This window comes from Carassius auratus, chromosome 9 (genome assembly GCF_003368295.1).
Source record: "Carassius auratus strain Wakin chromosome 9, ASM336829v1, whole genome shotgun sequence".
Classification (NCBI taxonomy): domain Eukaryota; kingdom Metazoa; phylum Chordata; class Actinopteri; order Cypriniformes; family Cyprinidae; genus Carassius; species Carassius auratus.
The window spans coordinates 7,122,664-7,257,663 of NC_039251.1; the positions used below are offsets into that span (position 1 = coordinate 7,122,664).

The window sequence follows — 135,000 nt, forward strand, 5'->3', positions numbered from 1 at the left end:
AGTATTTCAACAATAACTGAAATAAATCAAATAAATTCAACTTCATCTTCCATTGACTTTAGGACGTTTGAACCAGAAGTGCCAAAATACAATGAGTTTCCAGGTTGTTATTTTTAGTATCCAATATTGTACTAAAATGAATTGAAAAACTGGTCACACATGAGGCTTGATTTCAGTTAGGATGTTTTCTTATAAGGCAGCTGCCTATGTAGGCCGTAGACAGCAAGGCAGCTCAATAGGTCTCTGTATTGAAAGTCCAAATGTGATATTTAATATTTCTCTTCACGAATTGTCATTTCTCATGTGTGTGTGGCACTATATTAGCTCAGCTTTGGTACAAGTCAATCACTCATCTGAGGCAGCGATATCTGATTTTGATGTGTGATAAACAGAGCAGCGTGAGAAAGCGAGAGACGCTTCCCATATCAAACAGACACCTGTTTGCATTGCGATCGTTGAGCGAAACACTCACCGCGGGAAATGGAGACTGACATTTACCTGTGATTCTTCCAGTCGGGCCTGAAATGACAGAGTGCGTAATATGTTCAGGCCCTCAAAAAATGCCACTTCAGATCTGGAATCAATTTGCATTTCCCCCGAGCCCGGATAACACAGGCCTGTCAGAGGAGGATTTAGATCCGCCATCAATAATGATGTTACGGGAGAGGCTTGCGGAGGGGAGAGGGATCAAATTGAAAGACTGATGCTATATGTTTCAAATGATTGCCCTGTGAGCTGTGTGTGTGTGTGTGTGTGTGTGTACGTGCGGTTATTGGATGCACTAGCGTAACACACCCTATTAGCTCCTCTTGTTCTTTGCTCCAGGTTAAGACTAGCAGGAAAAGATGCGTTAGAGCTGAGAGATGAACACGGCAGCTGTAGCTTTTGAAAGCACAGAGCGCACCAGCGGACGACTTTTGTTTTAGAAGTGTATATATATACACACACACACACACACACACACACACACACACACATATATATATATATGGTATATATGTGACCTTGGAGCACAAAAGCAGTCTTTAGTCTCTGGGGTATATTTGTAGCAATAGCCAACAATACATTGAATGGGGCAAAAGTATTAATATTTCTTTTATGCCAAAAATCATTCCATGAACATATTTTGTAAATATTCTACCGGAAATATAAAAAAAAAAATGTATTTTTTGATTTGTAATATGCATTGCTAAGAACTTGATTTGGACATCTTTAAAGGCGATTCTCTCAATTGTTTTTTTTTCTGCAATATTTCAATTTATTTTTATTTTTTTTGTACGTCAGCCAAATATTGTCCTATTCTATCCTAACAAACCATACATCAATGGAAAGCTTATTTATTCAGCTTTCAAAAAGGCCAAAATCCTGGGCCAGGGTCACATATATATTTTAACAGTTTTAGTTTTAGTTAACTATAATAACCTTGTCATTCATCCCATGAAGAGTTGCAAATGAAAAAATCAAATCAGTACAGTAAAACTGTTGACTTTTTGCTGATTATTAATTATAAGTATCCACATCGTTTTTGTTTGTTTGTTTGTTTGCATTTTTAACTTGAATGTGCAAGGTTTCTGGTTTCAGCCACTTGCAGTTATTTTAGCTGTATCAAAACACCCATTCCTCTCCTGATTAATGTTGCAAAATGATATATGTTATCATACCTCCTTTAGAATAATAATCATCATGAACTCATTGGTTTATAGCACAAAATAGATGTGCTTTATATTTCTAGTCATTTACCTATAGCAGCTATTCTGGATGGATAAATAATAATAATAATAATAATAATAATAAATAGTTTTTAACACACAAACACACATGTATTTGCTAAATATTCAAACATACACAAATGTTTGAGATTAATGTGAGAATGTATGGAGACTCGGTTGCTAAGTTCACACATTTTCAATATTTCTCTCAGTTAAACAAATTCAAAACAGAAACAGTGTCGTTTCTAAGCAAATATCATCACTTAACATCCCTGCGCTTACTGCACCAAGGTCATGTATAACGTACAGCTTCAATACAGTGGAAGTCACTTTGAATAAAAGCGTCTGCTGGATAAAATGCAGAAACGTTACTTAAAATCACGCTCACAGTAAGTCCGGATTGAAAGGTTTATATTTTATCTCTAAAATAATTTCCACTCTGAGAAAAAAATTAATGGGATTTTTTTTTAATCTGCTGGAACCTCACTTTCGTTCTTTATGGAAAAATAAGTGAGTAATTATTCATAATTAAGCAGCAGGAAAACAATAACCAGATATCGTTTTGCTTTCTTACACCAATTTCTATATTTGAAATGACCCACAATCAATAGAAGTGCTAAGTATTACAGTCAATTAGGGATTTCCAAATGGTAATTAAGATATTAATAAAAATCTACACTATCAGAGTTTGAGCTGGAATGCTGTAACAACTTCATTTATTGTTGTAATTAATATGTTACTTGGATATTAGTGTAAAAAAAAAAGATGGGTAATTGCCACTGAATTAGAACAGAAAATTGTGTCACTCTACAGATCAAGAAAAACGGCTTTATTAAGACATAACTTTTAAATAATGGGCCACTTTTTGGTTTTTTGACATTAATGAGGATATTTATTGCGCAGTGGCAGAGGAACAGGTATCAGCTGTTATCAGCACATCATTAAGTTCCCCCAGAGCTGCCGTTCTCAGCACGCTAAAGGGGAACTACATGACACTTTGGCCACTTTGTGAAAATGTGCAGCCAATGAGGGATGATGGTATGATTATCTGGCATGTTCCATCTTATGTGGTGGGGGTGGTTCTTGTGTAAATATATATGTGGAATGACAGGGAAAGGAAGCTGACCTCAAGCCATTTGTGTTTGGATGGATATCATCGCTGGGCTCTTATCGTGCGAGACTGGGATGATTAATTTCGGGGTAAAATGAGAGAGAATCAGTTGTTGTTTGTCGAAATCTACTCACTCTCAGGCCATCCAAGATGTAGATGTTTCTTCATCAGAACAGATTTGGAGAAATGTGCATTGCATCACTTGCTCATCAGTGGATCCACTGCAGTGAATGGGTGCCGTCAAGTAGCGAGAAAATATCTTTTTTCCCCCTTTACTTTTCTAAATTCTCTCACTCTTGAGTTTTTATCCCAATTCAGATTTTTTTTTTTTTATTCAGAATTCTGAGAATAAAATATCTGGGATTGCGAGAGAAAAATAATTCTATATTTAACAAATTGTGTTTATAGCTGGTGTTTCTGAGAACAAAGTCTGAATGTGGCAGAAACAGGATTCCTTTTATTGTTAACTAAAACTAAAACCGTTTAAAAAAAAAATTCATTATGTGAAATAAATGTTAAGTGAAATAAGATTAAACGTAAAAAAAAACACACACCCCAAAATGCATTTTATTTCAGCTAGGCAACATTCCTCATTTTCATTTAGGGTTAGAAATTAATGACAGAAATTTCATTTTCGGGTGAACAAATAATTAAAAAAAGTCAAAAAATCCAAACAAAATGATAAACTATATATATATATATATATATATATATATATATATATATATATATATATATATATATATATATATATATATATATATATATATATATATATATATATTTTTTTTTTTTTTTTTATTAAATCTATATTAGTATCTCAGTGATACCAAAATAGCAATGGCACCAAGTCAGCTCGGGTACAACATGCTGTTCTTGTAGACACAGGAAGCAAAAATCAACTCCTCCCCGAATGCAACCGGCAGGTATTCTGGCCGATCGGCAAGGCTAAGCGAGGTTGACGTCAAACACATCTATACACGTCGCAAGCGCTGCCATCTCAGCTCTCTCAAAATTCAGCAGGTTGACCTTCGGACCCTTACCCAGACACCTCTTCTCCTCCGTGATGGAGGAGTGAAGGTTATGCGTTTTTAACTCTATGCAGCGAAGTCAAGTGCTAATTGGAGGTGGGCAGTTTGGTGGTTTGACTGGAGGCCACAGCCACCTGCTCTCGCTCTCTCTCTGCACGCACACACACACACACACACACACATGCATCTCTCACGTTCTGCATGCACTTACGCCTTTGCTCACACAGTCAGTCCAGCCTGCAGCTAAACAGCAGCCTCTGTGGTCTCGCATCCCTGTTTGGACCGAGTAGCTATTCCATATCGATTTTTTGGAAGCTCTTTAAATGCGTTTATAAATGCACGAGTGTGAGAGTGTAGTCTGCTTTTCTTGGCAGTCCACAAACACTTTCTTTGTTTCGCTGTGTAACCATATATATAACAATAACAGCAGATATACTGATAAATATCTCTTCACTTGAAATAAATGGATTTAGGTGAATACTACAAAGTTTGTCAAGAACATTTACAGGCCAAATCAATCAATCAAGCAGGCAAACAAGCATGCAATTGTTTTTTTTTTCAGATTTTATTTTCTTAATGTAATAACTTATTGTCTTAAATCTTCATGTGAAAAAGGAGAAATTAATAACAATATAAACTATATTCTAATTATAATTATTATTTTTTTTTACTTCAGTTAAAAGGTTAGAGTTTTTGATAAAAGGCCAAATGGATAAAAAATGCAGACTTATTTTCACAGCCTTCTTTGAACATATTTACCAAGGGTATGAATACACACAATTCTTAATAATAATCATATATATATATATATATATATATATATATATATATATATATATATATATATATATATATATATATATATATATATATATATATATACACACACACACATATATATATATATATATATATATGTATATATATATTTTTTTTTTTTTACTCGAGTTGAAATGTTTTGTCTTGACAGGTTGACATTTGCTCAAATATATTTATCCTTTTTCCAGTTTTACAATTGCATACAATTTTATATATAGTTTATCATCATGCATGCTGCTAAAATATATGAAACATAAACCTTATGACATTGTTCTGAATGAGCCAAATAAAACTGGCAAGTGAGAGAAAAACACATGCATGTGTTTGCAAACGTGTTTGAGAGCAAGAGAACGATTAGGGGCACATTGTCAGATTTTATCAAGTAATTGCAGTAGTACTCAGATGTGGCAAGGCAAAGTACACATAAAAAGCATGCTCTTTTTTTATATCATGCACTTACACACTTCACACGCACACAAACCATTAACAAATCCTTCACTTTCTCCCCCGGAACACACACACACACACACACACACACACACACACACACACACACACACACACACACACACAGAGAGAGGCGTCAGGGATTGTGTCTATGGCTTGTTAGAAATGAGGAGATAAAACTTAGCATAGTGCTCCCAATTAGTGCAGCAGTGACCACGCGCTGTCTCGGACTCACGCGCCGGAGACTGAGCGCGAGGAGGGTGAGAGAGAGCGATAGTGGAAGAAAAGAGGGTCGTGGGGAGAGAGAGACAGAGATGAAAACGGCTTAAGCATTCATTCTGAGTAGAGAGACAGGTCCTATTAACATTTAACAGCATTTGTGCAACTTGGTGCGGAGGTTATGATGCAAATGAAGGAGAATTAAAAGTGGCCAGGGGTTTGGCATTGATGGATTGCAGTCTGGCAGCTCTCACACTTCCCAGTGTCCATCAGAGGCGATTACTATGTAATTAAAGCTTATTTCTGGACTCTCCGGCGCATAATTACTTTGTGAATGTAACCATCATCTAAAAGCTAGAGAAAACGCTTTGGCGTTTAGCTGGCCAGTCATTTCCGCCGGCTTGTGTCAGATATAGCCATCAGACGGTGCAAAAGAACTGTCACTTTTAATAAGAGGCAAAAAAAATTAAATGAAACAGTATGCTTATTACAGAAAAATTAGGCTTTCAAGGGTCCTTTCTGCGATTTGCATAATTTATTCTTTTTCTCCCCCCTCCTCGCCCGGAGCTTTAGGCAGTTTCCCTCACATTTAAATCGATTGCACATTTAAGGCTACTTAAAGAAAATTATCACTTTGCATATTTTAATTGTTATGAAGGAAGTGATTTGAGAGAGGTCTGCGCCTCATCCTCTTGAGCTGCGCGTGTGTGCGAGAGAGAGAGAGAGAGAGAGAGAGAGAGAGAGAGAGAGAGACGCGCGGTGCGGCGCGAGCGTTGTGGCGTCAGATAACCCCAGAGTTCACAGACTTCCCACTCCACTTTCATCAGAATGCTAATGAGGAAGCTAACGCTAGGACAAGTGGATCTTTGATATTTACAAAATAGGCCCTAATAACTGGAGTGTAATTTCTTTCACACAACTTTAGTTTCCCACTCTTTCCTTATCACCGCTTGTATTCTATTTCATTTTTTTTTTTTTGGCCAGGAACAAAGCAAGTAGCTCACAGATTTCCACTTCACTTTCATCAGAATGCTAATGAGGACGCTAGCGCTATTGGTGTTTTGATACAACATTTACAACATTTAGGTCCTAATAACCAGAGACTAATTTGTTTTACGCAACTTCATTTTCTTGTTTTTAATCACCTTTTAAAAAATTGATTATTAGCGTGTTGGTTTTGTTCAGAAATACATATGGACTTTCTATTTTCTTCAGAATGCCATTGAAGACACCGATGCTAATGAAATTAGGTCCTAATATGTTTTACACAACTTTATTTGTCCCATGATCATTATTTTTTTTTAATTTGTGCATGTATGTGTGTTTGTTCAGTTGGTTTATCCAGTAATGAACATCTACAGACTTTCTACTTCATTTTCACAAGAATGTTAATGAGGATGCTAACACTATAACAAGTGTATCTTTGATATTTACAAAATATGTCCTAACATGAAGTCTAATTCATTTTATATAGGCTAGTTATTTTATTTATTTTTAATCCAAGTTTTATTCAGGCTTTTCTCTTCACTTTCATCAGAATACTAATGAGGACACTAAATCCTAATGGAGCTTTGATAGTTAACAACATTTAGGTCCTTATTACTAAAGTCTGATTTGTTCTACACAACTTTATTTTTCCTATAGCCTACCTCTTATTTCTTATCAGTTGGCTTTGTTCAGTAATATCTACAAACTTTGCAATGCACTTTCATCAGAATACTAATGGATCTTTGATATTTACAAAATATGCCCTAATAATCAGAGTGTAGTTTCTTTCGTACAAAATTAGGGTTTGACATTGATCATTCTAATCAGGAAGATGATATTGATATTCGCAAGACAGGCCCTATAACGGTTATTTTATTAAACTTTTTCTTAGCTAATGCTTGGGCAAGTGGGCAAATCTTTACAAACTAGACCATAAACACTGAGAATCAAAGGAACGTGAGTATCTCATTCATCATATTAAAACTGATGAAAGCAAACCAAGGCCTGAAGTTTGATTTTACAGCCTGTCTGTCTGAAAGGAAATGTTCTCTTTTCAACATCAAACTACAAAGAAGAGATCAGTTTGATTGCCACTATACAGAAGTGAATAAAACACCAATGCGAAATACGGCAGCAACATGCATTTGTACAGCTAACCGTAATGGTCTTATTGGGAAATACCAACCTCCACAGCTCTACCATTGAAGAAGGAGTTAGGATCGATTTTGATCACATGTGCTTGATAAGCAATCACATCGCAGCCTTGACGTCGTTGAATTTCTGTAGGAGTTGCACTCCAGTTAATCGTTGTTTCTGATAGCTATTCATAGAAATGAATGATAAGTGCCATGAAATCAAATGCTACCTGTAGCAAAATTGTCTGTTACCATTTATAAAACCGCATTTGTTCGTAAACACTAAAATAGAAGCATTCAAAACGAATGTTTAATGACACATTGACAAACGTTGAAGAGTGTCCATTCATTAAATGCCGTTTTCCCATTAAAGCAGTTTATTCATCAAAGTGAAGCTTGTCTTCTATTGACATCCATTCAAAAAATGGCCTCTGGTCTCCTTCCATGTACCGGAGTGTTATACTTTTGTTTGCTGACCCTGAAGACTAGTCTGTATGTACAGCGATCCACTGTAATTACCAGTGATTTACAACATTTAATTCCACTTACTTAACTGTAGTGGGCTTCAAAGTCGCAAAAAAAAAAAAAAAAATACACAAAACTACATACAGTTGGTTTAACTCTTGGACGGTGATTAAATGACTCGAGAAAGAGAAAAGAAATCAGTCGTTACCTTGTGTGTGTGTGTATATGTATGTATTCAGTTGTGCATCTTTAAAAAGGAGGATTTTGTCCTTCATTTTGTATTTGATTGTAGGTCATTACCTTGAAATGTGTGTGCGTGTGTGTGTGTTATAATTCAAAACAAGATGCTATATCATTGTTTTTTTTTTTTAATTCACTGGTAAGTTTTGAGATTTTGGATAATTTGGCTTTTTATAAAATGCTGTTTCAGACCGTTGTATCTGAAATACACTTTTAAGTGTTTATTTTATTGCATTTTATCTATTTGCCTGTAGATTCCCATATTCTATAGCACTTACTGTATATACACCACATTTTACAGTTATATTCATAGCTGTATTCTGAAAGGGTTTATTTATGCATAATTTCACATTTAAAAATTGTATTCCTAAAATCCTGGCGCAAATTACTTCTTTTTTCACCTGACATTTGACAGTATTTTCTGATTTGTGGAGTGAGTAATAGAATAGAACAATCCAAAACTCCCTCTGTAAAAATAAATAAATAAATAAAATAAATTCAAATTGATAACAAAAAGCAGCAAGAATTCGGAAGTAAGCATTAAAGTTCTGCTCTGGAAAATGATGCTCAGTACGGCATAATTGATTTCAGAAACCTAGTAAAAAATGTTTTACCTGTTAACCTACGGTGTCTTGACATACATGTATGAATTCATTTCTATTGGATATGCGTTGATTGGCCCAATCCTATTAATAAATAAATTATAAAGCACCAAATGTTACTGATACAAAGTAATATAAATGTGTGCTGTGGCATTAAGGACAAACTTAAGGAAATAAAAAGTGACCAGAGACTTTTGATGGTGCTAAAGCCTCCTGATTAGAAGCCAACATCAGTCGATGCATGACTCAGCAACACTAGCCGGTATTGGCTGCCACGCTGTGACCTATATCGAAGGAAAGGAGACTTGCAGACACCATACTCTCAACAGCAGAGTTGCAGAATTAATTGCATTTTAATGAACACTGAGGCAACCTTCCAGCCCAGGTATTTGAGATCAAAAGGAAATGTACAGTCAAAACGAGAAAGAAATTACAACGTGTGTTCCATTAGTGTCAGATTCTGAAGGCGTTTGCATGAATTTATCTTCCCACGAAGAGGCCATGAACACAAACTGTGACGTTCACCTTCTTTCTGTGGCTAAGACGTAAATTACAAATATGATCACCTCATAAAAAATACTTCTCATCGTCCCCTTGTCGCAAGCGCGCTCCCTGTGTTTCTGCAGAGGACCCTGTTGAATTGCATCCATTAGGAGAGAGTATTTTAACATGCACAGCCGTGGAAATGACACACAGCTCTTTACAAATGAAACAGCCATGGGCACCAAATGCACCAACTTCCCAATGTTAATTGTACTGCAGCTTCCCACGCATAGACAATCCAACTACATAATTATGCCATCAAAAAAAAAAAAAAAAAAAAAAAAAGGGGGGGGGGGGGGTGGGGGTTCCAGGGAATTAATGGAATGTCTTATTCGAAAGGAAGAATAATGAAATATCACAAACAATGGAAACTGTATTTAAGAAATGCAGCAAATGGTTTTGGTAACAGATGCTAATGGTCAGCTTTCAAAAGCGTAATACCGGTTATTATTAGGACGACTCATTTTAAGTGCTGCTTAAACTCCTGGTATTGTGCTTTAAAAGCTTTAGTTTTTGTTTAATGCAAAAGTGTGCAGGCTTTTAAATGGGTTGCATTGTAAAAATAATTTATGATGATAAAACAATAAGCAACATTGTGTAGTTAAATGTAGTGATGATTTTTGTTAAGCTTCAGGACCTTAGACTAGTTTAACATCTGTAACTTCAGAAGTAAAAACTATCATTGAACTTTTACAAAAAATCGATTCAAAATCTTTTTTCCCCCCCAAACAAAATTCAAACTGTTGTTATCCAAACTATATCATGTGTACATCAATTCAAAATACATATATAAATATCTATATTTATGTACTGTATTGAATGTTGCAAAAAGGAAGAAAAAAAGATAAAAGAAAATAATCATCAGTAATTTAAGCTGTATTTGCAGCTGATTGAGAGAATTAAATAATATAATTTCCGACCATTTGAGGAGGTTAATAGTTTTGTTCAAATGCCGGCTTCTGAAAAGTCCATTAGCATTTATAAATTTACACATTCACACATGATAATGAGTGTGCATTTCCAAACAAAATTAAAGACGATCATAAATGTAAAATGTAAAAAAAAAAAAAAAGGATGTCTATACTGGTGCCCAGTTATGAGTAACTATTAACTTTATTTATTTTTTTATTTTTTTACTACAGTGGAAGTTCACCAAAAACTAAAAACAGAAATAATAATTCCTTTATTTTTGATATATTGTGCATTGTATAGGTCTCTCTCAAATACATCTGTCCATTTACCATTTAATTTAAATGCAGAAAAGCAAAAGCACTGAGAGATTCATAGAGACATTTTAACTGAAATTGTGATGCATCTGCAACAGAAAGGAAAAATAAAACACGACGTTTCAAAAGCATTTGAATGATCTTTTATTGTCCTTTGTCCCTATGCACACATGAAAATACATTTACGTTGAATGTAATTATGGCAATATTGTACATACACACACATATTAACATGTATGTGGTGCGTTTCAAAATGTTACACTAATAACAAATGTACATTAAGTACACAAATGTGCAAGTGTATCCAATGTACAAATATGGTATATGAAATGTACCTACATTTCATATAGAATTTTCATATAGAAAAATGCACACTTACACACTTCATAATAATAAGTTCACACACATCCACATGCACACTACAGTTCACAAAGGGGGAAAGCGATTTACTTCAATTGGAAAATGAAAGGAAAAATTTGCATGTAGAGACCTTGGAGAAGACCTATACAGTCCACAATATCCCAGATCACAGCGGCATAACGAATCGTCGAGTTTGTGTGGTCAGTGTGTCTACTCCACTGCTCAGTGTACGGACAGTCTTTCTGAGGTAGACTGCTCAAGTTAAACAACAAGCCTTTTTCTTTTTTTTTTGTTCGTATAAAATGTTTTTATACGTTTTTCTTATTTTTTATTTTTATTTTCTTTTATACAAATGTGTGACATTCAAAAAAGACAGAACATAGGTACTACATGTCAATATGTAGCAATGAGGTAGAAATGGTCATAAAGAATAATGGTTGAAAAACAAACACTGGTGACACTTGAAAGAAACAACCATCCACAACAGCGCTGAAGCAAATTAAGACACAAACCGGAAAAGAACAGAATAAAATCAAGTGTATGTATAGCTACACAGGAGATGTGCTTTATAACATTGTACTTTTTGGATGTTCCCACATTTCCTTTTTCTTTGCAATCAATTAAAGGAATGTTCCGGTTCAATGCAAGCTAAGCTCTATTGACGGCATAATATTGATTACCACTGAAAATAATTTGGACTAATCCCTCAGTTTAAAAAAAACAAACTAATCAAAATTCATAGTTACAGTAACACTTCCAATGGAAGTAAACAGGTCAAGAATGCTGGAGGGTTTAAACGCATTTTTGTTAAAGCACTTACATGAATTATGCAGCACAAAGCTGTACATTTGTTTAAATTGACCTTTCTGAAGTGGGAATACTTTTCTAGTGGATGAACGCCTGACTATCACGATAATTCTTGTTAGTTGTTGGCTTTACTGTACACTGTCATGACACTAAAGTTAAAAACCTGGATACAGCTTTAACAAAGATAGCAAATTATATTAAATCAAACTAGTCTATAATATTGGCTTTAATTTGCTAACAAAAATAAGACCTCGGTTTGCATTAAAACGAGTGCGGAGTCCAAAAATATTTTCTGTCCTAATTGATATTATGCTACTAATGCTGTCAAGAACATTCATTTAACCAATTACAAAGATCTTTCAAGAATAAAATTTTAGTAATTGTTTCGTTCAAGGGCATTTAGGCTTCAAATAATCAGAGATATGGATCAGTTTGTGATCGTTCGTGATAGTTTTGTTGGCTTTGGTTTTGAAGGAGGACAATTAAGTGTGATAGGCTTTAAAGGGGTCATATGATGTGATTTCAAGTTTTCCTTTCTCTTTGGAGTGTTACAAGCTGTTCGCGAATAGATAAGATTTCTAAAGTTGCAAAGACTAAAGTCTCAAACCCAAAGAGATATTCTTCATTAAAGTTAAGACTCATCCACGCCCCCATAAAACGCCTTGTTTAAACACTTTACATCATGATGTGGGAATATTTGCATAATGCCACCCAAATGTTCCTGATCCTGGGAGAAAAGACTACAATATCGACTGTTGTTTGTCGTTTCTCGGATCACAAATGCAGACATGGATTTGTTTACGTGGCATAATGCAACTTAACACGTAAAAACACAGTATAAGTCATTATAATCCGTAATTATGTCCCCACTAGATATAACAAGTGCCTTGTTTATAATGGGTTTTATTGGTTTTGTCTCGTCAAAGGCATCACAGTATGGTAAGGGACATAACATTTCCGCCACACACTTGAGGCATTCAGCCAATCACAACGCACTGTATAGCTGGCCAATCAGAGCACACCTCACTTTTCAGACCGATGAGCTTTGTAAAAAATCTACGCGTTTCAGAGGCGAAACAATAATGAACAGTATTTGGAAAACATTTGTTGTTTTTTTTTTTACCTTAAACTGCATAACCACTTTTAATTACATCAAATACACAAAATAACGTTGTTTTTTTTAGCAACATCATATGACCCCGTTAACACAAAACATTAAAAGTGCATTTGACAAATTGCACAATAATAACTTTTCTTCAAAACAACACAAAACAAAAACAAGAAAGCAGAATGAAAATTCCACTTAAGAAAAAAAAAAAAGGATTCCACTTTAGACGAAAAAAAAGGCTATAAATCGTAGTCCTTTGGGTGTACATATCACTTTACGAACGTTGTGAAGAAAGTGGTGTCTCACAGCTACTGAAAAGACTATCTGGATGTCTGTCAAAAAAGCAGATATTTCTTCAAGGATATGTCATATATATACACACACATGTATTGGAGTTCTAGTGCCTCCAACTGCTAAATAAGCACCTTCAAATGGTGTCAAATTACACTGCAGTGGACAAAAAAAAGCCAAACAAAAAACATTTGAGACATGATATAAAGGCAGAAGTAAAGAGATAGACTGATTGAGGGAACACATCGCTTCAACTCTCTAGTGCTAGACAAAAAAAGCTGACACAAACGATCAGAGAAAGTAAACATATCGAGAGAAAAAAAAATACATTCAAACACAGGTTTCCTCTTACAGTTACCAACATCCTGTGCTACCTTGGGCTAGAAACATACTGTATGCAAGTACACAAATGCCAAAGCTTAGTTAAAGCATTGCATGGGCCTGTTGCACAAACTCGCAATATTATGTTTCTGTTGCCATACTCAAGGTGCGATAGAGTTTCCTTCAAATGTCTGCACCAGGAAACTGGGTGTACAACCATAAAAATATAAAGAGTTTGACTAACTAGCTCAACAAGATTATATAAATAAACTGTTGTGCCACCATTACAGTAGCTGTATAAATGCTGCATCCCAATTCACTGCCTTATACTAAGCCCTAAAAGTATAATAATAATAATAATAATAATAATAATAATAATTCCTTACATTTATATAGCGCTTTTCTAGACACTCGAAGCGCTTTACATAGACAGGGGGTATCTCCTCATCCACCACCAGTGTGCAGCATCCACCTGGATGATGCGACGGCAGCCATATTGCGCCAGAACGCCCACCACACACCAGCTTACCGGTGGAGAGGAGACAGTGATGAAGCCAATCAGCAGATATGGGGATTGTTAGGAGGCCATGGTGGTCAGAGGCCAATGGGCGAATTTAGCCGAGATGCCGAGGTCACACCTCTACTCTTTTCACAATACATCCTGAGATTTTTACTGACCACAGAGAGTCAGGGCGTCGGATTAACACCTCATCAGTGGGAAAGTCGTTGCCTAATGGTTAGAGAGTCAAACTCGCAATCAAATGGTTGTGAGTTTGAGTCTCGGGCCGGCAGGAATTGTAGGTGGGGTGAGTGCATGTACATTAATGTGCATGTATAGAAATTAAGTAGATTGATCTTGATCTGCCAGTCTGTTTGCATAATAAAGGGTTTAAAAGTGACTGACCAAATGCATGTTTTCAAAAGCTTACAATCTTATATTATAATGTGGATAATATTCCATATATATTATCAGATTAGATACTGATTAATAATCACAAACTTTCCCTACTTAATCATCGGTCTCGCATGTCCACCATGTTTGTCGTTTTTAAACACTTTTTGTGTTTTGTAGATCTAATTGATGGGCTGGTTTGGGGGTAATATTAGCCGTTAAAGTCTCCATGGAACGACACGAGTACCTTAGGAAGACTCATTTCAACATATGCCTACAACCATTTGGGATACAGCAATTATAATTAGGGGCGGCAGTGGCTCAGTGGTTCATGTAGGTTGTCTACAAACCGGAAGGTTGGTGGTTCGATCCCCGGCTCCACCTGACCAAGTGTCGAGGTGTCCTTGAGCAAGACACCTAACCCCAGCTGCGCCCGACGAGCTGGATGGCGCCTTGAATGGCAGACACCGCAGTCGGTGTGTGAATGATTGAGTGGATGGGTGAATGTGAGGCAAATTGTAAAGCGCTTTGGATGGCCATGTGGTCTGTTGAAAGCGCTATATAAATGCAGTCCATTTACCATAATTTTGAACAATATTTAGGACAAACAGTATGCAAATTGGGATGCAGCATAAATGTAAAAAAAGTTTATAGTGATACTTTAGTGTCACTAGCATTTCTTTATGAATTGCAGTCTGACGCATTTTGGAAAGCAACAACGCTATCAATCTTTTATACTTCATTGCTATAAGCACTTGCATACTTGCGTAGAGTATATTTCTGGCTTTAGGCAACGTGGCCCCAGTAAGTGGCACCACAGAGACCCTATCAATAATATGTGTGTGTTTACACAAAGGGGTGTTTAGAGTCATCTGGGCACTCCAAAGAAGAAGAATTGCACAGGCAGTGAGACACAAATGTTTGTTTCTTTTGTTTCTTTTTTTTTTTGGAAAAAAGGCAGCTTGTTCTTTATGGAGGCTTCAGAGCAGAGCAAACCTAAAGAGGTTAAAGACACCAAGCTCTCATCTTTCTGTTCTAGTTGCAGAGAAAATAGTGCTAAACTGAGGTAGAACAGAACGCAGGGTACACATGATCCTTCAGATATCTTTACACCAATCACCACACAGCAGCAGAAAAGAGTCCGAAACAAAAACAAAATATACGTAATCGTTATGAAGAATGTGAAAATATTTCCACTTCAAGAATCTGGTAGCCTCTTTGTAAAGTTTTGGTTCACCCCAACTCTATTTTGAACAAAGGAGACGGACACGCAAATGTTGACGTCTACTGCATACTCTTGAATGGATGTGGTTTTGGACGAACCTTATCTACACAACAGATAGTGCCCATCTCTGAGCGTTCGTTGTAGTGTCTGAACTATGCTATGCAGGGAGGAACAGGTGCTTGTAGTCAATACTGGCACACAATTCTGCTTTCAAAACTTAAAGCAATGTCCACAATGGAATTCAAATGCAATTTATAAAGAACAATAAGTGTATAATGGAAGAAAAAGAAACTCCCAAAAAAATTTTTCCAAACATTACGTTACATTCATAGTCATATTCTTCTAATTTTTTTTAATTGGTTGAGGTAAACCTAGAATTTTTGAAGAAGCAAATTAGAAACCAAACCCAATGTAGTCAGCAGTATGTAGTGCTATCGCATAACTTTTTTTGAGGTACTGTACAAATCACAATCACTTTCCTGAGTTTTTGGAGAAAATCAAACACAAACGAATTTCATAACTTAGGATCCAGATTCAAAGTACATCATGGACCTTCTCCTGCCATTCCTGGGGTCTACAGGTTAGACTTGATTGAGGAATACTGTTGTTCTTTTGAGAGAAATGTCAAAAACAAAGAAAGGAACGAAAAGCAGAACATGTCTGATTTAGTTTCATGTTAAAGCTTTCTATATTAGCACATGCCACCAATGTAGATGGTGAGGCAAACAAATCCAAATCCAAATCAATGAAGCACCACTTCAGGCACTTCATAGCAACAAAATGTCAAAAACAGCAGAATGATATTTATACACAAAGAAGTTTGTCCTCACTTACAGAGTTCCTCTGTAAGCGGAGCTCTGCATCTGCAGTACTGAGCCCAGAAAACAGTATTTCTCTGTCTAGATTATGTGCAAAGGGCCAGGCCTTGACTTGAGTACAGCCATGCATCATTCAACTGTATCTGACCGTCCTTCAGGTTCTTCTTTAGGGGTCATCTACATTTGTAATAACCACACTGTTTAACTGCATGTGTCACCCAAAGAATTCTGAATTGTATACCCTCTTAGAGTACAGGAGGTCACCCCTCAGATTTCATTACGCCTTCGCTCTTTACTGACTACAACCAAACATCTTATTCCATTCAGTGTATGTATCGAGTTCTTTCTGTGATATGCTGGGTTGGATTTTGCAAAACACATTCTCAAAGTCTTGGTATGACACCGGTCTCATCTGACCTGGGATCATTCCAGAAAGGTCTGCACCAGACATGCCATGGAGAGGACCAACCATGGCCTCCTGGCAAAGTCGGACCACATCCAACCCAGAGAAGCCGTCTGTCCGCTGAACAAGCAGTGCAACCTCTTTGTCGCTGAGGCAGTAGTTGTGCTGTGAGAGCAGCTGGCTGATTATCTGGTGTCGTGCGGTGGCATCCGGTAAGGGGACGAGCAACCGCTTAACAAAGTACCTTCGTAGAGACTCATCAATCTCTTCAGGTTTGCTGGTGGAACATACTACTAGAACATGTTCCTCTGGAGAACTCAGGACTCCATCAAGCTGGAGGAGGAGTTCACTCTTGATTCGGTTCACAGGACTTTCTTCGCTCAACTGGGCAGACAAAAGCAGATCTACATCGCTGATGAAAACCACTGAAGGCTGCCGGCAGCGAGCAACAAGGAACGAGGCCTGGATGATTTTCTCACCCTCTCCAAGCCATTTTGTGACCAGTGCTGAGCCACTAAGGAGGAGGAAAGCTGCGCCAAGCTGACTGGCCATACACCGGCCAAGCAGAGTCCGGCCCGTGCCCTGAGGTCCAAAGAGAAGGATGCTGCGAGGTAATGTGGCCATACCGCTGTACATGTCTGGCCTTAGAATAGGCCACAGGACCTCATCTTTAATTGTGGCTTTTGCCATCTCCAGACCAGCAATGTCACTCCAGTCCACAGGGGGTGTCTGCTGCAGAATCTCAGTGGTGACCATCTCTACCAAATTAGCATCACTGTTTTTTAATTGCTCCTCAGCAGGATGGCTGGATGAAGTGGCCGTGCCAATGGAATGGGGGTGATGCTGTCTGTTGTCATCCCCGTGGTCACTCAAAACAGGGGAACCGAACTTTCCAAATGACTCGCCTGGCCGCAGGGATCCCAAGGAACCTTTGGAGGATCCGTAAGAAGGAGGGGTTAATGCCCTGCCGGACTGGCTGCCAAATTTCCGCTGCTGATCTGGTGGCATTGACTGCTTTGTGGGCTTAAATGCCAAAGATGAAGTGTCAGCATTCCTGTCAAATCCATTCCCTCTGGTTGAGTCAACAAGACTGTTGTCTGGCATTCTGTACATGGGGCTTTGAGCAGAACGCTGCTGGCTGTAGTTAAAATTTCCATAACTGGAGTCCATATCTCCCTGGCCTGTCATGTAAAACGCTTTTCTTTTCAGTGTGTTGGCCGAGCTGCCGTTCAAAGGTGTTGGTGCAATTGGCGCATGGCTGTGGGACTGGTAGGAGTAACCGGGAAGGGTGGAAGGGGGTAAGGGAGTGGGGGCAGCAATGCCTGAGGGCAAGTAAGCTGAGGGAGGGGGTGCTCCACCTGGGCTGTAGCCTGGGGCAACAGCAGTCTGTGGGGGATAACCTGCTGGAGGGTAATTGTAACTGGAGAGATTGGGGGAACTTGCATTGTAGCTGGGCACTAGGGTTGGAGGTGGAGGCTGAAGGAGCCCAGCGCTGTGCAAAGGTGAGGGATGTGGGGACGGGAGAGCTGGTGTGCTTTGGCCGCCACTGTAAGTGCAATGCAAGTACGAGCCATTATAACTGCTAGCAAATTCCTGAGAGGGGATCCCCGAGTGCAGAGCAGTAGACGCATGATTCCCGCAGTTACTGCTGGAGTAGCTGGGCTCGCTCAAGCTACCTGCCACCCCTGTGGAGCTGCCGACACTTGCCGTCACATCTGGAGGAGGAAGCGCGGCCGTCATGCCAGTCTTACTTGCAGAAACCACATCTGCAGCACAGCTCATTGGGTAGATCCCCTCCTGCCATACTTCACTCTCCGACTTGCGTCCGTTCAAGAGTCCTGGGGCGCTCTCGGAGTACGAGCACAGGAGCGCCCGCTCACTGGGACCCTCCAGGATACCGGAATACTTCTCTGCATACTTCTTCAGAAGGTTGGAGGCTGTCAGTGCTGATATATCGTCATTGGCCCAGGCATACTGGTAGGTCCTCTGCAGGTGTCCGCGGTATGCCTCTGCTTTATGTGCGGGGGAACGTGTGGTGGATGAAATGTCAAAATGTTGCTCAGCCCACTGCGCATGCTCTGGGGTCCACTGCATCTTTAAGCCTAAAAAAAAATCAACAAACAAAAACAAGCAGGTGTGAGAAACTCGTACTCATAAATAGAAGCTGCTAGATCTGCCTCGCTGATTTATGTGAAATTACTCAAATTTAGCTGATAACTGTAACGGAAATGGTCGTGCAGCTTAGTGTTGATGTGTAGTACAGTTTTTAGTGAATTTTGAGCCATATATATATTTACATAATGTTTAAAGACATTTTCATGCATATATTGTTTTCAAAAAAATTTAAGAGTACTGCAAATATTACAAAAAAATAAGTGTTATTCAGAAATTAGTGCAGGCCATTAAAAACACATTGGTCGACCACTGGGATTTTCAGGGTCTATGACCCAATAAGCAACTGCTATTGAAAAGAAACAAAATACACACAAACAGCAACAACAAGAGTAAAATATTATTTCCATTTCTCCCCATCCAGCTCTCCAAGATTCCTGGCTTCATATCGCAGACACTGCTGACAGTTGGTATCGCAGGAACAGTGCAGATTTGGGCCTCCAACACCTGGTTAGCACAGTATAATGCACCCTGCACACAGCCGAGTGACACAGACATCGCAGGTCACTCTATAATCCAACTCTCATCTAAAGCAGTCCCAGACAGTTTCAAATCTGCTTGGAGGAGTGCAGCAAAGCAATCTCCCAGGCAGCGCTCTACTGCTTTCATCACACAAACTCACAGCACGGCATGAATTACAACAGCTTTCTGTCTGCCGCCCGCCTGCCTCCCGGAGCACAGGGAACTGGAAAGGAGGAAAAAACATGCCCGTCTCCCTCTCGTTCACTCTAATGCTCCCCTTTCTCTCTCCTCCTTTTACTCTGACGCTTTGGGTTCTGACTCTCTCTTTCTCTCTGTCTTTTCTCTCCGCAGCCTCTGTCTTTTATTGGCTCCGGGGCTCAAAAGCCACCATCAAGTTTAATCCCAAACTCCATCTGCAAACACAAGCAGTTACATACACTGTCATCTTAGACACAGCATGGGATTATCAAAGAGACATTTACTCAAGAGCCGACGGGATGACGGGGGTGGTCGCACGCACACTCTCGCCGTCTGTAGATAGACTTCTGATGACAACAGCGTTCGGCTGCAATGTCCAGCAGGCATGCTATTGTGCACACACCTCCCGCTTATCTAAGCTTACTGGGCCTAAGCACTCACAAACACTATTCACAACACAAAGAAGAAAGAAGATGTCACAGAAAACGACACTGTTTACGAGCTTTTAGCCATGTGCACACATGTACCTTGATGTCTAAAGCCTGTCAAATTAAATGTCTCTCTAAACATGACATAAACACATTACCACTCCTTGTAGCACGTGCATCATAAATAAAATAAATATTTTACCGGTTAGAATAAACAACAGAACAATTAAACCCAAAATTGATAATTGTAATACTAATAGTAATGATAATAATAATAATATGTATATGTATATATATATTAGTGCAGTCAAAACGAATGATCACAATAGAATAAATGTTTTTGTTTACATAATATGTGTGTGTACTGTGTATGTTTATTTTTTTGTTAAGTATTTAAGAACATTTTATATATATATATATATATATATATATATATATATATATATATATAAACATAAAAATAAATGAAAGTAAATATTTTCAAAATATATACTGTATGTGTGTGTATTTATATACACTTCCCATATAATATACGAATATTGAGCAATGAAACAAAATCATTTTGATTCATGGGAACGGACACTTTGAACAGGTTTATGAAAATTAATCAAACTTACCAACTCAAATGCTGCTTTCACTACTGAAGCGAAAATCTTTTTAATGAGACATAAAGGATCATGAAACTACTCTAATTACATAGTCTTTCAGTCACTTAATGAGCAAATTAAAAGTTCACTGAAGTCACTGCATTTGCAATATTACTTAATTTTGCATCATCATCACAAATATAACCTAAACATTTAATATATCACCTAGCCCTAGTTGCATTCACAGAGTCTGGGATATCTACTCACTATTTCTCTATAAATAAATCCCCTTGATATCCTATCAGTGTATAGTGTGTATATCAGAGCACTTTCTCCACAATAGAAGATGGGCATGTGGTTTTCCCTCGCCTGAATCCCCCGCAGCCTGGCCAGACACCACACACACACACACACACACAGCTAATTAGCAGGATGATGCTGAGCTAATTGTGTTAATTTACAAGGTTTTAGTCAAAGGGATCGCTGCTTTGGCTGGCAAAGCTGTCAGGCCCGCGAGTTAATGACTAAGAAAGGCTGAAGACAAAGAAAGCTGGCAAGAACATGGCAGACATGCCAGCAAGCCCATTAATAAAGCCCAGGGATAAAACCAGGGCCGCAAATCTAGACAGATGTCAGTTCTAGCACTATTATCAACTGATAAGCAATGTAACGCCTATGTAATGCTTGCTAGCAACAAATACATTTCATTATCATAGTCCAGACTTTCCCTTATTCAATTTCCAAAGCCAAGTCTCTAGTGTTTTCAAAATTGCTGCATGCAAATGTGAAAAATAAAATTATTTGGTGCAATTATGCTGATGGAAATGACGTGATATTTAAGTGATGGAACAATAATTTTTTCAACAGATCCTGTGCATTTAACTGTGCAGACAAATTTGATTTTACACACTGTGGTTTGCTGCTTTTTGTTGCTTTGCATCATTGAAAAGAAAAAGAAAAAAGTGCACTGTAAAAATTAACCGGTAAATAAGAGTAGAAAAAAAAACTACTTTAGTCTTTCTACTTCAACATTTTTCACAAGTAGTATCATTGAGAAACAATTACAGTTTTAAGTTTTGCATATTTTATTTGTTTTTTATTTCAATTTTAGAAATGTAGTTGATTTTTACATATTTTTATACAGTTTATAAATGTATTTTGGTTAATCTCCAGTTTCTTTTAATTCATGTAAAAAAAAATGGTTTTAATGGTTTTAGTTAACTATATTAACCCCCATCACTTGTCATTTCTTTGTAATCATTTATAAAAAAAATTACTAGCAACTTCTGAGTAAAAATAGTAAATCCTACATAATTTCTTTCTGTTTACACTACTATATAGATCAGGTTAAATACAACATTAAACATTCACTGAACTGTGATTGTGCATGCATAAAATATTCCTGCAAACAAGGAATTTTAGTATTTTTAATACAAATATTTGCTTTTAAATATTGGTTGTTGTGCTTCAATAATCCTATTTAACACAGATGCATATTTGCTATCATCTGAGGACAAGCTTTTCATTTTTTTTTTATTACCTTGGGAAGTCAGAGTGGTTCGACTATCTCCCTGCCTCTGTACATCCACTTGTTAATGCATTTATTACTCCTCTTTCAAGTTCCACTTTGGAATATATACATTTATATACGGCTCCTCTCACAGGCAGGTCTTTGTGAGGAATGTGGGTGTTAACTTGCTCTACAACAAAGTAAGATGTTTCAAGAGGTTGAAATCCTCCGCTGTGCACACAGAGAGATTTCAAACAATGCTCTCGTCTCACGGTTTGATGGGTTTTATGAAACACACTACACTCGAACAAAAGAACAAATTCACTTCCCGTCACTATTACCGAGCCATTACAAAAATAAAACCTTTCTTTCTCGACAAGATTAAAGCAGCTGGAAATGAGACATCAAGGAATTATTTTACAGGGGAATAGTGAGTCGCTCTGGACACTTTGAGTTCGAGTACTCACCTCATGTATGTGCCAGTATTTGTAAATTGCTACTATTTTTATCCAATATGCTTACTTTGACGCTTCAGACAGTGTTGTCCCTATATCCTGTTTAAACATGAATTGGGAGCTTTTTGCGATGGCACCGTTTGTGAAAGATTTGAGGATTATAATTGAACAGTGGAGGAGGAAAGCAAGACTCAGAGAGAGAGAGAGAAAAGCAGAAGATGAATCATGTGTAGTCTGCGTTTCTACTCCTCTAAATCATTCCAGTCCACACTGAGCTCAAGTTTCAGTTAGCACTATGTGACAAACATGAATAACACCAAAACACATCCTTATCGCTACTAGAGGTATAAAAGTGTCACTCTGGCCTCTCTAATCTGTCATTGGTGAGCTTGCTAACTTCTTAGGGAACATGCCAACTAACACTGTGATCAACAATATGGCTCCTGTGACCAAACTATAGTTTACAATAATGTCGTAATACATAAAGTCTTAGTGATCATCCGATATATTGGCTAGAAATAATTCAAAGAAAGTCAAGACTATAATTCCTATTAGTTAAATGGGAGTGAATGCATTACCTATAATTAACTAAGAATGAGCAATGCATTTGTTGCACTATTTATTAATCGTTGTAAATGTAAGTTAATAAACAATTAGTTCATGTTAGCTCTGGTGCATTCAGAGCCAATCCTCTAAACCTAAAATACACAAGCTGCGTAGGGCCCACCAAAACACCAGGGGCCCCCCTTGCTCTCAAAGATGATTTAATTTTGTTTTTAAATTTGGCCAGCAGTAATGTAAACACAAATGATCATTTATTTTAATGCATTGCATTGTCGCCCTTTCTACATAAAAATCGGTCAAATCATGTAATGTGAATGTCGTACATTCTTTGCTCGGGACTAAAAAAAACATGTTAAAAGCATACCGAGCCATGGAAGAGACCCTAGCCAAGTTTCCATCCAAAGTTGCGAATTTAACTCACAAACAAAACTGGAATATTGCATAAAACATTTGCGAACAAGCATCGTTTCCATCCAACAAGTCAAAGAACAATATCGTCACTTCCTGATGAACTGGCACTGTATAAATCATTAAGAAAACTAGGAGAATATAATAATTTTCATATATAATAAATTACTTGCACCTCAGAGCGAGCAGATAAAACACAATGATGCGATCGTTACTTTCGGAGGTGGATGCTGCTGTTTTGGAATGCAGAAATGCAAGACATTTCTGGAAGGGCAATTATACAGAAATACTTCGATGACAGACTTTGCTCGGGTATTTCTGAAATACCATAAAAATATTTCAGCTGCTGTGGAATGAGATCGGTCCGCTGGTTAGTCCAGATTTACTGTCCAATAGCGCAAAGTCACATGACCTTTTTGATGCGATTGGAAGAATTTATTTCTAAAATGCATTTCCATCTCCTATTATTCACCAATTTATTCATCAACCCTTTTTCGCACAAGTAAAAAAAACACCAAGCGAGCGTAAAAACTGTTTTTGCCAATTTAGGGATTTTTATTCGAAATTTTTAATTTTTATCACTTGTTTCTCATGCAATACTTCAAAATGCACATTAAGATAGGTTGATGGAAACATTTAGCAATTATTTCTCAAGCCCTTTCAACGAACGCGATTTGAGGCGGACCAATGAGTTTCATTAATTAATTAATTCATTCATTCATTCATTACCACTCATACCAAACTCTACCCCCGTTGACACAGTTTTGTGTAGGGCCCCCAGAAGTCTAGGATCAGCACTGTCTATTAATAATATTAACAGATACTATTGATTTAAATAATTCATTAGTAAATGTTAAAATGATTAAGGTAATAAATGCTTACTAATGTAGTAAACTAATGGAACCATATTAAAATACCTAATTAAATAAATAAATAATATATAAATAACATATTATATAAATAAATAAATAATACACTACTTCTATTGTGTTTATTAATGTTATTTTCAGAAGTTAAAACAAAGGCTTGTCTGTACGCATCATTATTATTTGAGTATTATTTATATACTATTATAGTGTTTATAAAAATTGTATTAGTGTTTGTTCTCTTAACAATTTAGTTCAATTTACTACGGTTAAACCTTAAACCTATTTGAGGTAGTTGCTAAGGCAACATTTCTTTACATTTAAGTTTTCCATCTAATATTTAGTTTTATGTTAATTAATCTAAATTAGCATATCTGATTTTCAAAGTTTTAGGTAACAATAATAACACTGGTAAGAATTATACGCTGAATTCACAAGAACAAACAATAAACAAAAAACTAAAGTCAATATTTTTTTTATTTTCTAAATGTGATAACACTTTACGATAAGGTCTTATAATATAGAGGAAAAATTTTGCTTAAAAATTGTACTATGCATTGAGTTGTCTATGTAGGGCGCTGTAAATATTTGACTTATGAGGTTCCAGTTATTTTGGATGCACTCTTACTAGGTTTAGGAACAGAGCAAACGTCAGTCCTAAGAAGCAGTAATTCTTCTCTATGTAACCTGAATAGTCATATAAACACTTGTATTCGTATTAAAGGGATGTTTGGAGCCAGCCTGAGGCCCCAAAGCTCAATTTCCACTGATTGACTTTTCACAAAACCCCCTTTTGTTTAATTCACCACTGTCTGCTGGTCTACTTTACGGCTGGAAAATCTTAGATTACACTGACCATTGTCACTCATTTGGGAGAGAGGCCAAACAAAAGCCGGCAAGACTGATTGATCGAATGCGGGACTTCATTAGAAGATATTCTGAAGGTGCATTGAATATTTTGCACATGATCTGGTGCTGGTGGGGTTGCAAGACTTTTCTGAAAGTGACAGATAGCAAAGAAAAAACATGTTAAATGCACATAAAATGCAAAATGCACAGTTATGGGAGAAAGCGCTTTTGAGGAAACTATCACAGTTACCTAAAACTGAAACGATCATGACGATTATTGTTACTATTATTCTTTTTTTTTTGCATTTTAACTTTTTGCCAGTATATAAAATAAAAACTGAAACAGTATCTTACTGATAATAAAACAGTGGCACTGGGTAGAAGTGTCAAACATAGACATCCTCAAAATGATGAACAAAACTAAACCAAGTAAAAAGAAAACATGTCCCAAAATACAATAAATAAAGGTTCACTTAAAGCAAAATGAAATAAGGTTTGTGTTGGTAACAATATTTGGAGTGCAATGAATTATTGGCCATTCAGAAACATATCATGGCCACTAAATTCAAAACCAGAAACCAAAATAGACTTTTATTCTACTCAGTCTATGCAAAGTATTAGGTTTTTGTCCATGTTTGATTTGCAATTAATTTTGGTATAATTTTTTATGCTAAATACGCAGATCACAATTACATCCCTGTACGATTACTCCAGTACCACAACCACACAATGACAAAACCGAGCTAACTTTCAGAAATATAATAGTCAATTTTCTCTTCTAGTTGATCTGAATGATTAAAGATATGCCATACTTCCTTCACCTATTACAAGCTGAAACCTGACAGTAATTACTGATCATCTGTGCTGGTCTAATGGCTCTGTTAGTTCTGCCACTGATCAACACACTGAGTTTGGACGGCGGGGAGAGCGGAGCGGGAGAGAGCGGGTTTACACTGCAGTGTGTAATTTCAGACACTGTGATCATGGCCAATGAGACAGAGAAGCTGACCTTTTTCGGATCTATTAATCTGGCTAGCCTCGGCCGATTTTAAGCAAACAGCGGCGAGCTTGCGCTCTTTCGGTCCAATTTCCCAGCGCGTAAATTGGACAGCCGCTCGCACCATTCTCAATTCATTACTGTGCTGCTGAAAGGAAGCTATGAGGTGGTGGAGGTGTGTGTGTGTGTGTGTGTGTATCGACTAGAGATGTGTTCATTCTGACCACTTGAAAACTCATAGATAAATCAGACGAGTCCCTGTATTTAAATTGTTAATTCATACATACCAGGTTTGCACTTCACACACACACACACACACACATGCACACACACGTTTGTTTTTGTGAAAAGTGTGTTCATCCCATAGGTGTAATGGTTTTTATACTGTACAAACTGTATATTCTATGGCCCTTCACCAACCCTACCCCTAACCCTAACCCTCACAGGAAACTTTGTGCATTTTTACTTTCTCAAAAAAACTCATTCTGTATGATTTATAAGTGTTTTGAAAAATGGGGACATGGGTTATGTCCTCATAAGTCACCCTCTCCTTGTAATACCTGTGTCATACCCATGTCATTATACAGAGTTGTGTCCTGATATGTCACAAAAAACGAGCACACACACACACAAACACACAAATAGAAATGGGATAATTATTATTTTGAAAGGCATTACATTTTATTAATAAATACATCTTGTTTTAAAGATTAGATATTTAGAAAAATGTGTTAAGTTACATTATTATTTTTTTATATAAATATGCATCAGATTGCATGATCTATTGTTGTTGTTTGAGCATCTTGCACCATATGAATGGATAGAAGATGCTGTGTCAGGTTAAAAATACTGTTCATTCGTCCTGACTTAAATACTGTTGATTCTCTGCTGTCCCAATTTTAACCAATGACACTGCAAGATACTGCCGAAAATGTCAGTAAAACCAACCACAATTAAAAAAAAAAAATTGAAAATGAACCAACAATGAATAAATAAACCACTACAAAGTCACTAAAATATACTCCAGCACTTGACTTCCAGCGTCGACGTGCAATCGTTTCCAGCATCAAAGGCCTGTTTCCGCCGGTTCTTCTCACTCTGGTGTTCGGTGCGGGTGCATGGACGCGGTTGCCCTAAGAGGAAGCTGTCATAATTGAAACGTGGCCTAATCAGACTCATTACCATTTTGGGCAATTTGCACCACCAAAGATGCTTATTAGGTAACTGTGTTTAATAAAGCGCTCTTTAGAAAGCTAACAGTAATGAGCTCTTTAAAGTCAGCTCGGAGTGTGATTATGCCAGTGGAAGTGTTTAGCCTGCCGCGCACAGACTGCTACATTTAGTCTTGTGCAATGTCATAATTAAGCCGTGCAACCTGCTTTCACTGCCTCACAATGGATGCGGCCTGTAAAACCCAGGAAAATATTTATAATTACTGATCATTACAGCCCAGGGATTTTTATCTGCGGATGTAAACACAATTATGAGAGCCTCTTGCTTTCATGTGCCTCAAACAGAGGACTCCATATGTGTGGACACACATTAATTACATTTATAAATAAAAACAAACTCGTGTTGTTGTTTCAGAGTGCTACTGATCTCTCTCGCGTGCACGCCTTTTCCCTTTCTCCGCTTTTGGAGCGAGTCTGGGATGTGCTTCTAATTCAATCGCAACTAGAAATCATTATGGCAATTCATCTTACATATCAACTTAAAAGGTAATTTGAAAATCCATGTCGTACTCTTTCAAATGCGGCCGGAGACCAGAGGTCATCGTTTAGCCCCTAATTTACTCAAGAAATTTAGTCAAGGCCCTCTAACTGCAGTGGAGCGCATGATTTTCCTGACCGCGGTGGAGGAGGACAGTGAGGGAATTTTTTTTTTTTATTTAATTTTTTCCGAACGGTTGCACTTCCATATGGGCTGGAAAATATAATGAGTATTCATGATATTAGTAAAGAAGATTACTAATAGATCGATAGATGGACAGATTCAATTTCGATTTTTGCTCAGACCAGAACAATGAAAAAAGTATCCCAATTCCGTTGGAAAGCTGTGGATTTGGCAACACTTTCGCAGCGTGCTGTCACTCAGATGTAAACACGGAGGACATAAAGTCAGCGATTATGTGTTTATTTATCACGTGATCGAAATTATGCACAGACAATATGTCAAGGATGTTACAGAAGTCATCAAAATTGTGAAACTTTTGTGATACTTTTAGGGTTGCAAAAAGGTGGAAGATTTCCAGCTAATTTCTGAAACATTCCAGAAATTTTCAAACTTTCCAGGATTATAATTTTTTTAAATTGCCGGGTCACCTTCTGTGTGAAAGCAACCACGTCCCAGGATTGATTTTGGCATTGAACCCGGGTCGGGGACCTAGTAACATTGCCGGGTTCAACCCGGGACGAGCGCTGTGTGAACAAAAGCCAGATCTAATGCCGTGTCGAAGTGATGACGCACGTTATCGCGCGACTCTTTTACCGGCTGTTTTGAAGGAAGATCAACGTTCGCGACGAAAAAATGTGCAAACTGTAATGAAGCAGAGATCAGTTAGTTCCTCACTTTCCGCGCTGACGCCGAGATCGTTTGCTTGCTTCAGTGAAAGTATAACGTGCCTAACGTTTTCGACTCGTACATTACACGTCACGCGCTGATGTCACGTGTAGTTACGGGATCTTCAAGGGTTGTGTGTGAAAGCACGCACATATACCGGGTCATCACTGGCAGTGTGAAAGTGCAAAATCTAGCAGCCAGGGAACAATTGCCGGAACACTTTACCCGGGTATTTGCTGGAATGGCAGTGTGAAAGGGGCTACTGAAAGACTAATGAGTGCTGAAACATCACTGCACTTCCACTGACTATCTTTCACAACTGTCTTGATAACTTTGGGTGTGTAAAATCTTTCAAGTGAATTCCGTGAGAGCACAATTATAACGAATGTCGATCTACAGTGACTTAAAAGACACGACTGTTCGCACCGTGGTCGCACTGCAAAACATCTGACCTGTATCAGATTTACTAGCACATATACGCAAGTGGAACAAACTGAAAATGGATAAGATCAGATTCCATGTGCTTTGTGCTGCTCACACTGTCATGTAAAAACAGATCTGAGTTACAGAACATGTGAGCACAAAAAAAAAATATATATATAATCAGATTTGGCAGTGTGAACATACTGTAGCCTCTTAGTTTCCACACACAGTCTTTGTTAATTAGTTAATGAGGACCATCATCAAATGAAGTAACACCTGCAGTCACACTACCTTCTGGGTGGTATAATTTAATCAAGCCGTCTAAACACAATTAATCAATTAATTACTCTTAAATGCATGTCAGACACTGAAGTCCATCATTTAGTGATTTGGTTAATTGTGGGAGTGTGAGCAGAGACATGACAGGGACATAAGTCGGGCAATGACAAACACACATCTGAGACTATTACAACCAGAAAAATTTAAATAAATACATACATACTATTCTACCGAAATGCTATTTTTGCATTCATGTTGATTCCATCAAAGACCAAACATTTGCCTTAACAACTCTAATATGGAAGCATATGGGTAGCATTATTCAATTTGGGATGTAATATGCAAAATGACAATGCAATATGTAAAATGGCAATGCATTTCTGTATATACATTTCCATTTTCCAATACATTTGTGCAACGTTTGGTGCAAAATGAAAATGAAAATTAAATTACATAATTTTCATTTGCCATTTACTACACCAGTTTTAATATGTAAAATGAATATTAATTTTAACGCTTTATAAGTTGCAAAATTAAAATGAAAATGTATTACAGAAATGATTAGATATGTCTAAAATGTTAAAGCAAAAACTGTGGCAAAATGATCATTTAAATGCTATTTTTCTTAATTGCATTAACACTCACAGTCAAGACACTTACGATTGCATTTTCATTCGGTGTCCCGCAATGAATGTAGCAAAACTCAATGTGCACATTGAAAATGCATTCCGAGCCGATCACATGTCCCCGCCCTCGCGCCACGTCAATCATTGTGTGAACAAGGCGGGGCTTACAGAAGGTCAGAGACTCAAGTCTCAAGAAGAGGATTCAATCAAGTGAGACAACATGGACAAGACAGTTGGTCCGTGTATGTTTTGATCATTTCGGATTATTTCAATATTTCATTCGGACTTGTGGGCGGAGCTGAAACGCTGCTTCTGATTGGTCGAATCGGATCGGTTTTCATCTGACAGCCTTCAGCTGAAATGTCTGAAACTAGACTCACTGTTAATTAGCATAATATTTGAATCAGATATAGCTGGGCACATAATTCGTGCTGCTGAGACCTGCAAATTAGTTCTAGGTTGTAGTATTGTATGAATATTGTCCCACTGATAAAAACAGTGCAAATAGTTCTGTCCCTTTGGATAACAGTAAAGTGGAAATAAATATAGTTAAATTTATGAAATAAAATTAAATAGGATTTTTTGGGAAGGTAAGTCTGGCCAGTTATACAAGCAACACGAGTCGGACGAGTCTAAAGATATGAGCTGAATTGGGTGAAACATTAAAGTTCTAGTCTGTGTCAATTACTCTCATAATAAATAATAATAATAATGTTAACTCTATTTTTCGGTATAAGTTGCATCAGTCCAAAAATACGTCATGACGAGGAAAAAAACATATATAAGTCGAACTGGACTATATGTCACATTTATTCAAGACCAAGAGAAAACATTACCGTCTACAGCCGCGAGAGGGCGCTCTGGGGTAGGCTACAGGAGCACTGAGCAGCATAGAGCTAATTTTACTATTTTTATTTAGAAATGTAACTATATTCATTTTTACAATTATTTATTAATGTCACACACACACACATACCTAGTGCCTTATGACTTAAAAGATGAGAGTGGTAAACGTTACAGACATGGAACTGTTCAGTCTATTATTGATTTTAATTTCCACTTCACTGTTATCCAAAGGGACAGAACTACTTGCACTGTATTTATCAGTGGGACAATATTCATACAATACTACAACCTAGAACTAATTTGCAGGTCTCAGCAGCACGAATTATGTGCCCAGCTACATCTGATTCAAAATTATGCTAATTAACAGTGAGCGTAGTTTCAGACGTTTCAGTGCTTCACTCGCACTGACTCTTATTTTGCCTGAAAGAATGACAAGACCGAGCTGAAGGCTGTCAAATGAAAACCGATCCGATTCGACCAATCAGATGAAAGCAGCGTTTCAGCTCCGCCCACAAGTCCGAATGAAATATTGAAATAAACCGAAATGATCAAAACATACACGGACCAACTGTCTTGTCCATGTTGTCTCACTTGATTGAATCCTCTTCTTGAGACTTGAGTCTCTGACCTTCTGTAAGCCCCGCCTTGTTCACACAATGATTGACGTGGCGCGAGGGCGGGGACATGTGATCGGCTCGGAATGCATTTTCAATGTGCACATTGAGTTTTGCTACATTCATTGCGGGACACCGAATGAAAATGCAATCGTAAGTGTCTTGACTGTGAGTGTTAATGCAATTAAGAAAAATAGCATTTAAATGATCATTTTGCCACAGTTTTTGCTTTAACATGTTAGACATATCTAATCATTTCTGTAATACATTTTCATTTTCATTTTGCAACTTATAAAGCGTTAAAATTAATATTCATTTTACATTTTAAAACTGGTGTAGTAAATGGCAAATGAAAATTATGTAATTTAATTTTCATTTTCATTTTGCACCAAACGTTGCACAAATGTATTGGAAAATGTAAATGTAAATACAGAAATGCATTGCCATTTTACATATTGCATTGTCATTTTGCATATTACATCCCAAATTGAATAATGCTACCCATATGCTTCCATACTCTAAAAATGTCAGTTGGTGTATCAATCAAGTAGAAAGGGATACATATAATATATATGCATATATATATATATATATATATATATATATATATATATATATGCATATATATTATAAAGATTAATGAAAACATTAAATGTACCTTGTCTTGTCACAAAAGTATGCTGAATGAATGAACGAGTGAATAAATAAATAAAATGTTTGGAGTATTCTTGCTACATGACAAAAAAAAAAAAAACACTTCCTGTATTTTGGTTAAATCATATAAAATAAAAATATTTTCTTCTTTATTACAATTTACAGACATACAGGGAAACAAATATCCCTATATTTTTGAGTTATTTGCTTTGAAAACATGAAATTGACCTTGCCTTCTCACAAAAGTATGCTGAATGAATAACCGAATGCCTGAATTGGTGCTGGGCAAAGATTCATTGAGATTAATCGCATCCAAAATAAGTTTTTGTGTATAATATATCTGTGTACTGTATATATATATATATATATATATATATATATATATATATAAATATAAAAGCACACACATACATTATATATTCAGAAAATATTTGCAAGTCTATGTCACAAAAAAGGGTTAGCGAATTCAAAAATCTTCTAAAAACTTGTTTTAAAACAGCATCAGGTGTTTTAAAATTAACACGTTTATGTTGATTTTTATATTTATATAATTTATGTAATATATAAATATGTTTAATATATAAACATAAAATATTTGCTTATACATGCATGTGTGTGTATTTATATATACACACACATAATACATATACACAGTACACAAACATATATTATGTACATAAAAACTTTTATTTTGGAATTGATTAATCAGCACTACAATAATAAAATACGTGCATACATAAATACATAAATAGGCCTAAGTAAATAAATAAATTAAATGTTTTGAGTTTTCCTGATATGACAACTAGCCTTGTCACAAAAGTAGGTAAATAAATAAATGTTTCGAGTTTTCTTGCCATGGCTACAAAGACTTGCTGCATTTTGGTTATATCACATAATATTTCTTTCTTTAATACAATATGTAGGCAGTTACACCACCTAAACATTTTAGCTCAATCAAACTGCTTTAGAGAGGATTGTCACACTGCAGGGACTGAATAGCTAAAGCACAAAACTCTTTATTTCTCTTCTTTCGGCAGTGCAGCTGAATTCTCATTCCCACTGACACTCAGGCCTTCAGGCTTTTTCCAGCATGTCTGTTTAAATTTTCAGACTGACCTCTCTTCTGCAGATCTCCGCAGATTTGTGCATCAAACTCCAAACTCCTAGAGCTGAAAACAGCAACAGACCTTTTACTCAGTGACACGACAGCTTTATGAGAACAAGGTCAGTACGACCACCTGTAAACGCTCAACATCAACAGCATCTGAAATCACTAAATCAGACCTATTCAGTGAGCGTTCATATGATGCACTCATTGCAAAAGATGCATGAACTGGACTGAATTATCTACTGGACCGTAAAATCTCTGAAAGGTGTTATTACTGTATCAATAGCATCACTAAATGGAAATGCAAAAATAAACATGTTGGGCAAACAGTCTTCCCATCTGCCATTGGTCGGCTAATCTGAAATAAGTCCCACCCCCCAAGGTATGCTATTGATTTGTGCAAGTGTTGCCACATTGCCACTGGTCAGGATGCTTGAAAAAACTGAAACGTTAAAAAATATATTTTGACAACATGGATGAAAAAAAAAAATAAAAAAATAAAAAAAAAATAAAATAAATAAATATATATATATATATATATATATATATATATATATATATATATATATATATATATATATATATATATATATATATATATATATATTTAAATATTTAAATTATGGCAAATGAAAATAAAACAAAATACTTGAATATAGAAATTGTTTTGGTACTTTGATATGCTTGTGAAATATAATAAATTATTTTATATAAATAAATAATTTAATACAAAACATTATTTGTTTATTTGTTATTATTATTACTATTACCAATACTATTACTACAAAAAACAACAACATATATATGTATATATATATATTAACCAAATAAATAAAATAAAATACATGTTAAAATATATTTTTAATTGATAAAGAGATTAATATATATATATATATATATATATATATATATATATATATATATATATATATATATATATATATATATATATATATATATATATATATATATATATATATATATATATATATATATATATATATATATATACATATATATATTAACAAACACACACACTACTGTTGGTTAATATACAGACGTGTAAAATACAACAAATAATTTTTATATAAATCTCTCTCTCTCTCTCTTTCTCATATATATATATATATATATATATATATATATATATATATATATATATATATATATATATATATATAGGTATTCAAATAAAATATACTCAACCAAAACATCGTTATATATTTTTTTTATATAAAATATTATTTACCTTCAAAATAATTTACAAAATATCGCCAAGGAGATTTAAAAATGTATAATTCGAATAAGATGAATATTCAGTTTTTGGATTTCATTTACCTTTCATCAACCTTAGAAAACCTGCTCTATTATCGTTTGCGTTATTTATTTTTTTTTGTCTTGTCAATTACTGTTCTTATTTGTTTCATGTTGAATGTGTGATACAGACTCTTTTTATATAATTTCTGATAATATTAAATAATCATTGTATGCTGTATGTTTTATGTCTTTTACACTTTGTTTGGGTTTTGTATCATGTATGTGGTTTTGCCAATATTTGCTTAACACTTATTGAAAATTAATAAAAAAATAAAAAAAATAAAAACATTTAAGAATAAGATGAATACAGACACTATGTGGCACAGTGGATACGCCTACTCGTTGATATATTAATAAGTGTGAGAAATAATGAATTTTTTTTTTTTAAAATGCACTATATCACACACACAATATACACTCGTTTACACACACACACACACACACACACACAAAATTACTGCAAAACATTAAAATATCTACATAAATTGTACACTTGAACACTTCTATGAATCTGCTAAATGCACAGTTATTGAACGATGCGATCCCCAAATACCAGCCGATTTATCAGTCTATCACATGGACAACACAACTCTGCCTTTCCATCACCTTCTCCGAACGAGTGTTTCACACAGGAACAGTTGGTGCGCTTGACCACACTAACACACCAACAACCTGAAGTGGTCAATCCATCAATATGTTCGCGAGTCTTGCATATGCGCCGCGGCAAAGCGAAGCCACACTGAAGAAACTGGAGGCGGATAATGTGATAATTTCTGTCTAATGTACCATCTGCTATTGTATCAATGTCAGCGTTAGCACGAAGCAGCTTTGCTTTCCGTCTGTAGCCTGATGCTCTCAGAGGCTTTCAGCGAGGACTGCCAAACACTTACAACAGCCACCGAACAACACCGCCTGCCGCTTGTTTCCCTTACAGACAGACACGATGACTGCTGGGAAACCAAAGGCCCAAATCCAAGAGAAATCTACACTGTGTACTTAGCTTTAATGTAGTTGGCCTGTCAGTCAAGCAGTCAATTTCCACAGACAAGGCCACTCTTTGTAAATCAGCGTAATATTCACGCTTCTATTCTGAGGGAAGACGGTGTGGACGGAGACAGAGCTGTAATCATTTCAATCTGGTAAATAGCCATTACGCCTCTCGAAGCGTCTGGCTGCTCGACTGATACGACAGTCTCGTCTCTTCTCTCGAGAAACAAGACACGCGGCCTGGGTTTCAGCGCACCATTTCAATCAATCCGGCAACTTCCACGATGTGCGACGTTCTTGTGCAGTTTCGGATACAATATACAGGTGAATGAATTCACAAAGATGACGTCAAGAAAAAATCATCCAGGATGCGACTTAAACTTCATGCAGACCTTTAAATGATGCAATGCATTATCAAAATTAATCCATAAAACTGTGCTTCTGTTGGAGTGATACTGAAAATAAAACAGTCAAATCAGTCATTGTATCTTTTATAAGGGCTCCAGGCTGCAACTAAAATATAGTTTCATGTTTATTTTCCATGCAAATGTTTAAATAATGCAAAGTTTTATCAAAACTAATCCCCTAAACCACTTCTGTTAAAGTGACGCTGAAAAAAAGAATACATAAAACATTAAAATAATCAACCAAGATAGTCCAAATCAATCGATGAATCAAATGCTCCAGACTGCTAAAAGTACAGATGCATGCTTACTTTTCATGCAAATATTTAAATAATGCAAGGTATTCTCAAAATCAATCCATAAAACTGGATTAGAGTGAAACGTTTAAGATTTAAATTAGATTTAAAAGTTTAAAATAAAATGTAAAACAATTAAATTACATAGAATCTTTTTTATTACACCACAAAGATAGTCAAACAAATAATTGTTATCTTTAAATGGCTCCAAAATGCAATTAACACTAAAGTGTAATGTTTATATAAACTTGCTAAAATAAACTTAAAATAGTGCTTCTTTTAGAGCAATACTTGATTTACCTTGGCACTCTTAGCATGAAGTCCTGGCCAGCTGTAGTGTATGAGATACTCATTCTCAGCCTGCTCTTACGCTGACATTAAGGGCAGCAGAATCGTCTCATCTGCTTGGGTCTCATCCATCAGTCTAACTACAGTGAGCTAATTATTTAGCCCATAACCCAGACGCGATGTACATTACATCGGCTGAAAGATAAATCATTACACACACTACACTTTCTGATATTAAGTGGCTTGTAAGTACAGTGGATGCATCATATTTCAAGAGCAGACAATATACACAGACGTGACGGCAGCCAGAGTAATGACCAGCCATTATCTTATATTGCTTGCAATAATAATTTTCAAGAGACTCATTCGGTGAAGGGTGGTCTATCAGATGTTTGGGACAAAGACTTTCCTACGTAATACAAAAATCGCTTTTTAAAGGTCGTTAAATGAAGACAGGGGTAAAACCCTGGGGAGGTTATTTTTACATCTGAAACACCATTGATCACAGCACATCGTGCGTTTTATAAATACATTAGCACCTTTTATACCTCACTTCAATAATATTACACAAACAATTGATAACTGCTGTATCTGTTGCAGGAACAGACCAAAAGGACAACATAAAATATTATTATATCGTTATTTTTCAGGCAGTAAAAACACTAACAAAAAACAAACAAAAAACAGATAGTTCCTAAACAATCAAATCAATCAATATTGTATACACTGAAACATGAAATAAAGATGAAAAGGACAATATAAAAATTCATAATATATTGACAGTTTTTTAAATATATTTTTATATATCTATATATATATATCTATATATCTATATATCTATATCTATATATCTATATCTATATCTATATATCTATATCTATATATCTATATCTATCTATCTATCTATCTATCTATATCTATATATCTATATATATATATATATATATAAATTATAAATATAAAAATTATAAATAATCTTGTTATAATAATAAATGCCATTATATATATATATATATATATATATATATATATATATATATATATATATATATATATATATATATATATATATATATTTTTTTTTTTTTTTTTTTTTTTTTTTTTTTATGGCATTTATTATTATAACAAGATTATTCTATCTTTCTGTAAATGATGTAACAAATTTATTAAAAATATTCTGCAATACATTTAATAAGAAAGTGGAAAATATGCACTAATTTACCTAAAAATAAATTTATATTAATATTCTGTTTGATAAAGTTATTTTTATCTTATTTTTAAAATAATGAAAAATAATTGAACAAGATATTTACTAAAACCAAATATATAAAAATATTTAGAAATAATTTTCTGCTAATATATTTAGTGTACAAAAATGTGCAAAACACTCACTGATTACTGAACTATGAAATATATTTATTAAAATAAATATATATTTTTTTACTTTTCTTTGATAAAATTAAAATAAATCTTAACTGCTGTCTGTAACAGATTTGTGATGCATTATAAAATATATTTCTGAATTTAGTGAATTCCTCTTGAATACACAGGATAAAATTATTATACATAAAGATACACACACACACACACACACACACACACACACACTGCTAACATGTCTATCAAGATCATAAGCACATATGAACTCAAATCGAAAGCATTCATTAGTTCATTAACTGAACTATAACAGACACTTGTAGAGACAGTAAGCTCATGCCTGGCTTTAATAGCCTCACCTTAAACACTTCAGACAATCATATCGATCGAAAAGAATTAAAAACAAAAGATGGTAGAACAGAAAAGGCAAATCTAGTTATTCATACCAAAGTGGAAACTTGCACATAAATCCACCAAAAGAGATTTGCTGAATGGTTCAGATGAAGAGTCTTGAAGAGCGTCGTGCCCTTGCAAAAGCGTCTTTTTGTAACTTCACAAAAACAATTGAATGGCTATAGAAAAATGCTTCTTTTTCAGTGCTATGAAACGTTTGAAAATTCTGGATGAGTTTAGCACTTTATAACACAATTCCTTCAAACTTTGTTAATTTAATTTAGTTAAAAAACCACTGAGATGTCAAATCGAAGAATGCAGCCCAAGGACGGTGAATGGGGCAACGCTGTTCAAAAGAAGGGGAGGAAAAAAAGAAACCTTAACACTTGGACACTTTCGAGGAGGTGGAATAATTTTGATAGAATCAAATTCAATGAAAAACATTTCAATAAAATGGTCTCTGAATAACAACTTTCTACAATAACATAAAGACAGAATAATCAAGAATTCTTTAATTTAGTTCAGACATCCAAATGTAATTAGTGTGAAGATGTTTTAGATGTTGATTTATCCTTCATAAATCTTGAAACCATCTAAACAATCCACTTCAGCTTTGCCTGATTAACAGAAAAACTAAAATGTCAAGAACAAAATCAATAACGTACTCGTTTCCTGGTCATGATTACACTTGTGGCATTATTTCTATAATATTTGAGTCATTATTATTGACTCCAATGTATGTATGTATGTATGTATATATAAAATAATCTTTTCCAAGCTAAAATAAAAAGTAACATAACAGTAGCTTATATAATGCGTGACATATTTAATTTGCCCTTAAGTTGTAGTGTCAAAACTGAAATGTATATTGAATATTTGATTCACTGTTCCACTGTGCACTATATAATGTTTAATTCACTTTCTTATTAACTACAAAATATAAACTAATGAAATGCTTTATAAGAGAGCAACTGCTGTAGGAAGTCACGTTTGAAAAAAAATAAAAATAAATAAATAAATAAATAAATAAATGTAAAAAAAAAAAAATAAATTATATATATATAAAATAAAAAAATAAATAAAATAAAAGCAGTCAAATTTGGTTTTCATTAATAAATAGCTGAATGAATGAATGAATGAATGAATGAATGAATGAATGAATGAATGTTAATAAATGTTAGCTTCAGTCCAAACACAGAAAAATTGGAAACTGAAAAAAAAAAAAAAAAAAAAAAACGTTTATAAAGTTGTAATAACATACAAAATAAAGTGGCAAAATAAAATGACAAAATGACAAAATAAAGTGAATTCAAATAAAACGTCAAATCAGAGAGCTGTTTAACTACATTAACAGTCTAATCAAATTGCATTTATTTATTTAAATGTATTTACTTTATTGTAGAACGTTTGAACAGTAAAATGTGTTAACTTCAGGAAACTGCAAAATAAACGTATAACTTATAATCATTTAAAGACATAAAATGACAAAATAGAGTGATAAAATAAAATAAAATAAAATAAAAAAGATCAAATTAGCAAATCAAATCACAGAGAGGTTTAACTAGTTTCCAGCAAGTCTGTATAGGTCCAGAGAGTAGGTGTCTGCATTAGTCTCCACGTTCGAGTTTGACAGCTATGAATAACCTCTGTAGAAACACCTCTGCTCAACCACTGACGCATTACAGAAATCATCCACATTATGCAGATTACCATCGCATTACGCCACTCATCCTTCAGCTCCACGCTACAGAAGAGCTGCACTCGTTCAGTCGAAAACTGTTTAACTTGTTTAACAAATCTAACTCAAATAGGGCTTTAGAGTTACGCATTAACATTTCTGCTTAACGCATAAATCTAAAACATTATTAGTTCTGAGAAATAATAAAAAAAGTTGTCTACTGTAAAAAAAAAAAACTATAAAAAGTTTCTTCGTCAGAACAGATTTGGAGAAATGTAGCAATACGTCAGTGTCTCAGCAGTGGATGCTCTTCAGTGAATGGGTGCCGTCAGAATTAGAGTCCAAACAGATGATAAAAACATCACAATAATCCACACCGCTCCAGTCCATCAGTTAATGTCTGGAGGAGACAAAAGCATTGTGTTTGTAAGAAACAAATCTATCATTAAGACATTTTTTTACTTCAAACGGTCATTTCTGACTGAAATAACCTTTAGTCCTATAGCATAATGCTTCCACTAGTAAAAAAGTAATGTGGGCTGAATTAGGAGAGAAATCTAAAAATAGGAATGTGGATTTCGATGTGAGAAACAGAAGATGAACATTTCCGCTGGAGGAAGCGTTATTATGGATTACAGACGTACATTTTAGCCAGAAGCGAAGTTTTAATGCTTTAATGATGGATTTGTTTCTTACAAACACACAGCTTTTGGCTTCTCAAGATATTAACTGCAGGACTGGAGTGCTGTGGATTATTGTGATGTTTTTATCAGCTTTTTATCAGTTTGGACTCTCATTCTGACGGCACCCATTCACTGCAGAGCATCCATTGCTGAGCAAGTGATGCAATGCTATATTTCTCCAAATCTGTTCTGATGAAGACACAAACTGCATCTTGGCATGGCACAGAGGGCGAGGAAAATTTAAGCCAATATTCATTTTTTTAAACTTGAAAGCTACATGCCATTTTAAACCCCTTGTAATAACTTAGTGAAAATCATTTCAAAGGAAACCCTACACCAGTTTTTTCCAGTGCGTATTGGCAGGGTGTGTTTGTAAGCCTGTGGTGGCTAGCAAGGCGTTTCGGTAGCCACCTGGATTTCTGTCCTGAGATCAGAGCAGTCAGATATCGTGTTCAGCTGCTGAATGTGGAAGTAAGCTGGCCCCGACTCAAACTCTGAGCAGTCCATGTGCTGAATAATGCATCCGCGAGTCACAAGAGGCCCTCTGCAGCAATTTCTAAGCCAGATTTAAATGTTCACACTCAATTGAGTCCAGCTATGATACATGGACTCGCTTAAACACAAACACACATCATCATCATCATCATCATCATGATCATCATCATCCCACCTGAACGTGGTTTTATGATACTCTCACTGGGGATGAATATAGATCAGAAACAAACACAGATGCAAGGCAAGTTAAACAAAAGACTTAAAACACTGAGGGCTGTTTTTCACAGGATGTTCGCGTTTGGGCTGAGATTACTGATGTCTACAGCCAAAAAAAGGCCATGTGCTGGACTAAAATTGCATTTATGATTATAGTCTTCACAGGTGCTTTCTTGCCAAAGCTTACAAGAGTTGAGACAATAAAACTAAACGCTCACGCCACACACTATTTAACACCTCCTCGACTGGTGAAAAACAAACGTTGGCACAATAACAATACTTTCCTGACAAAAGAAGAAAAATGACTCATGTGCAGAATGATAAAATGGTTTGCATGTTTGATTGTTTTGCTTTATATAAAAAACTTGGGCTGCACGAGTAATCGGTAAATCGTGATATGACTGGAATTTGATACGGTTTGATATTGTGATTATAAAATCGCAAAGGCTGCTATTTAATTAAATATATGTGCTGCATACAGTATATCGGTCTCGATTTTGTTTTCTATGAAAATACAAGATTGATGGTTTAATATTTGAAAATGAATTAAGACATTAAGACAGAAATTAAGATCTAACTAGTGTAGTGTAGACACAAATACATAAACGGCATCACCAGAACTTTACAAGCATTTTACCGTTTCATTTGAGTAAAACCAGTGTCAGTTTAAAGGTATTCGCCCGTCAAAATAAAAGTGAATTTTTACATAAAGGCATTGTGCTAGAAATATTACTATCATTTAGTAGAATGTATGTGATACTGCTACTACTGTTCAAAAATTTAAGAAAAACTTTATTTTTTAAAGAAATAAATCACAATATTTCTTCCATGTTTTAATTTTAATAGCAAATCCTCTTTATTTACCAAAAAATAAAATGTGTTTACATTTCATTAATTAAAAGACAAATGAAATTTGGGTGAAACTTGTTTACTGTTTTTCATAATTACATAATTACAAGCTTTAAACACAATTGTAAAAAATTATAAAGAATGGCACTGGATTTATTTTTAGTGATTTTTTTTAATTAGAATATTTTTGTGTTTTGCTTTGGTACCGAAATTGGTAGGCTACTGAGAACCGTGAATACCGAATACTACATTTTGGTACCGTGACAACACTAGATCTAACAGTTGTATTATAAATATATATATTTAATTTGTTAAATACTGCACTTTTTTACAGTCAACTAGTATAATAGCAATATTTCTTATTTGTTTATTATTTTGAAATGTGTATATTTAATAATAATAATTATTGTTGTTATTATTATGATTGATTTTTTTTATTTGATTTGATTGCAATTTTGAAATTAAGATATTAAGAATTCGAATTTGACATCTTTTTGTTTGTACAAATTGGTAGTAATTTTTATTTATTTTTTATTTAGTGATAAAACAATAATATTTCTATTAACAATGATATTTTCTTAAATATTAAATTAAAATTTTCATTAAAATATTTCAGAGAGATATATATATATATTGGCCAAACTGTACTTTGTTTTTGAAATTGCATTTCAAATTTCAATTCGATTTTCCTGCAAACTGCAGACTTTTGTTCAAATCTTGAACTCGTGAATCTTCTCTGGCTTGCTACCAAATCTAGACTTCTAGAAAAACCTGTGTTTTTCTATAAGAAGAATACTGTTGGATGCTCTTTGACAAATTGCTTCTCTTCTCTTTTGTAAGTCACTTTGGATAAAATCCTGTTTAATGCATGACTGTAAATGTAAAATGTATAAATATTTCAATAACTATGCAGCGCCTAGGCCTTGCAGTCATACAGAAGTGCTATTTATCTTTAAAATAACACACACACATGCACCATTTATCTAAAATCTGAGCTAAACAATTAGCTCACATCGGGTAAAACATTCAAATGGTTCACTAAACATGAACGGCAAACATATTTGAGACAGAAAAACCCTCAGGCGAGGTGTTAAGTGAGCAAGCGAAACAATCCACAACATGGCATGCTTGAAACGTACTCGCGCGTCATCATTCAAATGCAAATTTAAATGCTCCAACCTTTCCACATAATCACAGATGATTTGATAGCTGATGAGTTGCACGCTGTTGACGGCGCATATGCGTGGACTAATAGCTCATGATGGCGTTCTGCCTGACTAGCGCTCCGCCGTGAAAAGAGACAACTGTTCACATTTGACATTTTCTTATGCAAAGCAATAATTCACGGGGTCCTGCGCATACGTGGGGCGTCACTACTCTGTCCAAGCGACGCTCATTAAGACATGCCACCGGAGGTCAAAAGAGCCGAGCCCATCGCTTTACTCAAAAGAACACTTGAGCGTCAGGCCAGAGATGTTTCACCGCAACAGAGAGATTTTAGCCGAATACTGTCATCCGCTAAACACATCAGTGCATCACAGTAGACGTTATCTATCAACTATGACTGGGCGGTGTGATAATATGCACTGCAAAGTTAGAAATACACACTGAGATTTTGCTGTGCATTTTATTTCAAAAAGGGAAAAGGACATTCCATTATGAGCCCCAAACTAGGCAAGACGAGGAGGAACCTAAAGGGATAGTTCACTGACTTCCACAGTATTAGTTTTACCTACTATTCAATGGCTACCAGCAACTGTTTGGTTACAAGCGTTCTTCAAAATATCAATGAACATTATACCACTTGAGGATGAGTAAATGGTGACAGAATTTTCATTTTGGAGTGAAATGTCCCTTTAAGAAATTTCAGGTTCAGTTGTTAAGTTGTTGAATTAAAACAGAACTGATGTTGGAATACAAATCAAAATTCTAATAACATTAAACTCTGCTTTCCAACATGTTTTTATTTCTTTGTTTATGTAACATTGGTATTGTATTATTATTAAAAAATATGTAAAAAAAAATAAAATAAAATAAAATAAAAAAAAACATATTTCCAACATATTTATTCTTAACTAAATATTGAAATAATAATAATAAAAAACAATATGCTTTCATTTATTTATGTAACATTGGCATTGTATTATTATTGTTATAAAAATTACATTTACATAAAAAAAAGTATAACATAACATGTATACTATTCTATGATTTGCATCATATTTAAAAAATATATTGTATTGAAATTATAGAAATATTATATTTATTTTATTATTACTTTTATTAAAAGCCATTTTAATAACACCATTAATAATATACATTACAAACATACATATATAAAACTCTTTTTTTGTTATTATTATTTTAAATGCTTTTTTTCTGGCCAAAATATAGCCTATTTTAAATATATATTAAATATACTAATAGTATGTTGCACAGTGAGGCGTAATTAAATATATTTGTGACACTGAAAAAAATATTTATTTTTAAACTTAATATACCAAACTATATTTAAAAATATATTTAAAAATGTAAATCAGGGAGAAAATACATTTCCAATCATCCAATAGCCAACAGGCTTCATTCATTATGTACATTTTACCCAAATGTGTTTTTTCTTCAAATCTGACGTGTGTATGGATTCTGCTTGTACTGAAATACATGGAGGGCTTTAAAATGCTTTTAAAATATTTTTATTAATATTTTAAAAATGTATTTCCAAAGATGCAGAAATATATTTGGAAACTTTTTAGCAAATATATTATGAATAATTGATACATTTTTGTGATAAATTGTCTTGTTTTTAAAAAAATACAAAATATTCTTAACTTTAGAAGAAAACTATAGTTTAGAATAATTTAAGAATGTTGCATTAATTCAGATCCAGGACCTATAGAGCACTTTGTTTATTGAAGTTGACTATACATTGTGATATCAACACAACTGATATTGATAAACTATTTACATTAATGCAACAAAAATCTATAGGCCTATATTTCCTCCTGAAAGCACTGATGTGTTGGTTTAGCTGTAGAGCACAGTGATGCAGCGGTGAAGATATAAAGCAGATAGACCGTCTGGATCAGTTGTCTCTCTCCAGAGATTACTTACACTCTTCAAAGACGAGCTTCCCAAGCCTGCGACCTTGCTACACGAAGCCCCTCATTGACCAAAATCCACTTCCCCCAAACACGCACATCCTCAGAGCTCGCCGTAATCTCCATGAGGATGTTCACACGCAGCTGCCAGCGCAAAAAGCAGGAAGTGGGGCAGGAAGGAAGAGCAGATCTCGTATTCTAGCTGCCGTTTCGATGCTTAGCGCTTCTCCTCTGTAATTTTAATAGCAGCAGTGGGCCGCTATTGGAATTAAAAGCCAACAGGACCGGCCCGCCGCAAATGAACAGATTACCTTGTTCAGTGGTCCGATGCAGGATTGTGATTACCTCACACTCTCCCCTCATTACACACACAGGAATAAAAAGCCACAGCGAACGGAAAAAAGCTTGATGGGAATAATGGGATTGCTGTTAACACGCTGCTGATGGAATTAATAAACAGCTGTGTCTGCTGACGTTCACTCAGCTTCTGGGTTTGAGATTTACAACGGAAGAAATATCTGGAGTAATAGAGACTCACCACAGTTACTTCGGTTACTGTGAGAGCTTCGGGTACTGGCATATTTTCAGTTGATACAAGACTTGATCTATACTTTTTAAGTTTTTTGGTGACAGTGGCAGCTAATAGCAAATTCTCAAGTTCTACGGGACAAAGGTAAAATAAATCAACTAAGAAATAAAATAAAATAAAATAAAATAAAATAAAATAAAATAAAATAAAATAAAATAAAATAAAATAAAATAAAATAATATAAAATAAAATAAAATAAAATAAAATAAAATAAAATAAAATAAAATGAATGAAAATCCCCTGGTATGTGTGATTGGTCTACTGTGTTCTCTTTCATATAATTTTTTATTTATTATTAATATTGGTGAAGTATAGTAGTTACTATTATTATTATTATTTTTATTATTATTATTAGTAGTAGTAGTATTAATTTAATAATAATAATAATAATAATAATAATAATAATAATAATAATAATGCAACTATAAATAATTTTTATATATAAATAAATATATTTGTTTTTATAAATCACATAAAAAATATATATATTTTCTTCTATATATCTTCTATATAATTTCTTTTTCTTCTTATGAATAAAATAGTATTAATAATAATTAAAGAAATATTTTATGTCAAATAAGTTGTTAATAATAATAGTAATAATAATACAATATCATCTTAACATTTTGAAACATTATATAACATTATATAAAGGTTTATTTATTTTTTATTTTCTATATTTAATAACATTTTATGCTATTTATTTATAACACTTTTTTAAAATTTTTAAGAAGGTGAGAAAGTACAATGATACATTTTAATTAATATAAACTCATGGTACTGAGAAAGAAAGTACAGTACACCAGACACACAAATCTCCAAGAGGAGAAGAATATACCTTGCTACAATAACTGTTTGGTTGATGGTTCCTCTGATAAAACATCAAGCCATTTCAGAGCAAACACACATATAGCACATATACTGAAAACTGTCAAAAGGCTGCAGAATAGCTTCTGCAATGCAGTAGTAGTAATAGTGTGTGTTTCAGAGTTGAGTTGCAGGTGTCCTGATCATCTCACATACAGGAGGGAAACTCAATCTGTGGTCAGCGGCCTCATCAGATCTTCAACACCCTCCTCTGAAACGCTACACTGCTCTCGCTCACTCTCTGTGTCCTGAGACAGTGAAAGAGATCTTCACGCCAGTCTAAATTTAGCAAAGAGGAACCCTCTGTTCTGAGCAGGGCAGGTCTCTACAGGACCACATCAACACTGGATCACCAGACATCGATCAGCACAAGTATCATTTACATCAATAAAAACGACTGCCCCCCTTTAGTTACTCTCGCTATGTCCAACAAACATCGTCGCTCTCACACTTCTGACGCAGTGAACTTCTGACATGTCTCAGGACTCAAAGTTTGCTTTCAAATTTTGTCATTTTACAAGAAAATCTAACAAATCTAACAATACATAGGGTTTTGTGGCTCTTTAATGACAGATGACTGTATTGCCTCAGTTGAAGCGCTACACGAAACCAATCATCTTTTCAAATCTAAAGCACGAAATGAGCATGAGTAAACAAAACAAGTTTTTTTTCAAGTTGAAGTGAATCTTCTCTCTGATTTGTGGTACAGCAGCATGCTGTACAAGAAAACTTACTCTTTTTGCATTATCCTTTAAGGTCGGGGTGAGTGTAGACCTTAATATAACACAATTTAATAGTGAAAAATGTGATTTGTTGTTCATTTTGCAGTTGTGGCTGTCAAACAAGATTTTGTCAAACATGATTGGTCAGTTCGCCTGTCAATCAAACTCTTTGCTAATGGTTAGTTACGAGGGCAAAAAGCTGCAACAAAAATTATATTTGTTAACAAAGATCTGATTACATGTGTGTCACACTCAAACTATTTGATTACACGTTTCATTAAACTGAATAAACTGTTAGTATTGTTTTACATATTTAAAAAAAAAATGTTGGTTCATATTAACAATTTTTTTTATATATTATATATATTATATATATATATATATATATATATATATATATATATATATATATATATATATATATATATATATATATATATGAGTGTGTGTGTGTGTGTGTGTGTGTTTGTGTCTGTGTGTGTGTTTGTAATAATATTCAATATAAAAAATGTGCAAAAATTGAAGATCTTATAAACACACACAAAAAAATATTACAACCAATGAGATTTTCAAAGCTATCATAACCCTGATCAGCTTTATAAAGAATCGCGGTCTGTCTGTGATGTGCCTCGTCATTTCAGTCCGTCATTCATAAATATGTATATTTCTATAAAGCCTCTCCACAGCCCTTCTGTTTGATTGCTTAACATTTGGTTTCTTGCTCTTAGAGACTAATAAAAACTGAAGTATGTGGTGGCTAAAGCGTCTCGGGCTTATGAAATATGTACAGCCAAGTGGCTATTGGATATCTGAATGGAATTCAAATAGCCTCAGCGCCACAGCGGAGCTCCGAAACATCACGCGGCCCTTAGCCAGCCGAGATCGATAGCCCTTAAAACAGCCTGTGAGAAGGACGAGACACAGACCATCAGTTAGGATGAAATTCATTTTTAAAATCCTTCCTGCATTTCATACAAAACACTATGGTGCTTTCAAATCACACTGGCATTGTAAAGGCATATATGCATCCAAAACTTGCTTTAGAATTTGAGTTTATCTGATAGAAATCATGTACGAGTCTGATATTATATTTCGGATACACTAGTCACAATTTATACACATACCTGCTCATTCTCTACTATTACTTTTCATGTTTTAGAATAGAATAGTAAAGATATCAAATCAAAATATTCACTTTTTACAATTTAAAATAAGTATCCATTTGTCAACAAGAACTAATAATGAAAAATACTTAAGCATTTATTAATGCCAATTAATTTGAATATAAATCTATGATTAAAATCCAAAGTAGATATTTAATTGACAAACTAGTTAATAGATTAATAATTACTGTAACAGATGTATTGCTCATTGTTAATGCAATACTGTTTAATAATGGGACCTTACAGTAAAGTGTTACAGATTGATTTCAAGAAAAAAACAAGTTTTAAGAAATTCATGTGCAGACATATTGTATATTTGTCTACAAATCCAGTATTAATACAGTTTTACATTTAAAGAAATAAAAAAAAAAGTTTTATAAGATAATGCAAATTCAGTCAAGTGTGTCTAAACACAATTTACAGAAATGTTATTCTTTTACAGGTTTAGAGATGCATAGTGATTGAACAATCTCACACATTATTTTAAATCTTAAAGGGTAAGATTAATATTTAGTCCAGTGTTATTTTCGTATAAATGTGATACTATTATGGTTTTTATTAAATTTCAATTAAATTTTTGTTTAGATTTTCTGTTTTCATTATACATTTTAGTTAAAGTTTTAGTCATTTTTGTCATTTTTATTGGTTTCATTTGAAATATGTCTACATAGTTCAGATTCATTTTTATTTCAGTTTTAGTTATTTTAAACTAAATGGAAAGGACACATTTTACCTTTGCACATAGTGGAAATAAGTTAAACTGTACATATTTAAATTTATTTCAAATAAATCTAATTTCATATTTTTAATTCTATTGCAATTACGTCATTAAGCTATTAAGTGACTCCAAAATCCGTATTTACATTATTCATGAGTAGGAACGCCCTCCAATTGATTTACATCCAGTCGCTGTGCAGTCTGAAACGGGAATGTATAAATTGCTTACAAAGATAATAGTACAGTAAGTAATAGTAAGTGCAAACTTATTTTACACAATAATTTCTTTAAAAACACTTGAAAAAAAAAAAAGATTCATTATCTATTAAAATGTCATTTAAAATATTATGCAACTGAAACTACCAATTGCAATGGTAGCCAAACTCTACAATAATAATAATTAATAATAAAAAGACCAACAAGTAACCACAATGTGAAAAATTGTGTTTCGAAGTTGAACAAGACAACACTATTTTGGTTTTTCTACCAAATTTGTTGTTTATTTCAATGTTACTTTCCATTTCTTTGTCATTATGAATTTTACTAGTAATTTCCCAATTATTTCAATGCTTGTTTTTTTGTTTGTTTTTTCAGTGCAGTTAAAGCTGAGCAATTAGTTCACTGCTAATAATAACTATAGCCAATGGCTTAACATTATACTAACAACTCAGCTTCTTTTTACATTACTGCTGCTTACAGTAGAAAAACAATAAGATCATGTCTGCTACAAAACGTCCATACAGTGACCCGCGGGTCTCCGGCATCGAGGCGAACGTGATGTTGAAGTAGCAGACATCTTTAAAAAAGAATTCATGTAGGTCAGACTGAGCAGAGCGAGACTCCAGGAAGAAAAGAAACAGAGAACGGCTTTAAAGAAAAGAAAAGAAAGAAACACAAAAATCAAAGGCGTCTCTATTATTGCAATTAAGAATCTCAATAATGCTTTAATTAAGAAAAGAGCCGTGGAGGAAGAGAAACAAAGCCCAGACGCTTGCGGTTGTGTCCGGGGCCCGCCGCACTCACAGTCACTATTGACTGCAGCCACTAAGAAAGGTCAGCCGCACAAAAGGTTGAATGAGGCAACCGAAGCAATCTTTGGTCAGTATGAAATAGAAATCTCAGGGCTATACTCTGTTACAAAGTTACTGAAGTATATCCTTGCTGTACAGAAAACTTTTACAAATGAAAAGAGCCTGCTGGGGAAATTGCTTCGCCCACTGGCGCTCCGACGTGCCTCACTCATCCAGATATATATATATATAAAGCACAACACAGCACTCATTACAGCGCATGCATTAGCCATACGGCCCAGATTTAATATCAGAGCATTTGCAAGGCAGCATTCCAGTTAGTGTTTCTTCTAAAGGCCTAACACTATATATTAAAAGCAGTTATGTCCATAATTGCCAGCTCAACATCGTGATGTCTGTCAGCCGCTGGTGTCTATCGGCCCAACCCTAGTGTGTATGCATGTATATGTATGTATATAAAGCATATTTTAAAATCTACAATATACTTTTTTACATTATACATTAATAAATGAATATATTGAATGAAACAAATTTACAAAAATACTAAATTACTACACATTATACTATACTCAGGGGTGCACATAAGTGTTTTTTTTTAATCAGCAGCAGCGCTAAATCCGGAAGCGCAGATACTTACTTGCCAGCAACCTGCCAAAATAAAAGCCTGCTGATTTTAAGTTTGAATATGATGAAAATGCTTTGATTTATTTTATCCAAAGCGTCTTAAAATTGGGGAATACATAAAGCGATTATTCTTAAAGAGGCAAACAAAGATAGTAGTAAATATTAACATTTTATTTTTAAGTTTACTATAAAATAAATGTACTTGTATTTAATACTAGGACTGCCTTTTATTTTTTATTATATTATCACACACTATTATTTAGTTTATTTACTATTAATTTATTAAAAAAACAAACTAAATAAATAAAGTGCAATAATATTATAACTATTATTAATGCATTTCTTATAGTTATATTTAATGGGTCACGCTATATGCAGTGTGAGGACCAAACCAAATCTCCAGGTTCTCTTATGAGAACCAGGCTGAAAAAATTATGTGCACCCCTGATTATATTATATGGCGATTATAACTGTTTGAATGAATGAGTCAACTAGTCCTTCAATAGATTCGTTCAAACGGCTGATTCATTCAGATATGAGGTAAGTGACTACTGTCTTAAGGAACTGTTTACTGAATCATTGACTCACTTGATTCATTCAAAAACGTGGATTTATTCAATAACGATACACCACTGTGTTGCTCAGAGACACAAAACTGTTCTGCTGTGGCTTTGATTGGAACTATATTCGTCAGCGAAATATTGTCAATATTGTGCCTGAAATGCAAGTCAATTAATTGTAACTTATTGTTTATTGAACTACTATTGAATAAAATCACAATGCAGTCGTGTTGAATTGGTCGTGCAATGTTGCATACCCAAATCGTATATTATAAATGTATTTTATTTTTTACTACGACAGTATACATATGACTTTCTGTTTGCTGTTGTGCTTATTTGTGACCCTGGAGCACAAAACCAGTCTCAAGTCACTGGTGTATACATGTATTTTTAGCAATAGCCAAAAAAAAAAAAAAAAAAACACTGTATGGGTCAAAATTATTGATTTTTCTTTTATGCCAAAAATTATTAGGATATAATAATGTTCCATGAAGATATTTGGTAAATTTAAATTTTGCTGTAAATATATCAAAACGTAATTTTTGATTAGTAATATGCATTGCCAAGGATTCTTTTGCACAACTTTAAAGGTGATTTTCTCAATATATTTTTTTTTTTGCAGCCTCAGATTCAAGATTTTCAAATAGTTGTATCTGTGCCAAATATTATCTGATACTATTAAACCATACATCAATAGAAAGCTTATTTATTTGAAAAAAATGATACTTAAGACTGGTTTTGTGATCCAGGGCCACATTTGTGCTTATGCGCATCTAGTTTAATTGCCACATTGCTTTGAAACAATTAATCAAATTTCTAATTGAAATTACAGTTATGGATGCCACAATTACATAATCGTCCAAAGCAGCAAATAATCATTCAAAGTCTAATGTTACTCTGCAAGCTTAAGATGCGTTTTTTTCTTTCTAGAGTGTTTTTCAATTAGAGTGTTTTCAGCTTGTTTATTTTCATATAAAATTAAGGCATGTAGTTGCATTAAATGTAAACATCTAAAATTTCAAGGGAATAATCAACAATTATGATTTTTGTCATAATCATGTAGCCCTAATTCAAATGGTGCAATACCGTAGGGCAGGTTTAAAATTCAACTAAATTTTACACAATATATAACCATACATACCAGTTTGGCTATATCTGTTATATATTAATGTCATATAGCACATTTCTGTGTCAAAATACTGTTATTCTAGTGTTCCTACACTACACTATTTAAAAATAATTTTAAAACGAAAAAAAAAAAACTCTGTAATAACACATATGGAAGTCTGGGAATGATCCAGTGACCTAAACATGACACAAATTATATATTTCTTTGTTATTTATCAACAAACATCATGCATCCTGGAAACATGCACAAGACGATCATGTTCACCAAAATTTCACGCAAAAGCCAAAAGATCAAACAGTTGCGTTATAACTAGAAACATAATTTTAGTCCAGATTGTCCAAACTTTCGACTGCTAGCTGGATTATTTATAGGAATATCAGAGTAACACATTTTGACAAGGAAGTCTGCTATGCTTGCGAACAGTTAGGATTTTTCTGCCCACATATCACGTTGATTCTGTGTGTTGATTTGTCCTGCGAGGTCTAGGACTAGACTGCAGTTCTGACAGAACAAAGTGAGAGGAGATGCACTCGGTACACTTTTTGGCAGGTTAAACAAAACCAAATCTCCCCGTCTCCATGAGTGTAGAGTTTCCCACCGCGCGCTGTGTTCCCGGCAGCCTCGGCGCTCTGCCGGGGCCCTGACACAGACAGATCTGTCTCACTCTGTGAGTGCGATACCTCACGGCCGGGGTTCTCCTGTCATCCACGTATTGATTTGACAAGAGAGACAAAAGGTATAACTCAGAGCTAATGCAATTGTGAAGACAAATGCTCAGCTGAGCAAAAAAAAAAAGGAGAAAGAAGAAAGAAAGAGGAAGAGAAGATGGGATGGGAAGGGTCGACGACCGACAAACACTCAGATAAACAGCGGGAGGGAGCCCCAACGGCTCTGGTTCGGGTCGGAAAAGATCACATGAATTTTTCCAGCGTATCACAGTCAGGGTTTCTAAAAACGCCTGTGTGCCGTGTTTTAACACCTTCAGGTTTTTAGATATGTTGTCATGACACAAGCAACTAGCCTTAGCGATCGGATGATAATTCAAAATGACTAGACATTAATAAACAAGAATTGTTAACCATTGTACGAACTGTTAATATAAAGCAACAAATAAATTAAATTTGAAACTTGTTTAACAAAAATAAATATAGTAGAATATATTTCAAATTCTTACAGAATTTGCTCGTTTTCAGCTTAAACATCACAAAATTTGGAAAATGTGTTACATTAAAATAGAAAAAAATTGCTTTAGAAATAAATGTGTTAAAAATGAATTATCATAAATAATCAAGAAATCATTTCTTCCACTAACATTTTTTGTTTGTTTGTTTCATATGCATGAAAAAGTGCATTTACACTGACTTTTAAGCTCACCAGAAACTATGCAACACATTCAGAAGTTGTAAATAAATGTAAGCAAATACGTTTTATATAATACAAGCAAATTACAAGCTGATGTCACTTCTGAAACTGTTTTGACTCTCAAAAGGACACTTTTTTTCACAACACTTATCTACTGATTTTTTTTGTTTCAAGGGATGCAACTTGTGCACTAATAAACTTAAAGGGAGTCTTTTCACTGTGAAAAAACATAGCAAATATGCATAAAAGAGTGCATTTATACTGGCTTTTTAGCTCACTGGAAACTATGCAACATGCTCAAAAGTTTGCTTACTTTTCTGCAAAGCAAGTAAAACACTAAGAGGCAAGCAAGACAGTAAGCTTATCATCAAATCTAGTGCTCTATTCACACATACATGAGCCTCACTCACTTCACTTCTTAAAACAGTTCATAAGTCTTGCATTATTTTGCTTTTCAATTTTTTTTATTTGATTTTTTTTACTAGACACTTTTCACTAGAGAAGACCATAACAATACTGACAAAGAAAATAATAAGTATTACTATAAGTAATACTATGAGAATAAAGTCGAAAAGTTTCGAGGATTTACTTTGTAGAAATTAAAGTTATATTATTTCGAAAGTAGTCCTTTATTGCTCATGTACATTTCCCGGATGGGGGCACCGGGAGAAGTTGCAGGCCACCCAAATTGATTTGAATATTGTTGTGTCCGAGCAGCCGAATCATTTTACTGGGATGAGGAAGAGTCAGTTTTAAAGACTGAACAGGAACTGAACTTTTTATCTTAACATCAGCTCACACACCCAATCGACAATCCTTTGGGGGGCACTGTAGATCTCTTATTAACGCTAACTCTTTTTTTAAAATACACTACAAATATATGTGGGATTATTAGCAGAAATCATACCATGTGTCATACTCGCGCGGACAGTACTCTTGGAAATAATATTTCATATCTTCCATTACATTCGTTATTTGTAGTGCGCCATCCACCAAACAGCAATAAGATTCATGCTTCTGATAGACCTACTTTTAATGTCTCAGCTTTAAAAATCAGTTTTATAGCGAAACACAAATCATGTGTCTTACAATAATGTTTTTTTCAAGTTCTTTAATGATCAGATCGCTGTATTTATGTGAAACAATGCATTAAATTAAACTGCTTCTTTGTGAAAATTCCAAAAAGGTTATGTGAAAATGTACTCTCGAAACATTTCGACTTTATTCTTAAAACATTTAGACTTTATTCCCGAAACATTTCGACTTTATTCTCGTAATACTTCGACTTTATTCTCGTAATACTTCGACTTTATTCTCGTAATACTTCGACTTTATTCTCGTAATACTTCGACTTTATTCTCGTAATACTTCGACTTTATTCTCGTAATACTTCGACTTTATTTCGTAATACTTCGACTTTATTCCCGAAACATTTAGACTTTAATCTCGTAACCGTAGAATTGTTTTTTTCAGCGTGGCACTAAAACGGCGTCATACTAATTCGGAAATTTATCATTTGTTGAATTCATCAGTTTTTGTAATAAATTGTTTTCATTTTATTTGTTTAAAGTCGTCATTATGTGAAGCCAAAACAAAAGTGGCATAGGCATGAAAAGGTGCATTTACACAGGCTTTTCAGGTCACAAGCAATGCATAACGCACACAGCTAAAACACTAAGTAGAAAGCAATCACGTAAAACAGGTTTAATGCTCTATTCACACTTACAGCGACTGATTCCACATCAACTGGTAGTCAGCACTAAAATAAAAAATTCTCAAAAGATGCTGAATGTGCATCAAATGTGAAAACAGGATTCTGTGCAACATCCATGAAAGTTCCCTGACTTATCAGTTGCATGGGCCGATGTGACAGGACAAGAATCGATGCCTGTAACCTTCAATGTCGTGGACGTGAAGACAAACACCGCGATTAATCAAACGGCTGAATGCAACACATTGAGAGGCTGCTTTTAACCTTACGCATCAGAGTGTTAATAAATATTAATAGCTTTCATTTGCACACCACTTTTAACTCTATTTAAGAGCTATAAAGGCAGCGTCAGTGTGCATTTGGTGCTGCACTCAGATCATGGCTGCAAGCTGTAAAAGCCGTTTGACAGGAATACTGAGGATCTAAGTGGCAGAATATTGAATTGACATTTCCAGCAAGCCTCTGATCAACCACAGTTTTCCTTTACAAGTTTGCAAAGGATTGCAAATAGAAACCCTTGTTACAGTTGTTCTTTCCATCCAAATAACCCGTTACCACAGTCATACAGATTAACAGCCGGATGACTGGCCATTTTAATGGCAATAAATGTAAAACATGAGCCAGTATCAGAGATTTGGAGGACAGAAGTGATAACTGACTAAGATATGTTGAAGAATAAGCACTTGGAGAAGCAGATTTCCAATTTAAAATGATTTGATAGACCATCAATATTCCTAAATGTTGTTCTAACTGCACTGAAAAAAAGGGGGTGGAAACATGATATTCTCACTATATACGTTGAAGACATAAACTTCAACTCCAGAGCTGCTCTGAAAGTTACTTCACCATTTAATTTGATAACTATGAAACTATTGAAAGACATAAAAAGAAACTCAAAGGTCTTCACTGCAACCCACAAATTAAAAAGTCTTGATTAACTTGAAATTATGACAAAAGGATATCACTATTGTATTGAAGAAATTTTTAGGGCCAATTTTTTTTTTACAATAAAACTCTGTGCAGCAATTTGTTTGCCGATTGCTAAAGGCTTTTTTGTTTTTGTATGATAAAATTTTAATCAAACACAGAACACCCCCCCCCCCCAATTTTTTTTTTTTTCTCATATAAGTTTTGTTGTACATTGTCCAATATTTGCTTATAAACTAAATGCTTTGGTTGTAAAATGGAACATTACTTTTGCAACCTCTTGCATTTTCCCTCAACTTGCTTTGTGCAATCAATAGCTACAAGTGTAAACTCCAGTGTGCAACATTCACTCAATTCTCGGAGTATAAGGAGTCCTTGACGCGAGTGAGAGTTTGGCATAGTAAAGCGAAAGAGCTGCTCTGATCACCAGTCACTGGTTAAATGACAACAATCCTTTAAGAGTCACCACCTTTCATTAAACGCAAATGAATGTACAATTATTTATGCAGTTAAGTAACGATTGCATCTGAATGTGCTGTATTTGCATGTTCTGTATTCTTCCAATTAAAAGCTAATTAATTAGATACAATTCTATTAAAGAACAAATCCCACTCTTCAATATACACAACCTGAGGTCAGTCACTGCGCAAATGTGAATAGCTTTTTTCTTTTCTTTTTTTGCATGCTGTGAAACTAAGAATAGCAGGTGCTTTAGATGCTGGAAACTATAACAAGCTCAGAGCATGAAAATGGAGATGTCATGAACAAGATTCACTCTTGAGCAATGACAGAGCGTTCTATTTACATAACTCTTCTGAAAAAGTCAAATATGAGATGGCGGATGCACCAGATATATCAGTGTAAAATTTACAAGGGTTCTTGCAAGGGTTTGCAAAAGTAATGCTTCTTCCAGCAAAACCAGAAATTAAGTTTTGATGTAATAGCCATATCCCTTTATCACTAATTATTTGTTGATTATGTTGATTTACATATTGATATTATAGATTGATATTTCAGGAAGCTTTGTGTGTGTGTGTTTGTGTTTTTGTGTGTTTGTGTGTGTGTGTGTGAAACCGATGATGCAAGCACATCGTCCAATGAAATCAGTTTTATTTTTGTCCTAAATCCTGTTAATTTTCCCCTTAAATTCAGTGTCTTCAGCATTTTAAAACATTTAAAAAATATGTCTAATCAATTAGTACAGAATTATTATACTGAAAAAACATTCAAATTACTTAAGCAAAATGAGTAAAGTAAAAAATTTAAAAATACAAACAAAAAGGTTTTAAATTTAAAATGAGTTTATAATTTCAATAAAAATGGCAAAAAGTTAAAAAGGAAAAACACGAATATATTTATAGCATTGATTTTTCCCCCTTTTGTATAATGCCTACTAATCTGTTGTTTATAATTTTATTATATACCTTATTACACTTATATTTGGCTGTATTTTACTTTGTCGAGTTAATCTTTAAAAATGTAAAAGTGTTTATAGTAATTTATAAACAATGCATTAGACCAATAACACACACACATTTATAGATTTATAGATTTATACACACACACAAACACACACACGCTAATATAACATGGTCTCTTCATCTAGAATTGTATGACTTTTTTCTTCATTGTGTTTACTGGATTTTTCAATATTGCAAGATGAGTTCAAAACTTGTCCTTGAACAGCGTTCAACGTTTTCTTTTCCACAGCACCTCTCTGCAGTAAAACAGCCCGCTTGTTATTAATCTGTTGTTGCTGTGCCAGCTTCAGACACCCCAGCCTGAGAAAGTGCCGTTTGGTGCGGAGACGTGAAAATGCTTTATAAACAACTCTGTGAAAGACGAACAATTTATCTCAAAACTACTTCCAGCATGTGGGCGCTGATCTAAAATATGGCTACACCGTCTTTGGCTGCGAGTTGTTAGAGTAACAAAATGCTACGGGTCAATAAGCTACTACAAAATAAATGTTAAACGCGAAGGAAAACTCCCGGTTTCTTTCCAAGCGGCATCTTTAATCAGCGGTTGAGTGGTAGCTGCAGTCGAGAGCTGGTTGACAGCGCAGCCTCTTCTCTCCGTTTCGTGCCCATCACGAGCAGATCTGACTGTGAGCTTCCTTTATGACTGTTAAATAGGAAATTGAAGCATATAAATATGATAAGAGTAGTGTAATATCACAACACAGCTGGCTCTTTCAGACACCTCTTTGCACGAGTACAATACTATCGTCTCAAGAGTCTCTTTCTCCATCTGTGAAAGGCATGAAATTACGACATCTGAGTGCATTCCCGGCTTTCCTGAAGGCTCAGGTTAAAGACTCGAGCTCAAGATTACGGCTGGAATGCGCCATGGCATGACGTTGCAGGTTGGATCTCCATAGAGACGGGGTTGCAGCGAGGCTGCGGTGTGTAACACTGACCTGCGTGACCTCTGACCTAGTAAAGCTGCCCAAGGCTCCTGCTCGGCAAATCCTCATTCGTTTGCAATTACCGGCCGTGCCCTTTCCTGACGGGTGCACTACCTAAACCTTCATCAGCGGGAACAGGGATTGGAAGCATAAGGAATTTAACGATTCCAGTTGCTTTTAATGAATCCATTAATGACAGCAATGCCCCCAAAAAGGACAACTAAAATCTTGGCTCTATTTAGTTATTTATTTGCATACTATTTAAACCTGACACTGTGGTGCTGCAATCATTGTTTAATCTTGTACAATAAATTACTGTTGATGTCGCAAATATTAGCTATTTTGGAGATTTTTTTATTGATTGAATTATTGGAAATACAGTTTATTGAACCATTAGAAAATTTTTGGGATCTTATTTGATAAATCAAGCATTTATTTCTCATGTATAATTATATAGGATAATATGTGGGGAAAAACAGCTCAATTTTATTTAGCCCAAACTGAGCAAAAATATGCAATTTGGTGCAGATCCTGATATTTATCGACAAAAAGTAAAAATAAATTCTTTATAACAGACTACTTTAGGGCTGTAACAAACGATTGTTTTGATAATTGGTTATTCGAACGATTATTCGAACGATTAATTGACTAATCGTTGATTATTTCACTGATTAGATGATCAGTAGATGATCTTTTGCAGTTAGTTAAAATCTTGAGTTAGGCATATTCTAACAAATACATAACGGTAATCACTTCAGTTTTTGAAAGCCATGTGTAGTTACAATTAATTTATGCAAATATATATATTTGGCACACAATATAGATGACCGACAAGTAACTGAATGACACATAATTCTGTCTTACATCTCCTTCAAGTCATATTGATAAGAAACAAAATAAAGGTAAGTGATAATACGCTTTATTTTTGGATAAACTATTTTATTCACAAAATAATCTCCCTTAAAATACCTTATAGGGTTATGATTATCAAGACAGTCCTGATTAAGATCAAGCTTTGATCTTTGCAAACCATCACTTTAATGAATTTTTTGTCGCACTAATAAAAATATTTTATCACTAGATAACCCCACACCGGAGAGCTGTTTTTCAGCCAGGTTTTATTTAAAGGCCTTAGAAGTTTGTGTATCATACGACACAGTAGACATTAAAGAGTAAAATAAATAAATAACTAAACGATGTAAACCAGATCGTGAGTCATTCTGAGAGTTTGAGAGTAATTCATGTGCACTGTATATTACTGCATGCAACCAGTGAAAATAATGCAATAGAATGATTTTCTATTGACCAACTTGGTATTCTTTTTTGTTTGTCTGCTCTCTCTCATCACATTCACAGCTCAGCTAAAACACTGTGGAAGAACGCCAATGTTCAAGAAGTGTTAAGGAAATCGTATGGCATGAAAAAAATCCTTCGTTTCCAACAATTTAAGGCAAAAAATGGACAGCTTCTCAATTCCCAACTCTAGCATTAGCAACACTTAGCTCTAAAGAAACCCTTTAAATAATCACCATTTCTTTTATTAGGGTGTCATGCTGTACACAAACATATGAGGCTCTGTTGTTTTGTTTTATTCATCTTTGTCTGAGCTGTGGAGGAGAGATGAAAGGAAAAGCAGTTTCTCTCTCTCTCTCTCTGTGTGTGTGTGTGTGTGTGTGTGTGTGTGACTGGTCTCTGCAGTCTGCATGTCTCCAGTCATCTGTCACTGGTTTACATACATACAGTGACACCTCCAGTCTCTGTGGGAAGGCAGTGTCACCGCACGCCCCAGCTAAAGGCTGACTGGGTGGGTACGGCTCTCCTCCAGGTACCCCTCGGGAGAGACATTAGGCCTTGGTGACAGCATGACAGGCCAGCACACACACACAGATTTGTTCTCGGTTTCTCTTCCTCCACAACACACACACACACACAAAGCGAGCGATGCTCGGGCCTCCTACACAACCCCACGGTTGCATAAAGCATAGTTTTTGCATAAAGCGCTGACTTAGCTCCACATAAATTTCGCCAGACACAAAATTATTTTTCAACCCCCCCCCCTCCTGGCCTCCAAATGCAGAACTTTTTGGAATGAATAATGGAAACAAAGAGTCGAAAGGCTTTGGGGAGCATTAAAATGTGGAAGAAATTTCGTCAGGGTATGGAATAAAAAAAATAAAAAATAGAAAAAAACAATGCCTGTACGAGCCAGACAGACTGGAACAAAACAGTAAAAAAAAATACACTTGAACAAATGCTAAATAGAACTCGAGGCAGTTCTCTAAATATTGCTGTGAAATGTAACTTATACAAAGAAATAAATATTGCATCGTTAACAAATGAAAAATATGTAATGCATCTTCTCTTAAGCTCAAAGCTAAACAGAGCTTTTACTTAGTGGATGTGACCACTAGGGACAGATCAAAATTCGAATATTCGACATAAATCAACAGGAGTACAGTTTGTGTTTTTATATATACACACACACACACACACACACTCACACACACACTCACACATAAATATATATCAGTTTACATTAAACCATGACACAAACTGTACTCTGAGATATGAAAAGATTCATTATAGATTTTCATTTAATTGAACATTCAATTAATCGATTAATCATTAATCATCGCAAATACAGAAAGACACATTTCTGACAGCAATGTAAGTATCAATTTTACAGAAAAAGATACTTCCTAAACACCTATAAATGTGGTTTCCTCCATTTATTAATGGTAATACAAAAGTATTTCAATAGATTATGTTTTGGTATTATTTATACAGTAGAAGTATAGAAAATACAGATGGAAAGAACAATTCCAACAAGTGTTTTGAATTTAAATTATAAAATAGTTACTGTGTGTACTGTGCAATATTATTATTTTATTCTAAAGTACTTATACTCTGCTTTTGCTTGTATCTAAAGTTAACATTAATGTATGCATGAAACACATTTTTAACAAATTAACAAATGATAATAGGGAGTTTATCACGTTTTTGTAGATCAACATTAACATTAAACAGGATGAATCTAGTGCACTGTCTGTTGAATGCTATTCACTGAAAATATATAAAACAAATCAATGAAATTATAGCAAATCTTATTTTTATTTCATTGCAAAATAAATTAACCAGGTCTCTTTATACGTACAGTTGGATATACAAGTTATTTTCAACTTTATTTGTATGAATACAATATACTTGTAATAGATACTAGAATCTCAACTGCATATATATCATCTCAAAATGTAACTATTATCACCCAGCTCTGATCCGATAAATGTGGCTATAAGGCATGAAGATATTAAAATACATAAACCTCATGACTTTCTGTAAAGCTGCTTTGAAACCATGTCTATTGTTAGTAAATTTGACTTGAAATTTGACTTTAATTTCACTGAAGATGAGAGTTAGATGGATATCTTTCTCACAATCTGGCAGCATAAATGTTGCAGTTTTGAAGATGACTTGTTGTTGAGTTAAAAAGTTAAAAAGCAAGTCCAAGACCCTGCGTTTCATTCAAAATCTGGTTATAAAACTACAACGCAAAACAAAATTTGTAATTGTTCTTATTTAATTGACAAAAACATTGCAACAGAAACCTTTTTGGTTCATAAGAGTCATTTGTTCATGAATCAGACTACTCAGCTTGTGCTTTATGTTTGTTTATACATGCAGCCAGTAAAGACACACAGACAAATATTCAAAACAAACACTTTATGCATAATTTTAACTAGACCTCAATTTGTGCAAGATTTTTTAAGAAAAAAAATTCACAAATTCACTCAATTTCATATTCGACCATTACTTTCATTTCCGAGTACTTGAGTGCTTATACAAGCCTAGTGACCGGCGCTCGAACCACTGCTATTTCCTCAGTAAAGAGCAGCACCACTGTCTATGGTCGCACACGAGAGTGTTACACAGCACATTAGCAGCTATTCTGGACGGTGAAAAGTCAACATTCCTCCCTGAGGTGATTTCACGATAATGAACACAAAAGAGGTGACAGCCCTCATAAAGCTCAAGGATGATGCTGAACTCTATATGAGCTCTTTCTCTTTTAAATTAACACAATTCCATGTGGACATTTAAAGGGATCGTCAAATAGGCCAGATCCTAAACATGCTTTACATAGCAACCCGTCACTTAAAGGGGACGGCTCACCTAGATTTGGCATCTTTGTGCATACTAAAATATCATAAAATAATTGAAAAGTTAATTTCTCACATTTCAACATCTCAAATTAACAAGATCAGTTAGATTTGGCAGAAACTGTATGCAAAAATGTTTTAAATAAAAATAAATATAAATATAAATATATATATATTTAGAGCTGTCAAATGATGAATCGCGTTTAATCACATCCAAAATAAATGTTTTTGTTTACACATTAAAAGTGTGTACTGTGTATATTTATTATGTATGTGTGTATATGCATATATATATATATATATATGCATATATATATATATATATATATATATATATATATATATATATATATATATATATATATATATATATATATATGAATGCATGTTTATATTGAAGAAAAATAATTATATATAATCTAATATATAATAAAATAAATATCTAAATGTATATACCGATGTAATTTTTTTCAAAAAATATATTGAATGTAAGTGTATTTTTATAAACATAATAAATAAACACAGTACACATGCATATATTATTCAAACAAAAACTTTTATTTTGGATGCAATTAATTGCGATTAATCATTTGACAGTACTTACTTATATATAGTACTTATATATATATATATATATATACACACATATGCTGAGTTGAATAATATTTACCAATCTTATCGTGTAAATGTTGATTAACAATTTTACATTAAATGTAATTAATGTATAATTCTCTGATCTTAACCCTCTGGAGTCTAAGGGTATTTTTGGGGCCTTGAGAAGTTTTGTCATGCCCTGACATTTGTGCTTTTTTCAGTTTCTTATAAATATCTAAATGGGTAAAGTCTAATATCACTGTAATCAGCACAAACTGGGCTATAATAATATGTTAAATGCATGCATGTACATGATTGTATTTTTGAGAAAAAAAAATGTTATGCATGGTTAGTGAAAAACTAAAAATGTTAAATCACTTGAATAAGGCAATAAAACACATACATAAAATTGGTTGCCGGAAAAGTTGAGAACTGGAGCTTGTAGCCTAGAATTTTTCTTTCTGAATGATGTGAAAATCATCTTGTTTACTCACTCACAGAAAACAATATATTGATTTAAATTTTCTAAAACACTTTTTGTTGGTAAAAGTCATATGCGAGTAGGCGTCAACTATCATGAATATCATTGTGATTTACACCTGAGAAGACAAAGGCCTGCATAATGAGCTGCATAATGAGCCTCTCATTCAACTGTGCCACTCTGAGGGCAAATTTTTTGGCATCCTTTCTCTAGTCACACAATCCTTCAGAAATCCTTTTAACAATCTTATTTTCTACCAAATAAACCCCATTTATTATCATTATTATTATTATTATTAATGTTGAAAAGAGCTGATAATATTTTTCAGGGTTTTTTTTAATCGAAAGAACTGCATTGTTTTTACATTTGTTAGAGTTATCTCTATTTGTCACATTTATATTATTTACATCAAGCTTTTGAATGGTATAGTATTGTATATTGTTATTGAAACTTCATAATGTTTCACTTGATTATACATTTAGTCAGGAATTATAGTTTGGAAAAAGTATTTGGAAAAAGTCTAACTAGTAAAATGTTTACACGTTATGTGAAAACTAGTACAAATAAATAAAAAGAGACTTACTCATGTTTATGATCTCTGCTGAATAAAGTGCTTCATTCTTTTTTCTGAGGAAATCCATTTCTCAAACCCTCAACCACACCACATCTTTTTGGGGTGAATTATGTCTTATTCCTCTCATCGCGAAGCAAACAGTGAAATAAAATAAAAACTTGAAGAATAGTCTCGCTGCTTTTTCTTCTGTGTGGGCGTATTCAAGCGCGCGCTTCAGTTTGAATCTGAATAGCGCGTTAAGCGCGGGGGCGTGGTCACATTAGATATAATGAGCGGAGATATGAAAAACAGATATTGCGTTGTTTTCATATGGATTACTTTATCTCAGAATATTTGTTTTCGGCAGCACTTGTTTAGTTTAAAAGTAGACATTCCAGGCTTTCTATAGATATCTCTCTCATGTCTCTTCGTTGAGTATTCACGGAGTTACGGTTCATTTTAATGAAATGTTTGTACATGACGATCAGCGGAGATAAAGACTGTAGACAGCGCACCTTGTTTGTTATCTTTATTTTATAAGTGCACAAAGGTTTTTTGTTATTATGTCTGTATCCAAAAAAAACTAGACCCTTTACAGATTCGATAGATGTATTGCTCTTATCTGTACGATTAAAACTGAGAGTGTAATTTAAGTTCTTTTCAGGGTTATCAGGTGAAAATGACTCAAAACGCATATATGCGTTAATCGACTCGAAAGGGTTAAAATTCACTATAAACTCTTAAAACAACAGTTTAGCACAATATCACCAAATGTATTTAAGGAAAAAGCTAAATATATACACAGAATATACAAAAGTACTGGAATGTTTAACAACAATATTTTCTATGGCACATAAAATTCCCCATGTCTAATTTTACTTCTTTATGTCCCTAAAGCATTATCGAAGTGGGAAGTTTCGTGCATATAATTTTAAAAACAATGGGGGGAAAAACAACATAGATTTACAATATTGGACATTATGTTGGTCTTCGATCAAAATAAAACAATGTAGAACCATCAAAATATGTAGATCAGTCATTCCGTAGCAGAAATCAAATTTCTAATAAGTAGACAAAGAGCATTTAACAAGACAAATCAGTAAAACAGAGAACCAAACTTAAGATGACTGTCTCAAAAAAAAAAAGAACTCTGTGAACGTCAGCTTTTCACAAACAAATGCCGTAGAGATGATCTGCAAAACTCTCTGTGGAAATGTGGCGCTTCATATGGGAATCTCATTAAGAGAAACCTTCAGGCTCATTCCAAACCAAATTGGTTCTACTTAGGAGTGAGGAAACAGGGTCATCCTTAACGCCTGCTGAACGGGGTGAAAAAGGAAGGGTGGGGGTGCAGAAGATGGGGGGGGGGGTTGTTCAGACATCCTATAAAATAAAACCGAGCCTAAGCCCAAGGGAATGATCATTATAATCCACTCCTACTAGGCCTCTAAACACTAAACGCTCCACATATTAATCAACTAAAGCACAAAAGGGAAGTCTTTTGTTTAGTGGCAATTACACCACTGAAAATACAATTAAAAACAACTACAGTTTGATCTTGTTCTGCTTATAACATGCTTGATTTGGTCTTCACGCTCATGTTAAGAGTGCTCACTTAAAAACTTGGATGTGTAAGCGGTGGACAGCTTAACGTTTGGGTCTTACCTCAGTATTAACATATGCATTAGCATACAATACAATTTCTACAATTAAATTCATGAAATTTACATCTAGTCCTTAATTATCTATGTTGAAGGGCATGAATGAAGGGCATTTCACACAATCAGCAGATTCAGTGATGTCCTTTTATGCTAATTTGCAGGGTTAATAAATTATGGGCGTTTCAGCAGATGTGCCGTTATTTTGCGGTTAACGTATACGTAATATCACAAAATGATTGAAATAATCAATAAACATCAATCCTTTGGGAAAGCTGAGAATGATAGCAATATATATTCAATTACATATGCTTACATTTACGCATTTGGCAAAGGCTTTTATTGATAGCATTCAAGTTATACATTTACATTTTAAGTTCGAATTATGCCATGCATCCACTTTCCTAAAGTATTGATGCTTTGATGATTAAAAAGTATGTATATTTCATGTTTAAAAAGTTAAGGCTACACAGTATAAAAGAATATAAAAGGAACTACAGCATAAGTGATATACTTGGGATACAACGAGTGGCTTTTTCTTAAAACACAAAATCAAATGCTGTGCTTAATCCATTTAGCTTTTGTAATCCCACATATTTCAGAGTGAAAACAGGATATTTAATTAGACCGTGTAGAGATGAGTCTGATTTTGTGAAATGGATTGGATCGCAATAAATGGTAGTCAAGTATTTAGATAAAAGTTGTTGAAAAAATTGACAGCAGAAAATGTCTGAAATGTCAACAGAGGTTTTGCAATACCTTTTCACAGTATATATTTCAACATTTTGTTTAGCTGCTTATGGAACAACAATGCTACTTGCTAAATGTATAAATAATTAAATTTACCAATTTCATATTTAAAGCAAGTACTGTTCCAGTTCATACTTCATACAATTTTTTTTTATCTTTTGGTCTTAACTTGTAAGTCTATCTTTTGGTTTTCATCTCTCGTTAAAGGATCAGTTGAAAATTAAGCTGCGTTTTACTCACCCCCAAGACATACTAGGTATATATGACTTTCATCTTTCAGTTTAATCCAGTCGGAGTCATGTAAAAAATTGTCTTTGATCTTTCAAGCTCCATCATTGCAGTAAGCTGGTGTTGCATTGCTTCAGTCCAAAGGAAGTGAAATAAAAAGCGCCCTTCCATAATTGTTTTTTTTTTTTTTAGTCTCTCACGCAGCTACGGGAGTGAATCAATATGTTTTTGTAAAAAAAAAATAAAAAAAAATACATATACTGGATTCGTCTGAAATAAGAAAGTCATATACACCTAGGATGCCTCGGGGGTGAGTAAAAAGCAGCCTAATTATCATTTTTGGTGAACTAACTGTTTAATGTTGATGGAACCAAACCAAAAGAATTCTTGGCAAATTAATCAAAACACTAATAGCAAATAAATCGTCTGACTATCAAAGTTATTTTGTGGATTCACATGTTTTTAAGTGAAAGCAATATATAAAATATTAAAATATTATTTGCAAAATATTAGTATCAGTAGCAGTTTGAAAATAGGGGCTGAAAAAGTATCAAAGATGTGTGACGTCAGCTGATAAAAAGTAATTTCATAAGCACCAACTGAGAACGGATAAAATATAAGAAAACAGGACATTCACTTAATGTTTAGTAGAATTTGATTTTATTAATTGTAAATTTGCTAGATTGCAAAAAGGACTTGATATGTACCAGAATAGTATCAGTTATTTGTAAAAGAAGGATTGAAAACATGCGCATTTTGGGACGGCTGCCAAAAATTTCAGAAGCACCAATATATAACTGATAAAATATAACAGATTATTATTTAGAAAAATGTGAGCCAATAAATCATGCAGGCATGTCTACTAAGAAAGTAAATAGGTCAATTAAGATCTCTCATTGACTTTAACAAGAAAATGCACACAGGTTTTGGAGCCAAAAATCAACAAATGGCGAGGCTGTCAGCCCTTCAGGGCACTAAATGCAGGGTAATGCCTATGAGAGAGATGTAGGCCGTGAAAGGCTGGGGTGAGTAGGGGTCAGCGGTGAGCTGGTGAGCGCGACAGCTGAAAAGCGCAGCTCTGCAGACTGCGGGGATGAGCTAATTACATTAGCACCCATCATTAGCACAGCCAGCCTGCCACCTCAGCAGCCCGGCTGAAGATGACCGGCCACACATTCTGGTGGCTTTACTAGCTCAAACCTACTCCTAATGGAGATCTCGGACATGATGGAATCCTCCAGGCATCTGTCCAGTCCGTTTAAGCGATTCGAGATTATGCCATAGAAATAAACAGCTCATTAAGTCAGTTTGCAGGGAATTGTTTTGTGAATGTACTATAGGTTGTGAATGTACTATAGGTTGTCTAAAATTTTTTTTTATATAAAATAATGCCTCCTGTGCATATTTTAAACATGCAGATTTGCATGAATTTCCAGAACAGATATATAAACATTGAATAAAGCCAAGTTTGACAGTTTTCTATTTATTTTGTTGACAGAGTTCAAATGCTTTGTATTTCTCTTTTTATCACTCCATAAATCATACAATAGTGTCGACAGCTGAAAAAAAGAAAAGAAAACAGGCATAAAATGTTAAATATGTATCAGGTGAATAATACCTTAAAACCTCTCAGAAAATAAAAATATAAAATAACACTAAAGCTTGTTTTACGTAAGTACTGTGGAAACGTAGATTTCTGGATCAGTGCAGGAGAAGACAAAAAACTCAGCCTTTAAAGATATGCACTGCAGTTAAACTCTACAGACGCAGATAGATCAAGCATAATAAAAATAACACTGAAATAAGTCAAGTTATGGAAACACTATAACCTAAAATTGACCAATGCATGAAACAAATGGCTTTACCTGTAATGTCCTGCAGTAGATACACATCTGATACTCAAACAGACATTACATTTAAGAAACATACATACATACATACATACATACATACATACATATATATATATATATATATGGTACATATAAGGTACTTTAATTTGTAATACACTGGATTACCCTACAACAAGAATTCCAATACATATAATTTGTGTTGCATTTCCTGCAAAAACCTATAACCCGGTCATAAAAAAAATGACTGATACCTCATATAAGATTCTGTAAACCGCCCACCCTAAATCTCAACCCCTAAAGCCAGCAAGCTTTGGTATGACTGCAATGCACAAACCAGTGTCCTTCCTAAGGCCTGACTCCTTAAACCTCCACAGCACTTTTCCCATCTGCGTCCGCTCCTGCCAGCAGGCCCCACACAGCTCCTCGCCGCTATACACTCAAGGTTCCTCCTATCAATCCTTGGCATCCCGCCAACCTGTCAGCCAGCCGCGCTCCGCCGAGGACGAATAGAGCGCCGGGAAGCTAGTACGATAGACGATAGCTCACGTCTCCCCATGATCATCAGCCTAATTAAGATCTGACTGCTTTTATGTGATCTTTAGTAGTACATCAAAATATCAATTTGAGACAATTAGCTGCTGAACGTGATAACTCAATTCATCATTCCTGAAGGATTTTTTTCATTCTTTCCTTCACAGACACAGAAGAAAAAAAATAAAACAGGAAACAGCCAAAATATTGGCTCTCACATTGAAGTCGCTGAATGTTTTCTGCCATGCATATCAATGCACATGTTCTTTTTTTTTTCCAGAGGCTAATTTCAAGACATTAATTACAATTTTATGTTCTCATTAGATGATATAATTCCCTCTCCAAGTCGAGCTTCAAATGACTGTGATCTCCACTCGCCATGTTTTCCCCGGCTTAGGGTAATTCACATGAATTTAAATGTCATGAAACATCAAATAAATGAATTAGAGAAAGGGATTTTAGCGGCCTACAATAAAAGAAAGTGATGCCTATGAGAATGAACCGGGGAGACTTTCCTGTCACGGCTGTAATAATAGGGACAAACCGCTTTTGTGCTTTACATCAGTTAAAACCCTCAGAAATTTTAGAGCAAACTAATTCAAGGATATTACGTCATTTTTTTAAATAAAAGACACAAATAAAAACCTAATGCATTGTGTGTTGGTTAAATCCTTGGAGTGTGAGCATGCAGTCAACAGTGAACTTGTTGCACACGCAGCATCTCACTGAAAAGCTACTCTTCTTTTTGCTTCAATTCAATGACAGTTTCTTTCTTAGTCACATTCATTACTCTAATGTTTCTTATCTTTATGCATTTTCATTTTACAGACACTTCAACAGGCATAAAAAACACTCAACAGAACGTCTTGAAGTGGGACTGAAATTGCTTGTCTCATTTCTCAAGGTTGTTCAATGATAAAGGATATATTTCTCGGTTGGAAAAAAAAAAGGTGGACAATTGTTGTGTGCCACTGCTTTTCTAAGTCCGGGTGACATCAGTTTTTCCATGACTTTGTGATTAACATTTATTCAAATTCACACTTTATAGTGATCGCAGCAACAAAAATGCATCTAAGGACTTTGAATACCAAGTAAATAAAGTGGCTTTCTTTAAAACGGCCAAGCTTTTATCACCAAAACCACCAACCAGCCACCGATTCAGACCAAAACAAGACGTCAAAGCTACCTGCAACTCACAATACTTGCCATGCATTAAAAGTAGGCTGCGCTTCAAAACCAGACAGTCTCGCATCAAAGGTCGGAGCAGAAATAATTATTGTTGCATGTTAAATATTCAGAAAAGTGCCGATTGTCTTTCATGGCGAGGTGCAAGGTTCGCTCTCAGCACGTCTCCTTCGACTAAAGAAGAGAACGTGTCTTGTTCTGCAAAGCCCATTAAAAATCAAAAAGTTTAGTGTGTCTAATTAAAATGTAAACAGAGTAATGAAGACATCAGTGATTTAAGGCGATGTCTCTCTCCTTGCCACTGGGGGTATGATAATTACTCAAGCAAATGTGGGAACGCAGGAGAATCTGCGCGCTGCCTAGATTAACAGTTCTGCTGCTAAAACTGGTTTTTCCCACCAGGGGATTGAGTGTTCGCAACCAATCCCCAGAAGGCAGTGCACTGCCACTTCGCTTTATGTATCCAGACAGCTTAAGTGACCAGGGACGGTGAAAACAAAAGCTCCGATTCACTGTTTGAAATGGCAGAAAAAAGAAAGGACGAAAGCGTCGCTTATGTTCTGTTCTAATAATTCACATTGTTTGTTTGAAACGCTGGCGCTGCATTAACTTGTACGTGAAACACAAAAAGAGCTTTTGCTCTTTCCTCAGCTCTATAGTGGGTTAAACAAAATATAGAGAAGCCTGTTTGCAGGGACTCTCTGAAATCTACCTGAGCTATGGCTGAGTGGGTTAACAGCTGCAGTGATTTAATAAAGTTGATTGTTTGTCTCAATTAAATAACATTAGAGATTAATTGTTTGATTCAGTTCAAACTGTTCAATTCAGTGAACTGATTCAAACTCTGATTCAACAATTATCTATAATCCTTGGTGTTCATTCAGTAAAAAAAAAAAAAAAAAAAAAAAAAAACTGGTTATTTTAACTAGTCTGGTTTTAATGAACTCATTCAAAGCCTGACTAAACAATTCATTTGCAATGCTGTTTAATTCATTTTCAAAAATTATTTTTTTAGGTAAAAATGTATGATTAAAAAAATGACAAATATAAGTAAACAATATTTTCTGATTAAAAAATGTCATATTGTTCATTCAATAAAACGGTAAACTGGATTTTTAATGCATTTTACTTCTGAAAAATCTTAATTTCACTTCAGTTCTGTTCAAACTGTTTGAATGAATCAATTATGACTTTCATTCAACAATTTACTGGTGATGACGCTTAATGTTTATAGAAGTCTTGTGGCATATTTACTGCTTTAAAATGTAAAGTTATACTGGTGCACATAAATTAAAATAATTAACTATCATTCTGAAAAAATGGTGCAAAAGCTTGATTATCTAGATGTTTCTTGCATTTAACTTCTGACATCACACTACAACTTGAATGACCGGAATGAAGACTAAATAAATAAATCTCTCATAATCCATTGCAGGGCAAATGCATAGATATTAAAATATCAAATTCCATCAAAAATGTAAGAAAATATTTTGAGATTTTTGTAACTATATAACAGTCTGACCTCAACTCTACAAACAGAGAAATCATGCATTTCTCCTCCAAACCAATTCTGCTCTGAGCGAAAGCAATGATCTTCAATCATGATAGAACTAAACACTATGTTTGGTGTTGTTATCATCCATCCTTACAGAGTGAAACCTATTAAAACAGAGCTAACTGTCAACAGAATCTGATTTTGTTTTGGTTGCGTGTGTGTTTGTGTGTGTGTGTGCTGTTGCTGATGTATCATAATGAATGGGAGTCCGCTGGCGTCCTCGCTGCTGACTGTCAATCACGATTACACAGCGGCGCTCCATTGATCAGATCACATCGCCGGCTAAGTACAGATCAAACCATCCTGACAAATGTTAAAAACAGCAAATTTACATGGAGCCAGCCAGCGTGACCCCCGACGAAAGAGGAAAGACATTGAGACAAACACCTTTCAGTGTCTTTTCTTACAAGATTATCGACTAAAAATAACCCACTGCACACTAAATGAATCAAATCAGGCATTCTGCAAATCAATACGTGTGGTGCGTTTAAGTCCTCATTTGTAGATTCGCCTCATGGAGAAGCCGATAAACTCGTGAGAGATGAGGGCACTTCACCTCCATTCAGGTTTACGACGAACCGCCACATCTTTTACATCATCTGACAGTCTTTTTGTCCGGCGTCTCAACATTTACCACCTTGAATTTTTTGCTTTGTGCTACGATGCACAATAGAGAGAATCCCGGACAACGATCGAGGCAAACATTACAAATCCATGAAGTAAATCGAGCTTCAATAATGAAGTGACATAAGCAAACAAAAGGAGAATGCAATTCAGTATGTTTAATGAATAATATATGGATGCATTCTTCTGGCACGATTCTTAAGGATAATTTCAGAGCCAACAGAAATCAGAGAAGGCCTACAGCACATGTGCATAAAAAAATAAAAACATGCATCCCGTATGCTGTCAGTCACCACCAGGGAGTTAGAGAGAGGCCGACAGACAGAAAGTGTCTAAATGAGCTGGTGGAGAGGAGCGGGAGGGGGATGTCAAGGATTCGCGGTCCTTCATCTTTGCAGTAGAGCAAACACATCTCTCAGTATAGCAACAGACAGCTGCAACCACTTCCAAATGCACTCTAACTTAGATCAGTGAAAGAATTGTCAGCGCACAGTGAATCATACGAAGATAACACAGCCAGCTGCCACGAGAGAGAGACTCGGCGAGAGATAGATCCCTGCGTGGAAATGAAATTTGTTGCGTTTTGCATGCGTTCGTCTCCCTTGGGGTCCTCCTGTGCGCTCGGATGAAAAGCTTGCAAGACGACGCTTAACATATTTGCTTAAAGATGACAAGCCGCTACTGATTTCATTTGAGCCGGGCTTTTGTCTGAAACGGAGACAGGGGGTACTGAATAAGATTTGTTACACAGACTGACAAATGTATCCGTCTGTATGGATGAGTGTTTCATCAATTTGAAACGGCCCCCGAGATCCCCCAAGGTGCTCATCCGCCAGCGAGCAGAGTTAGTCTGAAGGTTTCTTTTAATTGTCACCATTAGATTGAGATAAAACCTGTCATTCTCATTTATACAAACAATCCCAGGAGGCCCGGGCCACTTACACGTCTAACGCACCGACGGCATCGGCTTCTGCCAACACTGGGCTTCGACATCTTCGATTACGGGCAGTGTGATGCTACAGACTTTGCTCTACCGTAGTGTATATACAGTATGGACTATTCTATGTTATTTAACCTACACAAAGAAAGACTGCAATGCAAAAAATACAATGTGCGCCACAATTTTGTGTACACTGTAAAAAAAAGTGATTTTTCCAAGCCACAACAAGAAAAACAATCAGTTGTTTTAGTTCATAATTTCATGTTTAATTCAATGCTGAATGCATCCATTTCCATAAATACATCATTTTTTCCCAATGTATGTTACAATTGTAGCTCAACCAATTTGAATTGAGTCTGAAATATATTTAGCACATAGTTTTAATTCTTTTTATTTTTAGTTAAAGTGTTACAAGCGTTTTTGCACCAATGCCAGTATTAACATTATTTTTATATATTTTGTGTTCATGAACGCACTTCTAAATTAAAAAGTTTCATTCAATTATCCAAACACATGCATAATCACATGACTATTAAATATATTTACTTTTTAGTAAAAATAACTATATTGTGATTTATCTTATACAAACACATGAAGGAAAAAAAAAACTCAATTAGTAAGGTACACTGACACTTGCACAATTAGTACACACACACACACACACGTACATACACACACATATATATATATATAGTATATTCCAAATCATGCTATGATGAGTAATAGCTCACAGTCCCAGTCTGATGCATTTGCTTCAAGAAGCACAGCTTGTCAAATAGAGATCAACAGAGCAACTCAATGTGAAAAGTGAATGGATGCAACTCACTCATCTGTTTTTTTTTTATTATTATTATTGTTCATTTTGCTAAACTAACCAGTTCAGCTTGATTCCGGCTTATTAAATAATATAGAGTAACTGACCTAGATAAATCAAGAACAAATGTTTTAGGTTATCGGTCAAACCTTTTCACAGGGTGCATGACTGATGGTCTATTTAAAAACTACAGTGCATTTCACACACACACACAGACATGAATAAGTAAAAGAGCCATTTGTAAAGCAGCTGAACAGGAGGAAATTGAAATCTGCATATTGAAAAATATTATATTTACAACAGATATGACTGGTCATGTCAGACGTGAGAATTCAAATGTTTCCTTGAAGAACAATGCTGCTGCCCGTATTAAAACATCAAACCAACATGCAAGTCAACAACAACAAAAAATCTTGTTCCAACTGAATGCTGAAGTTTTTATGAATGTCTATTAAAGCTATTGTATATTACAAAACATAAATAGGCCTGTTTTTAAATGCATTTATATTTGTATAGGCTATGCAGTGAATACAATTCTACACAAGATGTGCCTTAACTAGTACAAAACACTGAAAATGTAAAGTATCATGTACATATAAAAATTGTAAAATAATAATGTACAGAACAATTGGTAAATGCATTGAACACGTTTTAGATGCATTTTCACCACATGCCACTTAACACTGCACAATAAACCACATTTTCCAATAGAAAAGCTGTCTAATTTGGTAAATATAGGCCTATCGATCAATCTATCCATCTATCATGTGTATGTTTAGATGATGCAATGCTGAAAATATTTGCCTTTACTAGTGCAAATTGATTTTTAAAGTACAAAACCTCCAATAATGAGACTATTTAATAAATGCATGTAACATAATCACATAACTGAAAAAACAAAACAAAAAAACTGGTTCATCATGCCTTTGGATGCATTTTCACTGCATGACAATGTCCATTTTTTCCCCTAATAGAAAAGCTGTCTAATTCTAAATGTGTTTATGCTGCATGCAACTAATTTGTGCAAAAAGTGCCAAAAAATTATGTGTCAAAAACAATTAACTGCACAGTGCATGAAGCTAAATACAAATAATTATTCATTCAAATGTTCAAAGAATACAAACTAATGAACATTAAAGCCAACACTACAACTATATGATTGCATCTTGTCAAAATATTGTCCGAATGCAAACCTCAATCTAATTACAAGCATGCATCTGCTAATTGCAGCATCAGTCGTGCAAATCAGAGCATCTTCCATAGATCTGTGTGTATAGCAATCCGCCTGTAGTCCTGTGCTAGAATGTCAACACCAGATACATCAAGCAAAGAGGGTGCTGAAAAGGGGAGGGGTCAGCATCTGTCATCACACCCACCACAAAACTCAACATGAGGTTTCATGTCAACCCTGCGGACTCACACACGCAGCTACACATATACACTCACACGGGCTCACGCAAAACTGACGTGCCGTGCAATCAGGAGTGTGTGAAGCTGTCGTGTCATTTAACATGCATATAAAGCCCAGTCTGGGGTTAAATCAGGACCAAGTTAACGATAACAGCACTTTCACACGTCAACCGCTCGCTGCGCCCACAAGGAATCACTTCGAGCACATCACTTAGTCAAAACAGTATCATATTAAAAGTTTAAAGTAATACTTATTAATAACATTTACACCTCAAACTTGTATCTGCAAAGCTAATCAGGTCACCGATGCCTGTTGTGTTAATATACCTCTGCTAACTGCAGTACATTACACCTCTAATGGCTTATTAAACCTCATCACAGGAACGAAAACACATGCTCAATGTCCACTTTGATTAAAACACATCACAAAAAACACTCTACAGTAATGAAATCACTCTTCGTGTAGTGCATTTTTCTATTGATAGAGTTGAAGAGGCTTGGGAAACACACTTCAGTCCTCGCCAGGCAATTTTGATTGTGTTTTTAAATAACAAAATGCAAATGCAATGGGTTTTCAGAAAATAACTACTAATGTTAGAAATGAAAAACAGATGAGAGATTGTGCTTTTTGTTTAGTTTAGTGGGTTGAGAGTGAGAAACAAATGTTTGAATAAGAAAATGTAATTCATTCCATTTCAACATGCAATTGCAAAAAAAAAAAAAAAAACTAAACAAGCACTGCAAGTTGGCGATGACAGTGGTGTAACCTTCAACAGATCAATTCCTGACCTCAACTTTCGAGTCTGACAACATCCGCAGAACTAAGACTCAGTGCTAAAAAAGGAAAGAAAAATCCACAAGTATGTAGAAGACAGGACACGTTTAGAAAAATAGGAAAATGTGCATAATGCTGGGCACACATCAAAAATTCATGCAAATGTGTGTTCAAGAACTACATAAATGTAGTAATAAACAACCCAACTGATGGATGAAGTCCAATATTAAGGCTGAAAAATGTATGCGGCCACATACAGTCATTCCTTCTGGTAACTTCTCTATGCCGGCTTAGCATTTGATACTAAAAAGTGATTATGTAAAGAGAGCAAACCTTACCTTTAAAATTAATTGAAACATCGTGTATTCAGATTGATTTAGTCTATTAAAATAACATAATTGGCTCGAAAAAATAAAACAAGTCTTTGTATGAGTTGCTACATAAAGTACATTTTTAAGCAGTTTTGAGAAAGGTTTTGGGTGTATTGCAAAACCAGGTTTTGAATAATGTGAATGTAAATCACTCCAGACTGAAGTTGTATGTAAACACAATTATGCAAATACCAACAACAATTTAATAAACTGCTAATAAGCTCAAACCTAAAAAAAAATTTTTTATTGAAGTATAATCACGTTTAGATACAAATTCGAGACGAAACAACTATAGCCTAGAAAAATAAATAAATAAAATAAGGCGCTATATGCAAATACAAAATAATTTTGGTCAGGAAAAAAGATCGGACATAATAGGATATAGTCAAATATTATAGTAAACATCCATGATTTAAAGATGTATTAAAATAAATATTTAAAGTCCTCGCATTTAATAGAAAAATAGGTTCACTTCGAGTCGCTAGTCATCATTTTGACAGCAAGGTAACATTTGTGTCAACTTAGTTCTGACTGAGGTAAACACAACGCGCGCGACACTTACAATTACCGTGCCAAAATATGCCAATTTACGTAACACATCAGTTAAATAAAGATATATATACATTAAGAGTGCTTTATGCGACTGAAATTGCATACTAATTCATTATTAAAATACAATCTAACAACAGGTTACGTCAATATTATGTCTCTGTTCAAAGTCTAATACGCATCGTGTGACTAAAACAAGGCACATCGTGCACGTACAAGCATACTTTGGAAGAGTGTATGCCAAATATAAAGAATAAATCAACGTACCATGTACACTGGAGCTAGTGATCATCTTCTCAAAGGCGAAAGCAGGAGCAAAGAAAACGTGAATTCCAATGGTTGCTTACAGCCACTTTTTCCTCTCACCTATCGAATTACTCTGTGAAAACCAGGGGCCTTTTCGTCAGGTATTCATTTAACCTACATGCATATAATTAAGAAGGCAAAACCAACAAAAGCTCTTGGACAACATGTGAGAGGAGGAGAGAGAGAAGGGGGGAGAGAGAGGGAGCGATAGGAAGGGAAGAAAACACATGACCACGACAGCGAGCTCATGTCAGTTTTTCTCTCAGGCTGAGGCAAAACCTCCCTGGGTTTAAAAAGAAACGAAATTCTCCTTATGGACACATGCATCGCATTTCTGTTTACTTTAAAAACACATCTCCTCTGCTTAAAAGTCAGGTATTTAAAAATGCATGACACGCGAAATAGAAAGGGCTGAAAAAAATAAAATAATAATAAACTTTTTGACGATAATCGTGTATAGTAGCCTATGCGGTTTTTGTGCAGCAGAAAGTTACTTTGTAAGAATTTCAACCCCACCCACTACGACTTTTCAATGCAAAATATAATACTGACATAATCATATTCAACTATTACGGACCAACTTCATCCGCACGAGCTTTAACATCTCGCTGCACGCGCGATCACATCCCGCATTAAAACCCAGTCTGTGCATTTAGATACAGACAGCGCGAGCGCTTCAGTTCAGCCCGGTGATGCATGAACTGGACATGCGTTGCGATAAAGGCAGGCAGGCAGGCGCTCCTCTCCTGTAGTCCAGTTCAATTCCTAACCTCGGTGGAAATAGCCGGGTTAACTCTTACCTGTTAGTATGACAGGATAACCTCTCGGGTTAGAGCGGCATCGATCCGACGGGCTCGCTGATGAATGCTTGTGCGGGTTAAGCGACTTGAAACCATTCCAAGTTAGTGTGGGGAAGACTGACCACTGCCTCTGCCATGTTGGAATTTCAAACCCCAAACAGCTGCTCTAGAGAAGCACAGCGTGCCGCAGATTGCGCGTGCGCGCTGCGCGAGTGCCAAATTCAAAGCAGCGCAGCGCGGACGCGCAGATTTGCCTAAACACTCTCGCTGTCTCGTCACACAGACAGGAATCATTCATTTATGGGATGTTTTTGTCTTATAAATGATCTCTAGATAACACACGAGGTAAAAACAAACGTGGGTATGATATGTAATAGCTATCATTGATAAGTAGGCTAGCCTACTATAAAAATACCATATAAGAGCGAAAAAAGTCGTTCCGTGTGCACAGCGGCCGACAGTTATATTTAACTAAATTTCAATAAAGTAAAACAAACAGAACATAGTCAAAATGCGTTCAGAACTACTTTAATATAAATAAAAGAAAATACAGGCAATGTTGGCTAATAATTAGGCTATAGAGATACAATTTATATTTGCTTATCGCGAATGTAGTGATCGCTATTTCTGTGACGTCAGTGGTTATACATCTAAGTTTATATATATATATATATATATATATATATATATATGTGTGTGTGTGTGTGTGTGTGTGTGTGTGTGTGTGTGTGTGTGTGTGTGTGTGTGTGTGTGTGTGTTTCTTTAAATGAATTAAATTTTATTATTTGTACTTTTATATTTATATTATTAATATAATAATAATTATTACTATTATACTTAAATGTTTTATAAAAGTAAATATGTCACACACAACATGCAAGTTGTAAATATACTGCACATATTTATATTGCATAAAGTAAAAAATAAAAAAATCGGAATTTATTAGTGCTGATACTATTACTCATACCTCAAGTTATGGATTTTTCAAAACCACAGTTACACCCAAAACACATCTAGCACTGTGGCACTGACTCTTGCACAAGCAATCACGAGTCAACTCTTCTTCAGAAAATGTAAAATGCACTTAACTGGAGAATGATTTCAGTATGAATTGTCCATTAATGAAGTAAAAGCAATATAGCATGTTTTAATGCTTGAAGGCTACCATTCAAATCATGATTATGTTATACTATAGATGGATTACACCGATAGATTATGGAATTGAATTATGAATGAACCATTACAACTATAAATTAGATTGTGATCTTATTATAACTGGAATAACTTGTAGATATTATACCTTTATGGTGTACAAGTCCTTTTGAAACCTGTCTGGGTTAAAAAAAAAAAAAATGAAGGGCAAATCTCGATGTGTCTTCTTAGCAGAATCACATCTGACTTTGACATCCTGTCGTATATCACACCATGACAAAACCACTCCACACCTCTTCCCTGTCATGTCCCAGCGCTCTTTTGACAATCCGGAGGGACCTGGCTGAGGACCTGGAGTTTAGACACATGATGTGTACTGTGGAGCCCACAGTCCCAGCATGGCCTCTCGGATTGGTGCGCTGGGGCCTTGGGTTGATGCATCGATCTGGCCCTGAGCGTTCCCTGATGAGTTTGCAGGCCATTTCCAGTACAGCCCCGAAGCTTTGGAGGATTTCTGCCCGACGGCAGTCAGCGCAACTCCATTCAGCCTTTCTAACAAACGACCGCTCGCCGCACTCCAAGGTAATAATTACTATACTACTTCAGACTCTGATCGGTGTATACCAATTGAGTCTATTTTTCTTTTGTTGCATCTCAAATTTTGATTTGATTGAGTCCCACCACACCTTGCAGCCCTCATTATGTCTGAACAATATGTACGTGATGAGGGCAGAGGAAGCATGCAGTTTAGGAGGGGGAAAAGAGCAACCCATTAAATGCTGCAGACGCAAAGTATAAACTGGACCAGACAAGAAAGAACAAAGAAAGAGAGAGAAATAAAATGGCTCTGTTTCAGAACCCAGTGAACTGCCAACATAGGCAGCTGCCTTCTAAGGCAACATTTTAACTGTAATAGAATCTCATAAGTGACTGATTTAGAACAAGTTTCCCTGTAAGCATGCAAACTGACATTCAAAATACTTATTGCAACTTGTAAGCACATGCATCTTTAAAGCACACATTGAGATTTGACTGTGTGTTACTTATTGCGAAGTACAAATATTTGCATCTTAAAAGGTAACTACAGACAACATTTTATTCAAGCTGGTCAACAGAAATGACAAAGGTTTAATGAAATGAAATGTAATATTGCAGTTTTTTTTTTTTTTTTTTGAATGTGACTCAATCTAATCCCGCCCTACATTTGTATTTTATTCCAAAAGCCATTTCACTTGGATATATGTCACAATATCGGGGTGGGGGGTATGTTGGGGGGGGGGGGGGTTGATCGCAATTTTTAGGTAAACTACTCATGCCAACTTTAACATGTTGATACTTTAAGTCAACATTGTTAATCTCTGATAAGCATAAAATGCATAATACACACACAAAAAAAACAGCAGGCTAAAACAGCAAAAATGTTTAGTTTGATACTTTTTATAGTTTTAGACTTTTTATTGTTTTTGTACTTTGATATTGAATGAAATACCAAATTTTGTACATAAAAAAATGACATTTTTGTATTTTTTTATTTTTTATTTGGTGCATTGCATTTAGGGATTGCATTCCCCACAAAGGCTACATGCAATTCTGCCTTAAAGTCTTATAAATGAAAATATATTTGTCATATAAGTTTTTTATCATGCAAACCGATTTATATCAGTTTATATCAGATATATATATCATGAATACATTTATTTGCACTTCCACGAGCAAGCACTAGAATAACACAATTTATATTTCAGCTTTTAGCTGAGATACACTGAGGTTTATTGCATTCTGTCTAGGCAGCTTGCTAGTGCTAATGTCTGAGTGAGAGACAGTAAGCTCTGTCAGTACTGTAGATGCAATCAGGACGGTTATTAATCTCCAGGTTGACAGCGTAAGAAACAGCTGAAGAAAAGCCGGCCATTAGTATTGGTGTTTCTCTAACTGCGCGCCACACGGGCACGATGCAGGAGTAATGCCGGAGAGCCTGGCTGTCTGCTGCCTTCCACCATCACTCTAAGGACGAGAGGTCAGAGAGAAAACAACCGCTGTGTAGACTCCAGCCGGAGCGGCCGCCATTGTCTCCCAGCCGCATATGAGAAAGTTCTCTCTGCGCCTTTTGTCCTTGTGTCAGCAGGCAGGACATTCTAAATTATTTTGCTCAGCTGCCTCCCTGAACTCTTGCTACGGCACGTCAACACACACATCATCCAGACACACACATACACACACATCGGAGACGTGAGTGTGTGCCTGCACTGTTTTAACATCCAGCACAAACCCTCAAAAACACTAATACACACACACACACAACACACTAGCATAACACTGGCTAAGGACGGAGCACAGCTTCGGTTTCTTGTTAGTGTATTGATTAGTCGTTTAATTGGTAATTACTGTTCAACTGCACACCGTTCCCTTGTTGTAGGGAAATTTTGATAACATATTTAGTCATTTGAGCTTGTTGAATCAAAATATTCTGATGAGACACAACAATGCATATTGACATAATTGGCTGTACATTGTTAAACCAATAAGCCACCTACAGTGAATTTACAATGGGATGTTCTTAAAGTGATTAAATATCCAGAGGTTGGTGAGTTTCTGGTTGCTATTTGGCTGAAGTGTCTGGTTTTATTAGGTGGTGGATTGCTCTCTGTGCTCTGATTGGTCGTTTTCACGCCACATCACTGCTTATTTGCATGCAGTATATATGAACTACGGTTTGTTTCTGCAAATTGAAGTCAGTTTGAACAGCTCTTACCTGTATTGCTTTAACAAAACACTGACAACAGCAATATGATAAAAAGCACCAATGTTTAATAAATGGTAGGAATACTCTATTTGTCAAAGACTTTGATCAAACACCCATGTGATAACAATGATTCCGCTGTGTCCAATAACATTGTAAAAAATAGATTATATTCAGATTTGGTAAATACCTGAAATAAAATGTTTCATCAAATTAGTGAGTAATGTGATCTGAGAACAAATAAATTAACGAATTAAACACGCATGCACACAAATTCTCAATTAATCGAGAATGAACTAGCAATTGATTTTGTGCCTAATGCCTATATGTTTAATTGCATTTCATTGTATTCTGCTTGTGTGAAACATGCACATTTAAACCTAAACATGTAAATCGGTCTTTCCCATTTTCATTGCCCGGGAAAAACTACTACACAGTGTTATCATATGTATAAGCATCACTGTGATGGTTAATATCTCGCCGGGTGAAGTTTGGCTCTATATAAGTACTCATTAAAGAGGGTGATGAAACAGTCCTTAAATGCATGACATTACACCTTAAATGTGTTTTTCCTCACTTCAGCCGCTCATCCCTGCTGTGGTTAACAACAGCCATTTATCTAAATGGATTTCAACTGATTAACCATTTAAGTAATAATGATCAGGGCAGTGTAGACTCTGCATTAGCCGCTAATTTGATAGCAATGTGCTTCTAAGGTTGTTTACTAGACACACACTCACACACACACAGAGTGAGATTGTCTGGTTCCTCAGGACTGGGGTTAGGGGTTTGTCCAGTCACGTGACGTGCTGTTTTTTAACCTTCTGCCTGCAGACTTCGCTGTCAGCTTCCATCATTTCAACTGAGCTTGGCAGAGATTTCATGAGATTTTTTTTTCTCCCGTTCTTTCTTTCTCGATGGAAACGCATGCTATGGAGAAAAAGCCAAACAATGCTGGCTCTGAAAGCACAGCTCATGAAGTGATGTGTTTAATTTAATTTAATACACTTCATGTGGTCTGTAATGCTTTAAATCATGGCAACATCATTGAAAATGTCTTCATTTGCTAGTTGCACTTTCTCCTTGAACCGAGTAACAGGTCTGGTTTTGCTCATGCTCAGATGAACAGTACAGAAACAAAGAATAAGAAGAATTTTTACAGTATGAAAAGTGAAGAAAAATGCAGTTTTCCTCTTTTTTTTCTTTGGTTTAATTATGGAGTAATTCATTTTCACAGATCTAACTGGTTACACATAACCAAATCTTATTTTCAACTTTTGTTTTAGCTATTACATTCTCTTCATTTAGTTGTTGGTGTGCATGTGAATAAAAGTGCTTCACACATTAATAATCTTACACATAAAATATTATTTATTGATAACTTAATTAGAATTTTATGTATTTTTTAGCTGTAATTGTATTGTTACAACCATGGTGATGCATATGACAGTGTTAATGAATTTGGTCTTGGCGGAATAGATGCTACGCTGCTGATTAGCTGCTGCTGTTGATTATTGCTGTAGTTGTAGATTTTTGCTGCTGCAAGCAAGTACAGGATTTTGCTACTGCCAATGCATATGGCAATATAGTGCCATTAGTATTTAAGACATACTGCTGCTACACAAATAGCATAAAATAACCTGTAGCAAATCTATACAGGTGGAGCTGGGGAAGGTGGAGGGTTTCCAAAGTCTAAAAAGCGTGCTACAGGAATCTCTAGTGAATGCTAGTCAGCCATAGAAATGGAAGGCAGTAAGTTCAATGGCTGCGAATGCAACATGAATGAATCAGCTTTTGCCAACTCATTTAACTCTCTGTATATCATCAGTTACGTTAATAACCCATCACCCTGTGCCATTTAGAGTTTCATGACTGAACTATATATTTAACACAAAATTAACATTCTTTTCATTATTAACTTACCGTAATGTAATCCCAAAACTGATTGATGTTGTTTTCAATAATTTATGTGAGGAAGAGAATTTAATATGCATGCCGTCCATGTCAACTTCAGCTTTAAAATCTCATTCACCATGCGTAATGTTTTGTATATTTGACTATAGCAAACTAAAACCATATGCTCAAGTACAATGGAATATAAAAAAACATCACATTTTTGTTTAGTTTAACTTAAAGTACAAAAATGTGAAAAAAACTGACAAAAACATACAGTGAAATTATTAAAAATTTTACAGAAAACTTTGTGAAAACATAACTATAACAATAAAATCTCAGTCATTAATTGTTTTATTTGTTTTAATAAATAAAATATAAATTTAAACTCATTTTATTTTATTTCAGCTAATTGCCAAGGCAAGATATCTTATTTTAATTTAGTTTTACTCGAACTAAAACTAAAATTAATTAATTAATTAATAAAAAATGTAAAAACATACAACAAAATAACTAATGTGAACTAAAATTAAAGCGCAAACAGAAAATGTAACAATAAAATTTAAGACAAATTTGGGGGATTTTTATATATTTTTTATTTTTCGGAGCGGACAATGTCTTTGCAAACATTGCACAGAAGAGAGCTGCATGTCTTTTCTTTATGTAGGAAAGAAAATGAAATTTAAGACATATTTGGGGGATTTCTTTTATTCTTTTTGTCTTTTTAGGATTAGACACTGTCTTTACAAACATTTTACGGAAGAGAGCTTTATGTCACTTCTTTATGTGGGAACAAAATAAAGGTAAATAATAACATCATAAATGTTGTTTTCAAATGAAATCTACCTTTAATAGAAATAACAGCGAATTTCCAAGAGTCTCTCACCAGTCAGAGGTGATGATTTCAGCAGAACGGGCTTAAAGAGGGAATAACGGGCAGGTGACTGAGACGAGAGCCGGTGAACGAAAGAGAGAGAAATGAAAGGTTTGGTTTCACATTATATAATGATGTGTAGCCAAGTCCCTTTATGGTCTCGGGCTAACGTCCTAATGGGGACGAAGCCCACAGAGGATAAGATACTAAATCTCACAATAAAAGCAATGTGATTTACAGTAAATTCCAGCAAGCTGACAGCGCCACAGCTGAGGGCATAAACACGCTCCTTTCAGCAGAGCTCCTTCTCTCGCTGAGAAGTACAATTGCGCAGCCAGGCGTTCTGGCTCACCAGCAATGACTTTGATAAATAACCAGGAAGTCCCACTGTTGGCTTAAAACTAGAAGTTGTTCAGTTGCAATTCTGCATTTGTCCTCCTTTAATGGGTATGGAAGTGGCTTTAGCCATAATCTGGCATTGATTGATTAGGTCTCAGTACGGCTCCCACCCCTCCTCCTCCGTGGAAATAGATGGCCGACCGCAGCTGCGCGGGCTCTTACCGAGCAATGGCTGTATTAGGGCCCTGCACGCCTTATTTACCTGCAACACAAACACAGTTAATTCCACTTGGTTGGACGGACGGAGGGTGGACTCCAGGAAAACAACAAACGAGAAGTGACATGTTTTCGTTGACGCTGGAGATATCTAGTGAAGAGGAAAACAACCATGGATTCATAGAGCTGTAGCTGGCAGCCGCTAAAGAGACAGAATGGACGCGGTTTACTGCGAATGCAATGAAGTTTCTCAGGTCTATTAAAGCAGTAGCCACGGGTGAGGGCTGCTTCTTGGCATTAGCACAGCATAAAAGACACCAATATTCAATAAATAACTACATTAATTCGTAATATATATTTTATATATGTAGCAATAGGTTGACATGCAACATAGCTAAAATAATATATTAAAATAAAATACGTCAGATATATATATATATATTTGCTCTCTATAGCTTTATATGTAATCTGGATATATAAACATAAAGTGATTTATACTGTATAATTCAAAAAAATCTTCTTCTTCTTTATTTTTTATTTTATTGCAAAAGGTAACTATCGCACAGCTCTAGGATACATATTATTGGATTTGTATCAAATTAATTTAATATGCATACATATAGTACACTCACGTAAATAGACTCTTCCAGTCCAAATTTCTGTTCTGACTCAAACAATATATATATATATATATATATATATATATATATATATATATATATATATATATATATACTGTATATATAACTATGATTTCACCACCGTAAGGTCTGTTATTGTAAGCATTATGATTAACTTAATTGTAAGCATTACGCTAAGCTACATATACACAGTATACAATATTTAATAAACAGTTACATTTTTTCATCAGAATAACCCATTTCATGACATAACTAAACATTGAATGTTTTACAGTGCATTAATTTGAACATTTTACAACAATTATGGATTCCAGTCAAAATTTCAGTTTGTTCCAAAGTCGACTGTTACATGAGAACTCCACAAAAACTTTAGCCCGTTCTACAGTTGCAACTTTGTACATAATATAAAACATGCATCATGAGCATTAATTTGAATATTTTGTATCTTGTGGAGCCCAATCAAAATTTCAAAACTTTCTTTCCAATCCAAATCAGCTGTTATATAAGAAGACAACACATTTTCTACCATGATTTTAACAGAGTAAGGGCTCTTCGTAATTGTAAGCAGTAGGTGCAATATTTAATTTAATAAATAGTTTGTTAACTAAACTGACATTTATTTGAGCATTTTACAATGCATTGAATATCCAATCTAATTTAGAGTCAGAAACACTCAGTTTTATAACAGTCCTCAGTGCTTTATTTTTGTAGTGAGCGACAGTTTAGTGAAAGCAGAGCAACATGCAAAATGCATTCAAGTTGGAAATCAATCTATCTATACAAATGCGGTCTCAAGGGTTTATCGAGTGAATCGGATAAATAGTCTACATGACTAAGAATCAACCCGTGCATATATTGAACCGAAACAGCACCAAGAATTGACCACTAACAAACGGGGTTTGTGGACGATGTCGGGCGTAATGAAAAACAATGTTTGTTTTGAATGAGGCATGAGAGGTTGAAAATGTAATTTCGACAGAGAGCCGGATATTGATTGTGTTTTACCAGCAGCAGATCCATTTTAATTAAATATTAAATACGAATGCAGGACACAAGAGCTACAAGTTGTTCTCAGCTGATCATCGAGCATCTTCTAAGAAATCACAATCTGTGCCGATGGCCCTATTCTTTAATCAAGTATTTAAATGAGGGCTGGGCTGAAATGCAATTCATTTCACATTCAAAGAATACTTTAGTTATTTTTAACAGGAGGTCTTCGTGTATGAATTTTAATGGAGACACTTAAATGGTAATTATTCTACTCAGACTCAAACGCAGGTAACAAATGGAATTCAATCAGTGGCTATGCATAATGACCATCATTAGGAGACAGAAAATAATAATGACATCCTCTCCGCATTAGAGACACGCGCTCGGCGAACTAAACCCGTAGCCATTATTGATCGCCATGGAGATAAGCAATTGTCACTTTCCCGCAGCATTGTGTGTGAATGTTAAATACAGCGGAACGATCCTCACCCCCCACACACACCTTTTGTCTGCTGCTTTTTTTACTTCCATTTTACTGAGTGACAGAATGTGTTTGGTGTAAAATCTTAACGTGCGTCCGGTTCAAATGGATGGACGTCACTGCACTTTTGGTTATTGTGCATAGGTCACGTGACCTCCTTCATGCCACTTTTGTGCTAATGTGAAAGGTGTGCTGACATCACTTCAAACAGGACAGAGAATATGCAAATGACACCATAGAAGTGCACTTTCAGTAACAGGAGCACGACAGTGTACGCTTTATGACGGGATGCTAAAGTCAATGCTGGACCAGAGGGATGTTTGCAGACATTGTAAAGTTAAGAAATAAGCATGACTATTTTCAGAAAAGTGCATTATATGAGGTCATTTGGCAACCTAGAGACCACGACAATATGCATTGTATCAGATTTGAACTGTTTTCATATGTATGAAGCAATGAGGGGTCAAACAGGAAGTACATGAAATATCATAGAAATAAATACATCTAATACATCTAATGATTATTGATCTAAATATGCTTGAAGATAATACAAATAATGAAATACAAAAATTCACAAGATATCGTAACAATAAAATGTCTGCTCGAATATTTTCATATAATGCACATTGTGCATATATATATATATATATATATATATATATATATATATATATATATATATATATATATATATACTGTACATAATATATAATCAAACTGCAGCTGGGTTATTTTGATTTGGTTAAAAAATAACAAAAAATACAATTAACTAACACAATAAAAACATGATAACAATAAAAAACATGCTTTTTGAAAAAAACGGAGTTATCTGTTTTTGCTAATAAACTCATCACATACACACCTTCTATTATTGTGCATTATACATCTTAATACATAATATGACTATAAATACAAATTGCAAACCAATTGTGTATGTGTGTGCATACATTTATAATATAATTTATGTGATTATATATTTAGCGTTTTGATAAAAATCCCCCTTTAAAAAAGATTTGAAAGCAGCAAATAGTCAGTAATGAAGTTCATGCTGATTAATATGCCTGGCCAGTATTTCAGTCTATTAGTGCCTAGAATAGAAGATTATAACAAATGTAAGAATTAAATGTAAAGCTGAATGCATGCAGAAAGCAAAGAGCGTAAAGTTAGTTATGAGTAAACAGTGGTGTAAGACACTGAAGATTGAAGAGTGTGAAGTTATTGTGATTGTGTGTCAGGTGGGTGTTGTGGAAGGTGAAGGACAATGGTGTTCAGTCTGGCTCTGAGCCAGTGGGCAGCACGCGGCCGCTCTCTCCCTCCATCCACCCGTCCGTCCTGCAGCTTTTTTTCTCTCGCCATCTCTGTCTTTCTCTTACACATGCACATATTCACAGGTCATTTTCCCTTACACACCTAAACCCTGTCTCTCTCTTTCTCTCTCCATCCATCGCGCGGTGTGCTGCGTCGCGGTCTGAGCCCACCCCAGGTGAGACAAGCTCCGCTGCTTTGATGGATCTGCCATTTCAGCCCTGCTCTGTCCGACAGCAGGAGCCCAGGCCTTCACCCTCTCCCTCATTCCCCCGCCCGCTCATCTCTTAATCTGAGAGAGAGAAAATATATATCCTATATCTCACAGATACATCCCCCTGAGCCGGCTGGAACAGCACTCATCTGGAATACAGACCAACATGCTATTATTTATTTAATGCACTGACAGAGAGAAGGAGGAAGAAACAAATGGCAGAACTCAGACGTGAGATGTAGGCAGCGAGCGAAACCAATTAGTCAGAACAGTCCAGAATATGTGGACGTTTAAACATGGTGAAATGTATTAAATATAATGTGAAATGATCTTCGCATTGTTCTTTATATTCATGCACTGAAAAATAAATAAATAATTAATTGGTGCAGAAACAGTTTTCACTAAGGAATTGCTAGTAAAATTCACAAATAATGACAAATAACACTAAATTAGATGTGAAATAACATAAGTAGAAATTGAACTAGGACACAATAAATGAATGGGACGACTGAATTAAATATGAAATTACCGTATTAAAAAGTAACATTAATAATCTTTGTTCACAGGTTTGAAAAAAATAATTTTTACAGTGTAATGTTGCATATTTCCAAGTTGAACAGGATATTCATTGAGAAATAAGTATGACTGAATTAAACATGCAATTTTTAAGTTGAAAGAATAAAATAGTTTTTTTTTTTAGTTTTTTTTTGTAAAACATGCTCCAGTAATCTTTATTTACAACAACAACGACAACAACAAAATGGATTGCGTTGCATACAATGCATTGTTTCATATTTGTGACCCTGAAGCACAAAAGCAGTCTTAAGTCTCTGGGGTATATTTTTAGCAATAGGCAAAAATACATTGTATGGGTCAAAATGATTAGTTTGTCTTTTATGCAAAAAATCATTAGGCAGTTAAGTAAAGGTCATGTTTTATGAAGATATTTGGTTAATTTCCTACTGTAAATATATCAAAGCTTAATTTTTAATTAGTAATATGCATTGCTAAGAATTCATTTGGACAACTTTAAAGGTGATTTTCTCAATAAAAATGATTGCAAAGGGTACAAAACAAGTGGGTGTTCACAAATACATGATTGTACTGCAGGTTGCCAAGTTGTTGTTGGCTTTTCTACTGATGGATGTTATGCTAATGCTAATGTTTCCCACAATTAGACACAGTTGATGTCAAATATGATGTGTAGTCATAAAAACAAGATTTCTAGAATCTCTAGGCTTGACTTTCGTCTCTGCTTCTTGAATGACTTTGCTTTTATCACTGCACAGCACATAAAATGCTAATGCCAATGTTTTGCACAATTAGACAGCAAATATAACCACAAATGATTTGGTTGCTTTGTCACTGCATATCATAATGAAGAGGGCTTGTTCAGCTCAAAGAAAAGATTTCCGATTGATTTTACAACCAAGAATATGCATTAACACAGAAAACGAGGTACATTTCCTTGTTTCATCCTGTTCAATCCACCAAAACTAATAGATACACAAACACCCAAAAGGTCGATGGTGTGCAGAGGATTCAACCATAAGCATTTCAGATCTCGCAAATGTCTTGCCAATTTACGAACACATCATATTGAGACTATACAAACGCCCTTTTGAGGCTCGTGAAAAGGGAAATGTCTTAGCCTCTCGAATGGATATCAACCGGCAGACATGTTTTTGTCTCCCTGAAGGACTGTAGTTGTGTAAATTAAACTTATTGTGGCGTCTCTCACTCAGTATGTGCCTTATAACCATGTTTCTTTGCTACATTCACATATGATGATCACCGGGGCCTATTATATTTAAAAGCCTCATTGAGGTTTCCTGAAGGAGGTCACGACTGTTAACCATAAAATGTCATTTTCAGCAACAATGGTCAGTGTTCAGGGAGACATGGTCAAAGCATGGTTTTAAAATACCCACTAAAACACAATTTTTCCTTCCTATCTCTCTGCATTCGATGTTGAAGTGGAACTCCTGAAAAACCCACCCATGCCAAGGTCGTTCAATTAACGACTCTCCCTTTCATGTCCGTCAGGAGTGTGATTTAGAGAGAGAGAGAGTTCGATTCTCTGTCTATCGCGCTAAAGTGCTGCGTCCATATAGCCAAGGCGGCCCAACATCCTTTTCACAGCTGGAATATTCCGGGAAATGCCTGATATGCTGTGAAAGGATCCAACAATCGGTACGAGTGAATAGCACAGGGCTCGAAATGCTTCAGAAATACTAACTCCGAATGCAAGAAGAGATTCTAATTCACATATTAAGAGATTTATCACTTTATTATCTTTAGCAAGGTCATTCACATTCTTAAATTCACTTCAGTTAATGATGAAAATCAAATGATATCGATTTTGCTTTACTTCTCAGGTTGATTAAATCACAATACTATACGAGTAAGCAGCCTTGCTTTTTATTAAACACTGTTGATCTACAGTAGCGAAAAAACTCATATTATTAAAATACTTTAAAGGAATCATATGATGCGATGTAAATTTTTCCTTTCTCTTTGGAGTGTAACAAGCTCTTACAAGATCTGTAAAGTTGTAAAGACTACTCCAAAGTCTCAAATCCAAAGAGATATTCTTTATCAAAGTTAAGACTCTGCCACGCCCTCCTAAAATGCCTCGTTTAAACACGCCCCCACATGTCTACATCACTATGTGGAAATATTCGCTTAATGCCACCCAAATGATCACACAATGAAAGAAGGCATGGTTTCAGTAATACAGTTAGTGTTGAAGCAGTCATGTCAGGGAGATGTGTGTGTATCTAGGAGAAAGTAAAAGCACTTTATCTGGCCTTCCGAAAGTAGATGCATTTATTTAGAAATCTTTAAGATTACTTACAACAGAACAGCAATGCATTTTATGGACGATCGTTCTGACTTTGCTATGACAATCTGGCGCTTCTGAATCAGCTACTAATAACTGTATGTTATTAGTTTAAGTATTTGGTATTGAATGTGAATGTATCATATGCAGTGTTCTGTGTGTCGCGTGTGTGTGTGTGTGTGTGTGCGTGCTGGTGTGTGAGAGAGATGGTCACACAGTGGAGTCAGCTGTCTTCACAGTCCGTGGCTTGTGTACTGCAAACACATAGGAGCTTCATCACTGTGTCTGTCACGTGACTCTGTCCCTTTTTCAGCTTGAACTGATGTTAAACTAAGGACATTATTAAATGTCTTTACATTTATTTTGAAAGATGTAGCTCGCGATTATGGAAAGGGGCGTTATATTTCCAGTGAGTGACTGTGGTGATCGGCCAATCACAATGCACTTTGTCAGTTGGCCAATCAGAGCAGACTGGGCTTGTCAGAAGGAGGGACTTTGTAGAAAATGAAGCGTTTGAGAGACAATAATGTACAGTATTTGGAAAATAATGTGTTTTTTGCAAATGCCACCCTAAAAGAAAGCCTTGCCACCCCTGCTGCCACCCCAGTTGGCAGCAACGAATTAAAGGTTATGGCCAATTTGAAAATTTACAAGTGCAAATCTTTCGTGATTCGTGATCCAGCTCTGAACTCCCGAACTGATACAAATGATTCGCGATCCCGCTCCGAACTCCCGAACTGATTCAAATGATTCGCGATCCCCAAACTGACTCAAATGATTCGCTATCCCGCTCCGAACTCCCGAAATGATTCAAATGATTTGCGATCCCCAAACTGACTCAAATGATTCGCGAACCCGCTATGAACTCCCGAACGAATTCAAATTTTTTCGCGATCCCGCTCTGAACTCTCGAACTGATTCAAATGATTCGCGAACCCGCTACGAACTCCCGAACTGATTCAAATGATTTGCGATCCCCAAACTGACTCAAATGATTCGCGAACACGCTCCGAACTCCCGAACTGATTCAAATGATTTGCGATCCCCAAACTGACTCAAATGATTCGCGAACACGCTCCGAACTCCCGAACTGATTCAAATGATTTGCGATCCCGCTCCGTACTCTCAAACTGACTCAAATGATTCGCGATCCCCATGACTGACTCAAATGATTTGCGATCCCCCTACGTACTCCCGAACTGATTCAGGGCACCAACTCCCAGAGGATTGATGGATGAATCCAATCCAGCAAAGAGAAAAGAAAACTAAAAGTAAAAAAAAAAAAAAACAGACATAAAGTTGGCTTGACGTTGGACTTTGGACGAGTCTCAAATTTAGGGACCGTCTCGATATTGGTATACACTTTTCTAACGTCAGTAGCATTTGAGGAGAATGACTTATAGTCATAAAAACAACTGTAATTGTTAATGTAGGTATCAGCAATAATGCACAATTGAATTAAATGTTTGATAGGCTATTTATTAAAATAATCTGTAAATCATATGTAAATTATGCTACTCTTTCACATGGGCTCAAACGCAAATTTAAAGCTCAATAGCATTTGAGGAGAAAGACTTGCAGTCATAAAACAATTGTAATGTGTTCATTTAGGTGTCAGCTACAATGCACACCTTATACATTTTCAATATATATTAAAATAAAGTATAAATCATTTAGGTAAAAATGAGGCCCGTTTATCAATTTCAAGTTTTTTTTTTAAGGTTTCCTTACGAAAATTACCCATGGTTTTAACAATAACACCACAAATCATCGTTCTTGTAGCCATGGCAACTGCAAATTACCATGGTTTTGTTACTTCAAATAATAATTTACAAAGTATTAATATATTGTAATATATATATATATATATATATATATATATATATATATATATATATATATATATATATATATATATATATATATATATATATTTTTTTTTTTTTTTTTCCGTTGCTATAAAAACAGACCTAAGCCATCAATAGTCTTCAAAATGACTTAAAATGCATTATATAAAAAATAATGAGGCAATAATGATTGGTTAATAATAACACTGTTACAATACATAATGTAGGCAAATACTAAATAAACAATTAATGTACATGTTATTATAAATGCCATGTGATTGTTGCTGTTACACTTACAGGACAATCAAATCCTTGTTTAGGCTACTGACCAAACATTTCATTCAAATATTCACTTAATCTTTCATTTTGGACACTATAGATGACACACATAATTTTTCAACAAAAAACGTGCATATCACAACCCTTACAAAAATAAACCATGGTTTATCATAGTAAAACTGCTTAATTTCCTTTTGCATGATTTCTGAATGCTTGAGATTATAAAATAAATTCATAGTCATAATAAAGTCATAATAATGTTATAGCCACAGGTAAATGTCGAGAGCTACAATTGTAATTTGTAAATAATACAATTTATTCATTTAGTTAAAGTATTCATTTAGTTTGATTAAAGTTCTATTTTCACCCTAAAGTAGTTTTTTTTTTCCCATCATCATATTTGAGGAAGGGGGGCACAACAATACAATCCTGCTTATGGGCCCCCATTTGGCCAGCAGCGGCCCTGAAGGTGTTGATATACACGTCTCTGGGAATGTGTGCTCTACTACACACACACACACACACACTGAAGCACGCGTGGTGTTTTCAGCTCTTCACTATATTGATGTATGATGTAGGCTACACACGTGCACGCCAGCGCACTTTGAGAGGATTTCACCATTTCATTTGATAAAACTATCATCATTCATTCGTATCGTATAGACAGACTGACAGAAACGGCAATGTCTTTATGACAACCTGTCAAAATAAAATCTTGGTATAACTTGAAGAAATTCAAACAGAAATATAGTACTATTGCACAGAAGAGTATGCTATACGTCAAGTAGGCTTAATAGCTAATAATAATAGTTAATTAAAAAACACAGAAACTCTGTCTACAACCCACCAAAATAAAAGTTTGGTCTAACTCAAAGAAATTATGTAAGAAATTGCACAGTAAAATATAGCCTACTTTAAATATATATATATATATATATATATATATATATATATATATATATATATATATATATATATATATATATATATATATATATATACTAAAACATTATTTTAAAGGAATATCACATAAGTTTTCATAGAAGTTTTAATGTAAGCTTGCCAAAACAATAACACCATATTTTTCAAAAACAATTTCTAAAAGTACATTTGTATTTGTGCCTATAATGTTTGTTTATTTATTATTATTGTCAGCTAATAAAACCTATGCTTCATGGACCATATTCATATAACATTTAAGGCTAAATGTAGCTCTTGACTGGTTGAGTTAGATGGTGATGAACACTAAACAGTAGAGAATCAGTTGAGTCTCCCCATCTGTAAATGTCATTGGCTGTTAAAGTCTTGTGTTTCTCTTAATAAATTGACATTGATAACACTGAATCTTTCATAATGCTCTTAATTACATGTCGATGCATACCATATGCATTAGTGAGTGTGGTGGTGCTTATGGGGTATGGTCACTTATTCCTATTATGAACTGTTTCAAATGCAAGACATTGATTGCATGAGATTAAGTTTGTAAATGACAGCCTGTGTCCTTTTGTAGTGTGCAAATATACTATTTATCATCAAACTGTGAAAACTGTGACTAAATTCAGGATATATTCACCTGCCATATGTTGCCACCCCTCAAAAATTCCTGCCCCCTTCTCCCCACCCCATCAATATTTTTCTAGATCCGCCCCTGATCGCAAAATAAAGTTTGCACCAAAAAAAACCCTAAAAACTAGTGCTGTCAAGCGATTAATTATCTAATTAATTACTATTAATTATTAATAGTGTCCAAAATAAAAGTTATAATTTATATTCATATAATTTCTTATATATATATATATATATATATATATATATATATATATATATATATATATATATATATATATATATATATATATATATATATACATTTATTTAACATATAAACATTACATATTTTTCTTAAATGTGTTTGTGTTTATATATACATAATAAATATACACAGTACACACACATTTTGGATGCGATTGATAGTGATTAATCGTTTGACAGCACTAGTTAAAACCAACGTGAAGCCATAAATGACCATGTTCTTATGTTCGAATTAAATACAAATATTTGCAATCTTTTATAAAAATGTATAACTAGCTCCACTCCATTATTCAATACTAGTCCCGTTTATCTGGCACTACGAGGATCTTACATTAAAGAGAAAAACTTGAACATATATTAAATGCACAATAAATGCAGGTTATAAAATTATTATTTTTTTTAATTTATATTAAGCCAAGTAATAAGCATCAGCATTTAATAAAATATCTCCTACAAAGAAAAATTAAGACATGCTGGCACTCATTATTTGAACCAGTTCATTTGCATGAACCATCTGAATGAACTGATTCACTAAAATGAATCATATGAGAGAGTAAACTACGTATTTACTGCAATGATAACTACTAATGATCTGAACTAACCATCTGAATGAGCTGATTCACTAAAATGAATAAATATTACAACGTTGCACAAATGTATTGGAAAATGTAAATGTAAATACAGAAATGCATTTTCATTTTACATATTGCATTGTCATTTTGCATATTACATCCCAAATTGAATATTGCTAGAAATATGCTCACATATATGAGAGAGTAAATTCATTTTTAATGTAATTTTATTTGATTATTTGGAACTGCTTTGACTTTGTTATGTCCATAAATCACACTAAACTGAAAATAAGAGGATATTTTATGACTTTGTGAGTGAAGTCACTCAATACTAAACAAACGGCACTACACAGAAACTACTGTAGCTAAGCTACATTATTCTACTGATGAATGTAGTTACGTTAGTCGCTATGTTAAGTTAGTTACTGCTTAACACTGAATGTCTGTTAGTGTTACTATGTTAATCTGTGCCGATCTGTCATTTGGTTTCTGTGTCTAATTAAATAATTTTATTCCCAGCATGAAGATCAGTCACTGGTCCTTCAATTAGAGCCATTAGCATATGCCAATAGAGACGTTTCATACTGGCTGAATGATGTCAGAGCTTCACTTCACCTCTGATTTTATCTGAAAGAACTCCAACCTTATGAAGAGACAGAAAGAGAGAGATGTATAATGAGATTCCTCATTAGAAAGTAGAAAAATTAGCTGTTAATATGTAAACAAACAGCACTCCATTTGATCAAAGAATCACTGTTATCACAAAAAGAGATGCAGTCTAAAAAGGAAATATATTTTGAATAATTATGGTCTTTATAGTCCAGTCCAGTTCCGAATGTAATTTTTGTGATTATATATAAATAAAAATATATGCAGCCAATCAGCATATTAAAATGATTTCTGAATTGACACTGAAGAATGGAATAATGATGCCGAAAATTCAGTTTTGCATCGCAGCAATAAATTACATTTTAAAATATATTCACATAGAAAAAAGTTATTTTAAATCGTAATAATATTTCACAATATTACTGCTTTTACTGTAGATATTAACATGCAGCCTTGGCGAGGATACAAGATTATACGCACACACACACACACACACACACACACACACACACACACACACACTTACACACAAGCAAACAATTCAATATTTAGCATCAAATATTGTCAGCCTGACTTAATATCAGTCAGTTCCTAATTATTTATTGAACTGATATATTTCAACACGTAACTGCAATCACTTCACTACAGTTTTAAGAGGTTTTAGCTATTGCATTTAGTATCTCAACCCATTTCCAATGGTAAAATTACAGTAAAGTCTCTCATAACTTATTGCTTTAACAAAACAGCAGCAACAGCACTATGATAACAGACACCAATGCCCTTTTTTAGTTGCAGTCAGGCACAAAATCACCAGTAAATGTGTCCCATTATTATATATTATATATTATATATTATTATAGTGCAGGGAATTTCTCAGATATCTTCCCCTCCATCTCGACTTCAGCAAGCATTTACCATGCCATTGATCAGTGCAAATATTAATTCAAATAAACAGCTATAAATAGCGGCTACATCTCACCTACAGCAGCCTCCTCTAATACCTCCATTACACATATATACACTTGCTCAATATATTGACTGCAGTGGTGAGGGCGAGCTGATAGAAAACGCATGTTTTCAATGTCAAAACAACAAAGCGGGCCAGACTCCTGCTGCAGATATTTTGCATTATAGATCTGAACAGCCGAGAGAAAGATTTGGAAGCATGTGCAAGGCTTACAAATCACCTGCTTATTATGAGAAATGAAGGAATGTAGCAATGCATACAAGACAGAATAAGAATAGTGTTCAAGTTTCATCCAACTTTAAGTTTGGCTTCCTTTTAGACTTAACTTGATAAATACTTGTGTTACTTTAATACTAGTGATTTTTGTGTCCACCTGCACTATTTTTTCTATGTGAAAATGCACTATATGGATGTCTTGGACCATTTAATTTGTTGTTTGTTGTTTTGGGGTTTAACATTTCTAATATGTGTCTATAGACTTTGTTCTGATCAGGTATTGCTTGCACTGAATATTTGATCTGCATAAGCTTGAGTCTTATAGAAGTGCATGATAGTTACTGTACATTAAAGAAATAGTTCACCCAAAAATGAAAATTTGCTGAAAATGTACTCATCTACAGTCCATCAAGGATGTAGATGAGCGATCACCAGTGGATCCTATGCAGTGAATGGGTGCTATCAGAATAAGAGTCCAAACAGCTGATAAGAAATATCACAATAATCCACAAGAAATCCACACTGCTCCAATCCATCAGTTAATCTCTGGAGAAGCTGCATGTTTGTAAGAAACAAATCCCTCATTAAAGTGTATTTAACTTCAAAATGCTACTTCTGTTTTTGAGTGAAGAGCTATTAAATGTTAGTATTTGTTTATTATATTGGCAATGTTCACTTTATAACCGAGATGCATAAGATCAGAACAGGCCTACTATCAATTAGTTCCAAAAAAACACATGCAAAACCTGTGCTTATTAAAATAAAATAAGCTGATAAAAAGATTTAGTCCAGTGTTTGGTAATAATATTGTGGCGAGTGGGGCGAGGCCGAGAGGCGTGGGAACGAGGAGTGAGGCCAGGTGTAGTGATTGGAGATGAACTACACCTGCGCCCCACCGCCGGTCTCGAATCCCACGTAGGAGATGGAAGGATATAAAACTGTAGCGACTATAGTGAAGGACGAGAGAGGACCAGGCCTGGGACATTATTTTATGTTTTGGTTTTATTTATGTGCACCAGTCGTCCGTGAGGGGCTGGTGCGCTGTTTTGTGTTTATTTTGTTATTAAAGTTTGATTGTGCGCCGGTTCCCGCCTCCTTCTTCCCGATGATTAGGGAGTTTTTATTATTACAAATATATAATAACAATAAATTATGAAAGTGTTTTTGGGCCTGTCGTTTTTGACAGTTAAGTTAAAAAAGAAAAATTCTCCCAAATTATAAAAATTATCGTTTTTTTTATTTTCTTTTTTTTTCTCGCTTTTTTGGTGGGGGGGAGGGGGGGGTTCAGACCATGTGCGAGCAAAGTCATTACGTTTTAGACCGATGCGATAATATTAACTAGCAATTTTGGAATCTCACAATGTCAAAATGTTTAGTAAACATGAGGGTTAAAAAAAGAGTTCTGATATGAAAACCTAGATGCCGCAGTCCGATAGGTCTAACTCAATCTGAGCTAATGACATCATCACATGGCACAGTTGATTGGTTCTCGTCTGTATCGGTAGCCAATGAGTTCGCTGCTCAACATTCAAATATACTGTATGACTAGTGCTTGCAGCAGCAGTTGCAGCTTGCTTCAGAAACCCCCCACCTTCCCCAGCTCCACCTGTATAGATCTGCTACAAGGTGATCATGTAAGCTATGTGGGGGACATATAAAAAGAATAAAAATCACAAAACACAACAAAATTGCTAAAACTTTAAAATCTAAATAAAATAATAATAATTATACAATATAATCAGAAGCTCAAATGATACTAAATGATACTAAAACAACACTGGTTTTAAATATTAGTCTCTATTTAAGTGTTTCACTCATTTTCTGGTTTGTGTGCATTTTCACAATTCACAGTTGACCAGAATATCTGAGAAATGTCAGTACTGCTGCATTGCAAACACTGTAAAATATTCTTCCAGCCGAGCATTTTAGACAGATGGGCAGATAGTTAGAGGCTAAAAGATCTATGTGTGTAAAAAACACTTCTGTTTTATGCCACGTTGAGTTTCCACACACTGCCGAGGTACGTCCTGATGTTTGTAGTCTCTGCCTTCCTCTCCCACACACACACACACACACATAAGTCATGGTGAGCGATGGACTCCTCAGTGTTTACTCACTCCAAACCAAATGATCTCTCTGCAGCTCTGCCACTTCAGATGTGAAATGGAATTGGCCGGCCTGTTCTATTCCGAGTCCATTTCTCTCACCGTGCGCTTTACCAATTCCCAAATAGAGTTCACTCGCTCACAGATAATGTTTGTGAGGATTGAGCTGGACTCTTCGGTCGTTCAGCGGGCCCTAGGGAGGGAACTCCAGAGAGCCTCGCGAGTGGATTGGAAAGCGCACGACGCTCCATTTCATTTTGTACTATTTGCCAAATTGTGTTTGTTCATTTGAAGATGGTTGGATATCTACATTTAGTTGTGCGATTGAGCACTGGAGCAGGAATTGCACTGATGCATTGAATTTTTTGGGGCCTGAGCATCACAGTACATGAGAGTATGCTGGAAATGTCACCTGAAATTAACTTCGCTAGCAAAACTAGTGTGACGATCAATCCCCAATCGGACTCTTCTTACACAATCCTGCAGCGGCGACCTATGGCACTTGTGGTGTACCATAGATATATTTGAGCTTGTTGGCCGTTTACTTTTGCTTGATTGCATTATATGCATGACGTGCTGGATAACTGAGTTCATCCACATTCATAGGTAGGTAAACATACAAATACATTTGTGCATGTTGAGGGTGATGCTGAATCATACAAAAGCAACACACTCACAGTGTTAAAAATTTAAATTCATACTTGTTGCACAGCACAATATTTATCAGTAAATGCTAAAAAGGGGTATTTTAAATGCTAGTTTATTAATGGATTAAATACTACAGATAAAATCATTTGGACTAGCATTACTGTTGTTAATTACAGATGTTAGATTACTTTGAAATGATTTGTCAAATTTACTAGCAGTTTCTGAGCGAAAATTTAAATGCCATGTAGCACTGAAATAAACACGATATTTTGTAGTTGAAAGACTGGTGTTTTCCACTTTTTAGTGAGACTCTTTAATAAAATCTCTGTAATATTTAAGAGTGTAAAACTATGTCTCTCTTTATTTGTCTTGTTATTTATTTTTCGCATAAATGCAACAGACATTATGCTTAAAAAGAAAGTAATTAGCCAAATAAGGGGTAATAAAACTAAACGTAATTCCCGATTTTGCTTCTCAGGTAAATGCATCTTATTTTTTTATGGTCTACAAGACAATAATATTGATTAAGAGCGTGCTTTTGTGAAGCTTTACTAACTACACCGAAATGCTTCAGTCTAATTAAAAACAAACAGTCCAAACACAAGTCTCCCTGATCGGCGCTGGCAGAACCATGATCATCTATTAGTTTTCCATTGTGCTGCAGCTCCAGCGGTCTTCCGTGAGGACTAAACCTGGGTTTTTGTCTGTTAATTGGAGAGCAGAGGGGACGGAGCACCATTGATAGGTTCTTCTCTCAATCAGTGCATCACACTGTGGAGAAAGAGAGGTCAGAGGCTGGATCGGCCCGTCTCCCCGCGGACATCCTGCTGCGGCCCGACCAACACAGCAAACAATTAAACACATGCCTCTTCTGGCCCAAGTGGCTGGAGCGGTCGAGCCAGGAGAAGCTGCAGCCCAGCGGGTTGTTGTTAGTCACTCCTTAGAACAATAAACTAGTGGCCTGAGCAATCGATACGGCCACAGTCACCACTGCTTCCATTATCGGCTGGTGAGCGCTCACCGAGCCGCATGCATCCCTGAGCACCTGTGTCTCAATCTCTCACTTTTCTCCATCTCTGTCTCTATCTAGGGTAATCACACAGAATCCAGCCGTCTCACACAGGGACTTAATGCTCACCAGTGGCTTTGAGAAAACATTAACTGCATTGCAAAAGGTAATTCAGATTAACATGCCTTATGATGCATACTGGAAAAAGACAGCACTTGTGGAAAACTCCAATTAGATTGCATTAAATACTTGTTGAATTAAATAAAATTTAAGATGCATTAACAAGGTATCAGGCTGATTCAATAAGCACTTCTGAGGAAGAAGACATCACTGGGTTTGGCATAAAAATGTTTAATATAATATAATATAATATAATATAATATAATATAATATAATATAATATAATATAATATAATATAATATAATATAATATAATATAATATAATATAATATAATATAATTAGTGGTGTCAAATGATTAATCACTATTAATCGCATTTAAAATAAAAGTTTTTGTGTACATAATATATGTGTGTGTACTGCATGTATAAATAAATGTATATATAAAGACACATATACACATGTTTATTATGTATATATAAAGACACATATACACATGTTTATTATGTATATATAAAGACACATATACACATGTATATATTTAAGAAAAATATTTTAGGTTTATATATTAATATTGTATATATTATATAGATTATATAAAAATAAGTAAATACATGTAAATATTATGTATGTAAAAAAAAAAAATATTATGTATATACATTTTTTATAATTTAAGATAGAATTTTCCAAAAGGGTTAGAATTTTAATTATTTTAATGCATCTTAAACACAATAATATTGATTGAAATAATGTTCTGTGAAAAATCCTAATGATATTAATATTTATTTATTTATTATAAAAAATCTTATTTTTGAGAAAACTTCCTATTAAAACCTTGTTACATTTATACATTTATTTACATTCATTTTAACACTTTACCTTTAAATATTTATATATTTACATTTACTTACCCCATAAGCATTAGCGTAATAATTGTTTATTTTATTTTATTAAAAAAAAATCTTGTTGTCCAGAAAATAGTATGTAAACATTGCATTAAACCTATAGAATAAATTCATGTTATAAGCATTCCATTAAAACTATATATAAGTAAATTTTTCTGACAAATAAATTTTTTTGTTTTAAGCATAACACTAAAACTGATAATGAGTTTTTTAAATAAGTTTTTAGATAAAAAAAAAAAAAAAACTTAAAAAGTAACTAACAAAATCATTGCTGGAACTAACTAAAACCAATCAGAAATTTAAGGTGATAATAATGCGTGTATTAATTTGTAGTATATTTAAAGACTGCAGATGGGAAGAGTGTTTGAAAACCTGTTTGAAACCAGTCATTATTTCTTCAATTCTGTTTTGCTCCACTAAGGGTTCACTTTAAGAGAATAAAACATTTGAAAATGCAATACTAAAATCAAACACATGCGCTCAACCTTTTCTGTCGTTTTCCATGGAAATGAACGGAAAACGGCACAAAAAGACACACACGCAAAATACAGGGGATTCTGATCCAGCTGTATTCACAAACAGAGAGCAAGTGATGCTTTTCTTCTCTGGAAATAGGCAACTGCCAACACAGTAAAAGCAGCACTGTCAGAGCCATTGTGAAGCTCAATGATCATATTGTGAGCTGGATAGAGCCACGGGGCATTTAGCACAGAAAGAACATGACAATGAGTGTGTGTGTGTGTGTGTGTGTGTGTGTGCGCGTGTGTGTGTGTGTGTGTGTGTGTGTGTGTGTGTGTGTGTGTGTGTGTGTGCGCGTGTGTGTGTGTGTGTGTGTGTGTGTGTGTGTGTGTGTGTGTGTGTGTGTGTGTGTGTGTGTGTGTGTGTGTGATGGATTTGGCCTGTACCTGCTCAGAAACACCGGCGTCTTGCCTGAGGCGGAAGCTAACAGATCCGCTATCAAAGCCTGCACACACACACACACACACACACACACACATGCACAGAGGTAAAGCACACTTCACTGTGATAAAGAACACAAATAAAGAATGGAAAAAGGAACATATTTGTATTCACAGACACAAAGCAGAGAAAAGAAACGAACGGAGTGCTAGGGATGAATGAAGTCAAACCACATTCCGCTCTCGTTGACTTTGTAGTTCCACTTTGCGCTGCCATTGTTTGACTGCTGGATAAAAGAGAGCGTTTGTAAGAGACCAGACTAATGCGATCATTACACGGCCCCCAGAATCCGCCAAAACAACACATCATACACATTACAAGGCAGAAATCAGTGTTTTACGGACATACTGGACTTGACAAGTGAATAAAACCTCTCCAATTACCTCACTGAAGCATTCGTACTGAAGTCAACATGATACAAACAGCCATTTGACATATTTCACAAAGTAACAGATTATTTAACCCTGTGAAGCCTATGAAATAATAGGTCTTTTCTTTCTGTTTTTTAAAAATAGGTTTTTGGTATGAAATAATGGATAATCATCAGGTACATAAAGCTAAACAGCTTCAGTACAGTAAATCTTGAAATATTACTGACAATATCAAAGTTTTTCTTAAGTTTACTTTATAAAAATCAGTACAGACTTCACACATGATTTCCTCCATCAGGAATCGATTAAATGCAATGGTAAAAGTTGGCCGTTATATACCAGAATAAATTCGGGAGGTTGAAACTGATGATGTCAGCTGAAATTAAAAGTCATTTTATAGGCAGAGCGAGAAAAAAAATCTCTTTGTGTCTTTTTCATGTTGACTTTAAAGACTTCTAATGACTCAGAACGCCCACAGTGCATTTACAGTCCATCTGATGCACTGCACAAGAAAAAGCTATATATTTATAATATTACACTTGTAAAAACTGATAAAAACTGAAGTTGGAATTTACCATAGTAGTACCATGGTATTTTTGGAGACACCTTGGAGTACCATGTGATGCCATCACTGTACCATAGTAACACCACAGTATAGGGTTGGTAGAGTTACAGTTTTTCTCAGTCGCTTTGGCACATTTCTCGAATCATCCTTGAGATTTGCAAAACAGTAAGTGCATTTCTCAGAACAACTCGTACAAATAGCAAAACACAGTGGATTACACAATGGTCTCTTGCTCAAAATCCTTAGTTCATCTCTCAGAAATAAATATCGGTGTCAATGAACATGTCAGTGCCATCAGAATGACAAGTCCTTGTGTCATAGTTTACAGAAAAGACAATATAATAAGACTTATACGGATAAGTCAAATCGCTTAGTCATGTTGTCAGTATAACAGTGTACTCTGGAGGGATGTTCTGATGTAAACTATGGCAACGTTTTGAATGACAGTTACCGTATTGAACAGTATGCCATATGCTTATGTGTGCCATTTATCCACTTCAAAAGTACACATTTACACATTACTGTTTTGTAATTGTTGTAATTACACATTACAGTTTCCTTGTGATATAGAAAAGGAAAAATAAATATGGGCACAAAGATGAAAATAAGTATACTTATGCAATAAATTAAAGACTAGATGTTTTGAGGGGTAAGACCATTGCACAGAAAACTAATTAATACATTTTGAACAACATGACATTAGCAACTGATAATGTAGGAAACCGCAGATAAATGTGCGTGATCAATTGCGTGAATGTAGAAAAGCAATCGCAGCTTGTTCAAAAGAATGAGAAACTGGTTTAATGATGTGTATAAATGACTAGATGATGTGGAGGTTGTACAAGTAGTTTTGAGAATTTCATTTCTGATTTGAGAAATGCACCAAAGCGACTGAGAAAAACCGTAACAAAATGAAATGTAGTATGCAACATTTTTCATTTGGAAAGTATTTTCATTTGATTATGTGAAAAAAAAAAAAAAATACAGAAACAAGCTTTTTTTGTTGTTGTAAAAATACCAGTTCATATTATTAACCCCTACTGTAAACTAAACCTGACTTTAGTCAAAGTACTACACTCACACACACACACACACACACACACACACTGACTCTCTCAACAAGATGTGCTTTTTCCCCAGACACACACACACACACACAGCTCTCTCATACTTTCCATCCAAACATACACTTGGTGCATTAAAAACCGCGCTTGGCTCTTCTCCAACAAGTCGCCCTCCAGGGAGACACAACGCTACAGTGGTTCCATAATTAAGCCATTGGCAAACAAAGAAATAGTCAGCTAAATGCTTCCTGGATATGAATCATAACAGATCTGCTGGGATTAACAAGACATGAGTTTTTCTCTCAGCTCAACAGACTAATTGGTTCCCCTGCTCATTGTTTGTCATGCACAGTAATATGAAAGCACCTTAACTCAGATCGCCTCAACCAAAACCAAACTCACTCTGTGTCACTCGCCAATTAAACAAGACTGATACGTTTGATTTGTACCAAACACCTGTCGGCTGGCAGTGATGGAAAGCAAGACAGATACTGGAATTACAGTTACTTTACATGCACACCAGATTATTCTGAATATACTAAAACATACATGTCCTTCTCAACTATACTCACGTGTTAATACTAAACAATGTTCTCTGCATCTACACATTTTATTTCAATTTATTTATAAGAAATCTGAATCTGATGAATTCATTAATTGCATTTAGAGTCTAAAAGTAATTGAGAAATTGAGTAATTTAACCGTAAACCGTATATGTCAAGAACTGTATCAGTGTATACATGAGCATGATTTTTCCTGGTAGAATGATGTATGGATAATCAAGTAAACCTAAGGTGATTCAGCCTAGTAATTGTTCACCTTGAAATTAAATGTTATTCTTTTATTTAGTTTTCAAAAATCATTAAAGACAGAACTCGATAAATCATTCATTATAATGATTTCTATTTTTGGCTTCTTTGGAATAATTTATAGATTTTCTATTTTCCTTTTAATTGTAGTTAAAGTATTTTAATTAGTTGAAGTAATTTTTGTCACACTTTATTTTAGGGTCCAAATCACACTATTAACTAACCATTAACTACGACTTTTGCCTCAATTAACTCCTTATTTGCTGCTTATTAATAGTTTATAATGTAGTTGTTAAGTTTAGGGAATTGGGTAGGATTATGGATGTCATTATATGTACTTTATAAGCACTAATAAACAGCCAATATGTTAATAATAGACATGCTAATAAGCAACTACTTATTATTGTGAATAGTGTTACCGTAATTTTTGTTTAGTATTTTTTTTGTTTGTCATTTTTAATAGTATAGTTTTTTTTAAATGTGTCATTATGTTTTATTCATTTAATTTCAGCTTTAGTTGTAGTTATTTCAGAACATCAAGTTAAAGTAAATGAAATGCTGCTCTACCAACTAGATGAAATAAATGTAATTATGCTTCAGTTAATGTTTATTTTATTTCTAGTAATGCATTTGTGTGTGTGTGGTTTAGTTTTAGGTGAATATTTTTGTATACTGATATCGTCCATTATTTCATACTTCCCTTCATTCATATTATTTCTTAACACATTCTCAAATTTCTCGTGTCACTCCACGCTCTCTTTCTTCTCACTTAATAACAATTTCTCAAAACAATATTTGATATCCATTTACAATTTGTTGCGTTGCTTGTAATAAGTAGGGTAATGTCCAGTCAGACGTTCATTACACAACTGAATCTCTTCAGGAAGATCCAGATCACCCAGCCGGGGTTTATTTGGTGATAATGACCGGCTGACTGTACATTATCTGTGACTGGTGGACTGGATCCTCAGTGCAGAGTTGGGTGCTTTCTGTGGGCTCCAGTGGAGTGTCTACCGAGAGCTACACTTCAACATTACGTAAGCGATTGTTTCTGTAGTACGCTTCTTCTCCAACAGGCCCTTAGCAAATTGAGCTACTTCGGCGCATGAAGGGAGGTTAAAAGAACAACACTTCACAGCTAGAGACTCATCTTCAAATCTGTGACTGGAAGACAAGAGTTGGAAAATGGGCTCTATTTTTGCAAATTGATGTCCATTTTCTCTGCAGTAAATACATCCTCAAAATATACTTCTGTAGAGATGTGCTAAAAAGCACCTGAATATTCATTTCTGGCAAATCGCAAACTGCCGTACTGAATGCAAATGTTGCGGCATCTATTACCGACGCTGAGAAAGTGTTTGTCCACTTAAGAGATAATGTAAACATTCCACAAAAAAATAAGTCCATCTAATGGAAAATGTGTCATTTACTGTCGCAATCTCATAAGTACTACTACAGTATAAAGTGTACTTATACATAAAAAAAGTGCTTTTCCATGCATTTGGATGTGCGAAATGGTTAATATCAACCTATGACATCAATCCTTTTAAATTTAGAGTTTGAGGTGCATTTATGACTGTATACATAAGATGATTTTTTCATAAATGAGATGAATTAAAAACACTGAAGAAATCTTATTTGTACTGAACTAATTTGATATTCTTGTGATTCTGTGTAATTTCTTCATTCGTTGGAATACTTCATTGCACAGTATTTTCTATAAATGAATGATCCTTCAGACAAAATAAATTAGTAAATAAATAAATAAGCATTTTTCATATGACGATACATCAGGCTTTATGGGTCATATAGTATGATACAGGAGCACAAAAAAAAAAAAATTAATTCAGAGACCCAAAAATAAACAAAAAGTATGCAATTTGATTGCGATGCTGATATTTCCAAAACATGAAATTCTGATAGCTTGAATAGCTTGAAAAACAGTATAACAGATACTTATGTAACAATATATATATATATATATATATATATATATATATATATATATATATATATATATATATATATATATTAATCATCACTCTAAATCAATAATGAAATCATCTAAAAAATGATTTTTAAATACTTATATATTTATGATCTTTATGGAACTCTGAGGATTTAATATTTACTTTTAAACAGGCTAAACCGAAGTTGCTTCAGTCCAGAATGTGTCCATCTTGAAATATTACTAACAATATAAAATATATTCTTACATCTACTTTATAAAAAGATTTCACAGCAAAAATGCTGAAGTTGCAGGCGTTTTACTTGCAAAAAAAAATCAGAAATCAGTTTTTCAGCCAGGTTTTATTGTTTAGAAGTCATATAATTTTATGAAATATGATACAATATGCTTTACAGAATTAATAATAATATTAATAAGTAGATGCACAAATGCCTATGAATATAAATGAGCTCACTGCAAGTTTAGTGCCTTTCTCTGATGAAGCCTGATACTCGGGCTGATTTTGCCGTAGAAACTAGTTTTTCTGAGAAACTCATGAAATGCTGAATGCATGAAGGGTCATCCTGCACAAACTCACTCTCTGACCGACAGACGAGCAGAATCCCAACCGAGAGAAGTGCTCGCAGATCTCAATGCACTTTCAGACCACATGAAAACCGCTGTTGTGCAGAAGCCTGTGGTTTTGTTGTATTTTAGAGAGCAGAGACCTCTGTGTTTTTGATCTGGTGCACTGAGGTTGTCAAATACTAAAATGTCAGCAGTCAACAACAATGAACCGACTACTCTCAAAAGTAAGCTACTGCACGTAAAATATAAATATTGGTATAAACATTAACAAATTAAAAGAAAGGCATGCAACAGCTAGAACTTTTCCCCACACATTACCAGTTTTTCTTCATTTCACCCTGTACAGTATATGGGATTTTATATATAGGAAGGTTTTTAAAGCTACAACCAATTTTGGTTAATTATCGGGTGACCCGGCCTCAGACCTGCACCAATTAGCTGATGGCTGCTGGAGGCTTTGGGTCAGAACTGTAATGCAGTTACCGCTGAGCTTACAGTACTTCTGATGCAAGACCGACAGAAAGCTGCATGTGAAGGAACGAGGGTGTTCCTCAGAGTATCTCACAAAATAATTGAAACCCAACAGCATCTATCATAAACAGCGCTGATAGGAATATTCAGCATTAAATGGACAAAAACATGTTCAAGTCTTGTTTCACCCTAAAATCTAAAGAAAAACATATGAAATTATGTTTTGCATTAATTGTGCAATAATATACAAATACATTATATCCAAATAAGTATAATATCTTAAATACAAAAAAAAAATGCATACAGAATAAAAAAAAATATATATTTTATATTATAAAAAAAAAATAAGTTAGTGCAAAAACTGTTAAAACACCTTAAAAGACCCCACATTATTTAAGCAAAATATAATGCATAGTTCTTTATTTTAATTTTGGGGAAAAATATCTGTGGCAGAGAACACTTTTTCATCCCTCAGTTTTTGTTTTGTGTGTGTGTGTGTGTGTGTTTAACTGTCTATTTTTTATGGTACTTTTTGCTTGACAATACCGATGCTATTTTAGTATCATATACTAATATAGTTTTTATTAGTAATTTTATTTTAATATTTTCTGTTTTCATTTTAAATTGACTTACCATTTTAGAAAATGTAGAGTTTTTTTTTTATGTCAGTATAGTTTTTATAAAACAAAAAAAATCATTTAAAATGAAGTTTCATCAAATCTTTATTAATTTAATTTAAAGAAATATAGTTTTAGTTAACTATAATAATCCTGGACAATACATAGTCACTATAAATCACTGTAGTATGGAAATGAGATGCAACATCAACCTCTTTTTCAACTAAAAACATCTGTCTATGGGTTTGAAACATTATTAAGGTGAGTAAATAATTACAGAATTATCATTTTTGGGAAACGATTCTTTAAAATAAACAAAAACATCAACAATAATTTTTCCTGGACCGCTGTATAGGAAAAAGCAGTCAGCGAATGGTGTGCAAACATGAAGATTTCTTCATCCATCTCTCCATCTCTATCTCTCTCTCAATCTGTTTGCCTGCAGGGACTTTGCTTCACTCATTCTGCTCACAGAGGTCTTGCCTGCAGGCAACCAGAGAGCCAAAGCAGCAACAAAACAGCTTGCTGCAGGCTTCTTCACAGCGCTCCTCTCTAACACACACAGACGCTAATCAAACCCTCTGATTTCACTAATACACACAACACACACTCCAGGCAACTCAAAGACACTTTGGTCACTGTTTGAGGCCTCTTATTCCCAGACCGTTTGATGCTTAATTCCCAGTGCAGATCAGCTGTTTGTGATATGAGATGAAGCCGCTCACTGGAGTGATGAAGCACTAGTCACTGAGTTTGTCAAAAGATGGTCAAGTTGGTGCATAAAATCTCTTAAAGATATCCAGGCTTCTGTTTTGAGGCACTTAGTAGAAAGCAAACTATATATCCATATATATGATATATACAAAACTGCATTTACTATAATACCTCTAAAAATCTCCTGTATCACACTAGATCATGTGACACTGTGTGGAGATTGTTTTGCAGTTGCTAAGGCACTAAGTGATTTAAAACTTGCTCTGCTGTTGTAAGGTTATTCTGGGTGGTTGCCAATGTGTTACTAAGGCAATGTGAGTGTTTTACAACTTTTTGTGTGGTTGTCAATGCATTACTATGCTGACGCATTCTGAGTGTTTTAACACTTGGCTATGTGTGATTGCTATGTTGTTGCCAGGGCATTGCATTGCTATCTTATTGGGTAAATTGACAGTGGGCAGGATCACGAGACTAAAACTGTGTTATCAAGTCTTCGGTTTTCCCATGAAATTGGGCTACATTCACACTGTTGCTGCAGATTTTTTTTGTCTGCTGGTTAAAGCAATTTCAACAGAAAACCGTGGAAAAAAAGTGAGTGGGCAAGTTTTGATTCGCAGTCAGGCTGGGTTTGTTTCACAGACCTGGCAACCCTCCGAAACACAGATTTCAAGTAGTATACAGTGGGGCTCGAAAGTTTGTGCACCCCTTGCAGAATCTGTGAAAATGTGAAAAATTGTCAACAAAAATAAGAGAGATCATGCTAAATGCATGTTATTTTTTATTTAGTACTGTCCTGAGTAAGATATTGTACATAAAATATGTTTGCATTTAGTCCAGTATGATTTTGAGATCTATCTTTTCACACTGAGGACAATTGAGGGACTCAAACACAGCTATTAAAAAAGTATTTCACCCCCAGCTCTTAATGCACAGTTTTTTTTTCCTTCTGGAGCATCAGTGAATGTTTGAACCTTTTTTAATAGTTGTGTTCTTGTCCTCAGTGTGAAAAGGTGTATCTCAAAATCATAAAGTCACTGCTGGAAAGGGTTCAAATATGCAGAGATGCTGGAAAACTGAAGAATCTGCCGAAGCTGGAGGATTTTTCTGAAGAACGCTGCTCAGTTTAACTGTTCAGAGCAAACAAGGGACTCATGCACAACCATCACAAAACAGAAAGACAGTCACAGATCATCCAGTGAACCAAACACAATGTATTAACAACCACAAACTTTTGAATGGGCTTATTTTAATAATTTTTAGTCTTGTGGACTAAATGTAAACATCTTTTAATTTAAAATATCTTACTCTGGACAGAACTAAATTAAAAAACAACATGCATTTAGTATGATCTCTCTTATTTTTGGAAAATTATTCACATTTTCACAGATTCTGCAAGGGGTGCCCAAACTTTCGAGCCCCACTGTAACTGGCTTGTAGCTTTGTTTTTCAGAGAAACAAGTATGAGAACTTAGCATGTTAATGTCTGTTTTATGCTTTAGTAGCTGCAGTCAAAAAACGACAGCACTGTCCAGAAACACCACTATATCCATGAAACCAGACACAAAATATGATCTTACTACAGACTGACATTAAAGATGAACAACTTCTGCAGTTCCATGAGGCGGACGGCAGCCCACACTGGCTCTCTGCCATTCCTGAAGGTGACAGCAATAGTGCCGACGTTTCACGGAAGGACACACACACACACACACACACACACTCGCGCCCAGGGGTCTGTGAATCTCAATGTCAACTGTGTTACAGCGTTTACAACTCGACAGAGTCAAACGCAACACCTTGACTCAGCACATTCCTTCCCCGGTGCTCAGAGAAAGACGGAGATGAAGAAAAGTGTGAAGAGGAGCAGTCTAACTGAACCCTGTCAGAGCGCCGCTGTTCCGACACTAATTATTGATTGGATGATTAGGGCAGATGAAGAGATCTTTTTCTGAAAGTGCGGCCTGTGATTGTGCATCCCGCATGCGGCTGCAGAGCCAGTGAGCGCCAGTGAGCGATGGAGCAATCGATACTTTCAATCACGTTGAAGAGCGTCTCTGTCAGTCACGCTATAGTGAGGTGATTAGGATTGAGTCTTAAGACAGTGAATAAGTTCCCGCTGCTCTCTCCAGAGCCTCCTTCAGTTTCCCGAGCACCTAATGAACTCACACGGAGCGGCTCGGAGATCTGTCTGCATGGATTCAGACCAAACTATAGGGATAAAACACATTACACATAAACGAAAACACATCGCTCTCACTCTAAAGTCTGGAGTAATAACAATAAATAACTAGACAAAACAGTTAGTCAAGACAAAGTTAGCCTGAACGTTTTAAGCAGTTGTTGCCTGACCAGAGAGTTTGATTGATATATATATATATATATATATATATATATATATATATATATATATATATATATATATATATATATATATATATATATATATATATATATATATAAATTAAATAATGACAGATATCTTCATCAACTGAAATGTTGAGCAATTCCATAATGTTATTTATTGCACATTTGTGCTGTTTTATTACAGCAAAAAGCCAGGAGATACAGTATGCCTTATTTATCAAACAGAAGCAGTCTCATGACAAGTCAACATGAAATCAGATTCATTTCTGCTTACTTAACACACATTTCGGTAACACTTTATAATAACTGCACACTATTAATCATTAATTAAGCATTAGTAAACAGATAATTCATAATTTATAAAGCATTAATAGACAGTAATAATCAGTTTATAAATACAGATATAAATGCTTTATTATTGATTTGAAAGCATATCTATAATGTGAAATTTCATACTTTATTCATGATCAATTTATAATTTCTCAATGAAGTATAGCATTATTTACAAACCAGTTATTTAGGAGTTGCCAGTGATTCATAAGATCACAAGAAATGTAGTAAATTCAGGTAGTTATAAAGCATTTATTAGTGGTCAGTTAACTATTTATGTGAGCTCATCTAAAGTGAGGACTAGTTATGACTTGTAAAGCATTTATAAAGGATATTTAAAGGCTCAGTTATCTTCTAAACAAAAAACGGAAACAAACACAACACAGTGATATATAACATAGAAATATTAACAGCCTTTAAATCTCATTTGTAAAAGCTTTACAAGGCATAAATAGTCCTCACTTTAGATGAACTCACAAAAATAGTTAACTAACAACTACATATGTTTTATAACTACCCGAATTAACCCTGAATTACAGTAGAAATGCATGTTAATAAACCATTTATTTACACTATAAGTAACTATTACTATATGTTTGAATAAAAAGATGTATGAATGCACATTTAAATAGTTTATTAATCATTTACTTACAATTTCTAAGTGATCTTATGAACCACTGACAACTCATTAATAATTGGTGTTTAAATAATGCTATACTTAATTTAGAAATGATAAATTGATCATTAATAAAGTAAGAAAAAAACAATTATTAAATACATTATAGATATGCTTTTAAATCAGGTATAAAGCATTTATATCTGTATTTATAAACTGCTTATAAATGTCTATTAATGATTTATAAATGATGAGTTAACTGTTTCCTAATGCTTAACTAATGATTAATAGCATGCAGTTATTATAAAGTGTTACCTTACCCACATTTCTACACTCTTATGCTTAGTTTGCATGATTGCACTTGATTACAAAATGTAAAAAACGATACAAATCATGAACTTGAATCTAAATGTAATAATAAGGAACCTCAAATTAGGGAAGTAAACTGGTCAACTTCACATTGACTGGTTAATGTTTGCTAAACGGTGTGTGTTTCTGTGTGTGTGCATTCAGGAATAAACAGATAGACAATTCTGCAGTAAATACAAGCAGATGCAGCATATGCAGGAACAGTATAAATGGTTTGTTTTAATTTTTTCCTCCAGCAAAAGTCTGAATTCTAATGAGCAAAGCTGAAGAGACATATTGAAATCGTTAAGCAGAAAATCCTTGACCTTCGCTTCTGTGAAAAAAAGAAGACAAATAAAAACAGAAAGCAAAAGGAACTCTGTCTGGCTCTCTCTTACGCCGACTGTCAACATGTCTCTTGATGTGGCAGCATCAGACTGTGTTTATTGTGTTGCTTCGGTGTGATGATGATAACTGTAATCGCTGTGTAGGAATTAGTGGAGAGTATCTAGTGGAGAGAGACAGATTGACAGAGATTAGAGGTGGGCTCTGCTGCTGTCTCTTTGTGTGGTGCCTGTCTGTCAGCCAAGAGAAGAAGAAGAAGAAGAAGAAAACGCTGCTCTGTCAGTCTCTCCGAGTGCTGATCTTGTCCTTGTCAGCCTTTAAAAAAAAGGACTCTGTGCCAGAACGCCTCATTGTGCGCCAACGATTCTAAAGGTGGATATCGCAAAACACATTATCGAAGGATGCAAAGACATACACATACTGTTAATGCTTATACTGTAAACATGTTGTACATAAAAAATAAAATAATATCCCTGACAATGGAAAGTGCATAGTTACAGTTTCTGTTTGCAAATATTTGAAATGAATTTTGACTAAATATTTGTTTAATTGCAGCATAATTTCAGGCACACCTTAAATAAATCTAAACATAGAACAAAATCAGAAAATCTCTACTTTGAATTAAATAATAAAATAACCATGTAAATGTAATTTATGTATACGTATACATGTATATATATATATATATATATATATATGTATATATATATATATATATATATATATATATATATATATATATATATATATATATATATATATATATATATATATATACATATATATATATATATATATATATATATATATATATATATATATATATATATATATATATATATATATATATATATATATATATATGATACACACACACCACTTATTTATTTTTATATGTTCTACAAAAACATAGCATAAATTAACAAAAATGTAACAAAATGAATAACATTTAACAAAAATGATAAAACCAGAAAAATTACATTTATTTGTTTATTTATTCTATTGTTATTAATGCTGTTTTGCTACTCAAGAAATCGAATATATATATATATATATATATATATATATATATATATATATATATATATATATATATATATATATATTTTTTTTTTTATTAATGTTGTTTTGCTACTCAAGAAATCGAATATATATATATATATATATATATATATATATATATTGTTATTAATGCTGTTTTGCTACTCAAGAAATCGAATATATATATATATATATATATATATATATATATATATATATATATATATATATATATATATATATATATATATATATATATATATATATTGTTATTAATGCTGTTTTGCTACTCAAGAAATCGAATATATATATATATATATATATATATATATATATATATATATATATATATATATATATATATATATATTGTTATTAATGCTGTTTTGCTACTCAAGAAATCGAATATATATATATATATATATATATATATATTGTTATTAATGCTGTTTTGCTACTCAAGAAATCGAATATATATATATATATATATATATATATATATATATATATATATATATATATATATATATATAACAATATATATATATATATATATATTGTTATTAATGCTGTTTTGCTACTCAAGAAATCGAATATATATATATATATATTCGATTTCTTGAGTAGCAAAACAGCATTAATAACAATATATATATATATATATATATATATATATATATATATATATATATATATATATATATATATATATATATATATATATATAAAATATGTGTATATATATATTAAATATATATTATATTGATAAATAGTAACACAGACATTTATTTATAAAGTAAAATGAAAATAAATTCTGTTATCAAAGCATCATTAAAAAATTATTATAGTTCCCACAAAAATATGAAGCAGCAAACCTGATTTAAATATTACTAATCAGAAATGTGTCTTGAGCAGTAAATCGTCATATTCGGATGATTTCTGAAGATCATGTGACACTGAAGACAGGAGGAATGATGCTGATATTTCAGCATCATATATATATATATATATATATATATATATATATATATATATATATATATATATATATATGCATTTTACAACATATTTAAATAGAAAACACTTATTTTAAATAGCAATACAATTTCACAGTATTACTGTTTGAATAATTTCAAATAAATGCTGCCTTGGAGACTTCTTTCAAAAACATCACAAACTTTTGAACGCTTGTGTATGTGTGCATCCTGTCACGTCAATAAAGCCAGCAGAATATGACGGAGCAATCAGAGCTCGAGCAAGATAAAAAAGCACGGCGAAAACAGATGTGATTTCTTCCCTCCCCCATCCGCTCCCCTTCCCCTCTGCCCCCTCTCTCCGAGCCTGACATCGGCTGGCTTTTGAGGGAGCCAGTGACTTGTTAGTACTCTAAGCAACACGAGGAACAGATGTGTCCCTGGCAGTGGATGGATGGTCACACTCCATCTGGTCAGTGCAGCTCTGGACAGGGATGATGAATACAGCTTCATCACTGAATGAGTGTCATCAATCCAGCGCGGCGGCCGTCCTCTCTGACAGCAGCAGGCCCCAGGTGGAGACGCCCAGAGAGAGGCCATTCCAGAATGCAGGTCAATCAGCACCAGCCCGAGCCAATATTAGCTCTCAATATATAGGATGCTGGACGCATTATGCCGTGAGATCAAGTCTAAGCTTCGCGGGAGAGGAAAGAGGCTAAATCACGAGGCTTTGATGTAGACACCGAGCAGGAGGACAAAAGAAAAGAAAGAAAGTCAAAGCACTGCACAGACAGACCTGGTAAACCCAACAATAGTGACCGGATGTTTTATTTTTCTAACGGCCTTGCTTCCAAACGTACGGTCATTAAAAAAAAAAAAAAAAGTTTCAATCAAGAATTTGAAGCCTTGAACTAAACCAGCTCGGGCATTAATCGCATTACAAACGCTGATTTGAAGCACATTCAATATAAAAGTATAAAATACAAAAAGGGAAAGAATGCGTGGCTGCAATCTTGAATAAAGCTTGAATGCAATGTAAGTGGCTATGGATAAAAGCATCCGCCAACTGCATGAACATAAGCATTGAAAATAACAATCAAATCGGGAATGTAGAATAACTAGTGAATTAAAGAGTTTATGTGTATAAATATACATTTATTGATGTGTAATGCACAATATTCAGAAATATACAAATATTTACACACACACACGAACACACACATAGAGAGAGAGACAGTATATAAGGTTATTATCTCTATATTAAATTTTAAAAAATGGCTTGTTTATTTACTTTTTATGTATTTTTTATTATTTTAATTTATTTAAATATAATTTTTTTACTGAAAAACCCATGCTTTTTAACCTAAAGTTTTTATTTATTACATTTATTTTTAATCGTGATATATGCATGTTATATAAGCTTTAAAATTAATTATCGCTCTTGAGAAGTGCATATATACACTGTAAATAAAATTAAAAAGATATTTTCATGTTTTCTTCTTCTTCTTGTTGTTGTTTATTTTTATTAATTAATTTATATATTATTTTAATTCAATTTATATATATATTGTGGGGGTGGGAAAGTTGTAATTGTTTCTGCTGTGCTTTTTGTTATTATTTTGGATGGTACAACAAAATGTAATCAAATAAATAAATAACATTGTGCAAAAACAACAAACAGAAATTGTGCCTAATCCATCCACAATAGACTGCTAATGTATAATTTATTTTCTAGTGCTGATCATCTTAAAAAAATATAATTAGTTCTTGTCCACCTATTTTTGTTAATAAATACTTACACTTAGATGCTGCTACTGCCGTTCTTTATGTGTATGTATACAAGTGACTGTCTGCATGCATATGTACAGCTGATGTGCGTGTAAAGCTTCACTGAATCAATCACAGAAAGCAATAGATGAAAAGAAAGCCACAGTGTCACGACAGAATCAAATAAAATGTGCAGTAGTCCTGTACGGCTGGAATGGACTGACAACATATCGTAGGCCTGACCTTGTCATGGCCCATTTTGAATATGTTAACACTCCAGGGTTCCCTTGAACTGTCACAACTCCAGATCCAACACTTTTAATGCTTTCCCAGAGCTGCCTATAATAAATATCTCACTGGACGGCCGCTGGACATTTCACCTTGTTTCCAGAGCTCTAAACAGCTCCGGAAGAAGATCGAGTCCATTCACCTGCTCTAGTTTCTGCACCTTTATAACCGTCTGCTGTACTCTCCATCATAGACGTGAAGAACGAGAGGAAAGAGATGAGAGAGAGAAAGCTCTGCAGGACAGTTTGTGATAATGAGTTGCAGTATTGGCTGTGGGAGGGGCGATTCGGGGCCTTGATGTCAGCGCTACGAGGACACGTTAGCTAGCACGCCGTGGCTCAATAACACACGTGTTTATAAATGATAGCGGTTCCAGCGGCATGCTGGGAAATAACACGTCTGAAACCCTGAACCCTGCAGCCACGGTGCCACCTGAAAATATCCTCCTTCTCCTGCTTACCAACGCTTATTCCTCCGTTTAGCTAATGCAAAAACATCTATATAGTTTCCTGAATTGCTTCTGAATAATAATATACATATGTACAATTTTATATTATAACAGCCATAGTGTTTAAGTCAGAATCATAATAGATATAAGATTTTTTGCTGTAATTGAGATACTATTACATCTTTCAATAATATATTAAGTTTTATTCATTTTATTCATTAGAACTATTTTTTTTTTTTCATTTTGGTTAAAGTTTTAGTTATTTTATTTTACTGAGTTTTTTTTAACTATGCATATATTTTAATTCATATTTATATAAGATAGATACTTTTTAGGATATCAGATTGCAAGAACATGTTTGAATAAAATATAAATGTAATGTATACATAAAATAGCTGAAATTATTTTACATTTCTTTTATTTCTCTTAAAAAACAACTGTTAATGTTAAACTCAAACCTTAGCTTAAACTCCCAAAACCTGTTTGTTTTAATGAAACAGTTTGTTCAGATCAATAATGATTCACTGATGAAAATAATGATTCTAAGAAAAAAAATAAAAGTGTGAATTCTGAGTAGGGATACGCTGGTATCAGATTTTCATGTTGCGATTAATTGCTAATGATTTTATCACGGTATACGGTATTATCACGGTATTGGAATTTAGTTTTAAACAAGTGGTCATAATACAGTATTACAGGTTTAATAACTTTTTTCCTTGTAACAAAAATAACTATACAATAAAGCAAAACAGAAAAAAATATATAAAGTTAAAAGTTTTTTTCAGATTAAAATGCAAAAGACTATAAAGACCAATAGGTGTCACTTCACAATAAGACCTCATCAATTAACCATTAACATTCACAATGAGCAATAACTACATTTACTACAGATGTTATTCATCTTTATTTAAAAATACAAGTTTTAGTTTGTGTTAGCTCATTAAATAACACAGCTGCAACTTTTGATTTTAACAGTGTGTTATTAAATATTGAAATACTTAAGATTAATGAATGTTCAGAAGAATTTTTCATTGGCAGTTTGTTAACTAATGACTTAACTAATGTTAACTAATGAAGACCTGTTGTAAAGTGTGAACAAACAATAAAGAATTAAAACACTTCCAAACAATATATATATAGGGCATGTTGTAGTCCAGATTAAAATGAAAAAAAAAAGCCTATTTAGTCGAAATATTGAAGTATTTGGTGCTGTGATGAACACCATAGCAAATCCGCAAAATCTGAATGGCTATTTAAAATTATTTAAAAATGTTTTAGAAAATAGCACAGCTGCTTTATTTTTGGGGTTTCCAGAGTAAGTGCTGCATTTTCTGCAGTTTAGCGCCATCTGCTGTCAAAGAGTGAATGTACTTTCATTCACGTGTTCCTCCATGTGCTTCTCATTCGTGCTTGTTTACATCAGAACGAACACTCATCTTTCAAGCAACATACAGCAGTGTTGTGCATTTTTACAAGTTGATGGGAATATTATTCTTAAAATGCATTCCAAATTCGGAATAATTATTCAGGGTATTTAGAAGCGCCCACGATAACAATATCGTGCATATTCATTACAGTGATATATTGCATTACTGAATAAATCACATGTCTAATTCTGAGATATATATGCATAACTGCAAGAAAAAAAAACTACCGTTGCAATTACCTTTAATAGGTTTCCACGTTAATAATCAGGCATTGTCATCATGGAAAAAATCAAAGAGAGTCGTTAGCTACTTTTGTTCTCTGTTTACATTAATAATGTTTTCTAAAAGCAGCCTGTCTGTAGATTAATTACAGTAAGAGAAGCTCAGGAAGATAACACTGCAAAGAAGCTTCCAGCACTGCACCAAGATTACTACTAAACTACCCCTTCTGACTGCTCTTATCGAAAGATTTGTGATAAATTAGCAATTAATCCTCTTCCTTTACCTGCTGTTTGTGAGGTGGTGGCAGAGAGGAGGCCTATAAATAGCGTTAGCATATGTACTTAGCTGTCAAAAAGAGCAAAGAGGAACAAGGGCCCGAATGACCTCAGTGAGCGCTGGAATCCAAACTCACATACATATTTATTGGCGAGGTTCACCTCTAGTCTCGCTGACAGCAAACCTGAGCCTGCCACGGCAATCCCAGCCAAAGGGAATGTTAAGCTGCTCTTGTGGCATACTGCAGAGGCTAATATCTCGGATCAAACACATCTAATCATGCTTTTGTCTTTAAATAGCTAATTATTTTCACCATCACACATGCAGAGGTTTGTTTTAATGGCCGTGCAGTGACAATTCTGTGTGCTGTGCTGCCAAAGCCAGTGGTTTCTGTGTGGCACCAGTTAAAAATATGAATCTTTTGTCTATTCCTCTTAATTCATGCAGCCTGGAATTAAACATGTTAAATAACAGCCAAGCGAGATATCTTCTGCTAACCATTACATTTGATTTGGACTGAGAACAGGACCTTCAAGAAGCTTCTACACTACCAGTTAGTGAAAAGAAACATGATGGATTACAGACTAAATCATGTTTGCAATAATGCAAATACTGCAGCGCGAGTCAGATGCCATGCAAGAGTCTTAAAACAATTAGTTGCATTTGATCATTTTAAGTTAAGTCTCTTTTAAATCAGAAATAATGCGTAGTTTTTTTAATAAAGCAGTTCATCATACACATATAGGCTATCTACAGAAACAATAGAAAAAGCCAGCCATTACATTTTTTTTGTAATTAAATAAATTACATGCTTTGGATAAATGAATTAGTCACAATTAAATTACACATACTAAAAATGTCCAAAAAATGGAGACAATTATGTATACACTAATGTGTACATTAGGTAAATAATGAAATATAAAAGTGCCTTTACAAGTCTGTTTATTATTGGTTGGCTTTCCATATCATTGAACAACTTGTTGTAATTAATTCCACTAAATGAACACTTTAAATTGAAAGTGATAGTAAGTAAATCCCTAATATGCACACTGTTTCTCTAAAGTTTGGGCTCAGTAGTTTTTCTAAACACTTTTATTCAACAAGGATGTGACAGTAAAATACCTATAATCTTACAAAAGATCTCTATATAAATGCCTTCTATTCATCAAAGAATCCTGAACAATAAAATGCATCTCAGTTTTCACAAAAAAATGAAGCAGCACAACTTTTTCAGCATTGATAATAATCAGAAATGTTTCTTCAGCAGCAAATCAGCATATTAGAATGATTTCTGAAGGATCATATGACACTTGGAGTTATGATGCTTAAAATTCAGTTTTTTTGCATCACAGGAATAAATTACATCTTAAAATATGTTTTTGTAAGCATAAGAGATTATTTATTTATTTTTCACCATGAGGAACACTTTGTTGCCCAGAATGCTCTAAATTACCCAAAAATCATCAAAAGATGTTTTTTTTTGTTTGTTTTTTGTTTTTTAGCAGTTGCAAAGAAGTATATACCTCTTTCTGTCATTCTAATCCTATTCAAATATCAGTTCATGCTGCATAATATGGTCAATTCAATTCAAATTCACACTCATGAATTCAAAAGGAGCTGGTTCTTAAATTCAAAGTTTTGCCTACTCGTGGTGTGTGTGTGTATGTGTGTGTGAGAGAGAGACTACAGGCCTCCCAGTGTCAGGCTGCAGTGGTTGAAGAATGTGTGTGTCTCTGTACTGAGTGCCACTGGCTTTGTGAAGCCTTGCTGAAACTGACAGTTCTCTGCTTTTACTCAGAGAGACTGACATACAGAACCAAGAGCACAGAGACACGGGGTACACAGTCTTGGAGCCATCAGCCGGGCAGATGTTTAGCTATACCAACCCATTTAAAAAAAGAAAAAGAAAATCACAAACAGGTCTTGTCTCAATTGTTTAGCAATGCAATGAGATTAAATAGACATATTGGTTGCAAGATGATGTGGTCTTTCATCTATATATAGAATTGCAAAATGTATTTTGAAAAAGACTTTATTCTTCTAAATAGTTAATTTCAGTTTAAATTCTACTTCCTTAAGTTAAAATATAAACGGAAATTCTGCATTCCCCAATCTACCTCAAATGAAGAATTTGCTTTGAATGTAAAATTCACAATGCAATTCTAATCGATGCACAACTCTGACAATAAAAAGCAAGCAGATACGAGGAGCTGGACAGTGTGTAAATGACTCCTGCTTACTGTCGTCACAGGGGTTCAGTTCAACCTTTCAGAAAGACTTTAACATCAATGCTGCAGAAACATAGAAGAGAGACTACAGTAGACCAAAAACTTGAAACTCCCTCAAATTTTCACAAACATGCAACAGGTTTCTTATATCAAGCTTTTCTACACATGAACATGAATTAACATTAACTTTTAACTCAATAAAATAACATAAAAACCCAATCTGATGCAGAATCTGGGACTTAAACACTGAATTAGTGAGAGTAAGTCAATACACAAGTGAATGTTATAGTGAAGTTCAACTTCGTAATACAGTCACAAACCTGGAACTACTTTAAAAATCTGTATCATAACAGAACATTAAATCAGTGTTCATTTATGATAAACCACTATAGCATTCTTTGATATTTTATAATCAGCTTTTATTTGTATAATTTATAATTGTTTTTCAGTTTTATTTTAGTATACATATATATATTTTTTTATTAGTTTATTTTTTTGCATTTTTATGTTTTAGTAATTTCAGCACTTGCACTTATTTTACTTATCTGTCAAGCAACATTTCTAATTTTCATTCAAATTTTGTTATCTAATATTTATATTTTAATTTATTTCAAAAAACAACATTTATTTTAATAGCTTTAGATTTAACAATAAAAACACTATTTTGTATTCTGCTAAAACACTTGCGTTATAATTATTATTGTGCATTACTGACAAAAATTACGTAAGTGTAGTTGGCATCATGCATATGCTGTACATATTGTGCAAAATTTGTATATAACAAAATGCTAAGAGATTTTTGTGTCTATATTTTAACTGCAAGCAAATAAACACTGGACTGTGTTTCTCTGTTGATGTGAGGAATGTGTGACGGTTTTCTTCAAACAGCTTCATTCCCTCAATGGCATGTGTCTGTTGTGTGAGTTTATCCAGGTTTCCTTTTATACCCATCAAACCACACACACACAAACACAAACACACACACACACACACACACACATACACACAGTCTAAACTCCATTACCTGCAGGAATGTGACCTGGTCAGATCATGAAAGCTTCTAAGATCAACAGCCCGAGTGTTTAAGAACAGCAGACCGACTCCATTTTCCATCTTTACTATGAATTTCCCAAACACTTCCACAGTGCAGCATCATTGATGACCAAATTCAGTGTCAGTGACCTTAAGGGACAATCGCTTGAGAATCTGAAGTAAAAGAACATAAAAATACACAGTGCAGTACTTAAATCAGCAGTCCAGCCATAGTAAATACCATCTTGCATTTCTTCGTCTAAAAGAACACTTCTTGCTGTAATGTCTGTTCGGATGAGAGCTTACATCCATTAAAACAGCAATATATTAACAATATATTCACTTTGAAATAATGTGCTCCTAATAGGCATTGGTCATAATAAGTTATAATTATGAATGTAGGCTGCTTGATTTAATTTATGCACATTTTATGCACAGTGGTGTGTAATTCAAGCTTAAAGTATTTATCATCTTTTGCTGCCACATTCAAATGCAGTTCGGTCACAAATGAGTCATCTCATAAAGCGGCTATACATGATAATTCACTATTGTTTCTTTAAAAACCATAGGATACATGGCAAACTTGAACAACTGCAGGCAACATTCACAATTACAACTTACTGTGATCAATACTGATCTGCTTACGACCTTAACTCAGATGTTTTACTGCAACTACAAATATTTATATAATTATAAGCTTCAGTAAAGCAATAAAAATGGAGGAAATAAAAAAGTGGTAAATTTAGGCAATTTAAGGGGCCATTATTTTTTTTTATACATAAAGTATTCTCATTTTTTTTCCTTCTGAAAATAAGATGATGTTATAATTCTTGCCCATTTTGTTTACCAAAATGATCTTCACAACCAAACAACTTTTATGAATGTATACATTTTAAAATAAAAATACAACTGGCAGCAGTAAAAAGCTACATACTTAATTTCAATCATTTAACCAAAATCATAAAAAAAAAAACCCATTGATTCAAGGATGATGGAAACAAAAAAGCTAAAATGTAAATCATTTCTGTTTTTCATTTCTGCACAATATTTTGATAATACAAAATGAAACTTAAATGCCACGCATGGATTCTTTAAATCATTTTTAAACGAGTTCATGAACCATCTGAACGAACAAACTAATTCATTCAAATGAATCTGACTTTCTGATGCAACACAACAGTACCTATTAAGCTATACACTGTAGAGTATCTTTGTAATTATTTGTGTAATCCTTCTACACCAATTATTATTATTATTATTATTATTATTATTTTCCAGTCTACCACCACTTCAGTCTTGCAACTTGTTACTAGAAAAGCTGAACTGCAATTGAAATAACAACTGAGCCATTGTCATGCAACATACTCATACTTAGCATGCCAGAAATCAATGTGGGCTTGTGGCAAAAATCGCAACAAAAATGCCCACAAACTCAAGATAAAGCCCTTCTTAAAGACCCGCCCCCTTCGTAAGGGTTGCTATGTCTGACAAACCATGGCGTTCTCACGCAGTGAAAAATACATCGCAGAGCAAAGAGAAAACTGACAATGTGCCAACAGGCCAGACAGAGCAGGTTACATCAGGTATGAAACAATGTCTCAGCTTTGAAATTTTTAAGAAATTCAAACTAAATAATACCGTTTTATTGCTCTGTAACATGTGAACCGAACATCTCTTCCTCTTTACTACTAGTTATAGCATGAAATAAACATGAATGAACATCAGAAGGTATCTTGTTTCAACCACAGAAAGACGTCAATACATACAGACAAAAAGTCAGGCAGAAATAGCAGATTCTGCATTATGATTGGTCAGCTCACCTGTCAATCAAACTTCATGTAAAGGATAAATTAAATTAAATCTATAATGGCTTTTGTGATTAAAATTAAATGTGGAAATTAATAAATGTCAATTACATTTCGATCACCGTATGCTACATCAGATTGCCTTTTAACTTGTTTTTTGGAGCCATAACCAATCACACAGGTTTCTTCTGAGCTTATGAATGCAATGCCCAATCAGAGGTGTTCAGAATAGTCAGAGAGTTGTTGAATGAGTGCACTTATTGACGGAATTCTGCACACTCACAAATTCTCTCATAAACAACAGAGTGCAGAAAAGTTTTCACAGCTTCAGTGATTAACAGGATTTTTTGCATAACGTGCAGTAGAATAGATTAGCATCATGGATTGGTCTTTGTCCGTGTAGCCAGAATATGTGACGTGACATTTTCACCAAACACAAAACATTTTACGTATGTTGACAATATATAATCATTAGTGTCATATAATCGACAATAATGACGTTATTGCAGACCTACCCTTTATTGAGTTCCTGTTTTTAAAAAGTATAATTTCAATATCATTTTAAACAGTTACTGGTAACAGTTGAAAGTATTCTGATTGAATTGGTTAAATGGTTTAAGTATTGTAAAAATGTCCCTGGAAATCAATTCCAGGGAGCAAATATTTGCATTTAATGGAAAAGTTAATTTCTCACCCTGCAAGTTGAGTAATTAGCTCAACTAGCAGGCATTGCACAGCATTGTGGTGGTGTATACAGGCTTGTTTCATAAATATGATAATGATGACGTCACACAATTTAACAATTCTTTCATTTTCATTTTATATAGCACCCAGCAGGTGTGAGTGTCTGTGGTCTCTATGGCCTACAACACTCTATAGCTGCAGAGACAGAGAGAGAGAGAGAGCGAGAGGGAGAGGGAGATGGAGACGGAGAGGTGACGGAGGGACAGAGCGGTGAGGGGGAGGGTGCAACTGCCGGCTGGGATTAGATACCTGAATCCAATCTTGAGGAGCAGTGGGTTCCAGCCACGCTAAAGTGTTTTCAGGAGAATTTCTCATGTTCCCCCGCTAGCTGATTACTTCCAGATTTTAGTTCTGCTTCAGCGAAGATGAGCTGCACGGCACACTTTTTGTCAGCTGTGGTTAAGATGCGGTTTGACACACGAGCCGTCCGGAGATGTGCTGTATAATCACGGTTAAAAGAGGAAAAGAGCGGGAGAGCCACTAGCGAATCATCATATGAAAATAGACGTGACATTAAATCATAAAACGTTACAAATGCAGACATACAAGAGTGTGTGCTTTGATGTGAAATTGCATGTAAAAGTGACGCGTGTGATTTTTTTTCAGGGTGAACTTTAAGTCACTTGCAGATCGATATTGAAGAGTGTAAACACTTGCTCTGTACCTATTTATTTCAGCCTGACACAGCAACATGGGTGTGATTTTTCTGGGATGGGATGATCTGCTTGTCCAACCAAGCAGAGACAGGCAAGTGTGTCTGGGGAAACCTGTTTGAAAATAGTCATTATTTTTTATGTCATTTTGGTGAACACAACACAATGACAATGCAAGAAAGAATTATAGATAGAACGTTAGAATGATTGAAAGATAGAATGATAGAGAGAATGATAGATAGAATGACAGAACAATAGATAGAACAAAAGATAGAACGATAGATAGATAGATACGTTTCCAGGCTGTTGCTTTGAGTGGATTCTAGGGTGTTGCTAGTGTGTTTAGGGTCAATATTAGGGTGTTGCTATGTGTTTGTAGGATATACAGACAGAAGTATAATCAGTCAGAATATTAACAGCACATCAAGTCAGCCTAAGAGATTTAGAGGGAAATGTAGAGTCTCAGATGAATACATTTAAACAGAATACCAGTATGTTGGCTTTGACAAGCCAACATAATAACAAAAGCCTTTCCATCTTTAGCGCCACTCATTTGATTTGCATTTCAAACACGATTACATTAAACAGCAATTAAAGATTCATCATACAAACATCAGATGTCAAAAACAGCAAAAAAGTACCAAAACAGAATCGTCTTGCTTAAAGTTCTGAGACCGTGGCTAAAACTGTCTTGAGGGAGTTGAATCAAAGAGAAGCTGTCTCTATTTCTGATGCGACAGGACTAGCAAGCGCTCGTCTTCTGCAAACGTACTCTGTTCTTTCTACTCTTTGTTTTAAACTAATGTCAGTTCTGCTCTTTTTACTTCTACTCATTAACCTTGCTTGTTCTTCCAACTACACAGGCTTCTCAGCGCACCTCCTGCGACTCCTGTAAGGCTCTGCGTCTCTCCTGGGACTCACACAGAACCGAGAGGTTGCTTAATCATATACCCTTAAGCTCTGTGATTTTATCTGCCAAGAGTTTTTTTTTTTCTTATTCTCACTTTCTCCCAATCGCTTGCTTTGTTTTCTTTTTGACATTTTTTTTTGTTAATATTATTATTTCATTACTGTTACTTTCTTTGACACACGTCCTGAGCTCATCAAAGCACTTTATTCTTTACTTTCTCTAAGACAAAACAGAGAAACTGTGTTTATAAAGTGGCCATAATACAGTATTCAGGTCATTCATTCAATGCAGTACATTTTTATGCCCACATTAAATGTCTTAATATACGGAATAAAAATGGATTTAGGAATGGAAATCATATAATAGTAAGTTTTAAGCCAGGTTTTCTTGGAAATATTGTTTTTGTAATGGATGATTCATTTATAGTTTTTTTTTTTTTTTAGCACCTCTCATCTGTTACACCACACCCAAATTACATCTCCCATGAGCCTCTGTATCACTATCACCTTGCCACACCTGCACCTCATTCATCAGCTAATCTCCTTGCCACACCTGCACCTCATTTACACACACATATAAGCAGCACTCACACACAGCCACATTGGGAAGTCTTGTTTAGCCTGTCTGACATTTCCGAGTGGTTTTCCTAGTGTTTGTTCTTCCGGTGTATGATCTTGGATTGTTTAAACTGACTCTGATTCGTTGCTGCCTGCCCTGATCTCTGCTCATTACTGTTTACGATTTTGGATATCGCTAACATACCTGACGCCGTTCCTGATTTCTGCCTGTATGACCATTCTCTTAATAAAGTTTCTGTACATAGATCTGAATGCCTCTGATTCCCTGTTACAATATGAAAATTGGATGGATGGATGGATGGAAAAAACAATAGATAGAATGAATATTAGAACAATAGATTTGTAATATTGAATGTATTACAGATCTGAAATCTGGGTTGATGGATGGATGAAAAAAACAGCAGATTTACAATTTCTAGACAATTACAATTACAAAGACAATTACAAATTTTAAAATTGGATTGATGGATTGATAAAATTATAGAATGAGTGGTAGAACGAAAGACTTATAATATCAAGAGTTGATTACAGATATGAACATTTTATTTATGGAGTGATGGATGGATAAAACAACAGATGAACTCTAGATTAATTTTTGATCATAAAATTATTACAAATGTGAAAATTCTGTGGATGGATGGATAGAATTGCAGCTAGAATGGAAGAACGAACAAACAATAGATTAGTCTTAAAATATAAAAATTTTACTGGATGAACGAATGGGATCTAAAATGGTAGCGCAAACAATAGATAGAATAGTTGATTCTAATTTTAATATCAAAAGGTGATTAATAATATGAAAATGAGCTTCACTGAGCTTCGAAGCTTTCCTGAGCAAACAGTGACTTTAGCTGAAAATGCCCAATATGGTTCAAAATGATGGTTTATTCTCTCTAGTGGAAAGGAGAAGCAAAAAATCACTGGTTTAAGCCATTTCAGAAGAATACACAAATATTGGGATATGTTCAGATTTTTTTACATAATATTGCCAGAAGTATTGCAATATAATTTTTCAGACTATCACCCAGTCCTGCACTAAGCACAGAAACGCCTCTTTTAAAATGAGCAGCTGTATGTTCTGCTCTCGGTGTGTATTTGAGAAAAGAGATTTAGTCCATCTCTGGCATTGTCCATCTCAGGAGATGGCTGTGCAATCTCAATAATTCAGCAGTGGAATTGCTACACTGTGTAAACACAGCAGAAGACAAGCCGTGCAGCACATCCTCTCTGTCTCTACACCTTCATCACATCACACTTTACCCTGAATATAATCCACAAGCCGGAATTTAATGATTCTGGTTCAGGTTCCTCAGCGATTCTTTTATGATATTTTTTAGTACTTTAGTACCACCAAGCTGCCTTTAAATGAGTCTTAATTATGCTAAATGCCATGTTTAATTTGATGCGAATGATAACGAGGCAGTGAGGGATAGATGTACGGTTCGTTCAATGGAGTGCAATGTCTTAAAGGGGTAGTTCACCAAAAATGAAAATTAGCTTGCGTTTTACTGGTCGACTTACAGCACTGATACGTGGATCCACTAGGTGGCAACACTCATAGATGGGCTGCTGTTTTCAAGAACTATTCAAAGAAGATTTAAATTGTCAGTAAAAACAACAGAGGACGAAAGCCATAAAACAGGGCAGGCTTAATGTGCTAGGAGACCAACATTATTAATAACTGGTTTTATCTGCATTTTTTATCTATACATAACATTTTTTGTGTTTTATCAACTAAATGATGACAATATACAACAAATTGTAAACATCCCTCACATGAAAACAAAATTGCACTCTTTCCCATAAGATAAATAATCTTACAATTTTAAACAAAATTATTAAAGGGGAAAAAAAAATTGAGCGAACCATGTGAAGAATAGTAGGCTAATAAATTAGTAACAAAGACTTAGCAAAAATTATATCCATGCAAATATATTTTAAAAACCATATACAATATTATATTCTCACCACTAACAGAACCAGACATCATGAAAATTCCAACCTTGCTGTTGTTGCATTCAACATATCTGCTAAGATCATTACACAGAAGATGTGCACAACTGATAGATTCCCATATCAAAACCATCATTTGCCATGGTGATTAACTCATCAAGCTGTTACTATAGTAACAATACACCAACAGTGGGGTGCAGTCATCACAATTAACCCCTCTCACATTGTCTGTTCTCGTTTAATATTTCCGACTATGTAACCCATATAGAATTATCAAGGTAACACAGAAAAGAGAAAAAGAAAAAAAAAATCTCTTGGGGGTTAGTGATTTCTTTTCTCCCAGATTTTTTTTTTTTTTTTTTAATGATTTCACAGGCCAAACTCAAAAAGTATTTGAACTGGTGCAATTACTAGAGTCAGGGCACAATTTGGAGACAGCATGCATACTATTTTGAATAAAGTCAAGCTAAAGAGCCAACACAGCAGCGATGCTGATACTTCCTCTTGTCATTAGGGCTTTAATTAGAGCTCTCACCAGAAACAGCCTGTCTCCATTCACGCTCCCTGAAGGAATACACCATGAGCTCTCTTTGTGAGCATTAAATGTGCCATCACTGAACATGTTTTCCTAGCTGTTTATTCAATTTCTCATCCGAGTAAAGCGATTAGCAGCTCTCTGAATGACATTTACAGCCTGTGTTATGTTTGTTGCGTAGGATTTGTGTGAACTGTTAAACAGAAGCGGTTTAATTGAAGGACAGGCAGTGTTTAAACAAAGAAAATTAACAGCTTGGATCTTAAACACTACTGGGATTCTTCCGATGCTCATCAGATATTTTCTTTTTTCTTTTTATCCACAGCACACATTATAGAGGTGATTCTTCAGTTACTTAAATCACCTTCTTAAAGGAGCAGGACTAATCCAAAAATGAAAATTCTGCCACTATTTACTGTCATTCTAAACCTGTAAGAGAAGAGTGAGTAAACAGATTTGTTTTTTTTTAAGTCCAAATTATGTTTTATCTTTGTTTAGCCCTCAGTAAGTGGTGGTGATTGCGTTGCAGTAAAAACTGACAGATTTATTTTATTTCAATGAATGTACTATATTTTAGTTTATTTAATATTTAGAATTTTGGGGGGATTTTATGGAACTATGTATGGACTAGTTTTGATCCATAGTGCCCCAAAACCACTTTTGAGCATAGACCTGAAAATTTAATTTGTAACTTAAATTATCGTAAATCCTGAATCCTTTTGAGCACAGTCTTATATCTGGTCTTTAAAAAAAAAAAAAAAAAAAAAAAAAAAAAAAAAGCAAAAATACACATTAAAAAAAAAGATTGTTCACTATTATAAACAATGCACAAAAATAACATTTTATATGAAATATATATTTTCCAAAAACAGGTTTACTTTGAAAGCCAAAATCTAAACAACCTGTGTTCCAAATTTGAGGTTGATATTAAAAAAAAAATACTTTCAGTAAGATTTTGTTTGGGCACAGTACCGAGCGTTTTCCAATAGATGAAATTCGCTTTCCATTTATTCTCAACGCAGTAATTTCTGACCACAAACAATACAAGAATGACTAGTTTTTAAGGACCAATTAACCTTTTCTCATCATGTTTTGTGTGTGTGTGTGCATGTGCTCACAGCAAGTGCCAAAACCTGTACCAAGTTTTAGACAATTCTAATTAAGTAAAACATTCTTAAAAAAACAAAATATAAAAAACGTTGGTCAAAAATGACTGAACAACGCAGAGAGTTAAAAAATTGAGGAATAATTCATCCCATAATGAAAATTGTTACATTTTTTTATATATTCAACTACTCTATGTTGTGTCAAAACATCTGCTGGCCAAAACAAAGCACATTAAAATGTATCAATAAAGAAGTTCATGCAACGTAACAAGAAACACATCAATAACACTGAGGCAAATTTGTCGTATGTAGTTCTGTGTGAAGATTCTTCAGGATTCTTCTTTAGTTTTCCACAGAAAAATACCAGCAAATCATGAGGGAAAGCAAATATTGGCAATATTAAACTTTTGATGAAAAATAAAATAAAATAAACTTTAAAACCAGAATTGTGTGTGTTTTTTTTTTTTTACCTTTCTCTTTACAAGATCATCTAATTGAAGAATTACCCATATAAATGTATTTTAATACCAACTCCATTTCCACTCAGGTTATGATTGCTGTAAGGCTGGATGTACTAAATGTGAAGCCGTGTCTGGGTCATGCAGGTTTTTCCCTTCAAGTCTTCAATCATGTCGAGATGCGCGGGTCCCCTGCCGGTGCGTCTGCTTTTCGGTTATGCCACATTTAACTGACTCCTCCTGTCGGCTGCCAAGCCCCACCAGCCGGCCGTCCAGCCAGA

General features: G+C 34.6%; 1 protein-coding gene across 2 annotated transcripts; it reads right to left on the reverse strand.

The window, feature by feature from the left end:
* Nucleotides 1-14,901: 14,901 nt before the first annotated feature.
* fign (fidgetin) lies at nucleotides 14,902-79,650 on the reverse strand. 2 transcript variants are annotated; one of them, XM_026271173.1, is made up of 3 exons: nucleotides 79,390-79,650; nucleotides 78,551-78,662; nucleotides 14,902-18,862 (listed from the first exon to the last, which is right to left on the reverse strand). In XM_026271173.1, exons 2-3 carry the CDS (start codon nucleotides 78,573-78,575, stop codon nucleotides 16,650-16,652), a joined length of 2,238 nt encoding a protein of 745 aa, XP_026126958.1. In that variant the 5' UTR covers nucleotides 78,576-78,662; nucleotides 79,390-79,650; the 3' UTR covers nucleotides 14,902-16,649. The 2 variants fall into 2 exon arrangements, with proteins under 2 accessions (XP_026126958.1, XP_026126959.1); XM_026271174.1 differs by lacking the exon at nucleotides 78,551-78,662.
* Between the last annotated feature and the right edge of the window lie 55,350 nt (nucleotides 79,651-135,000).

Excerpts from the sequence above, each read along its gene's own strand:
- fign (XM_026271173.1), bottom strand. The coding sequence starts at position 78,575 with ATGATCACTAGCTCCAGTGTACATG. Across the intron at positions 18,863-78,550 it reads CACTAGCTCCAGTGTACATG|GCTTAAAGATGCAGTGGACC; the intron begins GTACGTTGATTT and ends ATTTTTTTTTAG.